Source organism: Megalops cyprinoides, chromosome 4 (assembly GCF_013368585.1).
Source record: "Megalops cyprinoides isolate fMegCyp1 chromosome 4, fMegCyp1.pri, whole genome shotgun sequence".
In the NCBI taxonomy this organism is placed as follows: domain Eukaryota; kingdom Metazoa; phylum Chordata; class Actinopteri; order Elopiformes; family Megalopidae; genus Megalops; species Megalops cyprinoides.
This window is the reverse complement of record NC_050586.1, coordinates 12,197,957-12,320,497: the sequence shown is the minus strand read 5'-3', so window position 1 is coordinate 12,320,497 and position 122,541 is coordinate 12,197,957. Positions and strand designations below refer to the sequence as shown.

The 122,541-nt window shown below is 42.6% G+C and overlaps 5 protein-coding genes across 8 annotated transcripts; all 5 read left to right on the top strand.

Annotated features, from left to right (window-relative positions):
* Window positions 1-24,240: 24,240 nt before the first annotated feature.
* On the top strand, window positions 24,241-69,764 carry tcf7l1b (transcription factor 7 like 1b). Its single transcript, XM_036526802.1, has 12 exons — window positions 24,241-25,243; window positions 25,375-25,447; window positions 25,559-25,686; window positions 53,600-53,683; window positions 63,663-63,798; window positions 64,000-64,102; window positions 64,671-64,754; window positions 66,955-67,098; window positions 67,258-67,417; window positions 67,527-67,634; window positions 67,866-67,917; window positions 69,235-69,764. The coding sequence occupies exons 1-12, from the start codon at window positions 25,058-25,060 to the stop codon at window positions 69,711-69,713; spliced, it is 1,737 nt and encodes a 578-aa protein (XP_036382695.1). The 5' UTR covers window positions 24,241-25,057; the 3' UTR covers window positions 69,714-69,764.
* A 10,061-nt stretch (window positions 69,765-79,825) lies between these two features.
* On the top strand, window positions 79,826-84,265 carry tgoln2 (trans-golgi network protein 2). Its single transcript, XM_036526978.1, has 4 exons — window positions 79,826-80,044; window positions 81,636-82,501; window positions 82,666-82,749; window positions 82,942-84,265. The coding sequence occupies exons 1-4, from the start codon at window positions 79,993-79,995 to the stop codon at window positions 82,945-82,947; spliced, it is 1,008 nt and encodes a 335-aa protein (XP_036382871.1). The 5' UTR covers window positions 79,826-79,992; the 3' UTR covers window positions 82,948-84,265.
* Window positions 84,266-88,594: 4,329 nt separating this feature from the next.
* LOC118777061 (RNA/RNP complex-1-interacting phosphatase-like) lies at window positions 88,595-92,149 on the top strand. Of its 3 annotated transcripts, none has more exons than XM_036527781.1 (9): window positions 88,595-88,655; window positions 89,283-89,358; window positions 89,610-89,685; window positions 89,887-90,018; window positions 90,235-90,358; window positions 90,600-90,660; window positions 90,795-91,079; window positions 91,504-91,629; window positions 91,739-92,149. In XM_036527781.1, the coding sequence occupies exons 2-9, from the start codon at window positions 89,321-89,323 to the stop codon at window positions 91,899-91,901; spliced, it is 1,005 nt and encodes a 334-aa protein (XP_036383674.1). In that variant the 5' UTR covers window positions 88,595-88,655; window positions 89,283-89,320; the 3' UTR covers window positions 91,902-92,149. The 3 variants fall into 3 exon arrangements, with proteins under 3 accessions (XP_036383674.1, XP_036383676.1, XP_036383673.1); XM_036527783.1 differs by lacking the exon at window positions 88,595-88,655 and having other exon boundaries at window positions 89,032-89,358; window positions 90,795-90,841; window positions 91,004-91,079; XM_036527780.1 differs by lacking the exon at window positions 88,595-88,655 and having other exon boundaries at window positions 89,032-89,358.
* A 2,308-nt stretch (window positions 92,150-94,457) lies between these two features.
* stambpb (STAM binding protein b) lies at window positions 94,458-100,934 on the top strand. Of its 2 annotated transcripts, none has more exons than XM_036527176.1 (10): window positions 94,458-94,670; window positions 96,105-96,342; window positions 97,003-97,078; window positions 97,312-97,407; window positions 97,748-98,126; window positions 98,857-98,981; window positions 99,094-99,231; window positions 99,628-99,740; window positions 100,058-100,157; window positions 100,393-100,934. In XM_036527176.1, exons 2-10 carry the CDS (start codon window positions 96,140-96,142, stop codon window positions 100,447-100,449), a joined length of 1,287 nt encoding a protein of 428 aa, XP_036383069.1. In that variant the 5' UTR covers window positions 94,458-94,670; window positions 96,105-96,139; the 3' UTR covers window positions 100,450-100,934. The 2 variants fall into 2 exon arrangements, with proteins under 2 accessions (XP_036383069.1, XP_036383070.1); XM_036527177.1 differs by lacking the exon at window positions 94,458-94,670 and adding an exon at window positions 95,672-95,750.
* Window positions 100,935-103,241: 2,307 nt separating this feature from the next.
* On the top strand, window positions 103,242-112,717 carry LOC118776874 (V-type proton ATPase subunit B, brain isoform). The gene is made up of 14 exons (XM_036527490.1): window positions 103,242-103,431; window positions 105,498-105,553; window positions 106,725-106,823; window positions 107,229-107,322; window positions 107,435-107,512; window positions 107,779-107,918; window positions 108,958-109,059; window positions 109,271-109,368; window positions 109,748-109,871; window positions 109,993-110,143; window positions 110,273-110,355; window positions 110,482-110,586; window positions 110,814-110,943; window positions 111,624-112,717. The coding sequence occupies exons 1-14, from the start codon at window positions 103,296-103,298 to the stop codon at window positions 111,758-111,760; spliced, it is 1,533 nt and encodes a 510-aa protein (XP_036383383.1). The 5' UTR covers window positions 103,242-103,295; the 3' UTR covers window positions 111,761-112,717.
* Window positions 112,718-122,541: the final 9,824 nt, after the last annotated feature.

The window sequence follows — 122,541 nt, the reverse complement described above, 5'->3', positions numbered from 1 at the left end:
GGGTCTGACCTCTCTCACACTGCATACAATTGATTGTTGGGCTGTAACCGGAGTATGAGGCCTGCGGGCGATGTCGGCCCGGGGCAGGGTGTGGCGCGTCTCCTGTGACACGTCTCTGTTAGAGTCAACGCTAAGCATCCACACCCCCACCTCCACTCCTGTCCTTGTCACCCCACCCCACGCCCCAACCCTTTGCTATTGTTGCCTGTGGCGTCTTTGCCCCTCCAAACATAGATACAGTGTGTACCATTATAGTCTATGTAACAGTATTACCACCTGCCCTCCAGTTGGCTGGTTTGAATTTTCATTGACCATGATCTTAACTTCAGCTTCAATATTGTGACTGTACTTGAACTGAGGAAGTTTAGAACTTGTGCCAAACTTTGGAGTGCTGTGACTGGAAACAGAGCTAAATGCAGGAGACCCACTCCAATAACTGTGAGAGGTGATGTGGCTAAGCCTTCCCATCCCATGTACGGTGAACACTGGTTTTCTGTTCCACAGTCCCATTGTTGAGGAATACCCTGGACTGAATTTGCCAAGACGTGCCTGTCATTCTGAGACCGGGCTGAAGCAACAGTGAATCTACTCAGCTCTTTACACCTCTTTGTCCACATATGTTCACAATCATTTCAAATGGGCCCTGCTGATGATTTCTGAATTATCCAATTAAAGCACTTACATTGCTGAGCACAGAGTCTGCTCTGAGCTTTATGCCCTCAGAGGGCCTGTATACTCTTACCCTGTCTGCAGGCCTTTACAGAAGTTTGTGACAGTTTCAAAGACCCATTGTTGCTGCTGACAGCGACATATTTGTATAATTCCTATACGAATGTGCTTGATTTAATTACATGCTCACAACTGTGTGCAGCCAATTCTCATGTTTACAGTGCGGTCAGCCTCTCTTCACACAATCCTAAGCTTTCTCTGGCTGTGCTAATGAAAAGGTCACATTATCTTGAGTGCAAATACTATTTCATGGGCCATTTCCTTCACTCTGATTTAATCCTGTTTGTCAATGTTAGCAGCAAACCAGTGTCCCTTCTAGCCTGTCTGAAGGAGTCTGGTTCATTTCCCAATTTGTCATTACTGTTAAAGTGCAGGGCTCCATTGAGCTAGATTATGGAATTTATACTTTTTTTTATAAAGGATCAGTGCACATTACAATACTTCATGCACTCTTGATTTTGGTTGCCTGATCTTTTGCTAGCACTTGAACTGTGTGAAATCTTTTATTTTTTTATTTTAATATCCTTTTCAAAGCTGAACTATCATGAGAGTTGACATGATTGCTGTGAAATTTCTGAATATAAATGCCTGTTTTTCAATTAATCTATGGAAACCCTCCACACACATACACACATAGGACAGGATTGTATGCTCTTAGTGATAGGCAGGCTGCAAATGAATGCTTAAACATTGTACCGTAAGTGATTTCTCCCCTCTCCCAAGATGAGCGAGTCCACAAACTCCCCCCCAGAACTCCTCTTTAACCCACATCCTCTGGACCCCCTACCCTTCTCCACATCAGCCATAATGGGGGCTTTAACATATCTTCTCACACCTTTCATACCAGGCCCACGACACTCTGTAGGGGCCTAGATCTCTCACTGCTAGGCCACAATAGGCCCATCAGTCCATGCATGGGTCCCTTCTCAGCCTGTTGCAGCATTGGTCCTGCTTGTTTGTACTCACATGCAAAGAGAAATATGAACAATCAGGCACCGGCATTTATTTGAGGCCAGGTGCGACCCGCTATTCCAAACAACACTCCTGCCCCAAAAATAATTAACGCCTTGCTGTTTGCTTCTGTCCACAAGTGTTGATCGAGTTAGCCTTGTCTGCTTTAGCTGCTTCCGTCTGCTTTTCAGCCTGCTTTTTATTTCGCCACCAATTCAATTATGGGGTGCTTCTTTATCACCAATCAGCACATAGCGACTGTGACATACTTAACTCAATGTTTGATTAGTCGGTTTATTAATCAGGCGCTGTTGATTTTTCAAAAACACTGATTGGCCATATTGACAGGATAAAAAAAATCATGGCCCCGCTTCCCAGCAAATCATGTTAAATCTCACTGCATTGTTGATTATTTTCAACCCGGGTCCCGTGGCTACTATAAACCAAAAGTGCCCCGGTTTATGATTAAATGAAGGGCCTTAACTCCCAGCATAGACGTTTTACCAGAACTCTCCCATGCAGGCAGAGAAGAGTCCGTGTGGAATAGAATCACAAGGAGGCTGATTCTCAAGCTCTTTTTAAGGGAGGCTTTAATGAACTTCCTGGATCAATAAAGTACTGACAAGTGGACTAGCATGACTGACCCACCAGCCTTCTCTCTCCTTCTCTCTCTTAAGCCTTATCTTTATTTAGCTTTCTGCCAGCTGGAATGACAAACACATTGCGAAGATGTTCTGAATGTAAAGAGGCAAGAGGCAGAGATGGTAGAAGGAACAGAAAGGGCCGAGAGATAACCTGTTTAGGTCTGATCAGAGCTAGATGCACTGCATGGAAGCACAACAGGCTCTGGGGTTAGCCCTATGCGTGGCCAGGTGAAAAAGAGCATGGACCATGTTCCACTGTGAACTCTGAAGCTGTGGTCAAGAAAGTATGTCAGTGCCGTAATGGACAGTTTCAGCAAGCCTATGCATTTTCAGCAGTGGTACACACAGCTTTGGTATTGTATCCTGCACAACACAAATATGGACTCAGTGGTTCTAAAGGCAGGCAGTTTTGCACAAGAGTGAAGTCGCTGAAGGAAACTGCATATACTTTTAATCCATAGTAAAGAACATCACTAAAAAGCAGAGCGACTTCAGTTTTAGTCAAGTGAACAGGACAGACCTAAAAACATGTATGTACAGTCCATTTAGTGTGAAGCAGCTCACTTTAAACTCTGGTGACATAAATGATGATGTGAATGGGTAAATAACTACTCTGATTGCTCTCAGGCTCACTCGCTGCCCCAATCATTCAAACAGGATGCTAGACTGCAAGGCATTTTTCCTAAATACCCCTGGTGTGTTAAGTGCCCTGGACTCGAGCACAAACTAACCATGGCTGCATACCTCTGCGATGATGCAGCAGTGTAGAATCTTATGGCTCCAGGCTGCTCATTTAAATTGCATTGTTTTCTTAAAGAGTTACCAGAGCACACTGTGCAGCGTTTAATTGCCTTAACTGAAGCAGTGAGGAGGGGGTGGCTGCTGTAATGTTGGGAATCTTTGTACTGAAACCACCCTGTTTCTTTCGTCAGCACCAGCTATCGGAGTGAATGCCAGGCTGCCACAACATGGGGACGTGAATTTTTGTCTATGTGCACTAAGAGCAGACCTTCCTGAACTGGCATCTGCACCCTCTACTTATCAACCTTTTAAAGCAATCCTGTTGCTAGTTACCACAAATGTGCCCCCTCCCCACCCCCACCCAAGTAATGTGTCATGGTTTTAAGGGTCTCTTTGTTTGCTTTTTGTCAGCAGTGATCTAAAACCAGGCTGGAGAGGAGATGGGTTATGGTTATTGATTTTAGCACTGTGCCTCCAACCCAGTTTAGTTTACTGTAGTTAAGAAAACAATGAGCAAGTTATTAAAGGCAACCTTCTGATTTCAATGGTATGAATTAATGGCAACATTTTGCTACTCACAACCTGCTTTTCATGGTATTCAGCTCTGTTCTCATGCTTTGATTTGGTTTAAACCGTATGGAGTAGAGTACAACTATAATAAGTCTGAATGAGAAAGTACATATCTACAGATGTAAATATTTCCTTTAGGTAAATCAGCCTTTCACTACTGGGCCTTCAATTATGCAAAGCTCTTGTTTGCGTCTAAGAGATGCTAAAAATGGAGCACCAATGAATACCAATAGACATTGCATGGTCAGGCAGAGGGATCTGTTCAAGGGGAAGCCAAATCAAACAAGGCCACTGGGAACACTTTTAGCACCTTATTGGCCAAACAAAGGGGCCCATTGTCCATGACAGGATTACATCAGCGGTTCATCAGGGGAGACCATTGTGGCAGCAATTAGACCAGCCGGCCCTCTGCCCTCCTCCAGATCAATCTGCCTGCGTGTTTTCTGAGCCAGGACGAGGCCTCCACCCCGATTCTGAGCCGTGGAGCCAGAACCCCTGCATGTGCCATCCCTCATGGACGGGAAGTATGAGAGCGGCCAGCATCAGAACCACATCAGAACACCACGGAGAACCATGTCCATGGTCGACAGAGCACATGGTTCCTCTGTGTCTGTTCGTGGATTTGTCCCACTAAACCCTCCTTTCTGTGAGTCATTTCCAGAGCCCAGGGAGATGTTTAAGGAGGAGGGGGGGAGAGGGTAGAACTGACATGACTGTTAACTAAGAAGGCTGTTGCTGTCTTTGCAACTTTGTCACAGCGCAGGCATCGGTAAACGCTTTCCAGCTGTTTGAATTTGAATGACACATTCTTCAGTCTTTCCTCTGCCATTCGGTTCCCTTGAGGAACAAAAGAGGGATTTCCTCTCGGAGAGACACAGCGCAGCCCTACGAGATAATGTACATAGCATTAACCTAAGCAAACACAGAGATTATGGACATGGCGTTTCAGACGCTGTAAATGCCGGCTGTCCCCAAAGATGTATAGATAACAGTTCTAAATAGGCTGGAATTGGCTAAAAAAGTCTTACAGGAAAACCAGAGCCACAGCTGAAAGCACTGGATGGATTACAGACGCAGGCAGCCTCCCAAAAATATGCATGTATCCCATAGTGACCCTCCTCCCCCTTTTCCCAAACTCCCCCCAGTGTCCCCCAGTGTCTGGCAGACTGGAGGCAAAATCTGTGCACCTGGCTGTGCAATCGACTCTAATGCCCCCCCCCACCAAATTGTGGGGCAGCTCCAACACACTTCCCCCCATCCCTCTCTCCAGTTCCAGCACGGAGCCTCAATCACTGTGCGTGTTGTAGATCCAGCTGCCTTGTTAATCCCCTTACATTCTCTCTTCCTGTACACTGTGCTCCATGGTGAGGGGAATGGGGGGAGGGCAGGACAAACACTATGCCCCTGCACCAGCCGTGCCACAGAGCCCCTTGGGCCCAGACTATGAGACCCCTGTGTGCCATCCAGCTGTTCAATCGTGCCAGCCTGCTGATGGGCTGATGGGATAGCTGCTGTTGGGAATGTTGCAGCATCATGGCTATGATGGGTGCTACTGTCCTGTCTGCTGCAAAGGGCAACACATTATGCATTTAATTTTTTTTTTGGTTTGTTTTAATTAGCTCTCGACCCCAGTATTAAAGCAGCAGAAGTGAAGTGGAACTGTATGTGCTGAAATACTGCGCTAGAAAGAGGAAGCTGGCATCTGTTTGCTTATATCAATCTGCCATTTCATGGCTGCAAGCCTCTGAATCTGTAATGTTTTTTTTTTTCTATTATTTGCAATTAAATTTGATACAGAAATAGAAGGGGTTTTGTTCTTGCATCAATCTTGCTTTTTGCTGAAGGCTAACAGAAGTAGACATCGGTCTTCCTTGTATTCCAAAGGGGTATTTATCAACTGCTTATAATTCATATGAGCCACAAGGCAGAATAAGAAAATGCATTTTATTTATTTATTTTTCATGTACAAAAGAAGTGGCTCCTTTATTGAGTGTGTCCTTGAGACACAGAGTAGTCGGAGGAGGGCTTTTGTGCTTTATTTAATAAAAATAACAAAAGAAAGAAAAGGTCCCCTTCACTCTTTGAGTCAGCTACAACTAGAAGGAATGGCAGAGCCTTACAAATGCATGAGGAGGAAGAGGAGAGCACGTCACCCCACAGAGTTTTTAAGCACTGTATTTCAGAGGATACTACAGTTTTGGGTCTCTTCAGGATCTCTGGAGTTTGGTTTGTTCTCAGTTGGAGAGTAGTCTATTGTGGGATTTGGGCTTCAGTGTAAGAAGTTCCAAAACAATATCCTTGTGCACTGGCATTGCGCAGGTCTGTAATTGCTGCTGTTTTGGTGAGCACATATGTGGTGCAAGCACACAACATCTAGGCATCCATCCGCCTTCTTTGAAGGGGGGCAGGACCAATGACAAAGACAAGTAGCGTACTTTGTTTTTGTTTGTTGCAAAGTTGTTGGTCTGACTGGCGGTGCATTAAGGTACCCTCATACTCACGAAGAAGATGAGGAGACTTCTCTATTGCAATGGAGGGAGGCTCACCCTCATACAGCAATGGGCAGGCATACAAATATGGGCACACTCATGCATGCACATACACATATACACAAAAATGTGCCTGTAAGTGCAAACACACACATACGCACAAAAAGGATAGGCAATAAGACAACATTCTATTGGCTGATCACAGACCTCTCCACCTCCTGCCAGAACACAGACAGCCATCCTCCGCATGCAGAATAACAAGGGAAGCAGAGGAACCGCGGGTACATGAGGCCTTCTCTGAGTGTTGCGGAAAACATTCTTTCATTCTTTCATTCATCTTTGCTTTTTGCCATATATGTGTGTCTAGTATATATGTGACACGCAAACACATTCAGCAGAAGACAGGAGACAGGTGGGCTACTTGTGACCTCAGTCCTTCTGCAAAGGCGTCATGTATTTGTGTATTTTTTATGTCTTTGTGTGTGTGGTGGGGGGCTCTGTATGTGACTGTGCATGTTTGTGTGCCAGTGCGTGTGTGTGTGTTAAAGTGCGTGTTTGTGCGTTTGCGTGTGTGTGTGTGTGTGTGTGTGTGTTTGTGTGTATGTGACTGTGTGTGTGGGGGAGGGGGGTGCCAGGACCCACAGCAGCAGAGTGGGAGATGGAGGGGCCTGTCCATCCTGCCACACAATAAACAGTTTGTTTCCCAGGAGCGCCCCTCATGTTCCTGTTGTTCACTACGTCGCTGCACACTGGGAAACGGCCCCGTCGCCATTGTCTGGGGGTCAAAGGTCACAGGATGCTCCTGAGGGACTAAAGAAGGAGGTGAGAGGTCGGATGCGAGTCACGATAAAGAGGCTCAGCCAAAAAAAAAAAAAAAAAAAAACATTAAAATGTATTCTTTTTCAGCCTTGTCTTTCTCTCTTTCACTCTCTCACTGCTCTTCATTCAAGGGTTTGCAGGGACTAAAGGGAGGTTTGCAGTCACAATAGAACGACTGACCATTTCATAATAAACTTCCTGATTGCCTGTAGTCAATTCTCCATTTGTATAGAACGCTTTTTTCCTCCCTGGATCTCCTTTGTATGTCTTTATTATGTAGCACAAAATGGCGATTTCCCTGGAATGGGCCAGTGAATGCTTTCCCACAGATGTGTGGGTATGGCTGTTTGGTCAGTGAATTCAGAGCACATAGCTTTAGTACATAAAAAACACCATTTCTGTATAGTCATTGTACAGTATCTTGCATCTTACAGACAGGTAGAGAAAGACTTGCAGAGGAATAATGTCCTAATATTTGCTAATATATTGCTAATATATTTGTTGAGAATGGCCACAGGTTGGGCCAAATATCTGTTGAATGAAAATAATCTAGAATACAATATTCATCACCAGGACATGAAAATGTTGTCATCTTTTTACCACATGTAAAATCTAAATTCTACATCTAAATTGGAATTGTGAACAACCTCTCAACTATGTTCTAATCCAATCACTTCTCAGCAACATCCCTGACATAATCATCCCATCGGATGCGTTCTCCTCCGTTCTGTATATGAAGCCTCTTACTTGCCTGTACTGCAGTGAGAATCTAGCGGAGAAATGTGCCATCGATCAGGACAGGCGGTGTTCCCAAGCCGGTCCCATGCACAGCCTTGACATTTAGATAATGTGCGTAACTCAACACCAAGTAATAGTGTAAGAATTTCTTTTGCAATCCGCTGCTTCAATGTTAAGTAGGGTTTATTCACACAGACAAAAAAAGAGCTCACCTTGGCTGACCTGATAAGGATTTCCTTGAGATATGGCGTCAGTCAGGCTTTTGTGCTCCCCGGTGGAGCCCCCTCACTCACACTCAGCGCCGGGACTGAATGCAAGGGAACATGGCAGCCATAGGTAACCTGCTGACTCCTCTTTTGGGCCCAGGAACAATACAGAAGGCTCCAGTGTGGGAATGAATGAGTCCTCCTCAGAAGGGACAAGCACTGCGATTGTGTGGCCACCAGGTGCACCGTATGAGAGTGGCGGAAGTGAAGCGGTCACCGCTTACACCCTAATTGTGCCTTAGTCAGGCTGTGTGGCCTGGAATGGGACACAAAAATGGGTAGGCGTGCTGGATCCCTCCTAGAATGTGTGTGTGTGTGTGTGTGTGTGTGTATGTGTGCGCGCGCGTGTGTGTGTGTATGTGTGTGCGTGGGTGTGTGTATGTGTGTGTGCTTGCAGAGGAGGGGATCTTTAATTTGGAAAGACTATTTCTGCTGCCTTGTTGGCCTTGAGGTTGTTTTTCCCCGCCAGCCTAAAGCACACCCAATTTTTGAAACCACTCTTTAATGACACTTTTTAAAAGTCTTATTTTATTTGAGGTTACCAGTCATGTCTTACCTCAGAGCCAAATTATGCAGGTCAGTTTCTGGAGTTTGCTTTTTTGTGCTGTTTTGTTGCATGTCATTTTTTTTTCTTTTTTATGCTGTAAGTTGGTTTGGGAGAGTTAATTAGAAGAATAATTATAATTTGTAATTAGGACACTGCCAGACAGCAATATTTTACAACCTTTACAACAAACAATTGTTTTTGATTATTTTGTTGATCATTTTCTCCATCCCTTTATTAATCTTGTTTAATTTTTTCAACATGAATTCAGTGTGAACACTGGCAAAAACATAGTGGTGTAAAAGACATCACTTCAGTCAGGCTCAGTTTTCCATCAACAGCAAAAGTTTAAAGCTATTTTTAGGTAGGGAAATATACAGATATGATCTCCATTGTGAACAGGATGTACAATATAAATTTAGTAAAAAATATAATCTAACAATTTTTGTTTCAAGGCATCTTTTCTTGTAATTAAATTGCATTCTGGGTCTTCAACCCTTGGGCTTTTTACACTTTAAGGAGATTTAGTACCTCCAATCTGTCCTCATAATGTGTGCCTCCAGGGTTTGGGATGAGTTGGTGTGCTGTTCTCTGGACATTCTCAGAGACACATACATCTTCTTTATGACACAGTCTCCAGAGCAATGTGCAGGATTCCAGATGTGCTTTCACTTGGGCATTGTCAACTTCTGATCTGTGCCCCTTTTTCAGATATGGTTCCAGGGTACATATGCCACCCAGATTTTTCCCTATACATGTGCTGTCCTTGTCTAACATTCTGTGATGTAGCTGTTTGCTTCTTATGGACAAGAACTTGTCACTGTCACAATCACTAACTGTGATCCTGCCCAAGGTCTGGGTACTGTAATGTGATGTAATTCTTTAAATCATATGTGGCTGGGTGGGTAAGTAGGGCCATTTTCAGATGGCCAGCTAAAGGTCGTCGTGGTTGCCCTGATGGTGCCAGATCGTAATCCGACAGGGGGCTGGGGTAACAGCTGGAAATGGTTTTGAGGCCTGTCGAAAGTTTGTTTTCATATCAAGATGGAGGAAATGGAGCTCGGAATAGCGTAAGTATTAGTTTTAGTAATTCATGGCAGTGATGCATTCCTTCCACAATCAGAATACACGTGCCCCCCCCCCCCCCCCCCACATCCATCAGTAAGAATGTTCTCAAATCCTTTTAATGCTCACATTGTAATGTTTCTCCCAACTGGTGGTTACTCCTCTCTTCTGAGTACTGCACATATCCAAGGTGCTATCGAAAGGCCACGCGATTGGCCTCTTTATTCCTTAAGAATGTGAATAATGCACCATTATCCTGGCTGATTAGGGTCTTTATGGTGCTTATATTCCTCACTCACTTTGACTCCTCCGGATTAATTTCCTGCTGCGTCGTGTTTCTCTATCTGTGTCAGGATCTGGCCGTGCCTGTTCCCCTCACTTCCGTCTCCCTTTTCAGATGGCGTGGTGTTTTTCCCTCCTCTATGACCAAATGAATCTGACTGGTGCCAAAGAGCAGAAAAACACGGGATTAAAATTCCCCTTTCGCTGCGTCTTCAGGAGGCCAGCTGCACGGCCCTGTTTGTTTTTGGAGCCTGGTGCAGCTGTGGAGGGCCCGGCGCTATTGGGAGAAGTAGGCCAGCACTCCAACAGAAATAAATTATTTTCATTGGCAGGCGAGGGCCCTTTCACAAACTGATAATTGCGCACACAGGAAAAAAAAACCCTCTGTTTAATGCTGTGGTCCAGGTAAAAAGACTAACATGAGCAAATATGTATTTAGAAACAGCATTTTTTTTTTCAGGGGAAGTAGTTGTGATGTGTAATCTTTGCTGCACGCTGTGCTGTGTGTGAAAGGTTTCCAGTAGTGTGGCTATGCTGAAGTGCAGTGTACTGTGCTTTAAAGTGCTGACTACAGTACCCATAGGGAAGAGAGAAGCAAAGACACAGAAGGGGAGGGGCTTAGTGACAGAACCTGTAAAAATGAAGGAGGAACATGTTCCTGAGTGTGGCGGGGAGGGCTGGGGAGGGGCATGAAAGCGGATGGTGTCTAATGAGAGAAGCAGGCTTACTGTCCAGCACACAGAACTGACAGGACCCTGGTGAAGCTCTGAGGAGCCTTCTGCTATTTCTGAGCAACTCAGTATGGGCTTCAGGGACCCAGCATGGTATCAGAGAAACAGATATCTCCAGCCCCTGAGACATGCATCCATTTCTGAAAGGCACGTGATCTGCTAATAAACATTATGTTCAGACAGGTTTGGTGAGTTCTTTTGCATGTAAATGGACACTTTCTTTTCCTGGAGAGACTTTGGGAATAGCTATATAATTTAAAGGCAAGTGTGGTGAGATCAACGTTCTGTTTTGGGTTTTCTGCATACCATGTCAGCCTTTCTTCTAAAACCCAGATTTGCTGTGTTAAGCCAGCTCTATTATGCCAACACATTACTGCTGAAACGGAAATATACTGACTTTGTCTTTCAAACATGTTGACACTTGGAACTCCCAAAAAAACCCTTCAGTACAATTCCACACAGCCAGAAAACATTGCAGATTTAAAATTCATACCATCTTTCTACAAAAAAGCTTTTATTCTCTGAGCTAAAAACAAGGGGCATGATATAATCTGAAACTGACCTGAGCAGAATGTTTTCTTTCCTGTTTCTATTAGTGTTTTGCAACCAGTTGTAGTATTGACTTCATTCGCTCCTTCCACACCCAGGACTAATGCACTGCGGTAGACACAATTTGGGTACTCAGCGGCTCGGGCCCAATGGCTAAAGTGGCCCGTGTTGTAATTTTATGGTGCTGACTTTTACACACTAACACATAAAAATGATGGCTTCCAGGCATTGGTCTTTATAGCGGGCAACTGCACGCTGGCAATAATCTTGCGTAAAAAAGGAGAGAGGTAGTCTGTTGCAGGAAAGAAGTCTACAGAAAGCTGAGAATTACTGTATCTTCTCCACGTTTAAACCGAGAGGGTGAGCAACTCGTCGTGTAGTTTCCCAAGGCCGGAGAAAGGAAATAGACAGAGTGCATCTCCCTGACCTCTGTACTGCTCCCATGTGACCTCTCAACGACCCCCCATGGGGATGTTGCCTCTATCTGTAAAACAGACCCGCAAAACACATCCTGGAAATCCTAAATTGAAAACCAGCAGTGAGACACGAGCATGTTTGACAAACTAGAATGCAACCGGCCTGCGCAACTGCGGGGCCTGAGAGACAATCCGTGGGTCACGTGGACCAACCGCACCACTTAACTCATTGCTTCAAATCAGTCCACCTTGGTTTGGTTGCTGCCGCCGTTGATAAGTAGCCTTTTGATGGAGAGGGCAGCTGGGTGCTCTACTGTGTGAGATCCGTCTCTTTTTTGCCCGAGTGTCTGACTTGAGCCTGCATGTTGACATGCAGGCCAGGTGCTGCCCCTCGGGTTGGACGCGTACTCTCCCACTTCGTCGGGAGGATTTTGCCAGGCCCGCGGAACAGGATATTCCACCACGGCCTGTGACAAGGAGCAGGGGGGCGGCGTCAAGCAAGAGAGATTTACCATTTTCTTAAATATCTCCAGCAACAATCAGGGACGCGTTGCTGGATTCACACAGGGCCCACAGGGAACAAAACAAAGGGTGAATTCTTCTCTCCGGAGCGCGGCTATGGGAAACGGTGGGGATGCCAGGGCTGATAAGTAAGCGCAGAGTCGGGTTACTTCCAGCTGTCTCCGGCAACGCATGCCTCTGGACGTATGTTTCATGTATAATGCAAAATATCTCATGCATGTAAAGCTCATAAAATCAGCAGGACATATTAAATAAGGTCAGCAGCCTTTTTGCACTGGCACGGGCCCTTACATCACAGCAAAGGACCTCCAGGCACTTCACAACCGGGCCTCAGCTGAGCAAACATCGATGGTGGAGGACGGGTTTTTAGTTGAGTGGGTGAGACTAACTGGATCAGCGTGGCGTGTTGACAGAGTGGGAGCGTACCTAACCGGGAAGGACATTAATGCTGTGACACAGAGCCCCCTAATAAGACAAACCAACTAACAGAATAAGTCATAGCTGTACATATCTCAGAGAAAACAAAATTACTAAAAAAAAGGGCCTTGAACTGTTGGTGAGTGTGTCTGGAGTTTGCAACAACCTACGCTTGGGCTCATGGTCATCAAATTCTGGGCCTAGACTGAAACACAGAAGGGGTGATCGATTCAAACACCATTTCAAATTAATATTATATATTTGCCAAGCAGACTCTATTATCCAAAGTAACTTAAATAGCTTTGGAAAATAGCATTTTAACATGTTGTATGTTTTCAGCTGAGGTAGCTCAGGTTACGTGCCTTGTATGTAGATACAGACATCAGTTGACACCCAGGAAGCAAGCCTGCAATCCACTGGTTATCAGACTGGTACATTAACTGCTACACCACATGGCCACCCACATCACTGAGCTAAAAAGTCTCTGCATTTTCCTCCCCTTACGGCTCAACCTTGCGGTCACATGTTCTGCTGTTGATTGTAATTGCACAATACTCTGCTTCCACAAACGGGCATTACGCATCACCAATGTGTTTGTTCTGGAACGGCAACCATCAGAGTACAGCATAATTCTTTTCTTTTAATGTAAACCAAGATTCAGTCCAAGACACAAACTCACCCCACCCTAGCATATCCTTTGTGCTAGCTCCTGTTACTGGCCTTGCATACTTCCACTCCTTATGTGTGTGTGTTTTTGCAGGTGAGATGTGTTCCTGGCCTAAGGGGAATCACAGCACATATTATGGGAGCACTTGTGGGTGTGGCAGGGTGGGGCTGGGTGCAGGAGCCGCCGAGGAGGGGGAGTGGCCTGCGAGAAGAAGCACGGATGATAACGCAAGCACAGATTTTTTTTTTTTTTTTAAGAGGCATTGGGAGGTTGGAAATGGCTATAAATCAGCCATTGTTCACAAGTAGCTTCAGCCCCTGTCTTTCTAATGACCCTCATAAATTTGGCAGACACAAAAAGGGCCTGACAGTATGGTTGTCAGTCTGAGACAGCAGAGGGAGACACGAGGGCTGACAGCATCAAACAGACTTTTAAAGCGCAGTTGAGAGGAAGCTTTGAATATGTAAAAGCAACATGCATTACCTTTTACATAACTCAACAGCTGGGGAGGGGGGGTGAGGGTCAGTGAGTATGGAGTTAAGATGCCACCTGGCCCTCTAATTCACCATTTATTCCACTGTTCATTTAGGCAGATTGATTTTAACCTGCTTGGTGGAACTACTGTAGATCTTTCCCAGCTGTTTAAGTCAACTGAGATGACTCACGTGCCTGGTGGTTTTTTATTTTTTTGTGTGTGAAAGTAGGAAAAGATTAATCCATAAAACAGCATCAATGTTAGTAAAGCAGTAAAATAACATTCTGAGCGGGCAGAGAACTGATTTATCCATTGAAATGTCTCAGATTGTAATGCACACGATTTTCAAGGTCTTGTTGGAGGGTCTTGGTGACACTGGTGTGGAGGACTCTTTACCTTGAGACAATTTGTTCTACTATACAATTTGCTGTACATTGTAGGCAAATCATAAGATAAAGTGAGCTGAAAATCCATTCTCTTTCTCATGTTTTTATGATCTGTTTTACAGATTGGATTAGTGTGTGTGTGTGTGTGTGTTAAAGAAGAACTGCCAAAGACACACAATTAAATATATTTGTTCTCCTAGATAATTCAACAGTTAAGCACCTGAGGTAATTAAATGCAACAATCATATACATTACACAAAGCTTTGGCATTGTGGGTTAATTTAAGGAGGATATTAATGATGTAAAAAATCCACAAGTGACTCACTCATTGATGACAAAGGGGGTATGTGGAAAACAAGCGTGGCGGGGAGCTGAGGAACATTGCATTAACATCACCTCAATGCAGGCGAACGCCTCTTCCTGTCCATTTGGGACACATGAGAATCCTTTCAAGAGGACACAGGCTCATGAGGAGGATGCATTTGGACGGCTTTGAAGTTTTTGAAAATAATGCTCCTTAAAAGCATCTGCTGCATTCTGGAGAGCGCAGACGGGTATTTCAATCAAAAGCATGACCGCTTGTGGGCAAGTGGGCAGGTCGACAATGGAGGGCGTCCTGATACATGGCCGAAATTTTTCTTTTTCATAAATTTCATCATAATGGTCTGTACAGGAAGTGTGTCATTCCACGCCTAGTGTACGATCCCCTAAAAGCACAACATGTACTTCAGGTTTACACCAACATAGCACACATATTTACCGTGTTGAGACTTACTAAGAGACAAGCAAAATGATTAGGGTTATTTTTAATCACTTAACTGTTTCACCTCAAACTGGCTTTTGTGAATCTCTGTGACGCAATGCCATGCGTGTCTGGAGACATATATTCTGAAAATGAATATAGCGCATGAAATGCAGCTCGTGTCAAAGACACCAGCAGGTGAGATTTTGAACTGCGAAAATAAATCAGAGTGTGAGGAATCAGATCCGTAAGAGAGTAGAAGAAAATAAAAAGCAGCACGCCTGGGTCTTTCGGTTTTTCCTTCTCAGCACAGTGTAGCGTTTCAGTTACACCCTTTGGGCAGTAAAAACTGTCATCTAATACAGTACGCTCATATAGTCCTAAATGCCACATACGCCCAATTCTAAAAAACGGATTTACTGTTGAGAGAAACGGATATGATGTTATTTAATAAAATGCATGATTGCAAGTCACTCTCCCACCCTATATGGAAGTGGTGCCTCAAGTGTGGGTGGAGGGCTAAGTAAGCAGATTGATAGGTGGAGATAGGGGTATTCTAGGGCACCGCATAACTGAGGAGGACTGTACGTGCCAGCACTTTAGCTTGATCAGATCACTGTGCGCTCTTCACCTCTGTCTTTTGCATGACCTAAACAATTCGCCATTGGTTATCATGCATTCAACAACTAGGCGTAATGGTAATAAAAAAAATTGTGTAACTGGAAAAAGACACAATTTTTTCCAAAGGTCAGTCCAGCATACTTTTTAATATAAGGGGAATCCAATGAAAAACTCTGCAAACTTGTCACTTTTTAGTTTTGCCATGGCTTTGACAGCGCTCAGAACGGGAATTAAATGGGGCCGTTTTCACTCCAGGAAAAACAAAGCAGGCTTTGAAGTTTTGGGCCGAGGAATGAGAGTTGAAGGCCTGTTTTGAGATACAGTAAGATGTGCCACCAGCTCAGATTCTGCCCTCTGCAGTCAGATACATCTCAATCCACACAGAGACATGCACAGCAGGGTTGCCAAGAGAGGGTCACGCAGAACCACGACACTGTCTGGCAGGACACAAAGAGCAGTTGCTATTTGCGTTTACAAAATTGTTGTGGGACCCCTGAGTTGAGCAGCAGCGCTGGGCCATGGCTGGAAGGAGAGGTATTCATTTGAAAATAAGCACCACTTTGTTGAGAATCTCTGATCAATCACGGCTTGGCAAAACATGAAAGAATGACCTTGAATCCTTTAGCGGAAGGATGCAAAGTTGCAAAGTTGCTTGCACAAGTATATATGCACGTGTGCGCGCACACACACACAGACACACACACACAGCACTTTCACACACCCTCGCACACCCTTCAATGTAATGAAATAATAGACACAAAGTCACGTATTAGAAGGCAGAGTTTAGGGAGCAACTTCAAAGCGAGGCAGAAGCAGGGATGGCACCCTCTGAATAAATTTGTTGGCCACCAGTCGATCTGCCCCCAGGCTAAGATTGTGGCTGTCTATATCTCCTGACCCCTCCGCAACTCCCAGTTAAAGGAATTCTGCACTAATAAGAGTGCGAGAATCCCTTTTTCTCCTCATTAAACAGTACCGCTCTGTGCTGCGTTTCCTTGCAGATCTTTTACAGATCGCAGATATCCACCCCCATCAAGAATTATTCACATTCATTTGATTATTTATGTGCTAAATTAAACATAAATATTTTATTTCACGTCTGTGGTATATGGTTTTGCCTTAACGGCCTTACTGTAGCTTTCCATACTTTTCCCTGCTTTGGACTCTACGGACTCCTCAAGGCTGACATTTCAGGACTGGCTTAATGTGTTATAGTGTATATGTCGTGTCTCTTTGCAAAATTTTATGTGAGAACATACCCCAGTTGACATACTGTAGTTTGCTTGTGCTATGCCAAGTTCAAGTCCCTCCACCATCACACAAACAGCAGCGCAGGTGCAAAAGCGATAAGAAGCATTATCGATGGGCTGTATGTTTTCAGTTAACTTACAGCTCTGGGTTTTTAATTTCTTGTTCAGGTGAAACTGTGATCCATTATTTACAGTGTTGCATCAATTAAATGTGGCTGTTCCTGTGTGAATATTGAGAGTTTGATTTAGTTAATTATACATCGCGCTCTGAGTGTGTGGGCTCCAGTGAGAGTGGAGGTAATTATGTCAGCTGAGACACAGTACTGTACAAACACACACACACACACACACACACACACACACACACACACAGACTACATTATGAGGTGTTACAACACACTAAATGACCATTTGCAGACCCACATTGCCAGTCCGCCTCAAAGTAACAAACAGACACAGAAAAGCATTCTCTCTTTCTAGTGCAATGTCTCAAGCCAATACCAAAATGGGAAACACCTATCTATAAGTTCCCTGTTCCTTGTATATTTAATGCTGAGTATATTTAATGCTTTACACTAGATGGCAGACAACTTTTCACCACCACATCCGACAACTGTTGTAACATAAATGATGCATAAATAATGCATTAATGAAATTAATTTCTCCAAACTAAAAGAGGAAAAACAAGGATGTAGAACAGTGCTGGGGTTGTGTATTTAAACTGGGAATAATAATGAAGAGTATGTTTGTTTGGTAAGTGATTATGTAATTGCATACATTTTGTCTTTGCTGTGCTCCATTTGATTGTACACTGGTTATGCACATTATCCCTCGGCATAAGGAGATTTTGGGAGAGCTGGAGACAACAGAACTGCCAGGAGAACGTGGGACTAATGATGACTGGATGGCAGATCTACTATGACATTGTTTCAGCAGAAAGGTGGAAAAAAGAGTGTGAATATCCAAAGAGAAGAGGGCTGCCCCCCCCCACAGCAGTAGGGGAACAGCGCAGCTTCACCCACTGAACAGAAAAAGTATCATGCATGTATATGGAGTGTTGCCACAGGCACTTTTTACCATGCTGTGGGGACACCTATAGCTGGACCCTTTTATTCTGAAAGAAAAGATGCATGCACTTCCGAGAGCCATGTATTTACATGTGAACTCATGGGCACGCACATGCTAGTGCACACACACACACACACTCACTCTCTTTCTCTCTCTCTCTCTCTCTCTCACACACACACACACACATGCGCGCTCACCAAGGGAGAGTGGGGTTCTAATGAGGTCCTCAGAGACCCGGCTGGATTGTCAGTCAAGCCACAGCTCGCTGACACACGGTCGACAACATCAATAAGAGATTTTTTTTTTCAGAAGGGAGGCTGTCAGACAGTATGAGAGGAGAGGAGGATCGGAGGTCCATGGAGCTTGAGCGAGCGAGAGATGAAGAGAGTGAACGAGAGGGAGATGAAGAGAGAGGAAACGAGGGAGAGCTCGAGCGAACAAGATGAAAAGAGCGAAAGAGAGCAAAGAAGAGAGAGATGGAGAACGAGTGACTGTGTGTGAGAGGGAGAGGAGGATTGCAGGCGAACGAGGGGGGTGGTGGTTGTGGTGGTGGTGGTGTGGAGACAAATAGAAAACAGAAATAACATTATTCCACCCTTCCCAATGGGGTCTCTGTTGTGCTGCCCCCTGTATGATATGCTGGCCACCAACCCATCGCGCCATGAGGATGTTTTTCACTGTGCGCCTTTCACTGGACAGAGTAAAATGCTTTTCAGTTCACTATAATGGTTCAACAGAATCTCTTTTCAGCAGTTCCCCACTGTGGGAAGAATGGCGGTAAAATCGTCAGTGAACCGATTGGAATGCTTGTGACATGGTGTGGCCTTCGTTGCAAAGAAAGCCCCCCCATCAAAAAAAAAAAGAAACTAAATGGGGGAGGGTTTAGATTAAATCTAGATCAAAATCTCTCCAAGACATCCAGAACTTGTAGTTTGAAAATTAGGCATGTTCTGAGAAATTCTGTGGCCTCCTGCATCCAGAAATTATCCAGAAACAATATTAATGTCCCCCTATTAATGTGGCCTTTCATTATTATAGTTTTCAGAAAGAGCTGCCTGATAAAACAAGAAGGGGCCAGGGGCAGGAAAAGAGAAGCGGTCCAGCCGACGGTGAGATAACCCTGTGAACTCTAAAAGACATGAGTAGAAATCAGCATTCCTCCTTTCAGTATGAGTCATGATCATTATCAGTTCCTTGTTTCTGGATTATTCATACCGTTATGCTCTGAAGAAAGGCCTGGATATGAAGACATTTGCTCACTGCCATGTATCTGACAGCTGTCCAAGTCTGCAGTACGCTGAATGTTTTACAATGTGCTGGATATCGTTAGGTACAGTAAGGACCTCCCCTAGAGAATTAAACCTCCAATGATGGGGATATATTAATGATAATCTACTTCTTTATTTACTTCACAGAAGCCTTGCCTAAGGAAATTTTATGCCCTGTAACTTATTAAAGACTGAATGTTTACCAGAGGAATCAAGGAGCTATTGAGCACCTTGCAAAAGGGTAACACAGAGGCCGTACCACTTTATAAGGGTCCTGTGTCCTGTGATCTCTCTGTATACATTTGCCTGGAAAATATTGCATATCGTAAAGTGTGCATTTTGCACACCGCAAAATGTCTAGGCTTGCACTTCTGTTGCAGCAAAAGTAGGGTATGACAAGACGTCAGAATGGCAGGTGATACAATATTCATGTGCTGTGGCACATATCCTCCTAATAGTAATGATTAGAGGGATGTTTTTTTTCCTCCATCTTCCTCTCCATCGCATCTCCGAAATTGGACTGATGTATCAGTGGCAGGTTGTTATGGTGATGTTTCGGGGAAGGGGGGGGGGGGTGAACAGGGTGGGGTGGGGGTTTGGGGGGGTCGGGTTTGCAGTCTAATGAAAAGAGAACCACTATACTTCTCCCTTAGCCTTTGATCACGCGAATAGACCTGCGTGGTTAACTCTTTGTGCGCTGCCACAGCGCCTCCTTCCTCCTCTTCGGAAGCGCAGTCGGGGAGATCGAAAGCAGAAGAGAGGAAGAGGAAGAGAGGGATCACTCGTTTGAAGAAGCTCCGACTGGGCGAGGTCTTTGAAGAGGCTTTCACTCTTTAACCCCCGATGTGCCTCTGGTCCCTGCGCTGGTAAGAGGCGGGGCTCAGCAGAACCAAATTGCTTTGAAAGAACCCAGACCCCAAAGAGCTTGAATGAAGGCCAAGTTTTCCCTCCACAGCACACAGCTCATGTATTTCTCAAACCCCTTAACGAGACACACAGTGAATTTCTGATTTTGATACTGCTTTTGCGTGTCCGTTGTTTAGATCCACATTTTCCATCACACTGTTCCACGGAGCTTGTGCTATGTCCTTGCCAGTGTCCCAGCTGTGCTAGGGTGTGCCACCAAAGCAATGTGGATGAAACTATTTCAGATCACCCCCTTTTGCAAAAGCATAGACAAACACACTAAGCTGTTTCATGGAATGTATGGAATTAATGACAATATACAGTACATAGAGTACGATCATTATCTTGCCACAGTATTGGAAGAAACCATTGCACATGCTATGTCTTTCTTATAGTGTCAAATTCATTTACTCTCTGCCTCTTGTTTGTGCTACATTTCATATGAGTGAAAATATGCAACTTACGTACAGCTTTTAAAGTTGCAGCAAAGACTTGTTATTAATGGTGGGATGGAGGGATACCTCTAGTGTGTCTTGTGATGAGAGGGCTAGCACCAAATCTGATCTTTCATCCACTGCTCTTCTGAAGCGCATGGAAATATAGAGCAGATTAGAAGTGCAATCATGTATACTTTACTGCGATTTGCTTCAAGAAACACGGATCAAGCAAAACACTATCATAGAACGGCCTGTGTAATATTCTCAGCAATGCAACAGAAAATGAAACAGGCTACATTCACAATGTGAGATACCGCAACAACACAATCTGCATTTTAAGAACAATCAGTTTCAATTTTGAAACTACACATAGTCTCATTTGCACTGGTTATTGGAGAAATGTATTTTACACCTTTACAAACACTTCAGTAAATCACCTTTACATATATGAGAATTGTAAATGAAGAGGCTTGTATGTATCATTAGAAAATATCACATTCACATGCAAAAATGTAAACAGATAGTGTCTTAAAATCTGATCAGTTATCACACTTTCCCCAAGGCATAAAAATATTTTTGTCTACAACTTTTATTTTCCCACCAAATGAAACATACAGGAATCCTTTCAAACTGCTAATTTTTCAAGAGATAATAACAGTATGGACAGAAGAAATGCATGCATTTTTATTATCTTTTATTATTTTATGTACCTAGAAATGCATTAGAGGTGTATAGATACCCACAGATTCTCTTTACTGAGTTAAACGTGGAACTTCAGTGTGCACCTGTTTCCAGCATATTCCACATTTATTCATACACATGCTTTTTTTGGGGGGTTGGGGGGTTGTTTGGGGCTGAAGCAGTTGTGATGTGTCCCTGGCTGACAAGGAAGAAATCGACATTGAAATTCCCCCTTTACAGATAACCACAGAGTCAACATGTCAATAATTTATCTTTCATATGATTTAATATATCAGCACTTGAATAATTTATTCTGCTTCGCACCACTTCTTCTGTCTCTCTCTCCCTCCCTCTCTCTTTCTCTCTGTCACTGTTTTCACAATGTATTTCAATTGCACAGAATGAGGACTGAATTACACACATACACGTTTTCCAAATAGTACATGCGAGAGACAGTCATGCTGAACAGAACAGTAGTCATAATGCAATTATAAGCATGCCAGCTGGTTGGGCAATGAATTCCAATGAATTCTCCCTCTATGGCTGGCATGTAAGTAAAAATGGAGTGAGAGGACAGGTATAAATTGACAAATTGAAATTGTTTGGTGAGTCAGTTTTTATTCCTGCAGTTCCTCTTTAGTTCAAAATAATATTTATGAATAAATTTGATTTTTTTTTTCCCCCTCACAAATTTCTGAATAGAGTGTTTTTTTTTGTTTGGTCTTTGGAGTTTGAATGGAAAGACACATCTCTGAGCATAGGAGGTCACAAACACGTTGGCACACTAGAAATAAAATTTCCCTTAATTTTTGCAAGCCTGAATTTTTTCAGACTTTTAAGCCTCCCTGGAAACTTAATAATGGCCTTCTATATTGTAAAGATTAATCATTAATCATTATATATATATATATATAAAAAAAATTCTAAAGTCTCAATGAACTGGAGCTGTGCTTCAGATGTTACAAGTTTTGTTCCAAGTTTCTACAAATAAATACATTGTAAAATATTTGTATATTTGTGCATAAATACAAATATTATAAAGCTGACCTTTTTGTTATACCTACCATACTGAAAAGGCCAGTCATTTTATTTCAGCCATTTCATATTATCTAGTTGGCTAGCTATATTTACAGACTAAACAGTAGTTCCAAACTTCATGAATAAACAGAATAAAGGCAGCACTAGGTTCCAGATCTTGACTACCGGCAATGTAATGATTTTAACCTGTGAATTACATTAAAAATATATCTCCAGCACACACAAAATTAGGCCCAGTGTAGTTTTAATTGAATTTTTAGGAGCAGTGGTCAGAAAGAATTTCACAATTCTGAGACTTCACAGAAACACACAGACACAGTGGCCAACACATTGGCTTTACCTAAGACAATATCTAAGACCAATCTAATCCAATCCAACAGTTTGGAAAAAAGGACCTTTGGCGAGTAAAAGAAAATGATCATCTCAGACTGACACACAGCAAAAGTAGTATTTGAGTGCATGCGTGCATGTGTGCATGCGTGCGTGTGTGCGTGTGTGTGTGTTTCTTCGTGTGCATGTGTGCTGGAAGGGCTTGGGCGGAGCACAAGGTTGGGTGGGAGCGGTATAACCGGTGAAGTCATTACTCCACTTCATGTCTCTACAGCTCAGGAAAGCTGACTCCTGAATCCCACCTTCCTTCTGCGCGCTCTCTCTCTCTCTCTCTCGCTCCTGCAGCCCGCGGGGCCCTGACTTGGTGGGAGGGCCGGGGGATCACACCTCATTGAGAGGGGATTTCGTCACCCAGCCAAGCTAAAGCCGTGCTAACAGACCTGCTTATCCTCGCTGCTGCTGGGCTCTGCCGTTCCACCACCCGCCCATTGTTCTGGGATGCACCAACATGCAATTAACGTGGCAGCGTGTAATTAAGTCTCATACCATAGCCTGTCATTATCACACGGCTGCTGGCAGCTTTTGGATAGTGGTGGTGGTGGGGGGGGGGGGGGGGTAGGTGTTCTGGGGCCCTAGCGGGACCTCGGAAGTGCCAGGCAATGAACAAATCCATGTGATGATCCTGGGTCCCCTGCCTTCTAGTGGATCTGAACCATCAGCAATGAAGCCTTCAAAGTTTAAGAAGACACGATTTCTCCTGTCTCTCCATCTGCACTATACTGTGCAGGCAGTAGGGATTAATCACAACACAGCCTGTGTCTGGCCAGTAACCTCAGACCTGTTTTGTTGGCAGTCAGGGTGCATACCAGGAGACATAGCTTTGCCTACTCATGCTATTGGTGATATAGCAGTCTGCATTTCAAAAAAAGACTAGTGCTTTAGAGAGTTATTGCACTTTTCGGTGAAGATTCAGTGTAAACATTATGATGCAGAACTTTTGATATAAGCTTGGGAAAGCATGACATCACTCATAGGTTAATGCCACATGACCTGAGGTGTGACATTTTCACCTCAACTGTCTGGTGCCCTTCTGTAGGCAAAAGTCTGAGGGGGAGGCTAGACTGAGAAAACACAATGCATAAACTTAATCATAGAAAAATGTGTGCAAATGAGTGTTTATTTGCTGCGTACAAGACAACCACAAGGCAGCAAATAAGGCAACGTTGACTTTCATAGTGAGAGTCAAATGCAGTTGGAAAATTGTGCAGAAAATAGAGAACTAACAAAGCAGGTACTTCTTCATACAGTCATGTGTATATGCACAATATGCACGGCAAAAAAGCCTGACGTATAATTTAAGTATGGTCTGTATGATACTTTAAATTAAGTTTTAACAGATATTTTAACAATAATCAACTATATCAGCAAACCATACCGCCCTCAGTTTATGCCATTAAACTTTAGTCTTTAGTAAACTATTCTATGCCCAAATTAAAACCAACGCCGAACTCATCCACCAATCCATGTTCGAAGACCAGAAGTGTCGACTCCAGGCTACAGTTTTTTTTAATCCATACAGACAACTGTGTATAGTTTGTTAAAAGTACGTGCAACTGTACGTTAGGAGTGTTTTGTTGCTTGCAGTCGCGCATTTAATTTATATGTTTTTAAAATCTTGGCATAGGGCTATTTTAAATACGGAGTTCCCATGCCGATGTCAACTCTATGACGATATGCCTATGGCCCAACTGTTCCTTTAAGCATACCCCCGTTTGCCCGTGGTGAATGAAGTGTCGGTTTTCAACGCAAACTCCTCCTCTGCATTCTAATCAAGCTTCCCTCTTCCTTCCACTTCAGCAAGCAAACTAACATATCTGCACATTCCTCGTCGACTGATGCGGAGAGAACGACAGACCTACTTTTCCTCGAACCATGCATTATTTTCAATAGAAAGAGCACACATTCAGAATCTCTTGCCGGATTATGTTGCGCAAATCGAATGAACTGTAATTTACTTTGGGAACTCGAATTCAAGAAAACTTGCATAGGAACTCCCGTACGACAGACAGGAATCCCGAGGAAACTTGATCGCTGAAACTTTTTAATCTGCGGTGCGCGTTTTCGATGCGAGCAACCACGGCGCAGAACTTTTCAGAATCCGTTTGTAGTTAAACTTAGATCTCTCGTAGAGCGAGATCCGAGTGGAAGCACGGATATGGATGTTAAGGGATGAATGTGGGTTCGTTTATGATTCTCGCGCGGTGTGGTTTGTCTTGCAGTTTTGCTACCTCCGAAACTTGCAGGGAAGAAGATCGAAGCTGCGTTATTCGAGATCCAGACGGAGCATAAAGGAAGAATAAAAACAACTGCACAGAAGACGTGCGGGGCGTACTTTGCAAAGTTGCTGTATTTTCGGTTAATGTTATATTTTACGCAATATTTATTTGCATTCATAACGAAAAGGTGTCTGGTGGATTAATGGAAAGTTCGTCATGTTTTAGCCATGGAAAAGTGGGGAATCTTTATTATGTATTTTAAACTGAAGATCTGAAACCGTGGGAACTGACATATAAGCTAAGTTTTGGGTCATTCTAGCGTGAGCAAAGCGGACAACAGTATTTGTTTAGTTGAAACAGACGTCCAGTGGATTGTACAACACAGGCATCATTTTTTATTGTTTTTAGAGGGAATAAGGTAGGAGACTTTGCTTGTAAAATGCCACAACTTAACGGAGGCGGCGGCGATGACTTGGGGGCCAACGATGAAATGATCTCCTTTAAAGACGAAGGGGAGCAGGAGGAAAAAATATCCGAAAATGTTTCGGCCGAGAGGGATTTGGACGATGTGAAATCCTCTTTAGTGAACGAGTCGGAAAACAACAGCAGTTCCTCTGATTCAGAGGTAAGGTTAATCCTTAGCACAGCACAATTTTCAGCATTACAGACATCGTTTGCTTTTTTTCTTGATTTTACGGAGGTAACGAAAGTTTCATTGTCCATGTTCTCTCCTTATGTGCGTGTTTTGCGTGTTAGCAAGCAGAGAGGCGTCCCCAACCAAGACCAGACTCAGAAAGTTACGAGAAAACCAGAGATTACTTTAGTGAAGGTAATATTTCATTTTTTTTTTTGCATTTTGACTTTCTTCCTTTCTACTCGCCTTTGTATCCTTATTCTGTTCCCTCTTTCCCTTTTCGTTCCCATGCCCCTGTCCCTAAAGCATTAAGAAGACAGCAAGATGGAGGCTTTTTTAAGAGTCCCCATTATCCTGGTTATCCGTTTCTAATGATCCCAGATCTTACCAACCCCTACCTATCCAACGGGTCCCTATCCCCCAGCGCCAGAACGGTGAGTGACATTTTACTAACGACATGCATGTGTTGTCATTTTGACGACTAATACTATCACACAGTTGGCTATTTATTTACCTCCGCTGTCAGATAGCCTACTCTGCAGACACGCGTTAAAAAGTTGGCAGTGCAGTACCAGAGTAGAGCGCCATATTCCCTTTAAGTGGCCTCTCAAGGAGTAACCAGTCCTTTGTTCGTTTCGGAATGTCTTTTTCCGAGTTAGCAGTCTGTTATGACACAGTCATTAGCATTCAGTGCTTTTCTCAAAAGTTAGTGGTGTCGTCTATGGATAGCATACAGTTATTCTAGCCATGCATTGCAATGCAACAGACTAATATTGGAGATTTGTTTGCAGCTGAGTTGGCAACTTTTGAAACTTCTTGCGGGTCTTGATTTGTTCAACACTTCTAAATTATTTTGTTGGCAAAGGACTGGAAACCTAAAGAATTGTTTTGCATTTAGGACTTGCGTTGTGAAGAAGCTGTTGTGGACGTAATTATATTCGGCATTGTTAATAACGAAGGCAATCTAACTACAATTAGAGAAATCCGTTTCACTGGCATAACAATAATTGAGCCGTTGTATGATATGCAGAGAGCATACACACTACAGTATTAATATTGGGCTCCCGAGATTTGAGTCCCTGCCCTGTGTACACAATTAATTGCGTATTATGATAACAAGGGGGCCACTAACCCGACTCTTGAGCTGGAAAGACGCCCAGATAAAACAGGCATTATTGGGATTGCAGCAAGGTCTCTTTACAGTTCGCTAGTTTTGTCATGTTACGTTACTCAAATCGAAAACGAGATTATAGTTTGGAATATCTGTGGTTGGTTCGATTTCTGCTGTCCTTGCTGCTAATTTTTTCGATCTCAAGTGAAGGTAATCGCTAAGTGGTTAACTTCAACATGCGGAGTTTATGTAGTTTATAAACCTGTCGCCTTCAATAGCAACTAGTTCGACAAGGCATCAGGCAGTACAGTAGCTCTGTAGCAAAAAAATTGCAGTTTTTTATCCGATAAATGTTAAAAGTGGTTTCGGCAGTTTTCGAATATCGTACATTTCAGCGTTTTACAGAGAAGAGCGGTGTGTTTTCAATCATATTCTGACAGCAACACTTGGGAGAGGTACAATTCTGAGAAATGTTAGCGTAGCTGTGTCAATAGACTTGCTGGAATGATAAATAGGTCCACTGACAGACAATTGGTGTTCGCGTGAAAATTGATGAAAGAGTTAAGTATAGTGTTAAAAACCAATGCAATGAAGTTACAGCCATAGATGGGGTGATATATTTCATTTTGATGGGTCTGTATCAGGGTGTCCTGATTGCCACTTAACTGAAGAGGAAGCACGCATGAGGTCATTCCACAGCCTTATCCAACTGTCTATTTCAGGTCAAGGTCCCTGCTTATTTGGGTAAATGAAATGTCCCCTTTGTAATGTGTGTAAGTATATAGATGTTTGATCTGGATTTCCATGTATCTCAACAGGTACTTTTTAAGCACTGTAATATTTTCATGTGTATTATATAATACATAAATGGAACAGCATTGTTTTTGTGTCAGTGCATTTTCAATGACATACCACAACAAATCAAAAATAATGGAAGCAAAATTGTTATCTAAATGAATTCATTTGACACTTTATATGTGGTTCTTTAAATAAAGCTGACAAACTCTCAAACCTGCCAGAAGAAACACATCAGCTCAACAAAATTCGTCATGGATTAGAGAATTATCTCTAAAATGGAAACATACCCACAATGGCTAGGTAAATAAATTTAAACAATTGAGAAACTGTTGTTTAAAGCAAAGAAAATCGTATTTAGGACTAGGTATAGGATATCAAGTGAATTGCATTATTCCTTTTCAGTTGTGTTTTTAGTGTACTTGTTCCAACCCCTAAAGGTTAGTGTTCCAGCCCTGACTTTCCCTGAGATGGTTTAAAACTTTTTTGTATTTTTGTCCTCGTCTGGAAAAGGTCAACACCCCTTTTGGGTACACCTCTGAATTCTCTGTAAAGGATTTAACAAGGAGTAGCAACAGGCATACAATTGGCAAGGGAGAAGGAAGTATGATGTGGAAGTTAGATGACGTCAAATTGAAGAAAAATATAACATTGTACACATTAGTTTAACAAGCACAAAGTTTGACTTTGCGTTGATGCTAGTGGGGTGTATAGAATGTTGGCTGAATAAAAATGGCCAACCAATTTATCCATCTTACGCTGAGAAGTACTATTTTCATACAACTGAGAGACTCCTTTGTAATACTAGCTAATGGAATTATATTGTTTTGAGTCCATTTCCATCCCCCTGTCTCTCTCTTTCACCCCAAAAAAGCAAGTGATTTGATTGGAAGCAGCCAAGCGTTAGACTGAAAAGCAAATGAGACCAGAATGACCCCACCCCCACACAGCTTTTCTGCCTCTTTCCACCATCCCCAAACCAACTCTCCCTCTCTCCCTATACCCTCCATTCAATTAGAGAGGCGTTAGTCGACCATTGTTATTCTGAGCAGGCGCTTGATGGCTTCATTGGAGGTCTCCATTGGGGCTCATTAACTTAATGGCCACTCTCTACACACAAGGTGCATGCCAGTGTGGGGATCCTCTTTTGTTCCTTAAGCTATAGGTGTTTTGTGGGGATAGCCAATAAGCGCACTCTAATTCCTTTAAGTAGTATGCTTGGATTTCCATTCCTGCTTCATTTCAGCTGTCTTACAAGCTTTCATGCAGATGGATATAGTTGTTATTTTATTTCCCACAAAAACATTACTGTTTGTATCTTTACCTAGTCATTAGATGATCATTTGAGGTTAGAAATTAGGAGTAGGTCAACTGTACAGACTACTTGTAGCAAGCCTCTCTTGAAGAGAAACCTTAACCTCTTTTTATGAGCATTATAGAAATTTTCAAATGATTACTGCTGTATTTATATTACACTGCTGTTGCAGTGATGTCTCTAATTAATTTTTCATTATTGTTAGGCTTGTTGATTTTTTGTTTTTGAGGTTTATAACTGGGGTTATGATTTGCATTTTCTATTGTAAATGGTAGATAACCATCAAGGTAAAATCTGTAACGCGACTGCAAATTCAGTCACATCTTTTCAAAGCAAATCTTTTTGTGCTTCTTCATTATCTGTTTTTAAATGTCAAGGTTTTTTTTTTTTCCAAAACCAATATGACCATTTAAATTTCATATCACTGTGCTGAGGCATAATAGTTTCCCTGTAATGTGTTTTTTGATACTGTACTGGAGCAGAAACTTGGTGTGAAAGAAGACTGTGCAGTCTTGCATAAAAGGCGTACAGTGTAAATATTTTCGAAGGTCATGGTTATCAAAAACTCCCGGCATCAGGTTTTTTTAGAGGCTGCCGAATTTGACAGCCTCCTTTCTTGGAGCGGTTTACAAGTCCAAAACAAATCCAGATTCTCGCCTTCTTGTTGTAGTGCCTGCTGGAGATACGCATGGAAAATGTGATGGTGAATAGGAGGACTGGGGATTTTTATCTTTGTAAGGGAAAGAACAACATGCAGTGAACCCTGTCATGGTCCCACAGTATTCCTTAGTGACCCCTCGCAGAGAGCAGGGTGGAGCAAAGACCTCTCCTCAAGCATTGTTTGGATTTCGAAAGAAATATAAGGAGATGCAGAGAAGGAAATAGGACTGTCATTTTTTTTTATGGAAAATGAAAACAGATGATGTTGTCATTTACAGAAGGGCTGATGAAAAGCCTCAGTCCTTCCAAAGCCACTCTAATAGGAAGCTCCTTTAGCAAAAAATACGAAGATGAAAAAAAAAAGGGCTCCCAAGCTTGTTCTGTCTGTCTGCACGCCCTGTGAAAAAACATTGCAAGACAATGGTCTGCTGGCAAACTTTGGTTATTTACAGAGCAAGCAGTTTTTAATTGCAAATGCATACCAACTTGTCAGCCTAACAGGCAGGTTGAGCGGTAGAACATTCACAAAAGCAAAAAAAAAAAAACCTGTACAACAAACCATAAACTTTTTAAATCTGAATTTCAAATCTAATTTCAGTATATCATAAAATGAACCCCGAAGTTACCGCCAGGTTAACTCCTCTATTTCCAGCCTGGTTGACAACAAGATGGATTAAACTGCAGTGGTGTGTTAGTGTAATGGAGGAAAATAGCGAGTATATTTCTGGCAAAATGAATAGAAAAATGAAAAGAAAATGAATAGATTAAAGAGTTTTGTGCATCATTTTAGTTGCGTTTTTATCAGTTTCCCTAGTATTGAGGTGACTTTTCAGAAATTCAGAAAGTCTTCAAAGTGAAGACTTTATTAATGTGCTGTATATTGTGATTTACACTCGGCTGCTTGCTCTGTAATGCACTGAGCTTTTTTGTAGAGGTTTCCCAGCTTGCAGAATGTCATGTGCTGTGGGGTTTGAATTAGAGCTCAACAGAAACAATTTTGGTGGTCTTTGTTGGCCTAGTGGATATTAATCCATGAAACGGCCACATAACCTCATGCAGTTGAGAAACGGGTTGGCTGTTGGGTTTGACAGTTTCTGTGAAGAATATGAATGGATGTTTGAGGCTGGGGGTTGGGGGGGGGGGGGGGGGGGTTCTGCACTGTGAAGGATCCGAGGGCATAAAAGTTGGGGCCTGCTGGCGTGATGCCGAAGCTCCCTAGCAGTAAATTTCGTACTGATAGTGAGAAAGAATAGTACTTATGCCGCGTAATAAACATTTCAGCTGCACTGGAGGAAAAACGTACGAGTCCAAGTTTGAATGAGGTGATTTTTTTTTTTGCATGCGCATGTGCGTGTGTCTGTGTGTGTTTTAAATGATATTTTCTTGCAGCATCTAACGCATGTGTACTTTGGGAGAAAACAAAGGAAAACTGACCAAACTTTGTTTTCCTCGCTGCACAATGGTCAGGTCTTGTACATTAAATATTTTTTTGTAATATCATTTTTTGAAGCCCCTCTTCAACAAAGGGAAAAATAAACAATCATGTTACAAAATTGAAACAGGAAATATTTAGAGTACCTGTCGGCTCAAAATAAGGAATGTAAACACAGTCTTAGCTGTAAGTGCACCGTGGGTCTGGCTTTTTTTCCTTTGTCAGTTTAAATAGTGAGCACTGAAGATTGTCTGTGTAGCATGATGGTGTTGGAAGTTTTTTTTAAGTAGTAGAGCATCAAGACAATATGGACATTCTTAAGTTCAGAAGTGCAGTAGATCTGTGACATTGATAGTTTACCCGTTGATTGTGTAAGTGTGTATGTGTGTGTGCGTGTGTCTTTCTGCTCAACAGCCGTTTCCGCTTCAGACCCTGCCTCTGTATTTCTCATGTAACACTAACCTTGGCATGTGTCTGATTGTCAGTGAAAGAGATTAGTTTCTGCTCCCAAAGGTGCATTATTAGGAGTCCCTGGGACTCTGCTGTTGACAACACCCTCTCTTGGCCTTTCATCAGCCAAGTAAGAAACTAGAATCATAAAAGTAATATTCTTTGTCCATCAGAATTAAGGTCTTCATTGTCAAGAGATCCAGTCCTAGGAATTTTCCTTAAATGGAGAAAATGCCATTACAGCATTTCATGTTGTAAATATTGTGTTGATAGAACAGTGCCGTTATAGCTTACAGTACATTTAGTTGTATCCTGAGATGGATCAACTAAAAGTAAATAAACCTTCCGCTGAACTTAATGGTGAGAGTCATTTGTCTTCAATTAATGATACACAACTTGATATTGCTGTCTGTAAAATTTGTGTTGACGTTTAATGAGGCACTACCCCCCTTTGAGTTGTACTAACACGAGAGCTCAGCAATAGCAGATTGGGTCCTGTACAAAAAGCATTTGTAGGGGAGGGGGGTCCCATAATTCATTTAGGGCCTGTGTTGTGCTGAAATTCTTGGGTAATCCACTGGGAGTTCAAGAGGAACTTTTTTTTCTTTTTGTGTTAGCTTTTGTGTAGACTTTTCTCCAGGCTCTTGTCAGAGGGACGAAGTCCTAAGCTTTTTTTTTTCAGCCTTGACTGTGAAAGAGAGCATCAGATATTGTCTGAGGTTTTGACTTGTCAGAGATGTCAAGAAGTGCGGTGAGGTGATAGGTTTCTGTTTAGAGGTGGCAGATTAGTGGGGCCTAGTGTTGATGGATAGGACTCGTGTTTGTTTCCTAAATGATGAGGAACGGACGGGGCTGCTTCAGAGGGTGCTAAACACGGAGTGTGGAACAGCATGCTGTTGCCTAGCTGTTGACTTCCTTTTAATAATGATAAAATAACTAAACTGGGGTGGTTGAGCCTCACCACATTTCAAAGATTAGTTTTTTTTAATGGGAGTCTATCAAGAGAGCCTCGTGTTTGGATAATGGTTGGATAGTATGTCCCTGTATTATGTGTTGGAGCAAGGTAAGCTCTGTAAACAGTGCTTTGTACAGGCACCCAAACAGGTACGAGTCGACCAAAATACCAATTAGACTGACTCCTGATGGTGTGGTTGTCGACAGGTCTGGGAAATTCTTGGAGGGATAGGGAGAGCACACAACAATGCTGTTTGAACACGTCAAATTATTATACACACATGCATGCCTGCCTGACGCTTTTCTGTTTTTCCACTCTTTCTGCTGGTTTTGGTATTTTAAGACTCGGGAGACAATGCTAAGTAAACAGTGGCATTGTCCCGCAGTATAAAAGGACCTCTCCTTGCGTAAACAAACTGCGTTCGGGAAAGCAGTCCTGTCAACAGGGCGAACCTTTTTCATACACTCAGCAGTCAGTGGTGCTGGTGGGGAGGAGGGAGGGGTGCTGCTAGCCTCCCCCCTGCCACAGAAGGGACATTGTCCAGGGCTTTAATTTCGGCAACATTACTGCTGCGCGAGACGGGTAAAGGAAATCTGAAAGTTAGTGAGCGAATGTTTTCACAAACGACTGTGTAAACAGACTTTACATTTTTAACCAGGTTTAATGTGTTATGAAAAGGATTTTTCTGTGAGGGCAAACAAATCCGTATTAATTTAGTAGCGCCATCTGAATTTTATTTATTTATTAATTCAAACTCCAAACTGACTGCATTTTCAAGTAGGTCAAGGCCCAGTTATATCTGCTCCTTCTGGTAAGTCATACTGTACCCATTGTGTACAGAAGAAATTAAAGAGAAATGTGAAAGAATAGCTTGACAAATAAAGAGATGTATTGTAAAAAAAAAAAAAAAAAAGACAGTAAAAAGCTCAAACAAAATACAGGATCCTGTGGAGGTGTCCTAAGAATGCACCAAACTATTAAAGCACAGTGCACTGTTTGTCCTTGAATAAAGCTCTGGAGATTATTGTTCAGTTAAATGAGTCTTCTTCCCTCTCCCTCTTCTGCTTTGCTTGCTCAAAGCAGCACAAAACTACTAGTTGACTTCTGACTTATGGCTGAGTAATGTTGGGCATGGAGGTGTGAAGTGTCAAGGTGATTAACCCTCACAGTTTTCCAGTGGCTGTCAGAATCCTAATGTGTTCATCAGTGCTTAGGAAGGGAGCGCCTATCTATTTTTTGAAAGTGGCAAGTTTTTTGGAGTTTTTGAAGGAAGTAGAGGCGAGAGGGAAGGCCATTGCTTTGGCCAGAGTCTTGAACATGGAGGCCTTTGCCTTGGCAGTGATTATTGTGACATCCTTTATCCTGTAGATTTTTTTGAGGGGGGGGATGGGGGGGGGAGAGCAAATGACCTGCTTCTATCTTGGCAAGTTGATACGTAATGGTATTGCCTGGCGTTTCATTCCTAAACTAAACTCCTAAAAGGGCTTTGCTGTTTGTTTGTGTATTGCTGTTCATAACATGTTTAGAAGTATGTGAAATGATGCCAGTTTTGGTTCTCTTCCTCCCTATTTGGTCTCTGTGGAGAGCGGGAGCTGGCGTCAATGCTGCCCGCCACCCCCAGCTAGTCCACCACCTACCCACCCACCCACCCGCCTGCCATTAGAAATTCTGTTTATAGCACTCGCTGGTTTCTCCAGTGCTGGCCCATCAGGGGTATTTCAGCACCCTTTGAGGAATGGATGCGCCCCCCCCACCACCACTCTCCCTACGTACTGTGACATCAATGAATCCCTTTGAAGTGCCAAGATGAATATAAGTGTATATGTGTTTTTATCTATTTGTTTATCCAAGATGTGTTTTTTTTCAGATTTGCTGGGATTGGCTCGGAACCACTTCAAAATTTGTTTTTCAAGATGCGGTATACTGTCTTTCTAAAAACTGAGTTCAAATAACTTTATGTAGGAACTGGTACAATACCTTTCTGGGGAAAGATGGTTTGAATAACTATTTACTTTTCTTTTTATGATAGACATACTCTCAAGGTAGTCAAAGTGACATGCTGTCAGTTTCTGTGACCAGTCACGCACCTCTTTCACTGATGGAGCTGAGCCGAGCCAAGCCTAACTGCAACTTAACTTTTCTGATGAGTAATATGTCATGCTACCATTTCCTCTTTCCCAGTTGCTTTGCATCTATCTCATACAACATTACCATATAGTTAATTTCCCTTTACCTTGGCTGTGCTTATAAGCAGGCCAGCCCTAGATAGGCTATGTTATTGGTTCTGTCTCTGAATTGGGGAAAAAAGTACAGATATTACTAAACTGGACAACATGGAGCGTTTTGTAAACATGAAATAATTTCATTTGTGAGTTTATAGATATGGAAGCAGTCATGTACATGAATCGTCTTGATGCCTATGGGCCAGTGAATGGCAGCACATTTTAGCTCCACCCATTATATTAGGTCACAAAGTTTGTTTCCTGTCATTCATTACAAACTGACAAAAGTGACATAATTTCAGAAATTATAGTTACATTTTTTAGAAGGGACATGTCTCACATTTGTACTTTATGTGAAGATTATGTGAAGAATCTATCTTAAAAACTTTCAGTGTACCATTGTGAAACTGATATGTTTGAGACATCTAGGTCTTTGATGGGTTTTCTTGCTAGATTATCCCAGGCCTGTGTTTCTATGGGAACGGTCTCAACAACAGTATGCGCATCTGAGCTGGATTTTGATAGTTTGTGTGGGCGGTGTTTGTTTTTAAGTCTTTTAGCTGAGCATTTGTTGTACACACAGTTTTAACTGTGGTCAAGGTTCAGTTCTGCGCTGTCATTGATTTATATTACAGCCCACCACTGTTGGTATATTGGTAATTGTATTTTTAGAAATTGTTTGGACAGCAACCAGTGAATGATCATTTCTGATTAAATGACAGTTGCAAGCTGTAAAAGATCATTGAAGTTGATTTAGTCTGAGAGTCGAGGTTCCATCATATACTTCCTAACAGCTCCATGTGCCGTGGTATTGTGGTTCTATAGCTGTCCATCACGACTGCAGATCATTTGTAACAAAAAGAACTCCTTCCCTCTGAGTTGGTGGCATGAGGTCTCATGAAGGGGGGACTTGTTTGTTTTTGGGAAACCAAAAAGAATTGCACAAGTTTTTGAGTTTGTAAAACAAACGCCTGAATGTCAGCGACCATATTTGCAGGCCTGAGCTGGAGTTGGTGCTGCCCTTTGCATGTTCACAAGACCTTCACAAGGTGCAGGGGGGGGGGGGGGCATTAGTGAGTTTCTCCAGAGCTGGGCCGAAAGCCCCCATCCCTGTGTAAGTTTAGCCCCCTTGTGTGCGAGGGGCCCGGGTAATCAATCTCGCTCCCAGGTGATAAGGCCGCTGGCTGATTGATGGGGACCGACGGGGACGTGACAGCACACCCGCTGCACTCTCAGTTCCACGCTCATGTGCGGCCCTCACGTGAGGAGGTGTTTTTCTTTCGCTTTAAGAAACAACAGCTCACTTAAGCCACAACCTAAACGCTTCACCCCATGCTAATAAAACCTGATTGTGCAGTGGTGGTGGTGGTGGGGGGGTGGGGGGGAGGGGGGGAGTGGGGGAGTGGGGGTGGGGGGGGGGGCAAAAAACACTAAATAGGGTTTCATCAGTCTGGTATTCTGAACAGCTGTTTTCAGTTAAAGCTTTCCAGTCGCAGCTTCCTGGGGCTGAAGGGGAGCGAGGAGCAGCGAGAGAGAGAGGGAGAGGGAATGGGTGGGAGAGCGAGTGAGCGGGGAGGGGGAGATGGGGAGATGGGGCGGGGGCCGCAGACTGGGGAAGATATGGGCGTCTCTTCACCTTAGTTCTTATCCCAGGGTGGCTGGCTTCCAGACCTTGAGGCTCTGCTGGTTCTTTATCTAATCTTAGGTCTTTACTCCCCCACAGAGAAATGCATCTCCGCTGTGTAGCAGGGCTTCGGTGCCTAGTCATTACAAGTCAAGTGGAAAGCTTGAGACTCACAATATTATGATCAAGATTCCCTTGCACATTGGGGTTAGCTTGATCTCTGTTTCATATAAACTTGTATAACTTGCATGTAAGACCCTTTTTTAATAAGGTAAAGGACAAAATTACAAGCTAATGCTTAAGTGTGATATAATGCAGCTGGTATTGTTTTGCGTAGTAGTTGAATGCTAAATGCTAAATTCAAGCGAGTGAATATTCTGGAATAGCCTTCTGGTTCTCAAATCTGGACTATGTAACAAACTGTACAGGATTCAGAGCAGGAGGAGAATAGCTGCTGCAGAGTGGAACAGCTGTTCCTCTTGTTGAAGTTGTAAATCAGTCACATTCCCTCTAGCAAAGTGGATCAACCGTAATCGTGCGATGGCTCTGTCCAGCATGTCCCAGAGAAACATCCCAGTGAACATTTCACCTGCGCGCTGTAGAGAGCCGAGATCCCACCATCCCTACTCTCCTGTTAATTACCTCTGTGCACTGAATTGCTCTCATGCAAAACCATGCCTCTTAGCGAAGCTGGTGGCTGACAGTTGTTTATACATTAGTTATATATTGAAGGTGTCCTAAAACAGATTGGCACCCTTGGCTCCTAATGGGAGGTGTTACTGAAGGAGCCTGTCAGTGTATGTGTGGAATTCCTGTGTTTGAGGCCATGTTCATTGTTAGGCTTGATTAAATTTACCAAACAAGTCGTTGGGGTTTTGGGGGTTAGGAGCTGAGAAAAGATCATTCTCTCAGGGACTCAGTCCAGGTGGCTTTCTGCTGTTTGAGGACCTTAATCTTTAGTTTATCTTAAGTACGTCCTGCGTAATTTTTAACTGGCCCGAATTGATTATTAGCCAGTCATCAGAATCCTTTGGCTCAATTTGCCTGAACCTCTAGGGAAGTCACAGATGTATCAGAAAGGACTTTAATGTGAGAACGTGACTGTAATTTGCATAGGTGGCTAAAATGCTGTTTTTCCTAATTGACTTAGATGTTCGGATTTAGGTGGAGGCATGTGTTTTAAGGAGTTTCTCGACAGTCATCACCCACCTCAAGCTGACCCTCTGTAAATGAATTGGACTTGTTAGAGGGTCACAATGTTCTGTGGAGAGTCAGATTGAATTACAGTCCAAGCGCAGGCCGAAGTCATCTGCAATCTATAGCTTCTTTCTTTCAACCTGCTTTTATGAAAACAGCTTGTCCGATAAGATGGTAGTCATCCATTGTTTAGATTTGTTCGTTAAAAGTTCTCTGCTCAGGTCAGGACTGCGTACTAAATGTGCCTTCTGTTGACCCTAGTAACATGTTGAAACATTTTAAGAGTGTCCAAAGTGGAATTAAAATAGTTGTCCTCTTTCCCCCTAAAAACATCTATTCTTCGTGAATGCGTGTATTGATTCCTGTGAACATGCACACAATGCCATTCACAGTCATTTATAGATACTGATAGCCGATTAAAACATGATTCCATAATGGTCTGGAAATAAAGCAATTTTCTCAGGAAACGGAACTTGGTTTGACTGTTCACCAAGCTCAAGCCATTATTTAAAAAAGGGAGTAGCTTGTACTGAATAGTGTGAAGTTGAACAATAGCCTCTCATCAAGAAAAATATAGCTTTTAACAAGAGTGTTTGTAAGCATGCCAAAAAGTACCCCTTGAGTCTGACAGAACATTACTGTTTTTACATTTTGTGTTAAAGATTATTAGCATTATCTCACCCTAGTCGTACCGTCTTCAGCGTTCCTAAGCGTGATGTTCCGCAAATTTAAGTATAGTTTGTCAGTGGGAAACAAAGTGACTTTTTAAACACTGTACTCGTGTGTCTTTAACCAGGGCAATAATGCCCGCACTTGGAATCTTCAGGTGGTCCAACACAAATTTTTGGTTGTCCATGGCAACAGGTACCCTCACTGTTTGTCCATGCATATTTTATTTTTTAATTGAAAATTTATGGGTGGGATGTATTAAAAGTGTGATTAATAAATCTGTTCAGCAGGAAATGGCTCAAAGAGTATACGCTGTATCTTCGAATAATCTTCCGTTTTCGCAGGAAGGGTTGTTTTTGAGTTGTGAGCGTTGTCCGCAGAGATTGCACGCAGTGATGAAATGGGAGTCAGAAAGGGGGGTGGGGGGGGGCTCTTGCAGGAAGGAAAGGCAGATACACTTTGATGGATGGCGAATTCCATACCTGTCATTGCCGCATTGGGATAATCCCTCATCCAGTTTCAGCGTATGGAACAAATCCTCGTGAATGTGAGTGTTCAGGGGGTTGGGTGGTGGGTGGTGGTGGTGGGGGGGGTTGCTCTGTGCATAAGTTACTAGCTCTCCACGCAGCCCTACCCATCCCCCAGCCTGCTCCTTCTCAGTCCGACTCCACAAAAAAATGGGGAAACTTTTCTAAATTGATCTAATCAAGTTTCTCTGATACAGAGTTGGCAGTGGAGGTCTTTTGTTCGGCCTTTCCGTGGGCTGGGAGGGCCAGCCATTGGAAATCCCTGAAGCAGGCTGGGGGGCAGGCCTGATTCTCGTGTGAAATGGGAAGGCTCTATAGCGGCTCTCGGCCGAGTTGACCGGGGCTGTATGGGCGTGTTGGCAGGGGGAGCGGCGCCCATGAATAGGGTCTTTCAGTGTCTCAGACTGGCCTGAAAGGCAGGACAAAGACCCCGGGGCAACGGCTTATAGTCGCACAGCTGAGCTGCAGAATGCTTTCGCCCGGTGTCCCTCCCCGGGCCTGATTTAAATACTACTGCGTTTTAGGCATTCTGCAGACAGCACACATTCACCATCGCGCCACACACCCTCTCTCCTCTTTCTGTCCTTTCTGTTTTTGTTTACAGTGTTCTCCTTCCTCCCCCCAGCACTGTTAGTGCAACACGTCCATTGAAGTCCACTGGCCACGAAACATGGCTCCACGAAAAAAAAAAAAAAAAGCATTAATACGGGCACACTCACAAATACACACACACAGGCACAGACAAACATGTGCATTACATTATTTCTTATTTATGCTCTTGTTACTTTTGCCTTTCTGTGCCATTTCTTCTTGTTCCTCCTCTGCGTTATTACTCATATTATCTCAGGCTCAGTAAAAGCCCTTGTTTAAGATGTATTAGCACTCTCTTTCAGGAACTCTTGTGCTCTTGTTTCAGTAATTACCACAGTGCTTTCTGTCGGCTGGATGAAGTAATTCATTATCTGAAATTTTTGTGTGCCTTAGGATAATTCGTAGGTGTTGGCAAAATAAATGAGATTAAAGACTTTGACCCAAAATTAGCTGTTCTCTCCTTTCTTTTAATCCAGGTTTGTGCCTGTTCTTTGTGGAAACTAAGCAAGGGAAGAAATCGCTAAACCTTGTCACGAGAGTTAATAGGTCAGTTGAGCCCCATCCAGACACTTTCTCCAGATAAGGCCCCCTGTTTCAGATGTCACTCATTGCTTTGTTTACCCCCGGGGGTGAGGGGTCAGGGTTCAGGGCCAGCTGGTTGAGTGGGCACCAAAGCTCAGATTCCTGGAGGCTGTTCTTCACCAAGCTGGTGGGCTTGTCCCTCTCTCTGTTCCATACCGCTCCAAAGCTCAGAACTAGGGCAGGCATTATGACATGCTTATGTGTCGTCAGCTACATTCAGGTGTTGATGAACTGTACCGTGTCAGCTTGAGGCCGTTTGGGAAGGTGGTTTGCCATTTCATTGAATTAATGCAGGTATACCTGACCTCAAACCCATCTCAGTGATGTCAGAGGTCAGCTGCCCCCTTCTCTGCCCCTACATACCAGCTGCTAATAATGTGTGACGGCGCACTGACATTGGCAGTGTAGAAACCATCTCAAGAACTAACAAAATGTGGAAACTAAATAAGAAAATCATCATGCAGCTCCCTGTCGACACAGTCTTTCCTCAGCTACTTTCAGGTATTTTGTTTTTAATTATTGTTGCTAACTTGTTAATGCTAGTGGAACTCTGATTCTGGTTGCTTCCAGTTAAGTTAGCAGCAAATGACACTGCACATAATCTACTTTTGAATATAATTTGACAGTGATATGTTTGTTTACAATGTGCTTATGTGCCCTTCTGAATAAATCAATTGTTTAAATTATAATTGGATGTGTGAATGTGACTCTGGAATCATAAAAGCAGCCGTTAGCTAATTCTCTTTCTAGACCTTTCCTTGTGTTTAAATGTTTTTGCCATAGCACAATAACTGCATTTGGGAATGAAAACATTCCATTTCACCATTTCCACATCATGATAAAAATGCCTGCTTACACTTGGCCTGCTTGACTGTGTTCAGCATCAAATCAGAAAGTCTGCCAATGCCTAGATATACCTGGAATTTACATGAATGTGACATTTGCCTCAGCCATTTTTAGCATTAGGTGTGTCTGGGTGAGGGTGAGTCCCTGTGCTTTGGTTAACCATCGATATCATCCGTTATTGTCATTCACTCCCAGCTGTAGCCTATTGCCCGCAGATTGACAGAATGAAAATGACAAAAAACATGCGTGAAAGTGAGCCCTGGGCCACTGGCTGAGTTTTCGCAGTTAAGTGCCTGACGTGGACACTGCTGGTATTTATACTGTCAGAGGAGAGATGTACTTAAACAGGAAGCTGTTACCATTAAATGTATATGCTCTTGGAAGACCTGCAGATCGTCAGGGTTATATGCTTACTTTTGTCCAGCTGGGCCCTGTCTGTCCTCCTTGCGTGGCATCGTGACCGACCCTTCACCTCTCTTGTCACAGTGCACTCAGAAACGCTGATGGAGCATGATGAAATCCCGGGGACCCTTCTCATTTTACAAACACGGTTTTTCAGTTTGGCAGAGAACTTGGTGGCGTGAGGGCGACATTTCAAGATGTGCCAGTCAGCTTGCAGTGCGCCGTGACTTCCGTGTGCAGTAGGGCTCAGACAGGCTTTAAAAGTCAGGATCTTGTCGTTACCATGGAACAGGACTTCAGTGTAAACAGAAACCTATGGATAATACAAGTACAAAATTACAAAATGGTGCATCTGTGTTATTTGGAGCGCTATAGTGGTTGTTAGATGGTGGGGTAATATGCTTCAAATTTCTGCCTAGCTATCAGCTATACTGTCTGCGAATTCACTACAGTGAATGTTGATAAGATACCAGACTGTATACCAAAATGAAATACAGTGCTTTGAGATTACAGTGTGTGCTCACTGATCAGGTCTGTTAATCAGCAGATATAAAGGACTGATGCCATATCACAGCGCTATGATTGCTTCATCATTGAGCAGTCACTTCTTCTTCAGAGTATTATGTAATTTTTATATTATTATTTCCCTTTTGTAGGTGCAGTAGCCATTTTTCAAATCTGCTGACGCCACCGACCCTGTAATGTAGTAGGAACATTGATCCCTCTTTCCCAAGTGATTCCAATCGCTTCTCATTAGACTTGCAGACATTCGCAGCAAAATTATCCCAAAAAAAAAAAAAAAAAACGGACTTGGGCACTCAGCCACTTGGAATGTTTTTGTCCCAAACACCTCCAGAACTTGCAGTCCAAAAACCCCCACCCTCTTAGCCCCCACCCACAATTTCAACATCTCTGAAAACCGGATTTTTTTTTTTCTTTTACTTGCAGTCAGGTTTATTATGCAGTTTCACGCAGACCCAGTTGCAGCTGCATGGAGCACAATCTGGATCACATTAGCCCAGGCGCTGTGATTTATAAATTGTTTCTCAGGCCATAAATCCCTGCTGTAATTGTGCACCAAGCTCCCCTCTTTTTCTCTTCCCCCCTCTTCTACACACACACTCACACAAGCACACGCACACACACACAGCGCAGGCCATCTCTAATTGTTTGCAGGAGGGAGCGACTTGGATTAGGAAGAGGTTTGCTGCTTGTGGGGGTCTTGGGCAGATTTTGGGTTTGGGGAACAATCCTCACATTTTGAGGAGCACAGACTACCCTTCTATCCTCATTCTTCGTACTGCATACGAAGCAGTAGTAAAAAAAAAAAATAATAAAAAAAGTGAGAAAAAGATGGAGTTCCGAAACTAGGAAACTTTTTTTTTTTTATCAGTCCATGGCTGTAAGCTCTCTCTATTCCTGAAGGGCTTTTTTTCTCCTCTTCTGCATTCCTCCACACACACGGTATAATTTGTTGGGGCCTCCTCTAAGCTCGAACCCTGGGAATCTGATATTTGCTGTACACCCCCCCCCCCCAAACCCCCTCCGTCACCGCTATTCTGTCTTCCCCCCTTCCTGAACAGCCTTTTGCGGTCAAATTATATGCCGTGATAGTGACATTTTTCTGGAGATGGGGTTAACTTTTGGTTAATGCGAGTGCAGTGTGCATTGCCCCAAGTGTGTAAATGTCAGCTTCTCTCCATTTGGGTTATTCTGTCCCCCACCCCACCCCCCCCCACTTGCCACCACATCATGTAAAAACAACAGACTATCTGTCACTGCCTCCCCTGGGTCTGTCAAAAAATTAAGCTGAATCAACTATTTGCTGTGGAAATTCCTGTTTTCGGTTGTTCAGAAGGATGTGGCCCACAGCCTTCTACTCGATGAGATGAATGTAGCTGTGTGTAAGAGGGAGGTTTGACTCGTCTGCAGTTGAACTCCCAGGAGTTTCTCTGACCATTCCATCAACTCTGACAGTGTTGCCAAGCCCCTCTTTGTTTGTAACCTCCTATCATCCCGTAGGAAAACTCCGACATGCGCTAAGACCATGGCCAGGTGAATCGGATTATCTCATCTCGTCTCGTTTCTCGCAGCGTCGATTTAAGCTATACAAATTCTTCCAGCAGGCCGTCAAGTTTCAATGGCAATCATCTCAGTCAATTTCATCTTAACCCCCTCCCCTGACAACACAATCTGAAAAGCATTTTTACACAGGACTGACTATGAGTGGGGTGGATGGGTGGGTGGGTGGGGGGGGGTTAATGTGCTTGAGGAAGGAGAGGGCTCTCTGCATATGTTTTTCAACTTCATTGTTTTGCTCTCAGGCTACTTAGTGAACCTTGAAGAGGTGGGGGACCTCTTGACCCCTCTCTCGATTTGCTCTACCTCCCTCCTAAAGACGCATGTTTTTGGAATTAAAGGATTTGACATTGGAGGGGAGAGGAGTGTTGCATTCTGTGTATTTCTGTGTTTGTTTAGAGAAAGCCCCATAAAACCCTTAATGCTGTTTAAAGTGAAGATTTTCAATCCCTTGAGTACAGAAATCCCATAGGTTATGATTTGGGCACCAGGTCTCCTGTGTGAGCCCCATGCATGTTTGTGCTCTGATAAAATATTGATTTTGAGTTTCAGGTTTCTGTCTGGGCTTTCAGTGAAAGGTTAGGCATCTCATCAATTACCTACAACAATTTATGCTTTCTCCAAAGTCGTGGTTCTCCGGCTGATTCATATCACGACTTGTAAAATTTGGTCATTTTAAAAAGAAATTCACAAGGGCTTATGGATTGGTGGCCACCGCAAAGGCCTTTGGCCTTGCTGGTCCTATGGGTTAGGAGTATTTGTGAACGTGGGGGGGGGCTGTTTATAGGGACTGACTGATTGGATGTTAGGCTGTAAAAGTGAGTAGAGGCAGGCAGAGGATTTGGGCCTTGAGATTCTGGCCTGTTCGTCTTCTCAATACAAACACAGGAGGCATCTGTAGGCAGCTGTGTCTGGGGGAGGGGGCTTGAGAAGAAGTGTGTGTGTGGGGGGGGGGGCAGTTGAGGACCAGAGCGGGGAGCTGGTGAAGGGGGTGAGTGGGAGGGGGGTGGTGGTGGGGGGGGGTTGCAGAATGAGTACAATCAGCCCTCTGTTTTCATAAGACTCGTGGTATGTGGGAGCAGAAACAAATGTGTTCAATTTAAACCTTTTTTTTCCTCTCTCTCTTTTACCCCCCCAGCCCACCCCCACCCCCCGCCCTGCCACCACCCACCCGTCTTTTTTAAACTGACTTTTTCCTAAAGACGCTTCATGCCCTCCTGCCGCTATCAGCCTCTGGAGAAGAATTTAGAAAAAGCCAAGAAAAAATCGTGTGTGTGTGTGTGTGTGTGTCTTTAGTCAGTAGAGTGCTTATTATTGAGAAGTTGGCAGCCTTAAAGTTGCATAAGATCAAATTTGCTCAGAGACAAATATTTATTTTTCCTTTTTCAGGAAAAAAAGTTACAGTTTATTTCTGATTTAGCCCCTTGGTTTATATAAGGAGTTATTACACCAAGGTATTTAACTCATTATGTTAGAGAAATACTGGATTTTTCCTAGCCCAGGGCATACCTCAGCAGTTTCACTCTGTACCTGTAAAAAAATCACACTGCAGTCTATGACATGCTTTAGTAGTCACAAGCTGAGTTTTATTGGTACCTCATTTGGTCTTTATTTGGCCAAATTGTGGAGATAATTTTTTTGAGTGTGAGGCTTTGGGGGTATGCCAGTACTTGAGAATCTGTTGGTGGTAGCACTGAATCCCCCCCCCCTTCTTTCCTCTCCTTAATTTTATTTCTCTGTTGAAGTTAAACCAAAGCATCCAGCCAACCATTTCACAGCTAACCACATCTTCTGGAGTGAATTATGAAGAGGTTTAAGGCTAAATGGCTGTGAATTTCAATATGAGGGGAAGCCACCTCTCACCAATGCATGTTGCCTCACGAATGAACACATAGCCCAAGTTCAGATGAAGAAGATGAATGTTTTGTTGTGTAGGAGAATGGGAATGGCATGGGTTAATTTAGGACAGCCTTGTAAAACTGGGATAGTGCCTGCTTTGCAGAGATGCCCATCAGAACTGTAAGCAGATACCCAGGTACTAGAAAACCACATAACTGACTTGTAATTGACTTAAGGAGTATGGCTGCCTTCTCCCTCGTTTGAGAGAGTCGGACTCCTGCCAGACGCCTGATTATTTTCTTGTGTTTCTAATTACACGTACCATTTTATTTGACCTGCCGTTGTGTTCCATAATACAATAGCTCACTTATTCGTAGCTTTTGTTCCAGTAAGACTTTACAGAATGCTTAAAAAAAAAGAAAAAGAAACCACATCTTATTGAAATGAAGGTCTCTAACAGCAAATGAAATAGGATTAGAACAATGCTGTGCTTCATTTAAAAAAGACATAATCAATCTGCAGTTAGAGGCCTGTATTGGTCCACAGTAGACTATAATTCAGAATAATGTTATGTTCATAACTTTATCCCTGGATTAAATATGCCTGGAAAAGCAGAAACGATTGAAGATAACTGCAAAAGGGAAAATATTTCATTTTCATGAAGACAAGTATAGGAAATTGGAAAAATGTGTAGTTTGAAGGTTGACGCTATATCAGTGTTATATGACTTAAATCACTTAAATAATTTATAAGTGATTACACCATTCGGTGGTTGACGGTAATAGATTTGTAAGTGAATTTTAAACGCACAATTAGCAAACATTCCTTTATTTTGTATGCAGTAAATAAAGATGAATATTCCCAATGTAGTTGCCATGCAATACTGGTGTATTGTTGCGCATTAGGTGAGAGGCTGCTATTTCATGTGAAATATGAAATAAGGCATTCCTAAGATAAAAATTAAGTTGCATTTACACATCAAAGCTTCCCACTGCCTTCTCCTTTTCATTTTTAAATTAATTTGTTGCACTAGTAACAGTCTAAACCATTCACAGTGACCAAAATCATTGAGATTATCTAATACAGAATGGAATTAAAAAGGTTTAGCCTATATGAGAATCGGCTGCTTAGAAAAAAAAAATCACATTGCACTCCTTGAATGGGAATTATTTGTCCAATGTGATTTTCGTCATAAACATCTTGGAAATTATTTTCTCCCACAGAAGTGTACTGGTAAAGAAGTATGGCCAAAATTAAACTGAACATCGGGGTCATTTTCAGTAAAAATGCTTTTTTTGTAAGACTTTATTTTTCTTGAGATGTTGAATCCAATTATCTTCGATAATATTTACTTAAGAGTGGAGCCTAAAATGTATCATTTTCCAATAGCCTGCTGCTTGGTAGTGACGTGTGTGGGCAAATTTTATGTAGACTTCACAAAGTTTATTGATCGGTCTCCTGATAACCTGTGATCAGTGGGGCCAGTGACATCACTGCAGGTCAAATTGTCGTGTGAGACATCTGCTGGAGTGGTCGCTGAGAGGTTGGTGGAACTAATGAATGTTCTGATACAGGATTTAGATGGAGTTTTAATTATGCAGCGTGTAACCTATTGGTTGAGAGCCTTGGAAAGGGGGTTTTCAGCAGCCTTCTTTAGCCCTCCCTCACACAGTCTCCTGTACGCGGCTCGCTCTCCCCTCTCTTTCCCTCTTTGCGCTAATAGCTCTTTTGTGTACAAGAGCATGTGAAGAGGCCTATGTTCCTGGCCTAAATAGGCCATGTTGCCATGGAAACCCTCGCACTCTGGATGGCTGACCTTTGACCCAGTTTTTTTCCCCCTCCTCTAGGCTGTGAATGAAAGAGCAGGGCGAGGAGTTGGGTCACAATGGAAGCCCAGCAAGCTGAGGGGGTAACCCTGTCGCAGTCACTTAACTTCACCCGCTTATGTACTAATGGACACTTACAATGTGGTAGCCATTAGCAAGATGTAAGTGTCATAGCAGGAGCCGTGACTGCTTGTGTTTAACCCTCAGCGTAACCTGTGTATAAGCTCAGATTGTGGTCGCGTGGAGAGTTTACTTGGGTACTCTCCAGGTTAATCATCTTTATTTGATTTTTTTTTTTTTCCCCTGCCCCATGACTGTAGCCGCAGTGCCGTTTTCTATTGTGTTCAGTGCACAAAAATTGCACTTAACATGCTTAAAACCAGCCTAATGGTGTGGCCCAGCCCATGTCTGGCATGGCATTAAAAACGGGCAGCAGTGCAGAAAAATACAATTTACAAGGCCTCTGGACATGTCTCAAGATGTTTTTTTCCCCCTTATTTATTAGTAAGATCTATGTGTCTGGTTCACAAAAAAACAGTTTGACATTCCTTGTAGCTCTTGATAATTCAAGTGGAAGTCAAATATTTGCACTGATGCCACACATTATTTTAATATACTTTTAATGTATATATTTACACTAAATAGCCATTACTTACATGGGTGCTGTAGTGCAAGGCTTTTGTTGAAATAACATCTTATTTGTAATTGAGTAACATTGATACAGACACTGATCAGGGTGTTGGAAGCAAAGTAAAACTCTAATTAAAATTTTAGACAAGCTATGCAGCAAACAAGTTGTTTCGCCAAGCCAAACATACCTATGCCTCGGCTAGGAGCACTAGTGCAGCGGGGTTGGCTTGCTGGAATAGGACAGATCAGCCAGAGATTTCAGAGCAAATGAAAACAGAGGCATGTGTTAGCTGCAAAAGACCTGGTACTACATGATCTGTTGGTTGAAATTACCATTAAACATACTGAATATGTTACTTTCCGATGAGTACATACTGCTTGTAAAGGAGAAGTTTTAGGTGTTTTGTATGAGGTTATACATGGTGGTTGAGTTGATTCATGTGATATAGGAGAAATATGGAGGTAAAATGTGCTGGACGCTGCCTTAGCATTGATGTCAGAAGATACCAAAACATTATGACAGTAACCGTGGAGTGTTTAATGAGGTTGTTTTGGAGATCTGCTCCGGGTGATTTATCTGACAGACAATTTAGTCATTTTATTCATATGCAATTTGTAATTGTGCACAACGGGGTTGTTAAATTGTGCTGTAATAAGACACCAAGAACTTCACATCCCTCCGTTCCTGAGGACTGAAATTGTTTTCATGATAAATGTGTTAGTAATCCTCTGTAATGTGTGATGTATTATAATGTGAAAATAAATATCGGTGGTGCTTTTTGACATAAATTCAGAGCGCTCGTGGAACGCGGAGCATGTTTATGACCAGCAAGGGTGAATGTTTTTTCCAGGGCAACTTAACTCTGTTCTGAGAGTTGTTTTCACTTACAATTTCCTGCAGAAGGAATCCACACAATTGTAGACAGGATAAAGAGATCTTTTTCCTGTTTTAGCCATTTCTGTTAATGGTGGCAGGAATGCAACCCTGCTAGACCAGGGAAAAAAAACCCAGGAAAAACCTCCTGGTCCTCTCCCCACCAATTAATTACTAATTAGCACAATGAGGGCTATCGTTTGCTTAAGAATTGTGTGTGCAATTACCCACAACGCACACAAACAATGGGTCTGAATTTAAACTCCCAGGCAGGGAGGGAGCACCAACTGCAATTGCCTTTGGCCTAAAGGATGATAATTGTATCTCCTACAAAGCCCACTGAGAGGTGTCAATGGCTTGCATAAATGGGTAATATAAAGCATTTGAACAATGGGGAGGCTTCCATGTAAGAATTCCCAGTCCCATTGTCTGAGGCCACTGTTCATATGGTGAGAGGATCATTACCACCTCGGCTTACACCAAACTGTGTGGGCCCATTTGTTTTTAGCAGGGGGCCCTAATGAAAATAATGGAGAGGGCTTCTCCGCATGTCGAGTGATTGACGTTATCTGCTGGGCCCACCCTGTGGAGGCACTCCTCCAGACCTGTTTGGGGGAAGGATGTTCCACCGGGGTGTTTGTGATCCAATAGGGTCTCTTCCCAAAAAAGGATAGGTGTTTTTTTTGTAGTAGTAGTAGCTGTCATGAGGGAAGTGAATTGGATGGGTGGGAATTTTGAGCTTCTGTTGCAGTAGTTGCTTGTGTGCCTCTTATTGATCAGCAACTCTTCCTTCTTTTACACAGTAGGTACTTATTGCAGAAGATACTCCCGTGGCCTGGTTACGAGAGACATGTATCTGTGTTGGTTTCTGTTTACTGTGATACAGAGGAGCCGTAATGAAATGCATTTCTTTAAAACAAGTTAAAAAAACAAAAAGTTGGTTTAAAAAGTTTCCTTTATTCCCTGTCCCTTTGGCTGCGCCAGTGACTTACTTTGACAGCAAATGTCCCAACATCTGCCTTTCTCAGATGCTCCGATGCTGGCTGGCAGTCTGGCGCCACAGACTGCAGAGATGACAAAGACACTTGGCCATGTTTTCGTTTTGCTCCATGAAAGAAATGAAACAATTAGAACCAAACACTGGCAACGAGCATGCCCCAGAGCATATTCTGTATTCTGTCTACTCAAAAACCAAAGGGCTTCATTTCTGCCTTTTGGAAAAAAAAAAATGCATTTTGTGGAGACCCTGCCACCTTTGTTTCATTTGTGCCCAGCTTTAATTGAACATTCGACTGATGTTAATTATGAGATCTGGAGGCTGAGGAGCGCTGGAAGACTTTTAGAGCCTGGTAAAATAGATCAGATAGTTTTAAAAACTTGATTGCACTTTCTTTGCTGCCTACTTTGCAACTTGTCTGGCATACAGCAGAGTAGAGCCCATTAGGTCTGCCTTAGTACAGAAAAATCAGGCCTGCTCTTTTTGAGCACCCAAAATCTATGCCAGCCTACTTTGTATTTGTTTAAATGAAATTGTGTGCACCTGCAAAACATTACGGCACAGCCTTATCTCATTATATTTTTCTATGAATCTTCATTGGTGATTTGGGCTGGTCAGGGTGTTTCCAATCCGTGTCAGAGTAAACACTTCAAACATGGTCATTATGAAGTGCTTTGTCTCAGGCCCAGGGCACTTTTTTGAATTTTGAATCATGTATGTTTTTCTTCCCTCAATGTTTCGGAAATTGATTTTGCTGACCAGGGCTTTGCCGTTAGGACAAACTTGTACCTTTTGCCAGCTTGAAGACAGTTTAATAGAGCATATCCTTACTACAAGCCAGCATGGTCCTCTCACTTCATTTGGGTAGACTTGGCATCTTGAGACAGATAGTATGCTAACAGAGAAGAAGTTAAAGGAAATTATATAAGATAGCCCTTTTTCAATTTTCTTTTCAATTTTCAGAGTTAAGTGGAAGAAGTGCATTTTGTCGGCCATTGTATTTTCATCATGTGTCGTGACTTGCGTCAGAACAGACATGAAAATGGTAGGAAGCAATTCAGAACACTGTGTCTTAGTTGTCTGAACAAACTCCACAGGGGGGCAGAGGTTGCTGCACTCGTAATTCTACACCAGTGGACTTTTCAAGTTCTCCTGCTAGATTTCGTTGTTTAACCACGGGCATGTATTGAGGCCATCTCGGCCCCACATATTTTATGTGTTTGAATGAAAAGGCTTGCAGTTTATAACTATAACTCGGGGGTTATATGTATTTTTTTTTAACTCCGCAAAACATATTGCAAAGCATCTGCTGCAAGTATTATGATTTTCACATGCGATTCCACTGTGGCCCCCCTCCCCAGACCCCCGGCTGTTTATTTTGGCTGCTCTCCTTCCGTGTCTCCTGAAACGCAGCTCGCTGGCCCCCACACTCCACTGGCTCTCCCACTGTGACTGTGTGTGTGTGTGTGTGTGTGAGGGGAGTGGGAGTGGGAGTGGATGGTGGGACATGATGGGGGTTGATTGTGTTGTTTCTGAGTTTTTTTTTTTTTTTTTTTAAACTAGGCTCTTCATGGAGCATGGCACCAATTATAAAATAGGAGACTCAAAGCGCTGGGGGCCATGTGCTAAAATCGCGACAGGAGCTGTCAGACTAGGGACAGGGAGCGGGGGGGGGCAGAGTGGCCTTAGCGCTAAGGACTCTTATGATTGACATAGATTAGACAGTGAAATCTGCTGTGTTTTTCCCCCCCACACACAAACCTGGATTTGCTTGGTAGCATAGTGAGAGCAGGGGAAGGCACTTTCAATAGAGGACTAGCAATGAGCAAGACCTCCTGACAGCTGTATGGACTCAGGCCCAGTGGTTCGAACTCTTGATTCAACCTTGAGCTGACTATTATGAGTGGGGGCAGTGATGCAAGCTTCAAGAATTCCCCCTGTGTAGATGGGACGTAGGGGTCTTGCCCCCCTTTCAGTGGACTGTTGGCCCCCCAGCTGTCAGGAAACAATACCCTCTGCCTGCTCCGACAAACTCATTCCTGAAAATGTTTTTTTCTCTCTCGTTTTTCCCCTCTACTATAATGTCTTTTCCATTTTTAACCCGCAGTCATCCAAACTTCCTTCCTCACAACAAACTCACAGTGATGAATGAAGCTTTAAAATGCAGCCCTGTACAAATCATTATTAACCCTTTGTGAACGTGGATAGACTTTTTGTCATCTTCAGGAAAAATTGGGTTGTTTTTGCTGGAGGATTTTTCTGCTTCAGCCTGACCTTTTTTTTGGTGTGCAGTCATGAGGAACCCTTGAGGTTTCTGTGGAACAAACCACAAAAATGTACAATGGCCTCAGTTTGTTAAACCTGTTTTGTAATCTAGCACAATCTAAACATTAATCCATGGGACATGCATTGTTCTTTGTGGATTAAGCGTAAATAATGGTTTTGATGCAGGAATAAATGCTGAAAGGACATTTTGTTTGGTTTTTTCAAAATTTTTTTTGTTTGGTGGTAGAGGGGATGAGTGGGTTTTGGTGAAATTGCACTAGTATGGCTTAATTATAATTGAGGTGCAAAAACAGAAATCCCCACGGCCCCCAGGAAGTGGTGTGCGTTGGGAGCAACTGGCCACTGTAACAGCTCAGCAGCAGAACACGGGTGTTGGGGAAACAGGAAATGATGTCAGTGGCAGAGCAGCAGCAAAGTGAGATGGGAGAAGGCCTGTTTCCCTAATGAGGCCCACCCTCTACAAGTGGAACAGCTCACTCACTGACACTGTGAGGCACCAGCTCATTGGGGCCGAGCCTGATCGGCAGCTTCGCCCTCAAACCGTGCTGCAACAGCATTCTCTGCGCTGGTCATTGCACTGAAGACTTTCACCCATTCTGCAGTCATGCATATGCATCCGTTCTTGTTTGAATGGGAAGCTTTTCAATGGGAAGGGGCGTGACGCCAGGACCTGCATACTCGGCTTGCATACGATACAGACTTGTGTATGTATGGGTATGTTTGATTTGGGAGGCTGAACAAAAGCTGTTAAATTAATTTTAAATCCTTGGGTTTTATAGAAGAAAATGTCCATGCGCATGAAAATCTGATATATCTGGTGTTTAACTGATACACATACCAGATGGCTGAACTCTGCTACGGAGCGCCACCAATGGGAGTCAAGATAAACGAAAAAGCCCATTTTACAAATTGTTGCGTTTCAGAGAAAAACTAGCCACTCAGCAAAAGATCTCCAGTCTTGGGAGAGCAGACCTGAGTGTGCCCGCTGTGAAGAGAATAATGACCTAACACTCAAAAACTGTGCAGTACGGACATGTTTAAAAAGAAAAAGAAAAATTACTCAAACACACACCCATGAAATGTCTGTTGATAACATCTACAGTAAGGGGGGAAAAAAGGAACGAGAGAACATTTAGTTTGGTTTGGGTCAAAAGGCCAATGCAATTCACCAGGGTGCCGTTGGGTTAGATGAGTACCCTCCCTCATACCCCTTTCACCCCAACCCCCCCTGCCTTCCCATTCTCCCACAGCTTGATGGGACTTCCTCCCAGCTGTCCCTAGATGGGCGCCCACAGCTGGACTCTCGCAGCGCCACATTCCCCGACAAACCCCGATTTCACAGTCCCCCACCGGTGTGCGCCTTTCACACCCCACCCCTTCCCACGTCTGAACCCCTGTCCCACTCCCCCAGCACACGCTCGATGCACAGGTGGCAGAGAGGGGCTGTCAGAGTTACGGCTCTCCGCTGACTTTCAGGCTCATGTTAATGACTTTCTCTTCTACGGTAATAGAAAAATCGTATTTTGGGGAATTGACTCTCCATGCATTTTAGTGACTCCCTGAGTGTGAAGAGTTATTTATTTGAGATGAGTGACTGGGTGACCCACTGAGGTTTGAACACAGAGCAGGATTTAGCCTGGAACAAGAAGTAGGGACACCTGTGATTTTTACTTGAGCTGACGGTTCATCACCACTAACTCGGCATGTCTGCTGCAGATGCATAGTTCTTCTAGTGGTGTCATTTGCTTTAAATGTCTGCCATGCTAATCTACATTAAGTGGATGAGCCTGTTTTTACAAAATGAGTGCTTTTTGTCTCTCTGTACATCTCTGCAATGTGAACTGGTAGGTGGGGGAAGTTCTACAATGGACAGGGTTGACACCCAAAGCATCTGTTACAATCTCTCCTCAAGCTTGTTTGCTTAGTATCACCTCTTGACATCAGAGGCTATCACATGACGAATTAGTTGAAGTGATGGTGGTAGCCACTGCCTAAATATAATCCTCCAAATATTAATTACACTTTCTACACAGTTATATTTCAGCTATTCCATGCAGCTTTTATTCACAATGGCAAATAGTTTGTACTATGTATGATCTGAATCACAAAATAGTTTCACTTTAATGGTTTCTTATTAATTTGCTTATCAAACTGTGTGCACACAGTACAACTGTGTAACTATTTTTTGATTGACACTGTAGTGTACACTGCAGTGTAAGACTTAAAGGTTGTTAGGTCCACAAAGAGTGCAGTGTTTTATTTATTTTATTTTTTTTTTTTAAAGAAGCACTGAAATATGCTGTGTTTACAGAGCTCATCGTCATGTTTCCTGTATGGTTGTTTTATATGATCCCAGTCACTGCTGGCTGAGTGTTGCGTCTGTTGCCGTTGCTCATGGTGTCCTGGTCTCTCATTCCACCCATTCCTCACCCCCACAGTACCTGCAGATGAAATGGCCACTCCTCGATGTTCCGGGAACAGCCGGCCTGAAAGACTCCAGATCACCCACCCCGGGACACCTAGTGAGTACGCCGCCTATACTGCTGGGTCCGTGTCCCATCTTGTCCTCACAGACATCATCGGCTGTCAAGCTATCCAGTTATCCAGCTAATCAAGCTAGAAGAAACTAGTCTGTGTGGGAGATTCATAGGCATGGAAAAATAGGGTTTGCTGTAAATCTGTCTCTGCTCTTTGTAGTCTCTTTGTTTTCTCTTTTTATCTGGCTCAACACATGTATTTCTTGTTCATAAATGACAGCCCTTGGTAGTGGATGCCTCTGTATGCATTCTGCACACACATACGTGGTTTATTTGTTTTATCAACAGCCCTGTGACAAAACGGTGTCTGGCATTTTTGCTGTAGAATTTTTTTTCCATGAACCAGAACGGGTGAGGTTGGTTAAACCTGTGATATGTGTGTTGTAGGTAAAAGAGCAAATCAGTTCTTGATTCCTACAGACGGGAAAAGGAAGTTAACCATGAGATCTACGTCACATGCTGATTAAATCTGCGCTGAGAGAGAAGTGATTTTCGGTTTGGACACCAAGTGAGGGCTCGCACTTGTCACTTGTCAGTGCGTTAATAACCGCCGTGACCTGACTCTTGACCTCTGTGACCCCGGCCAGACACCACAGCAAGAGATCCATAGGACGGGCTGCCCCAAACGGCCACTTGTCTGCCTTGGGGATGCATTTTGTGGAGCGAGGGAGTGTTTGTCCTGGTCTCATGAACACAATGATTCAGCTGACAAAGTGATCATTGACTGTAGTCAAGGGAGGCTGATTTCAGTTGGGGACTACTTGCCCAAGGGATTCCTTAGCTGCTCTGTAGGTCACTTCAGTCTCAATTGGAATCCAATTAAAGCTATTTTATTACAATAAGTGCTGACCCCGCGGTGACCCCCTCCGCACACCACACGTTTGTCCTCGGGACACAAGGCCTCGCTGTGCCGCAGTTTGGCCCGGAGGATGGATTTTTATTTTATTTACTTAATATATAACATTATGAAATGCATGCACCCACATTATGGGACAGCGAAAAATTGGAATAAGCGGAGGGGTAATGGCAATTCAATTAGGAGAAAATGAATGGGGTATTGAGGACTTGATGTGAATGTTCGGGACATCTCTTTGCATTTGCTGCAGCTTCCGTTTCCCAGCAGATAGCGTTTAAGGGCCAGCCATTTCGGATAGGGGCAGGAGGCGTACAGCCTAAGTTCACGGGCGCGGGGGCGCGGTAGTGCAGAAGTGCGCATGTCTGGTGCTCTCAGCCGAGAGAGAGCAGGGGTACCGCGTTTTTGTGTGAGATACCTCCTCCTTGTGTGGGGGTAACTCCAGCCCCATTCACTCTCTCTCTCTCTCTCTCTCCCTCAGCCTTCCCCTCTGAACGGGGCTGTCTGATTTCTCCATTAGCCCCGTGTGCGGAGTGTGGGGGAGCTCCGGGGGACCAGGTGGGTCCCCCCCCCGGCCCACTGAGTCGCAGCACGGCACTAATGAGAGCAGGGGGAGCGGGTGGGGGCGCGCTGGGGTGCGGGGATTACTGCTCGGGGCCAGATAAAGGCAGGGAGGGACCCAATGGGAGGGGGCCACAGGGAAACGACCTGGGATATTTAGAATAGTTTTATGCATTCGGGCAATATTTTTGGATTACCTTTGTAGGGTCTTAGAGTACTGAATATTTATGAAGGTTTGCATGCGGGCAGTTTTTATTGGACATTGATCATGTACCTTCTCTCCATGGAGACACACATACAGAGACGTAAACACATGAACACACTTACAGATTTACTTTTTGTCACCATATTTTCACCCATATACTTCATCTCCAACATTACTGACGTGTAGTGTGCTTTGTTTATTTCCATTTGGAATAGCGCTTTACTTGGTTTTGGCTAGCAGTGGTAGATTTTTCAGTAACCAGTTGCTCGACCAGACTTATAAGTAGCTCTCCAAGAAGCTGAGTGACCATTTCATGGTTCATCATCAGATTTTTTTTTTAACATCAAGGGGCCCTCATGAAGTCGGCAGACAACAATCTGTCATTATTATGCTGGGGTGCCCCACTCTTCCTGTCTTCCTGTCTCTGTTTGTGGAAATGGAAACAGAGGCTGTGGAGTTTAAAAAAAAAAAGGCAGAGAAAAACACTATGGATATGAAAGGCCTATGGAAGTCTGTCCTGTCACTGTGCAGATTGGGTCCATAAGGCCTGTATGCTAATTGGGTGAGCCAGCTCAGTCCGAGGCGCTCAATTATTCAGGAGACAGGTTTGTTTAGCATTCTGTTGGCATTGCTTTGGGTGGTATGGGGGTGTTGGGGGGGGGCTGGGGAGAAGGGAAGGAGCTCGAGCCTGTCAGTGCCCCCCCTGCCACCCCCATCTAAGCCCTGCGTTCAGAGTGCTGCCTCACCATGAATAATACATCAAAGGCAGCGCGGGGGCAGGTGATGCATTGTGGGAGACTCAGCCTTGTCAGTCCATCAGCAGCGCCCGTGTTGGACTTGCCGGGCCGCCGCAGTCTGGATCTTCAAACGCTCCGACGCATCTGCTCCACGCTAATAGAATCTTCAGACACGACTAATTGAGGCTGATCACCAAGCACTGCCATGCTCCGACTGGGGCTCCGGGCTCCCTCTGTGGTTCTGGTCATCGAGATTCACCGAGTTGTTCCTTCTTTTCTCTATCGACTGCTTTTTGCGGTCTTTAATTCCAGGCTGTGTATGAGCCCCAATTTCAGATAGATAGAGGGGTTATAAAGATGATAAAAAAGGGATTCTGGTAAATGTATTATTTGTATCAAAGAAACTATTTGACAATTTCTCTTGCTCAAAATACATAATCTGGGATGGATCATTCTAGACGTATTATTGCCAAGACCCTTGTTTAGTGAACTTAATGTGCCTCTTATCAGTTGAGACGGAGCAAAGACTGGAATGCAGAGAAGCATAAGATTCCAGCGAGTGAGACAAGTACAACATTTTATATTCAGCAGTGTTTCCTAGGATATTAAATCCATACCTGGAATCTCAGTAGCCCCATGAGCACATCTGCACAGATATTCTCTAAATAATTTATAGAAAATGTTTCACAAGTAGCTCATTTCTGTGTGGACAGGAGCCATAAAATTGTAACATTGTCAGTTTTTTTTAAACCCGTGAATGCTCCAATGCTTAGTTTTTCTGGTGTATAAAATGCATTTCTGGTATTTTAAAATGGTCGGTCTATACTAATACATTTATTTCACTGCATTTAACTTCATTTAAGTCCTTTAAAAATCTGCTGAGCTTGTATTTGGGCTGACGAAGGCCTTGGGATGAAACACTCCCTTTTTTTTCTTGTCACTTCTGTTCTAATGAATGTATTTTTTAGAATGTGGACTTTTTGTTTTTGAAGTCAACACACCACTGACATCAGCCTGCCTCATACGGTTTACTTTACAAACACGGTGGTAACCTTTTTTTTTAGGTTTTAACTTTACCTAACTCATTTTAAACTTTTACTTTGAAGACTTTCTGTAATTTTCCTCCTTGAAAAGCAAATTGCTCTAAAGAAAAAAAAAACACTTCAGGTGAAATGAAGGAATTTTCCATGGAATCTTCTGGAAAGGGAACCCATTGGCGATCGTTATTGCTCCTCGTCGCCTCGCTACCTGCGTTTATTCTTTCTGGGCTGTGACTGAAGAAGGCGGCGTCGTGCGGGCCCCTGTCCTTTGTGTGTTACTTACAGTCACACCTCGCTTCGTTTGGTCGGCCCAAGGGGGGCTGGGGACGGATATGGGAGCCGTGCTGTTGTTTGGTGCTCACTCCGCTTCCTCTGTACGCCCGCTCTTTGTTCAGAGACAGCTCTGTTGTGTTTAGCCAAGGCAGGCCCGATCTGCGGTCCTCCCAAGACCGCTGCCTCTTTTGTTTGGTTTGTTTTTCTGTTCTGTGGGTGTCAGCAGTTTGGGCCTGTCCGGAGCGGCTCGGCCTCCGCCACACGGCGGTTGTTTGCGGGTTCTTAGGAGGGCGACAGAAGTGAAAGACTGCTGTAAAATGGGTGACCTCTGCAGGGCTGGGGTTTGACACGCCTCGGTTGGTATGAGAGACTGGATCCTGGGCTTTTTCACATGTCTGTCTGCAAAAGGAGCATGCAAACTGCCCATTACCTTATAAGATGGAGAATTTCCTGAATATCGTGTGGAAGAAAGGCGTGCATGTCTGCTCTGTGGCCCGAGTATAGATCTGATTATTGCCCCAAATTGATCCAGTTGAACTTGTCTCTGAGGTGTGTTGACCTAGTCAGTGCTGAATCCCCATTTGACAAAGCCTGAAGGAATTTCTCCTTCCCGGTTTCAATGGCGCACTTTACGTCCCAGTTTTATCAGTTAAACAAGGAACTTGCTCCTTCTGCCAGCAGACTTATAAGTCATCCCTATAAATTGAATTATGAAATTACGGATGTCACCAAATTGCCGGTTAAACGGTTTGACTTTATGGGGTCCTAAAGATGAACAAAGTGTCGTTGACATTCCAAAGATGGCTCATCATTTAGTGTCCATTACAGATTAATGTGCCTGGCTGCATAGCACAGGTCTATGTGGGAGTATGTTAGCAGCAGGCTTTCTTCCCACAGTTTTTGTGAGAGGACCTTTGACTGAAATTCCTCCGGGAGCTGGCCGCGTTGCATCACGCATCGAACCGGCAGAGCTCTTCAGGAAATCAAAGGCCTCGAGAAGCACAGACAGCATATTGATACGCGGTGGGGTTCAGAGCTCCGCAGTCTTAGCTGAGCGCTGTCGAAACAAGGGATTTTACAGGGCAGGAAGTATTGGACCCACTGCACCTCCTGCACTTCTCTCTGTCTGTCTGCCCCCCTCCCTTTTTCCTCACTCTCACAAAATTGCTGGGCTTGGAACTGCAGGCCCCGTCTACCCCTTGTGACTGCTAAATAAGGTGGGCGCAGTGCACGGGGAAACAAATGTGTGTATAAAAGCTGACGAATAATGGGAAATTTTAGTCTAGGGGTCACAGCGGATTTAACGAGGACTAGGAGATGAGTTTCTTCATCTGTCTCTTAAAATAATAATAATAATCCCCATAATGTGTACTACAGTGCTCTGGCACCTCATTATACAAGGACTTTTGCGGTCTCCCTGCTTTAACACTTGGACATTCCACATGCTTTAACTGATGACAGTTCCACGGGCACTTTACTGAATGTGACTCTGGATTTGGAAGACGAGTTGGCAGAGTTTTTCAAAGTTCTCAGTTTTACTGCCCTGTAACGCAATACGACTTTGGCACGTTCCTCCTTGCTTGGGTTTTGGAAAAAAAGAAGTGCTTGAGGAATCATTATGATCTTGTCTCTGATTCTTGACATTGTGGAAAGAGGTGTGTTCCCGGTTTCATTTTACAAATAAGATTTTAAAAAATTCCTTGTCAGCAGCGTGGAAACAGGACATTGTGTTGTTTCCCCCCTATCTCTTTTCTGCGATCCCATTGACAATGACCTATAGAAAGGGGGCGGGGTGACGGGGGACACTGAGAATCACCTCTTCATTATGAATGGCCAATGAATCTGTGGGACAAAGGGCCTAAATGTGAGCGACATGCTTGGCCTTCTTTCACGTCCACTTCCTGTTGGGGTTGACAAACAAGGCTCGGGTTTCTCCGGCATGCCACGCATTCTTTTCACCCCTCTTTCCTGGAGTTTAGAAAGGCACTCTTCACCTCCCACCCAGAAGTGATCATGTAGCAGAAAAGCACACACAAAGCTCTGAGGGTTATTCAGTTTGTTCTAAGCTCTCTTACCCATAGGCTGTTTGTGTAGTAATTCAACTCAGATGTGGAGAATCCAAAAACATGTTTGCTTGAATGAAATCCACTCCTCCACTCGCACTTGCCAAGGACCATGCTTTTCTTAGCTGCGTTCCAAGTTTAACGGCCTGGTGTTGTACTGGCACCTCTGCCTCCGTCAGGTAGAATGGCTCAACAGATGGGCACCTTGTGTACATGCTGGCTTAGCAGGTTTTTGTTATTTTTCATCTTCCTGTAACCTTGTCCACTTTCGCATAACATTGCTCAGGCCTTCTGGGACACATGGACATGCCAACCGTGGGACATTTTTGAGTTGCGGCAGAATGTGGTCCAGCTTTTTGGCCTCCTTACACTCCTTAAGAACATTGTTTCTGTTTTGCAATACACATTGTCCAGATCCAAGCCCCTTCGGAGTGTGTTGCATTTCCTTTATTTCCAAGAGACAAGTCTTGCAACATGCAGTTTCTTTAGAAGCCCTGTGTGAACTGCACCTATGAATAATGAAACCATGAAGTACCTGTCGGTTATCTTGTTAAATCAGAATAAAAAAAAATGTTGGGTGCGGTTGAACATCAGTATGAAATGCACTGGAACAGGCAGTGTGTGAGGAGTAACTTTCAGAGATGATGCTGTGCATTATCCACAGACTTCTGTTTCAGCCTGCTACATGAAACCACTAGAACAAGGCCTCACTGGCAAATGTCACAGAGCGTGAGTCAGTTAGGAGTAGCCCTTGTTGGCCCATTAAGCAGAAGGTCTTGTTTTAATTTCACAGGGCTTTACACAGGTCTCCTTGATTTCGGTAGTTTAGTGGTTTTGAAGGTTGAGGTCTGGAAAAGCAGTGGCCCACAAGTTTCTGCAAATTTGCAGTTCTGTATGAAGTCATTCTCCATCATGCTCCGGTCTTCCAAGCAAAGTCTTGATTGTGGGCTTCAGTCCTGTCTCACCGCGAAGCTTCAGATGTTAAGAGAGCAAACTTTATTTTAATCCTGCTTACTACTATTCACCTTCATAAATGACACAATGGCATGTTTTCTTTGATGTGCCAGCAGTGCAGTGTCTCAGCTCATTGCAGCAATGGTATCAAATTATGAATAGGTGCATTCTTTGAACTCCTTATCAGATGTATTCAAAAGAATGCAATGAATTATTGAGTCACCAGAAGGTCTATCTGCTCACTACATTTCTTTGATAAACAGTAATCGTATATGTTAAGAGTAGTTTCCCTGGGGCCTCTGAGTGGATCAGTCAGCTAAGGCACTTGTTCTAAGCATAGGCAGGTTCGAGTTTCAGCTTTGTCATTTGCAGACACTGACCAAGAATTTGCAGGCTTGGCTTTGGTCCACCAGGGTAGGGTGGATTATATCAGCTAAGGATCTTTAATGCAAAACTGCACCCTGCAATTCATAGTCAGAGAGCTGCACCTATCTTCTGCTCAGAATCTGTTCTCCTGGTGCACGATGGGACTTTGAAGTTTGAAAAAACAGTTGTGGTTACTGTGCATTTGTATCAGAGGTATCACAGGATGTCACAGCGAGATGAGCCTAATGGACGATCGGAGATGGCAAATTTAGAGGTGGAAAAAAGGGAAAGAATCTCGGATTAGTTTTGATATCCTGCTCCATCAATGTACACAGACGGCTTTCTCTCTGGTCATGGAGGAACCCTGCGAAGAGGACTGCTGGGCCCTGGCCGTAATCTCCCTCCGCTACATGGCTCACTTAGCTCACACGCAGTAACAGGCCTGGTGCTCTGCTGCCCGACATGCCCTGGTCGCCAGGACTGGGCTGGAAGGCGCCGTCTGCAGGCGCGGGTGTAAGTGTCAGCACGCAGACTTACTAAATGAGGAGTGTTGACACTGTGCTGTGTCCTGGCAGCCGCGGCGCTGGCCCCGGGATTGTCTGAGCGGGAGGAACGCCGCACTCGCCACATTGTTTGTTCATGCTCCAGTGGTCTGCACGGGCAGATGAGGTGACCAGTCAACAAAAAAAAAAAGTGCGAGTTATCACAGTCTCTCTTTCTCTCTCTCTCTCTCTCTCTCTCTCTCTGCCCCCCCCCCCCCCCCACCCCCCCTTTCTGTGCAATGATCACTTCTGTAAACAAAGGTGACCTCCAAATGTGGGATACAAGGCTTTTTTATCCATTGTAAGACATTTTAAACGGTTTGAAACCCCAAGCTGTAAGAAGTGGTAAGTAGTGGGTCAAAGCAGTCCTGTGTTTATTCTTCTATAAATTGACTCTGGACATTGTTTGACTTGCATGAATTGTTTTTTTTTTTTTTTTTTTGAAAGGCTGGTTGAAATTCTGCTCGCCGTGCCAAAATTTGTTATCAAACTTCGACATCAGATCGGTGTTAACACGCGAACAGTGTATTCCAAGTTATTAATTATTGACGACTTCAATCTCCAATTCCTACTGAAGTGCTGCCCAAAATGCCTTGGCACCCAGGTTTGAGGGTCTGAAATGGGATTGCTGCAGCATCCATAATGCACTGAATATTCTTTACCTCCACAAGGCCGTGGTGAAGAGCTGAACCCCGACGGCACAAAGGCTCTTATGTTTTAACCCCCGCAGGAAACCAGGGGCACGTTTTTTTTTTTTTCCCTCTTCCTGCAATAGGGTCTTTGTGAGAACGACTCCTCTGGTACTCTTCTGTTTCCCTCAGTTCGCTGAGCCTCATGGAGCAGCTGCCAATGAATATTTTCATCGTGATTATTAAAGTCATTATTGAAAGCAAACAGGCTTTCATAAAAGCGAAATCAAGTTTGCATGAGATAAAAAAAGGCAAAGTGTGGGGGGGGTGGGGGGGACAGGGGTGGAGGAGAGGGGTGGCGATGCAGCGGCAGCAGAGGGTAGACGCATGCCAGAGATTTGGAACAATTTAGGCAGCATGGAATGACTGCCCGGGATGGCTCAATACAAACCTTGTTCCTTCGCAAAGCACGGTGGTTAGAGGAGAGGTCGAACGCACTGCCTGGGAAGAAGAGGGGTGGGGTGGAGGGGGGAGGGAGGGAGGTTGTGCTGGAGGAACAAGACTCCATTCTCCCCTGGCCCTCCCATGTGACGACCCGGGCCAACAAGCGGCCCATTCAGCCAGGCAGCCAGGGGAAATAAGTGCAGCGCTGAACACTGGCTAATGAAAGGAGAGACGCTGGTTATTATTACTATCATCATCCCGGGCAGGTCTGCGAGCGGCACTCGAGCCAGAGTTTGGGTGAAGGCGCACTTCTGGCACTCCTGACCACTGTTAAAATAGCTGAAATAACATTGCGGCCGCTCCAGGAAAACAAGACCGCTTTAACCCCTCCAGCGCTGGACAGGTGTGTCCCAGCTGTGTGGCTGCATCTTTGCTAACTGAGAAGGCTCCGTCTGCCATCCTGTGTAGCATGTCCTTGAACAGAGAGTACAATGTACAACACACTGTAAGTACAGTGGCTCCCTTATTAGAATCTCCCAACGTAGGGACGAAGAGATATAATAGCTCTCCAAGAATGGTACAGCATTGAGTGCTCTAATGAAGTAGAGCAGTCTTTGGTAGAGGGGTCTTGCCCCCCTCCCGGTTTGTTTTACTCTGACTCTCAGCTCTGAGGCCTTGTTGTTTTGTCCTTTGAGCAGTACAAACAGTTCTCTCCTCCAGTAATGGGCAGCAATGGTCTTGGCAAACTCCTGCAGCCTTTTCGATGTTCCTTGGTGGCTGTCCAGATTGCATCATAAGGCCCATCACACGCACGACCGTATGTTGTTTACCAGAGATAAGTGCTGCCATGGCGTCTCGCGCAGTGCGCCCTCACTTCCATTTAGGTGCGCTTTGGTGGAAACGGAGGACTGAGGTTCCCGGGGGCTCCGCTCCGAACAGCTCACAGGACCCGTTGGCAGGCTGGCCGAGCTTTGGGCGTGTCCGCAAACCCATTCTCTCTCGATGGCCTCTGCCAACTGTGCAACTGGTGTTTATTCCTAAGCGGGGAGGGAGGGGGGGGCGCATGTGTCATGGAAAACTTGGAAAAGATTGTTTTATCGCACCCACATCATTTGGTTTTGGAGCAGCGCTGCTTAAACGTCATTCTTTGTGAGTGTGAAAGGGACAGGGTGATCGTAAATGGGCCACCCCCTGTCCTCAGCGTAGAGATTCTGTGACAGTGTAGAATCTTGATCCCTGCACACTGCTTTTTTTAAATGGCCCGGCCTCTCAACTGCTGCTCTCCCTTCTCCCGCAGTCCAACAAGGTCCCGGTGGTGCAGCATGCCCACCACGTCCACCCGCTGACGCCACTCATCACCTACAGCAATGAGCACTTCTCTCCCGGGACCCCACCCTCGCACCTCTCACCGGAGATCCTCGACCCAAAGACAGGTGCGTGTTCTCCCTCCCCGCCTTGCCCACTCTCAGGCAGTCCTTGCTCTTCCCCACTCTGAATGTAGGAGTGTCGTTAGCCTGACACTTGCTTGTTCGTCTTGAATGGATACACATATGTCCTATTGTGTTGGGTGTCGCTCTGGATAAGAGCCTCTGCCAAATGAATGTAATGTAATGTCCTCCTCCTGTTCCCTCCAGGCATCCCGCGAACGCCCCACCCCTCAGAGCTCTCACCCTACTACCCGCTGTCACCTGGGGCCGTGGGACAAATCCCTCATCCCCTGGGCTGGCTGGTTCCTCAGTAAGTCTTGGCTTTGCGTGTAGTGAATCGAGCTTGATGTGATGATGTGATTTGATTGCCAAAGTCTGGGGTGGGACTTTAGGCCCTGCTGAGTTGGCTTTTGCCCCTGGGTGCACCATGAGGGCCCTCGTGTGGAAGGAAGAACCTTCTTTGCCTCTTTCTTTTGTTTTTTTTTTTTTTTTTGGTTAACAGTACATCCTCTCTCTGCCTCTGTGCATTTGAAATCGTTGGAAGGTGTAAGTTAATCAATAGCATATGAATGTTCACTGCCATGTGAGAGTCTCCACGCACACATTCTTTATCATCAAATACACAGAACTCTTGAAGTATGCACTGCTCAGAAATATTCGATGGTGAACTCTGAATCCTCAGTTTGCAACTAATAATAAAAAAAGAATTATTATCCACGAAAATGAGCGTTATGTGTTTCGCCACGGATCTCAGAATCGATTGCAACGGCGCTGTTCTGCGAGCACAAGATTGCAGTTGATGAGAGGTCGATCAGCGCTGGCGTAATACGTGTCTAATGTGTTTATGATACGGTTCTCACTGGAGCCTCCTCTCCCAGGCAGGGCCAGCACATGTACTCCATCCCGCCCGGGGGGTTCAGACACCCCTACCCTGCGCTCGCTATGAATGCCTCCATGTCCAGGTGAGCCCCCCCCCCCTACATCTTCTGTCAGTACTCCCCAAAAAGAAGACTGTTCCTGTGTGCATTTCCTCTGGGAGAGAAAGAGCTCCTACATGCTACAGTCTGGAAGGGTACTGCAAAGGGTCATGCAAACAGCACGTCCAATGTCAATCTATTCGTCACATATCTTATAGTTTTGGCTCTTGTTTAGATGACCTTAAATAAGATTACACACACATACGTCAAACCACAGCCATCATATGCAAAATCTGTTTAGCGATGGGGTAGTTGGTTTGAATGGCTAGCATGGGAGAGGGTTGAAAACATTTTGAGTTTTAAAGTGCACTGCTCTCAGTGACAGGGCCTCTATCTCTGAGCATGTTCGGCAAGAGAACAGGCTTTGGCATGAATACAAAGAGGACCTCGTCCATGTCCAAAGAGCACGGAGGGAGACCATCAGTATTCTGAAGTGGCTTTGCACGTTCTGGAGTAACCCCTAAGACTGCTCGCTATGCGCTGTCTGAGTAAACGGTACAGTGTTGGATTAAAGGTGTGGAAAATCTTCCCTCTGTGATTGGGCCTGAGCGCTCGGCTGCTTCGCTACACACGCGTAGATGAAAGACTCGCGCCATCGATCAGGGGGAATCGAACCTCATCTAAACCGACGCCTCCCATCTAATTGAGCTTTCTTGCAGCACCGTCGAAAATGAAAAAGAATCGCGCAATTTAAAAGTGTGTACCGAGCCTTCCGGTGCATGTATATGATGAAATATTAACGCAAGTGCTCGGGCAGCCAATCGTGAGCTTTTAACTATTCAACGCGCGCGGGCAACGGCGCTGCAAGCGCGTCTCTGCGCTCCAGCACCACCGTTCGTGACCCGTGGCCGGCACATCGCAGGTTTTTGTCCCCCTTGATGTTGACGCACTTCCTTCAGAAGTCCTCTGATCCGAAATCCCGTGCGGCTGAAACCCGACGCACCAGCGCCGAGCTCCAGTGCGTTTCCCCCGCTCAGCGCATCCCCAATATTAATTCCATTGTGTTCAAAGAAGAAAGTCGGAAGGAAAGGGAATTGGGGGAGCGGAGTGACTCTTTTCTCCCTTTTTAAACTCGGGAGGAAAGGAGAGAGCTGCCTCTCTCGTCTCCCAGCGGAGCTAGAAGAGCCCTGTCAGCCCGTTCCCGGCTTCAAAACAAATCATTTTAAAAGCTCTAATTGATCATAATTGCACCTCTTTGCATGTTTCTTTCCCTCTTGAAACTCAGTCGCAAGAGTGATTATATTCGTTTTTTTTTTTTTTTTGCTGTTGTTGTTGGTTCTTGTTCCCATTCTGTGCAGGACTTTTTATGGGTGCAGCTGCTCCCATTTTAATGAGAAATCTGTCGTTTTCATGCTTTTGATTCAAGAATTAATACAAGCAGAGGAAAAAGGGACTACAATTGTGTGCTTGGAGTTTAGAAAGGAGGGCTTGCTGCCCCTAACGTGCGCCGTTCCCCTGTTCTAGAATCTGTAATGGTTTTGTGTATCAACATTCTAGTTGTAAAATGTCATTTATTGCACAGAATATAAAGGTACAAGCAAGGTCTTTCCACACAGAACAAAGTTTCTGGAGATTCAGAGATCTCGGTGTGTTTACAAAAATTGACCTACATTAGCTATTCTGTTTAACACCACTGTTTTATCTCAGGCTGCAGAGGCAGAGCGGATTTTTTTTTTTCGCCTGCAAGCAGATCAGCAAAGTACAAGTTGGAGACTTGCATGGAAATATGGATTTAACAAGAATTTGCAGCACAGAAGCTCAACTTTGCATTTTTTCCCATTAGATGACAATGTTCCATTGTATTAGATCTTGGAAAATGGGAAAGTCTGAAAGTTTTGCCATGCAGGGCGAAGTGTGGTGTGTTCTGTGGTTTGGAGCAGGGGGTGAGAAAACCAGGTTCAGGTGTCAGGTCTCTGTTACTATAGCAACAACACACTCTCTGTCATTGTCGGCTAGATTGCTGAAAGCAGCTTTAAAAATAATGTTTATTTAAACAAAATCTGAAGGATGTAACACATTACTGAAGTTGAGATATATACTCAGATTCCATAGACTAACTACAGAGAGCAAGAGCAAAATAAAGACTAATTAGCGAAAAGCTGAAAGAGCTCAGTATGTGTATGTTTTTAAAATGGCCCGCTGTTTTTGTCAGTGCTGATGGTTGAGTGTTCCTCTGTCCCCGTAGCCTGGTGTCCAGCCGTTTCTCGCCACACATGGTGCCCCACCACCCCCACGGCTTGCACCAGACAGGCATCCCTCACCCGGCCATTGTCTCGCCCGCCATCAAACAAGAGCCCAACAATGACAATGTGGGCTCTGTCGTGCACTCGTGAGTACCTGCCATTCTTACCCCTTCTAATGCCCTGTGTGTGCACACATCAGACGAAATTGGTGGTATCGGACAGGGCTTTTGCGACAAAGGGTCTAATTGTATGACTTTTTGGGGTGTTCTGTGACCGGGCGTGTTCCGTCTTCTGTCCTCTGGCAGGAAGTCTCCGGGGCCGGCGAAGAAGGAGGAGGACAAGAAGCCCCACATCAAGAAGCCACTGAACGCCTTCATGCTCTACATGAAGGAGATGAGGGCCAAGGTGGTGGCGGAGTGCACCCTGAAGGAGAGCGCGGCCATCAACCAGATCCTGGGGAGGAGGGTAAGCATATGAGGCTGTGTGGCTGCGTGTGTGTCGGCGCCTTCATAACCACGCTCTTGTATACGCGCGGTCGCCGCGGCATACTCTGATGCGGTTTGTGTTTTAACAGTGGCATTCGCTATCACGAGAGGAACAGGCCAAGTACTACGAGCTGGCGAGGAAAGAGAGGCAACTGCACTCCCAGCTCTATCCAGGCTGGTCGGCACGGGATAACTACGTGAGTACTGCCTTTGTCTCCGGAGCACATGCAGCAAACCTCCTCTCACAGGCACTTCCAACTCTCAGCAGAATGGGCTGGCAAAATAACCCTCAGAGAGCAAATGCTGCAGATGCACTTACCAACAAAGCATGTATGATTTCACTTGTTTACTGAATGTCTGATTCTCTTGGTCCTGTCACTTGAATAACCTAAGAAATGGTTTATAACTGCATGTTTCTACCTCTGCAGGGGAAACGAAAAAAGAGAAAGAGAGATAATAAGACGGACTCCACACCAGAAGGTAGGTGGCTGATTCCCTCCATCCTCTGACCAGGCCACTGTGAATTTAGCCTGCTGTGTCATGCAGCCAATTTCCCTAAGGGAGGAACTGACATCAGGCCTTGATATGTAATTAATGCCAGAGTTTCAGAAACACGAAAACCATACAGGGAAGTGTTGAAAGGACGGGATAGCCATGCATATTAGCTAGCTGTCAAAGATTGTGTCTTTGTTTTTTCAAAAGTATCTTTCATTCTTGCTTATGGTTTTCCCCTTACTAACCACTTACTCCTCCTCTGCACCTTGACAAGCAGCGTATGAGGTTCAGTGCTAACAGTGGCAGGTATGTCTGCTATTCTGAGTTTCTGACAGAGACGTTTTTGGTGACACACCACCACCAGGCTGCGGTGTGTTTGTGGTCAAGCATAAAATGACCGTCTCAATGATTTTTCTACAGTCATTTCATTTGGTTTTACTTTCTTTGACAGTGCTCTTTGGAAAAAAAACACTCCCATCTGCATCTGGACTTTTCTGCCGAAATAGCATTTGAATGTGGTCGTGTGTGTTAATGCTTAGATTCATTATTCCATGTGCACATTGAATCAAAATGGCATTTGCATTGCTGCTGTCCTCATTGCTGCATTATTACATGACTCATTTCAAAATATGTGCTCATTGACCTCCCTCATTTTTACCTTCGTTGTACGATAGTACAGCCCATCTCTTTGTATTTAATTCCTCTTCACTTCTACTAGTATTTAGAATTCTGTTTGTTTCATTTATGATTTTGTGGGCTCTCAAGTGGTTCAGCTGGCAGAGCACTTTTCTGAAGTGCAGGCTGACCGCAGTGACCCGGGTCAATCTGAGCTGTGTCACCAGCCAAAAATTACTGGGAGCCCAGAGCAGTGGAACAAATCAGCTCCGTTCTGCTGGATTGATATGCTGACAGGGTTTCCTCACTCATCACTGTCAGGCACCTGCAGTTGCCTTGAATGACATCAGTGGAGTATCGCACATCCTCCAATTGTCGCTCAATCTACTGTGGGACTTGTAGTGTGAAAAATAGCTGTTGGCTGCGTGCAAATGTAACAGAAGTTTGCATCTGTCCTGTTTCAGTGCTCCTGCACAACACTAAATAGATTCCAAAATGGGGTGGTATAAAAGGGGGGGGGGCAGCACTTAAAATAAACAATTAAAAAAATTAATTTGTCATGGGAAATGGCGATAGTGAGGAGAGGAAATATCTAGAGTACTGTCAGGCAGCTGACTTCTTTAACCTATGGCATTGCATTTCCCCACATCATTGTTAACGTTTGTTTTCTCCCCTTTCTCATTCCAGACTTTTCTTCGCGAAATAAGAAGCAGTGCGTGCAATACCTGCCATCTGAGAAGATGTGCGACAGCCCCGCCTCCTCTCACGGCAGCATGCTGGACTCCCCAGCCACACCCTCGGCGGCCCTGGCCTCCCCAGCAGCGCCTGCTGCCACCCACTCAGAGCAGGCCCAGCCCCTGTCCCTCACCACCAAGCCCGAGGGCCGGCCACACCATCACTTCCCTCTCCCGGGCAAGCCCTCTGGATCTTCCTCCTCTTCTTCCTCCTCCTCTTCCTCCTCCTCCTCTTCCCAGCCAAGCATCTCTCTCCCCATTGGTTCCTCAGGCAGCCAGTCCACGCCGATTCTCTCTCGGCCAATCCCCTTCACCTCTCTGCACCCTTCCATGCTGTCCCCACCCACCTCTTTCCATCAGGCCGCCCTGCATTCCCACCATGCTTTGTTCCAATCACAGCCCCTGTCCTTGGTTACCAAATCAACCGACTAAATCAAAACGAGCAATTCTTTTTTTTTTTTTTTTCTTTTTATTATGCTGTATATTGCTTTTTACCTTTTTATAGATATTAGACCAAGTTTTTTTTAAATGATGAAAAGGAAAAAAAAATATTATTGGTCAATATTTGACCACCACCTCTTTTTGCTTCTCTCTATGAAACAAAATGTATTTTTTTGTAAAGTTTACTGCAGAACTGGTTTCTTTTTCAATGCATTTATCCAATGTGCTACTTGTATAAAAGAACAAATGTATAAAAGGTTTCTTTTTAAAAAACAAAACAAAAAAACCCTCTGTCCTTTTAGTTAAAAACCTCTTTAATGTTAGTTTGGAGTTTTATTTCCAGTACTGGCCAACCCTCTTTATCCCTTACAACTACCCCCCCCCCCCCCATTTTCCCTGATCTTGAGTGTGAGACTTCCTTTGAGACATGATAAATAAACCTTGAAATTGTTTCTTAAAAGCCTCGTTCTCCATTTGTGTACGGGATATGAAATATGGAACGTGACTTTGATGCTGACTGACCTTAACCCATTTAAGGTCACTTTAATTGCTTGAGTCTGCAGCTCTTTTTTCCTCTTCTCCATATGCAGGGTGTAGGCCCATTTTTGGTAAAGCACAGGTTAAGTCATCAGACATGTGATGCTCAAGTATGTGGAGAACTTCCTGTTTTTCTCTCAGCACTGTCAACAGCTTGATGCTAGAACTGAGACTTGGCTCATTCCAAACATCAAAATAAATGTGTGTTTGATTTAATTAACAATATTACTTGCTGCTTTATTTGCATTTAATTCAATTTGATGTGTGTTTGTGCATTTGGAAGGTTTTTCATTTTTTCATGGTTTGATGATAGGAGGTTTGATTTCCTAGATCAGATATGAACAACTTAGGTTTTTCTTGTTCTCAGTGTTAATAGTGTTTCCCAATTCACACATGAAAATCCTGTGTCTCAGATGATTAATCACTAGGTTGATTGCACACTCTGTGTCTTCCTGGTTCCAGTGGTTGTTGAAATTGAGGTCTGGTGATAGTAAATGTTTAGTGCACAGACAAGTAAGGTGAATTGTATTAGTTACAGTAGCGCTCTAGAAAATCCTTGGCCATCCTCTGTGCCATTGAGAATGGCTGGTGTATTTTCCATGTACATTTTATTTAGACTTTTATGTTAGCACTTTCTTTCCTTGAGTTCAATTTTTTAGCAGGTGACTGGTAGGACTAAATTCCAAGCAACTTGAGCGGAAAAAAAAACACTTTTTCTAACACCCAAATCCAAAAACATGACAGATGATGATCTGCATCCCTTTAATCCTCAAATGCCACAGAGGGTCATTGTGAAAATATGTGCTGAGAGTGAAGTGTTTGCTGTTCACAAATTGGTTAGATGTTTATTTGACAATAAGTACTTTTTAACATAGTGTGGTAAATCGTAAATTGCTCAACATGTTTACTGCTAGTGATGAACTGTCAAACCTCAAGTAGACTTTTTACTGTAAAATCACATAAGACTGGGCTGTTTTTTTAAATAGTCATTGCAGTAAATATGGTCATTTCTGGTTGCTAAAATACATTTTAATGGTCAAATAGAGGTATCCGCGTACATCAATCTGGTCATAGATTTGCTCTGAGGAAGGGGAGGGTAAGAGGGGGTGTGTTAGGGAAGGATTACAGCTAAATCTTTAATGGGATGAATTTAGGCAAACCACACTGGAAAATAAAAAGCCGTGCCAGGATATCAAAATCTGAAGCCAAAAATAAATACAAATAAAAAAATAATAGACATCTGTTCCTTCCTGGAATGCAGAGTCCCAGAACAACGACCAAAAAGCAGGTCAGAACCCCCACCTCCTTCCACAACCCCCCTCCCCCCTCCCAGTTTTATTGCATCTTTATTTGCTGTTTGGCACAACGCAGAAGCTTTAATTAACTCAGAGGTAATGGGAGGTAGCCCCCGGGACCTCATTAGGCAATTCAATTAGAGAAAAATACACAAGGTAGGTTACGGCTTTCAGTGGCTTAGGGGACAAGGAGCGCTGCCAGGGATGGACCAATTAGCCTCTAGCTGCGGGACTGGGCTGGAAGTGACACCACGGATCCCTCACCCGTACTGATGGGGAGTGTGTCTGAGACACCAGCCTGCCCTGAAGAAAAAGAGGGAAAGAGCAGGTTTTTCAACAAACTGCCAAAAAATAAATTGCCTATCCAGATGATCATGCATTTGCTCCCTGCTGGACACTGCAGCACTGATAGGAATGACCAGTGCTCTATTTATACATCAGTGTGCGCATCATTGTATGATAAACATATACACAACATGCACTGCGTATGCACAACCCACTGGGTGAACCCACTTGCTCTCTGTCCTTCTCTGCCCCATTGCCTTGCATGGAGAGCTTTCCTCAAGGTTTGGAAGGGTCAACCAATCCCCCACTACAAGTCGTCACAGCATGGGGCACATTGGTTCAGTTTGAGGTACTGAAGGGGGTTCGTTATAGGCACACTCCCTTGTTAACCTGCAGGATGTCCCACAAGATGAGGACTTAATTCCCTCTGGCAAAAGATCTGCACAGTGGATATGATGTTATTTTGTATTACTATACAGTATATATTACATGGAAACTGGAGGGGTTGTGTGTGTGTTTGTGTTATAGCAAAAGTCTACAATGAAGACAACACAGTAATTTTAGGAGGAACAAAAAAATATTTACCTCAGTACTTGCTGTGATAACGTGTACAAAGCATTAATCGATAGCTACATACTGGTTTAGCCCACAGAGTGCACAGAAATAATTTCAGACTGGACACACATTTGCACCCCTCTCCAGACTGCTCTCCTACAGTGGGGTTCATTACCTTTTGCTCTGCAGGCAATGAGACAGACAGACTGACGGACATGTGGAGGATTCGTTTTCATTTTGCCCTGCGGTGAGATACAGAGCTGTCAATCTCCCCCGCATTTTTAACCAACAATCATTAAACGCCAGAAGAATCTGCCCGCTTGCGTTTCAGACTCGCATCATCAGCGCGGTCCTAGACAGAGGCTGCGGCCTCCTGTGCAACAATTCTCTTTGCCCTCAACCGGTACTCAAATCCATCACCAAAATTAGAGGTAATGAGTTGTCAAAAGCAGCCAGTAAAACTTGTTCCTTAAGGCAATGCTCCTGCTCCACAGTGGCAAACTGCATAGACCTCGACATACTGTAAAACCAGGAGAAACTCCCGGTGTGCATGCAGCCCTTTGCTGACTACAGGTGTTTGGACCACAAAGCACGTTTGCGAGGCTCCCCGTTTGCAAGCATCTCTCAGTAACCTTTAATGATGCTATGCGCAAGCATACAATAGCTTGAATCTGGGAGTTTGTTTTACACATTTTTTACTTGTAGTTGAAATTAAGTTGTCACAATTAATATTCGAGTGCTTCTTGTATTGTATTCCAGGTTTGCATAATATTCCATCAATTAATTAACCTAATCACCTGCAATAATAAGTAGGCCTTTGAGTTATTACAAACCTGAAAACAAATACCATAGTACCCAATAAATTAATTAATTAATGATTGGCAGATTGCCTACTTTATTTCTTCATTATATTTATTTTTTTGTAGCCTCTTCAATTAGACATCTGCTAGGAAAGCACGAGGTCAGATTTAATAAATGTTAATTTGCCTCATTAAATTCTTACACTCGCTCGCCGAGGTTCTTTTTCGGGGCCTCCTTTGATCTCATATTCATGCCAGGTTAACCCTTTGATGTTTGTAAATCATGACTTGGACGTCATCTCTGCAGTACTGTATGCTAGTTTTCAAGGGGAGATATCAGCACACACACATTGTTAAAAGTCGCTGACAATATATTTTGCTTGCTATGTTTTCAACCCATGTTGTTCCTTTAGTCCTAGTAGGCACCTCATTAGATTGTGCAGTAATTGTGCAAAAAAATGATCACTCTGAAATACCTCCAACAAAAGTTCTAAAAGTTCAGAGTTGGTTTTGTTGCTTATGATCCTCACATGTTCTTATGCATTTTTCAATTGCTTCTGTGACATTTCTAACGTCAATTTAAAAATAAAACTGTTGGTAATACATCAGTCTCAAAATAAATCTAATTCAGGCTTTCCAGAGCTGCCACTTAAAACATGGATTACAATGAAAGATTTGTTTCAGTTTGTTCCATTTCAGCTTTTCTACATGTACATATGTCACACTTTCTATGAACTGATCAATTAGGAGTTATTTGCTAAATTGGCCTCTTTCTTTTTCTTTTCATCACAGTGCAACACATGTATGTATACTGAGCACAGACACCCTGAATCTCGCCCACTGAAACCCAAATAAGATTCTGTGGGCTTATGCAACTCTGTTATCCAGGATCATAGGATCGTTTCAAAACATCTGACACACACGCACGCACACAAGCACACACACATATGCACAACTTCAAACGGCATTTTGTATCGTGCTGTGGGTTCATTAAAAATAGCAATCGAATTTGGGAGCACAACAAGTAACTTTCAACCACTTGATTAAGATTCAATTCCATCCAAATCCAAAAGGTATAGTCACTTCATCAGACAGTTATCTAATGAGGCGCACAGACATGGAAGCCTTTTATCTCTAATACAGGAGACAGCAATGTAAAAAAACCACAGAGAGGGTGAGTGTAAAATAACCTAATAAAGAAGTGTAGCAAGTACGCAAATTTTATCACCGCACCGATGGAAATCAGAGTTGGCCTTTCTGATGTCATCGCAGAAAGTTGCTTCAATTCCTTGTATTCAGCTACATTCTTTATTGTATAAACATGATTAGGCTTATAGATACTTGCATTGTTCAAGTTCAACGAGCTTCTGTAAACTGACTTTAAAAGACTTTCAAGCACACGCATGCCAGCACTCACACACACCCACATACACGTACACCCATTTAAGAAGGTTGCAGGGATGCTACATGCAAAGTCAAGTTCAACAATAATTCAATTGTTGGGATAAGGAAATGGATGCAGCCCATGTAATGTAGAGCCGAACGGCCATCAATGATTCATTCAGATGGATTTCAGAAGCCATTGTTATCATAGTGTCTCGGCTAAGCACAGGATGTTGGAAATGTCAGTGAGGTTCCAGGATATTGCCATTCTCCAGCCCTCCCGTGGTGAGATTAATTGATTGTTTCCCCCTAGTTCTCATTGAGTTTGACAAGACTCAGCTGGCACCTCTGCGGAGACAGGTAATTCTGACTGAGAGAAAAAGAAGGTCCTTTAATGTATTATTTATCACCGTTTGACCTTAAAGACGGAAATGCAAATGGGACTCAAGAAATAGAAGGATCATTTGGCTTCTTAAATGTCAAATAGCATAATTAAGACTCATTTATTATTAGAACTCCACAGGTTCTTAATTTCCAGCTGAGGTGTAAAAATACCCCTAATTAACATTTGGATAATTATCCTGTGCCCCCAAGATCTCAAGTTGGGGCAAATAAAATCCAGTCCAAAGGAGGACCAAGTGATTAATAATGATGATAGGAGGCCCAGAAAAAAAGGTCGTTGCTTCCTCTGACTCGTTGCAAAGTTGCAGACTGGTAGCATGATGAAACCTGTCTGGTAGGATGAAGTGCAGCCTGAAAGAGCATGAAGGCTGGAGAGGGGAAATTGGCCCACCGTGGAGATGGCAAAGTCATTCGCTCAACTCCTTTCAGGGGTCCTCAGGCATGCACACCCTATGATGTGTGCACCTGTGAGGCGTTCCAGCCAGAAGGCTGGGAAGCGCTGGGGGAATCTCACCCACTTTCTGCGGTCCTCCCTAGTGTGGCGCTCGGCGGTGAAAAGAGGCAGAGACTGGAAATACACAAATTGACAGGATGAAAACAGATTAAAGGGCTGGAGACGCATGAAACGCTCATTTTTATCCTTCGTGATTAAAACTGAAAAAGACATCTGCTAGGAGACAGACTGGTAGCGGCTCACAGCGGCCTCTTTCAGATGCGCTTTCTGGACAGAGATTCAAGGTATACGCCGATCATGAAAGGCGCCCATCTCGGCGGATCGCCTCATTTGTTGTTTCCGTCCTCTCTCAGCTATGGCGCTTGGACCCAGACGGCGCTGAGAGGGAGAGGAAGGACGTCACTTAAAGGGTTGAAATTCAATCTGGCAGAATTTTTCGCTCCCATCGTTGCGATTTTGATCTTCTTCGTCTGCCCTAGCTGAATCCTGCAGTGCGACAGCGCTGAAATTTTAATGCCCTGACCGTTTGAAGCTGGGATGAAGAGATGAACTCGAGAGCTCCGCTAGACTAAGAGATGAGGCTTGCCTATGTACTGGAGAAGGGAGGCACACACGCAGGGAGAAAGTAACCCAAAATATATGCTGCTTCTTTCTGAGGATACACAAGCTTATTTACAGCATGGACACTTTATTCAGTTCTCTAGTGGTCTGGCTGGTTAGAACATCTTGAGGGTGGTTATAATTACTTGAAATGAAAACATTTCACTCGAGTTTTGGTGCCCTTGGTTGCTTTGCAGTTCAAAAATAGTTTTGACCACACAGGCATGCAGGTCTAAAGAAGCTCTTTCAGCGCAGATCTCACCACTAAGTTACATCAGTCTAACTTTAAACACGGTCCTCAAACTCGCCCGCGCCTGCAGGAAAGCGCCAGAGTGGAAACGACTGTCATTCTGAACACTAGAACAATCAATTTAGGTCACTGTGGTCTGCTCAAATTACAATTGAATGAGCTCAAATGATAACCTTGCTCTCAACAGTTGGCACTTACCAGTGTATGAAAGTGCTAAAAATGGCCCCAGACTGCATTCAGAGAGAGTCGTGTTAGAAGTGATTCAGCAACTTACACGACTCAGTGCAATGTGCAGTGCATGGATGAGTATACTTCACATGAGTCAGACTTGCGGGACCTTGGGTCTGTTGTCGTATTTGTGTCCAGGGGCACCCTTTTCCCAACCAGAAAATGGCCTGCCACAGCTCATGTCTTTGAGCTACACGATATGCTCCAGTGAGAGAGAAACACTAGCTTTAAAATGTGGTCAGCCTTCAAGCAAATTTTCTATTCCCTAATGCACTACAGTCAGTGTTTAGTTATAAGAGCTGACCATGTATAGTTTTTTTATAGCCGTCTTGATCCCATGACACCCAGGTTGGCAATAATAAAGCATTGTAATAATAATAGCTGTTTAGAACATAAAGAACATATGTTCCATATTGCAGAGCTCAAGCTTGCACACACATGCAGCAAGAGGCCGGGGAAATCCAAAAGTTTTAACATTAGACACTACTGAGACTTTTAGAATTATTTTGAGTTTTTTCTTAATTAGCTTGCTGTGCACTGGTAGCATCCATACCTCGCTACTAAGAATGATATCAGTTTGCTTTCTCCACAAGAAACACTTTGTAATCACATGTATGTTAAAACTATGAGAGACGAAGCCTGTTTGCAAGACAGCAATAATGTCAGTTTGCCGAGGAACACGTTGACTCACGAAGCCCATTAATGCTCATGGACTGCCCTCTGCTGTTGAAAATATGTACTGTCAACATGCTGAAATTGGTTTTTCTGCAAAGGAAACAAGATTAAAAAGTGGCTAAATAATAACAATAAAACTACAACGTGTAAATTTCGATTACGATCACTTCAAAGAGATTTTTTTTATTTGTAAGGTGAGGAAACAACTTATTTAACGTAAGACAAGTGAAAGGATAATGACATATGTTATATGGCTATCAAAGCAAAAGGAACCAGAGCAGAAGCCTGTTACCCCTGCCATAATGTAATGCAGTAATGTAAAAATTTCTTCATTTTACCAAAGTAAACCATTTCCCCAAGTTTCATCAAGATATCAACAATTCATGTCAGGTGAAAGAAATATGTGACAATGCTGATGAGGCCTTTATAGTCACATGTTCATTGATCCAAACAAATGCAGTTACTGCTGAGAAAGCCATTCAAAAAAAAAAAAAAAAAATCACGCCTGTGCTGTTCATGTGATTACAGCTGTCATGATCTCTTGGCCTTTCCAAATCAAACTCTCTTGCTGTCATCTTTTGCAAGTTTTCAGAATGGCAAGCTGTGTGCCAAGTAGATGTTATTGGTCAAAGAACCTTTGTGATGTTTCTTTTTTGGCAGCATTTCAATCAATCTATTGACTTTCATTTAGTATGGTGCCCTTTACAATCAGATCAGATCAGAACACTTTACAGTTTTCTAGCTCCAGAGAATTTTTTAAACAAACAATAGATAAAACTGAAAGTAGGACTAAAGGAGAAGAGGTGAAAAAAAATATTTACACACACACACACAGATCATTAATCATCAGTCACAGTCAGTCTGTCAAAGACTGAGTGAAAATGCAATCCTTGCCACTGGCAGAGCCCACCTTGAGACTTTGCACAGCGGCTGTACAGAACATGTTGTGCAACACGTGACATGGGGGCACCAATCATGTGTTTACTGAAACTCAACACTGTTGATAAAGCGCAGAGAAATGAATAGAATGATAGCCATTTGGCCCTATTCCAACTTTGAACTTCCCATAATTGTGAGCACCGCTGTATTCCTCCGCATTCTCTCAACTCGGTAGGCCCATATATTCTGCATCATGTACTGAACAATACACCAGTATTTCCCTAGTAACTTGTTAAGGAACTCCAGAAATTACCCTTATCACCCACCATTGATCTCTTGCAAAACATCCTTTGTGGCATATTGCTTATATCATTGCAAAAGTTCTCTGAGCATAAAATCTCTTATCTGCCCTTTTCAATTCTACTATCAACAATCACACCCAAATTGTGTGCAGTTGCAATATACCTTTAACATTTCAGCATGCATTCTCGTAACTTGCATAGCCTCTATAAAAATCAGCGTCAACACCCTTGTAAATACCCGTCTTGCTTGATACTAAAAACATAATGACATTCTTTACATGTTCATGATCGATTGGCATGAAGAACAATCCAACACAAAAACAATTGACACAAAAAACAGTAATTCAATGAAAATGTATGGTGCTTAGTGCTCTGATTGTCGTGCCAACTTGCCAATATCGAGACTACTTCACCACCACTTGATGGTTTACTTAATAATATTATGTTTAATGATGGTTAAGCCACAGACTATCGATGCTAGCCTATCACAGAAATCAATGTAAACCTTTTGAAAGACACCCTGTAGTTATCAAGTTTCAAACACGTTTAATAGACGTAGTCTTTTTGACGATCTTTCCAAATGAACAAGGTGTTGGGCACATTCAAAAATGACAGCCACTTTCTTAATGTCTAACCTCACCTAATCCATCATTTCCTGGTGGTTTAGTCAGCATTTGTTGCAGCTTTAGCGATATACTGCACGGACTCGGCACTTGTCAGCACTAACATGTAGTGTGGGTGCATTTGTAAATTGCTCTGGATAAATGACAGAATTGTAACTTTAATAATGTATCTATGTGTGACAAATATACGGAAATAAGTGGAAAAATACCCCCAGAATAAATATAAACTATAAAATACTAGTGCAATCTGCAACCCTGACAGCACATTTGAGTCTCAAATTTTAAAAGGGACCCTAATCAATTATAAACAATAGAATAACTTCCTAAACATTACACGTACATAAGAAGTCAATCTATTGCAATACGAATGACATTTAAATGTAATTGAATTTAAAATGTGTTTTTAAAGATGGAATGGATTGCTCGTCGTCGTAAAGAAAATGAAATAATTAACTGTTAACTGTTCTACTAATAACATGGTCTAGCTATTAGTTAGCTGAAATAATAAAAAGAATAAAAAGAATAAAAGATAATAAAATTGATTCTCCTCTACTCCAAATGTTTTGTTTTTTATCAAAAATAAATACGTCGTGCTTCTTCCTCATCTACATCATAAACTGATGTTCTGGGGAGAAAAAGCTAAACGCTGCAGCGGTCTCATAATTCAGACCAGATGAGCTTCCCTATTGAGTGGAGCCGAGGCACAGCTTTTGTAAAACGGTGATGGGAACGCATGCACAACATATAAACCTGATGTTCCGGGATAACCGGATTGGGCGGAGAAGCCCGTGTTCAACCCTAATACCCAATCAAACCACTGCAACCGAGACTTTCCTTTTGCACACGTCACGTTGTTCCTTATTGAAGTTCATTATTCGAGGATAGCTGTACAACCAACGACACAGTATTTAGCTTAGCGAAGAAGCTCTGTATTTATCTGTCAGTTAGCCAGCCAGCTAGGTACCTGAATATCTTTTTTTACTGGCCCTTTACGACGCCACAATGCGGGTGACATTCATCGTTTTTACGTTGGCCTGCCTCTGTTGTGTCCATGGTAAGTAAGCTAACGTTAGCTAGCTACGTCGAGGAAGTGCAGCATCTCTCCAATTCTGTAAACGTCTAATGTGTGTTATGTGCGCGGCTAGTTGGATCACAAGCAAGGCAATATAGACGGCTAATTTTCCACATCGGCAAATTAGCCCATTGTATTGGTTCCTTAGAACAGGTTTCGCATTCATTTGGCAGTCATTTATCGAAGCATCTCAGCTTCCCTGGTTAACGGTAACCAGTTGGTTTTACACCGTTGTTAGCTATCGTGCGAAACGTTACGTGTCCAGAGGAAGTGACTGCTACCTCTCCAGGATATTTGCTCGCCTCAGTAACCTATCGCCGATGACGGCGGTGCAGCGAAAACACTGTTTTAGGTATTAGGTATCTAGCTATAGTTTACTAGCTTGGTGTCAGGCACCTGTTCTTTCGGAAGATTTCTTGCGACACTGCTCATTTCGCTAGTCCAGTTATGTTAGCGAGCTAACTAGCTAATAAGTAGTTAAAGTTAGCTAACGTAACCAGGAAATGTTTTTCTAAATTGATTGCGCCAACTGATCAGGTGCTAGTACTGACGCTAAAAGTAGTCATTACTTGTCATTAATGCTACCTAAGTACTTTGTCAGCTTGTTAGTTCTGTGAAACTTTAACGGTAACATTACCTCGGAAGAAACGCTAAGTTATATTATTGGCTGAACTTTTAAAACTTTGTGAAGTTTCTACGGTCTGTCGTAACTGTTGAATAGTATTAGAAATCATGTCAGGTTAGTTTGTTAAATATACAATTTAACAAGCTAACAATCCTTACAAATGACCTAGATAGTACAGCTTCCTTTTGTTGTCAGTGAGCTGGCTAGCTTGTTCTGTAATTTTCTATAAACCTCTGTACTCTCGGTTTTGAATTATTTCTGTAGTTGGCCAAGTTCCTGAGTTGATTATCTAGCGATCTTCTCAGCTAACTAAAATGCCGTCATACCAGTTTGCTAGTTGCCGAGAAAGCTCATCTAGTATGTAGGGGGCACGTCGATATCTTTTTTCTCTCAAAAGTCATTAACTGTGGGGATTGCAACATTTCACATTCTTCGTTGACTGTTAGCTAGCTAACCGAGCTGTTCCATACTGTCGTTCTAACGTGAAATGTAAATTTCTGTGGGGCAAAACAAATCTTCAGTCACAGTGATATGATGCATGGTACCAGGTAATTTTGTTTAGTTTTTCCATGTAGACCTTTGGCACATCAATAAATAACAGTCATTTAGTTTGGTAGTCTGTCTGGTTATATCCTCTCCAGATGAAAGGAAATAAAATACGGTGTTCGATGAAGGCCTTCACTTAACACCCAGGGGGTGAATTAAATGGGGGTGAATTAAGGCATCCATGCCTACTTAATCTTTTATCCAAGACAGAATAATTTGTTTTCTTATATTGTATTGTAAATGTAGATGACACGCCATTATTTATAAGTCACATTCATATGGAATCTGGACCTTACAGTATAATGGGGTCTATTCCTACTACAACTTTGGGTTTGTGTAAATGTTTCTATTAAAGGAAACACAATGAATCTACAAATGTTCTCTTTTTCTTTAATATTGTAGGTGTCCCCTCTTTAATGCCCCCAAGGACAACTGCAGAATCAGAGCAGATGGCCACAAGCAGCAGTACACCAACTGACAAACCAGTCATAAGCACTGACAAAGGTGGAAAAGCAGCCACGGCCAAGGAAAAAGAAGAGGGAAAAGATGGTGGAAATGCAGGCACAACAGCAGATGAAAAAACCAATGATGAAGAAGTCACAAAAGATGAAAATATCATGGATGCGGATGGGGTTAAAAGCGTAGGAGACGTGAAGACTGGTGGGGTCAAGGATGAAGGAGCCTCCAAAGTTAATGGGACCAGCACCGAAGGAGACCCAAAAGATAGCAAGGCCAATGACAGAACTGAACTAGGGGTCGTGCCCAAAAGCGAAACGGGGGCCAAAGCTGAGGGGACCAGAAGCCCAGTCACAAAAGTTGACGGGGGTAATAGCAAAGCAGATAACAAAACTGACAGCAAAACAGACACAAAAGTTGTCAACCCTGACAACAAAGAAACCAAGAAGCCAGCAGAGAGTAATGAGGAACCAGCGGATAATGAAGGAAAGGGGGCTGAATTACCTGTAGACAATAAACAAGCACAGACAACCAAAGCATCGCCTGTTGAACAAACTACCATAAAAGTTGGAGGAACTACAAAAGAGGAGGAAGATGAGGATGATGAGTATATTGAAGATGTTGAAGGTGTTGAGAATGCCATTGGTGAGCGTAATGAAAAATCAGACTCTGTCCAGGAGCCCCCCAGTGGCAGACAGAACCACCCAAGTGTACCAGGTGATGAGGCAGAAAGCAGCCATTTCTTTGCCTACCTGGTTTCCACAGCAGTGCTGGTGGCTGTGCTCTACATTGGATACCACAACAAGCGTAAGGTAGGCTAGCCCTCTAAACACAACATGGCCCAATTACTCCCCCTGCTTTGAACATTGGCCACAATAGCACAAGAGGAACTGAAACTAACTTAAAAATCAGAACCCATCCAAATCATTTGTGTTCTGAGATGCATAATATCTGTGTGCTATATTTTTCTTTTCAGATCATTGCCTACGTTGTAGAGGGAAGGAGGTCAAGATCCTCACGCCGACCCAAAGGCACAGAGTACCAGAAGTTGCAACAGAGTGTAAGAATTCAGTTTTGTTTAGCAAAGTATTTCCTGTACTTTTACTTAAGTGGATTACTGTTCCCATAAACCTAATCTTAGATCAGCTTAGTGTGAAGGCTAAGAAAATGATGGAATGGGGAATTCATGGGAATTATATACACATACACACCATGTAGCTTTTAATGTTGACGCTTCCCTTTTCTCTCTTAGATGTGAAAAATGTTGCTGTGTGTTGAAAGACAAACATAATGGATAAGAAGACAGGGGAGGAATACAGAACAACACTTCCGGAGCAAATTTGCATTTGAAGGAAGATGTTCGAAGGAGCACAAATTCTTTTCCTTTTTTAATTTGCCTGTGGTGATTTTTTTTAAAGACAGTCTTATCAAAATGGAGAATATTTAATATATTTGTTTTTGGAGGCTTATTGCATGCCTATGCAGAGAGGGCAGGGTTGCCTTGCAGAAGGGGCTTATAAAAGGAAGAAGAGAAGCATGCTTCTGCTTGCACTCAACATTTTACTGTGCCACTACAAGAAGTCTCTGCATCTTGTCACTTTACCGTTAGCGGACATGACCAACTCTACCTGAAGATATTGACTCAGGATGCTCCTTAACCATGGACCTTGACCGAGATGCCTAAGGTTGATGAATGTAAGGCAGTGGTTCTCATTTTGGAGAGCGATCAGAAGCCATGTTCATGTGCTAGAATGTGTTAAAATCAGAGTTTTTTTCAGGGTTGAGGTTAATTTTTTAAAATTATTTATATTGTATGCCCTGTGGAATGAGTCATTAGCCTGTGGTGAGCAGAGTGATGATACAGGTTTGCGCTGCAGTAGTATTGATGATTGGGATGTTAGTGAAAGAGTACTATATCTGTTTTCCCCATAGTATCTTTGTTAATCCTGCTTATACTGTGGCTAGGGATATGTGAAAGGAAAATGTAAATGCATTTTGCCTCTATATTGTCTGAATTGTTATCATTATGCGACAATAATAGGCATGTTGTATACAGTTGTGGTGTGCCAAAACCTGGTGATAATGTAACAGAGTACAGCTTTTTTTAATCCCCCAAACTATATACTTTAGGTGTCTCACTGACTACAGAAATGTAGATATTACAATGTGAAGGGTATTTATGAAAATTCAGTAATTTGGAAGATTCTGAAGATGTCAAGATTGCTCCTAAGAAATCTCTCTCTCACTTGTTCAACACTGTACAGCTATTTTGTGGTGCCAGCTCTTAATTGAACCATGGACATCCATTCAAGAGACCTTTTTGTAAAAACAAAGGTCAGAATGGATTAGAATGCTTTAGTATAGGTATGTAGCCGATTAGACCAAATTGGGAAAAATAATTTTGCATGCAAGGTGGTGTTTGGAATGTGGACCAATTTTGGATGAAATATAGATTTTTAAACTGAATAGTTTTATACAGTACTTATCTGATCTTGCCATGGTTTTGCCATTGTTGTCACTCCTGTCACTATGTAAGAATGCTTCACTTTCTGTCAGAAGTTTTTAGGTGGGAGAAGAAACTGAATAAAATTAAAAATGCTTGTTTAAGATTTAAATGATCAGATTATTATTAAGCAGCTTCAGGAGTTCATAACGAGTTGATCATTTGAATCAGCTGTGTTGGAGCAGGGAGAGATCTAAAACATGCAGGACAAGTGGTCCTCCAGGAGAGGTTTGGGAAATGCTGCATTTGATCACACCTGATGTCAGCCTTCAAGATTGCTGTCATGACTGTCAGGGAGGATCTGAATGTTATCTCTAACAGAAAAACACAATGCAATTTCTGCCTGTGTTAGACCTTGACTGAAGTACAGTCTGATGCGTTGATCAATAATGGGTACTCCTGACATTTTCAGCTTAAATCAGTTGCTGCAGTTGTCAAGATGCCATCTATGCATGCTGCCATGGCACTCCTGATTTCTGATAAACATTGTAAGTAATAAGAGGAAACGACCTTTTTTTTCTCGTAATAATGAGATAGATTAACCCGTTATCTCGAGAAAACGACCTTCGTTATCTCGGGATAACGAAATAATTAACTCGTGATCTCGAGATAACGGCATTAAAAAAAATTGTAAGCACGGCCATTCTCAGCTTCCGTAGTTTAGGGCATTGGTGATTTTAGACTCTATGGGTGCTCAAGCACACCTAAATTTCAAATTGCACCATTCGAAATTAATACGCAAACTCATTCGGCTTTACTGAAGATTCTATTTACAACCAAACATAACAACATTGTAATAACATTAGATAACGTTACAGTTAACGGCAACAACATAGCTAGAGCATCAACAAAGTCACATTGCCACATTGTCACCGTGACATTTGTCACTTAAAATGGAGAATTTCTCAGAAATAACATTTTACCTTTTTGGCAGTAACGGACACAATAAATGTAAATGTCAATTTAATTTCAATAAATGAGTACGATGTAGCTTGTCACCGTTTCCACATACGTACGTTTAAGAAGACGGACACGAATGACGTTATCCACTTCACCAGCTAAGCGGACACTGCAGTTGGCTATATCAGAAATTTCTAGTTAGTGGGCTAAGTTACTGTAGTTTCAGTAGCCGAAGCCACTTTCTAAGTAAGGAATAAACCACGACTGGTGGTGCAGTTCTATGGAAATAAACCACTTCAGGGTGGTTAACGGCCCCTTGGCTTCGCTGCGGGGACGCATCACACCACCCTGTCGTGGTTTATCTCCATAGAACTGCACTGCCAGTCGTGGTTTATTCCTTACTTAGAAAGTGTCTGCTTATAGTTCCATGGTGTGAATAGTGTCAACGAACGTTAGCTGACGTTCGCTAGAGATGATCGGCTAATGTTAGCCTTCCGAGCTAGTGTGCTTGCACAGTTGCCTGCTAAGGAGCTAACTGATGCACTTTATTATTTTAGTTAAAGTAGTCACATTGTTTCTTATTCTGGTAGAATTGGGCTTTATGGTATATTTAAAGTACATTTGAACCATTACTATTATACACGACCACCAACTAATTAGGTTGATTCTGAAGGTAACGTTGTATACCTAATTGAATTGAGGTTTGCCAAAGTGAAAGGGGTTGAATACTTTTGCAAACAGCATATTCCATTTTTCATTTTCTTAAAAAAAATTGTGGTGTAAATCTCACGTTGCTTAGGCTACTAGTAGTTCATTAAAAGTATTATTGTTGTAAATTAAAATATATAGAAAATTATTAGGCCTAATGTATTAATTGTTATCCAGTGAAATGAGTGATTTAGCATGGGGGGTTGAACACTTTTGCAAGGCACTGTATGCATGTCACATTCTCATTAGGGGCTGAGCCCCCCTAAAGGTCTGATCCTAGAATCGCCCCTGGTTTAGGATAGGCTACTTAGCTAGCTAGCCAGTTCCCCTAGCTAGTTAGCTACTGTTATCGTGAAAGAGTGGTAGCTTTAGGAATTAGAAGATTTATAAATCTGATTTAAATAATTTCTTACCTGGCTAAATTACGTGGAGGACTTCTAATATCCTGCATAGTTACAGTCGCACAGCCATGCAGCGTTTCTGGTTCCTATTAAACAATTTTCTGCTAATGCAGCGGCGGCTGCTCCAGAATCAAAGGCACCGGGTCCGGCGCCTTCGCATGAAGTGCCGAGTTCAAGTAGTGCATTTTCCGTGCAGAAGATACCAGGTTAAACTTGAAAGTTTCGGTCAGTTTTCAGCACATCAGTTCCCATAAATAACTCAGGTCACTGTAACTGTAACAATGAGGGCCTGAGTCTTGCACGGTTTATTGTTACCAATAAATAGATAACTTATTTATACCTGGAGCACTGAGTCCGGGGACCCAAACCTTAAAGAATAGTTGAGGGCAAATTCCAATCACTTAATGCTGTAATACTGTAAGTGTTCTAGAAAGAATACCAAGAAATCCAGTGCACTGCAAAATTAATCCATAATGTTCTTGTTTATGTCAAAGACATTTTATTTCTTTTCATGACCACCACTGGTATTTTTACAGAGAGAACCATGTCTTTTTGCAGCCTTTTCAGTATGCTCAAAAGGTACACATATTACACTTGGCTTTTCATTAATGAAATGAAAATTAATATAAAATGCTTTATTATCCTGTTACTCACTTGAGTAAAGAAGGCCTTAATCTCATGAAGGAACTCCTGTAATGGCTGTAAATGTGTGTCAAGCCACTGCATTCCCATTGGCCCCAAATAGCAGACCCGTCTCCATGACCTAAGGGAGCAAAACAATCTTCCACTGACTCTTCACTACCTGTTGAAAGAACATTGAGCATGGTGTATAAGCATGGAGTATGGTTGCAAATAATGATCTGGGCCAAGCATTTTTCTATTTCTTGTCTTGTCTGGATTATACCACAAGGATCAAATTCTTGCTTGGTCTTTCTGTTTGGCATGGATATTTACTTTAGTTGTGTTTATTATTAATCAATTACAAAAAATCTGCTTGCACTTTAAAAAGTGGCACAATATCTAAAAATGACATCAGCCCCTGTTTCTTCTCTGGTGATAGAAAGTACTGCTAAGGGTAAACATCGGCAGCCTATGGTGTTATGATTCAACATGTTAATGCATGTAAGACTTTACCTGAGGAGTTTGCTCAAGCACTGTGTTGAAGAGGCGTGACAAATCAAATATTGCAAAGTGCAAACATAGTCAGCCTTGCTATAGGCAATAACTTGTACAGATCATTTTATGGTCTTTGCCCAAGGCAAGGTTATTCTGACACTGATATCATGAAAATGTGAATCCTCCTAAAACTCCAAACTGTCACCATATGATTTGGTTAATGTACAACCTCTTGTGTGTTTCTACTCTCATATGAATCACTTGATAAGCAACTGAAGAATTCTTGCCACAGCAACTTTGCCACATTCATGTTTTTTACATATTATCTATGACACGTGTATGTTCTGTGATATTGGATGGGACAAAATTTGGAGGTTGTAAGCAACCGATTGCAAGCCATTGGGGATACATCACAGTGTCTTATGCAGCCATTTTGTGTTAACAGTTTCCTATATCACAATCCCACTTTGTGCCTATGAGAAAATATTGCTTAATATATTCAGGGAAAATGTTACATTACATTACTGGCATTTAGTGGATGCTCTTCCAGAGCAACTTACACTTTTTTTAAACAATGTAATCCATTTATACAGCTGGAGATTTACTGAGGCAATTCTGGGTTAAGTACCTTGCCCAAGGGTACAAAAGCAGTGCCCATGCGGGGAAAAACCAGCGACCTTTCAGGTATGAGTCCTGCTTCTTAACCAGTATGCTATAATGACGTCCCATGTGTATCACAAATGCCGCCCCAAAAGCAGTTATGATAAATGACGTTAATAAATCCTATGGATAACACAGTAATCAGATCTTTGCGAACAAAACATGAATATCCGTCACTGGCTTGCGGGCTAACGATTTTGCTCTCTTAAAATGTTTGCGGGCACCGACCACCAAACACGTAAATTTATAGAGTAATTCTGTCATCGAATTACATTGCTACTGGATGTTGAGGGTGTCCTGCCATAAACATATTAAACCTTCCCGTACTATTCTCTGACTCACTGGCCCGCTGAGTGGTGGTGTCAAAAATGTTAACGTTAAGGGGGCATCTGGGAAAGTTGGGGAGTGAAGGCGCATTGGGGCGCTTTGTCTTTTATCCATGACCGCAGCAGGCAAACATGTTTTCGACTTAGTGGGTGGTCCATGTAAGATTTCCATATATGATAACAGCTCACTAAGAGATCAACAATCCACTTTTAGAACTAATGTTACAGCGTACAATTTGAGTGAGTGTTCGTTGTCCACTATGATTGATAATGGTTCCTACGTCATCATTAGGCTGCTAAACATCATAGTGTGGGCTGTCGCGCCAGTGTTTTGAGATTGGCTTGTTCCAACGTATGTACTCGGCTTTTTTTTTCTTAACATAACTATCTGTATGTCACAGATTTTATCTGACAAACGTAATGACAAAATGACACTTCTTGTTGTATTTTATACAAGACAGTAGCCAGATATAACCTGGCATTGCCCTTCTAATCTGAAGCTGAAGTGGGCTTTTTATTCATAGCGTATATTCACTTCGTTTCTTCTACTTCCAGCGCGTTTATTCGGCAATTCTACTCTGCAACGCCACGTTTTATTTCGCCTTTGTTTTTCTGCGATAGGCAAGCCGAACCTGCCCATTGCAAAGAAAAACATTTTAGTGCGATTTATTAAAAACTCAATTTAATTAGCAGTGTGGGGCTGCTTTGAAAAGAGGTGTCTTGTCAAGCAAAGAACATGATATTGTGGGTGTGCTCGGGCACTTTAAGTTTAACCTTTTAAATTAATTGTGTTCTATCATAGTTTGCCAAGTTTTCATCCGCGTAGATCTGATATGCCCGCAAGAGCGTCCAGTTCAGATGTCGACACAAATCGTTTCAGTTTCGCTTGGAGTTACCGAAAAACAAAGCCGGTGTTTTCACACTCACTAGCTCATCAGCTCCATGTTTTCTTTGGTAAAGTATGGTATCATATTTGTAGGGGTGAAGAATCTCTTTACCCCTAGTTTGAGGGTATTGATGAACGTGCCGTCGAAAAGGAACAAAATTCCAGACAGGTAAACAAACTTGTGATGATGCGGACAATGTACGACATAGATCGCTTATTCGGTCGGTAACATTGTGGCGAAGAATGTTGCTTCTTTTACTTAACTTGTACTCTGCCTGAAAGTCTGAAAAGTACGTCTCCATAGCAGCGTTTTGTTTTCTTTCCCCACAATACGAAATGATTGTAAATGAACAAACCAGATCCTGATGATATTGTGTTGTGAAAATGTGGTGGCTAAATAGGTTTTTGTAATATCTACAGATGGACAGATTATAAAGCTTTGGGAAGGAGGATCCCCGGTACACGATTCGTTGCATTTAAGGTCCCCCTTAAACAGGTGAGAGGAGCTGTATGGAGCTAACTGCAGTCTTATGAGAGACTTCTTAAGCCTTAGCGAATTTAAGTGTAGACTTTAGAAAGCAACTTCCTTAAATTTGCAATTGTTAAACACAAGGTGATACACACCCCAGTATCACAGTAGTAGTACCATCACTGTCATCTTGCTCTCTCTCAGTGTTGTCATTCAGTGTTTTTATAGTCATTCAGGAAACGGCTGCCTTCCTTGGAGGCCTTTGGTCCCTTTGACCTGGTACGATTACTGAGGGAAGAGAAGGAGGAACTGGGCCTCATCATTGACCTTACATTCACCACACGCTACTATAAGCCCACGGTGAGAGCACGTATCAGTCATAATTATAACATTCACAATTAGAGCAAATGCTTGTTTATCTGCTTATGTAAAGGAAAAATAATGCTTTGAAAAAAATCCATTTGATGTGGCATATTTTTGTACATTTAATTGCATGGTCATGTTTGTACACATTTGGTAGTTTGCGGCTCATCATATCTGCTCTCTCTCGTCTCGTACTCTTCACTTGCACTGAAGGATTTGCCAGACAGTCTGTACTATCTGAAGATCTTCACTGCTGGACATGATGTGCCAAGTGACCCCACTATCCTGAGATTTAAAAAGGCAGTCAACAGATTTCTGCGGGAAAATAACAACAATGGTTAGTTTAGTGCTGTAAACTGAAGTTCGTAAAAGTCATTTCAGTGGTTCAGTAATGGTTGCAAATCCTATACGCTTGCACATGGCTCAACAAGAGATGCCTCTCTCACACATTATACTGTTTTATTCTCAAACATGAAATATTTAATGTATTATATCCATCTTAATAATGTATATTAAAATTTGTGTGACCATGATGTAGATGTTTTTGGTACTTGAAAGTAAGCTTATTTTCTTTCCAGACAAACTAATTGGAGTACATTGCACACATGGGTTGAATCGTACTGGTTATCTGGTGTGCAGGTAGGTGTGTCTGTCCTGCCACAGCAAACTGTATGGACAGATTAAGTAACTTGGAAAGTTTATTGATTCTAATAGTAAAAGTCAGATGAATGTATTTGACCTAAATACATACAGCTGTTGGTTTTCAAATCTAGGTATCTCATTGATGTTGAAGGGATGGTTCCAAGTGAAGCTATCGCATGTGAGTATACTGTGTTAAACAAACAAACCAAAACAAATAATGGAATAGTTGTTTACTCACAGGTTCATGTGTTTGATGTGGAGTCGACAAAAAAAGATGACTCTTTACAAGGCACTGGCATTTGTCCCTCACAAGTTTTGTGTTCATTTCGTGCATGCTCAGTGTTCAACAGGTCACGAGGTCACCCCATAGAAAGAGAAAACTACCTTGTGGACTTGTGCTGTGGTCCAAAGAGAAGGTAAGGCTCGCATGGAATCTGACTGCTGCATTTAGAATCAGTGAAGTACATATGCTTTCATCTTCAGAAGGCTACAATGGAAAAAAAACAATGAAATCTGTAAGAGAATATGTATGGATATAATCCAAATCCTGATATGACCATGGTGTCAGTAATTATACTGTGTTCTGTGCATTATTTTATATTTAACTTTTATGTTGAGCAATGTTGTCATTCAAGGAAAAGGTTCATGTTACTCCCCATGTGTGGTTCACGACTTATATGCAACTTCTCTTTCTTTCTGTCCTGTCTGTGTTGGTTATCATTTTGACAATGAAGGGACACATTTTATTTTCCTGGTGCTAAAAATGACTAGACTGTGGCTGAATAACTGAATATGCTGTGATGTTAGTGTGAATTGAATGATTCTTTCCTTTTTGGACAGCAATGATGGCATGGAGGAGCCAGACCAGGAACCCATTCGGGGTAGTGTTAGCTGTAGGCAGGAGGACTCTCCTATCCAAGGATCCTCACCCTTAAGCGAGAAAGTGCCTTCCCATGAACACAACATGTATGCATATGATTTAATTTGATTTTACTATCTCAGAATGTTTGCTACTGTAAAAATACTGAAAATGGTATTGGTCTCACACAACGTATGGTCCTGTGGCTGTTTTTAGGCCACTGAATCATAGGGGTATGAAAGAAGATCAATATTCTGCTGGCCCTGCTCATCCACCTCCTCTTCCACCTTATGAGATCTGGCCTACGAGACCCTGTGCTCAGGAACAGGGCTGGAGCAGGACTGACATTTGTTTCTGGTTTAAAATGCTGAAAGATTGATTTCTCTCTATGGTTTGTCTGATTTGGTATCTGGTCCTTATAACTAACCATTTATTGATGCTTTTATTGATGCTACTGTTTTAATATGTAATGTCATAATTAATGACAAATATAGGCTTTTTATCAAGTGCATTTGGAGAGTCATTGAATTTATTTTCCATATAGCAGGTGTTCAGGATGTGCCCAGTTTTGGCAGTAGCATTATTGCTGTTGTATAGGAAAGTGATTTGTCGGGCCATTTAACATGATTAACACCCATAGTATCCTAAACAACTAGATGCATGTATGTGTTGCATTAATTCATTGTAGCCACAGCAGTTGCTATATAACCGAATATCAAGCAGTTGCTGAATCTCATTGTGGTGTTGTCTTATTTCGCATCTGTCACAGGAAGGAGCTATCCCAAGCAAAAATCTGTTTTTGATGGAATTATTTCCTGTCTAACTGAAATACACATATACTTTGTCTTTGGGCCATTAGGACTCTTACATGATAGGCTTTACAGAAAATGGAAATCTTATTTCAAGTGCTATAGTGGAAATTATGTTGACTGTTAGATATCTCTAAAATGTTCATAAACATATGTTTATGGACATAAATGAGAAGGGTGATGTACAGTGCCCTGTTTTGACACATTCATTAGTTTGACAACTACATCTAATGCTTTACAGTATAGCACAGCACAGGTGTGTCTGAAGTAGGAACTTGCTTCAAGTAGGTCTTCACTGTGTTTGCCTGGTCTAACCAAAAGTATTCATGACCAACTGCATTTTTTGATTCTGTCTGCATACTTGTTCATGACTAATTGCTTTACATGACTGTCACACTTAGCACTGGCCAACAGTCAAGAAGAGCAACAGTGTATTAGTTATAAATTAATACACTGAATTAATTTATTAATTAATGTTGCATGTTGGAGCATTGCCCTTGTTTAAAGTCTCTCTCACCTGTCCCCCAAAACTAAGGTTGTTAATTCTATTTTTTTTTTATATTACTGAACTTAATCTTTAGTTTTTCTCTCACAGTTAATACCAATAGTAGTCTTCATCAATTAGCTTCATTTCAAGCCAGTCAATTGCCATTGTCTAATTTTGTGTAATTGTGTTTAAATCAAGGGTATATTGTCTAATCCAGTGTTTCTCAATCCTACTCCTGAAGCCCCCCTGTCCTGCATATCTTCTATCTATCTTTGCTCCAAACACACCTGATTGAAATGACTAACATGCTCTTGATTAAATCAGGTGTGCTCAGCTAATCAAAAGTGCCACTGATGAGTTCAGTCGGGTAAGTAGAGCAGGGGAAGATGGAAAACGTGCAGAGCAGGGGGGCCCCAGGAGCAGGATGGAGAATCAGTGGTCTAATCACTTGCATTTTCACCTGAGTGACTTGGCAAAACTCATGGCTCTGGCCCGGTTGATTAAAGCCTGACCTCTAGTGGTAAAACCTCTTTACTTGCCATTTGATACAGTGAGAAATGCACTTACATAAGTCATTCTGAGCCATATACAACCAGATCCAGAGCAAATACACAAATTCAAGGTTGAAAATATGGTTTATGTAGTTAAGCGTCATCTCATTCATATTGCTAGAACATGCATATCTTGCTCTGCTGAAATTTAATGTTACTGCCATTTTTCCCTTATATATTATTTATTGCCATGAAATGCATATAAATACTGTTAAAGCATAGTATGCAATATGAAAAGGAAGAAGAAACATTAAAGCCAGCTAACATATACACCGTTTAAATACAGTGGATAAAGTTATGATTCTTATGTTGTCTTATGTAATTGATGTGATGGACAAAGTTGAAGTTATCACATATTTTCCGAGTGGTGGTTACTACCCTGCAGGCTATGGCAGGCTAAGATGTATTGTACCATCACAAGCGCTCTAGGTTCTTCCCGTTGTAAAACGTGCAGTTTATTGTTTGTCATGATTAATTTATTTCTAAAAAAGAAAAACCATGTATATATATAATATATATTCTTTTATATATATATAACATTTTATATATTATATTTTACTTACTTTTACTTTTCATGTAGTGCTTCCATGTTAATCTCACAGAGATCAAAATTCATTTGCGTTGGTGTGGTCACTAATCCCCTCTCGTGTTTTGCTCTCGAAGTAAATTTTCACCTCGCTTTTCATTTATATTTCGGTGTTAACGGTAACCACTTTATTATAGAGTGCAAGCAGGGTAAAAATTCTTTCCCAAACTTTATTCTGGTGAATTGCTGACCCGTCACATATGGCAGGTGGGACTTATTAAAGTTTTGTTAAAGTACTTATTCGTAGTTGCTAGATTAATAAACATAGTTTTAGGTTTTGAGGGGCAAGGTCCTTCCCGAGAGAAATCGACTACGCTTCTCGGCCAGTACCCTGTATACATGTTGTATATTGCACCGTCTGCAACAACAGCGAGCATGGCTTCATCAAGATGACTTCAGAGTCAGCTGATTTCTACAAGCTTAAGCCATAGGCTGCTGAAATAGGAACAGGAATTGCCGTAGTACCAGTAGCTACATAAATCTTTACCTTGTCAAAGACAGGTAGCAAGCTAGCTCGTTCGCTGATTGTTTTGTATTTACTTCATTTTCAGCAGTTAGCTTGTTGGTTAACTAACTGTTTAATGAAAATCCGTGTGGAACAAAGTAAGGATTGAGTTAATTTATCTCGAGAGCTGACGTAGCTATATGGAAAAAACTAAGTGGCTAGCGCGCTAGCAAGCTGAAAAGCAAAGATTTTGGCACTGACAGTTTGCAGGTAAGTCTTCCTCTATCAGCTAAGGTTAGCTAGCTTATGTTATCTAATTCATGACTGGTTTCTCTAGCTCACACGGCAAAATACTGATACAGCTAGCTTGTAAACGTAACTTGCCAAACAAACAGTAGCTAGATAATTCAGTGTTAATACAGCGTATTTTTTGTATTCTGATGAGTTAAACAATGTAGCGATGCTATGTTGCAGTAAGTTGAATGGTAACGTTAGTTGATGTTGGCCACCACTAGCTAGCTAGTTTGATACTAAGTGTTAGCAAGTGCAGCAATTTGCCGACGTACTGTTGCTTGATCATGCGAATTGTTTGATCACTTTGTTTTTAGCTAGCTAGCTTGCTAGTGACGATTGCTAACTAGCTCAGCGAATGAGGTGGTTTGTTTAGCTAATGTGATTGTTGTTGTCATCGTTTCGAACAAAACGGACACGAATTTATCAGGACCTAGCTAGCTACTTTATCCGCGACTGGATGTAGACTAGCGACATATCTGACCCGTTTTTCTAGGGTAGCGTTGACGTTAACTAGTAACCTAACTCACTTGTTACTTGCAAAGCTAGCTAGCTAGTTACAATTTTCATGTCTATTGTTTATGGCTACTTAGCTGGCCAAAGAGACATTATCATATATGAAATTAATTACCTAGGACAGCTTATGAGTGTAAATAGTGTGAGTGTTTCAGCTCAAATCCATGTCGGTTTTGTTAGTGACGGTCACCATCAATTGTGCACTAACGTTAAACTGAATAATGGAGAATATAACTTGCTAGTTAGCGAATTGGGGACTAACGTTAACAGAGGACTAATGATAGACATGCATCAGAGCTGTGAATGAATGAGGACCGTATGTGTCATTGAACAAGATGAGCTGGGACACCTCATCTGCAGGTCAGCCATATTGGGAAAATCTACATGTCCGTCAGTTCATGTCAATTGGAGAAGTTTGATGATTAAGATGAAATTACATTTTTTTTTTTACCCCTTGATGGTGACCTATATACTCACGTTCTCATATCTGGGAAGTCAAGGAATTCGAAGAAAACTTGAAACATCATTCCAGGAGTAACTAAGGTTATTTCTTAACTTTTAAATTGTAATACTAAGTTGCTAGATGCTTGTAACTTTTTATACATTTATAACTATATATTATAACTTATTACATATTTTACACATATATACACATGATCATGATCAAAAAATATTAAAAATTCTTTTGATTACATGTCTGGCAGCCACATCTGTACATCAATGACAGAAATTCCATGAGCATCATCTACAATTCCAAAACTTGTCGCACTCTGTAGAAACCTATTTCATTGGAAGGGAGTGGAGTTCTGTCCTGTTCACATGGATGATGTTGCTTGTGTGGACCTGGCTCTTATTGGTATAGTTCAGATTATGGTTACAGGTATACTGTAATTCCAGGAACCAGCAGCGTTGTCTTGGAAACCGCTGCCACCATGCCAGACCACAATGACGTGAGCTTGTTGCCAGAGGAGCGAGTGCGCGCGCTCACCAAGAAGGGTAGCTCTGTGGACGTCAATGAGGATGTGCCTCCTCGTCGCTACTTCCGTTCCGGCATGGAGATGATCCGCATGGCCAGCATCTACACAGAGGAGGGAAATGCGGAGCATGCCTTTGTCCTCTACAACAAGTATATCACGTAAGTGGCTGTCTAAACTCTGACTCTGGTGGTTGAGAGGGGCAGCGCTACTACATCATCACATCTGTCTTTTGCAATAAACTCTTAAAATGCGATGCCAGCTTCCTAAGCAACTCTGCCTATGGTTAGTTACAATTTCTGTAGTGCCACAGTGCCCACCAGCCACCACAGCAGGAGGGAACTGCAGTGTTCTTTGCCTCTGAGCATTATTCAAAGCATGGATGCAGTACACTTACATGACATCATTTTGTTGTTATTGTAAGTTTTTTTGTGTTATTTGATATCATTGTACCATAGTAGTACTAAGATACTAAGATTACTACTAACCTAAGTGCCACTAAGGTACAATGCACTAGGTGAGTCAGGTAGGATGTGCGTACAGTTAAATGTCATTTTGCAGCTGAGAAAGTGTAACTTACTACAACTTTGTGACCATTTCCTGTATTTGTGTTTGAACTAATACTTAGTGACAAAAAGATTTTACAGGCATACTCAGAAGGTTAAGGTACATGCTTCTACCTCTCATGACATAGAAATGATCTGACTCTCATGTCCCTTGTGTGATTTCATGAGAATACTTTAATCTTTTTTATGAGGCTTTCATTATAAGGTATGAAATTATCTGACTTTGTCTTTGATTCTTTTTTTTCTTATGTTCAGGCTTTTCATTGAGAAGCTTCCCAAACATCGGGATTACAAAACGGCCAACATTCCGGAAAAAAAGGACACAATGAGGGTAGGGAGATAAAATGGACCATGTTTGTTTGTTTGTTTGGTTCATATGTGAAGCACTTAAATGTCAGTGAAATATAAAAACACTACACACACCATTGAAATGTGCAAAATATATGATAGGTGAAATATGTAGGATCACAAATTGTGTCTGCATGTGTACAAAATAGCAAAATATGCAAACATTCCGGGAGCTAATGTGTATGATTTTACCAGCCTTATCCTGTCATTTGATAGAAACTGAAGGAGGTAGCCTTTCCACAGGCTGAGGAACTGAAGAAAGGCCTTCTGAAGCAATATGAGAAGGAATATGCTGAATATCTTCTTAAAAGGGTATGTATCTGTTACAGACACCATTGGCATAAAGTAATTGTATGTATAATTAATTATTGTTGGCTGAACATGTTTTTTCCCAACTGATGAGTCTGTACTGTTCATCATGACTCATCACTCATGAGTAGGCCTCAGTCTGACCTACTAAACAGAATGCTGTTAAATGGTATTTAGCTTTTGACTAGAAGGCTAGTAGGCCCAAACCCACTTGGATAAATCTTTTTATGTAAAAAACACACACACACACACAAAACAGTAGAGGCATGTGACCAGGAGCTGTTGAGAAAGAGGGCACAGCTCTTCAGCGAGGCCTGTTGTGTGTGTGTGTGTGTGTTGTAAGAAAGCGGAGGAGGAGACCCTGGCACGGGAACTGGCCCGGCAGAGGGAGCTGGAGGCTGAGAGGCAGCGCGTGGCAGACATACAGAAGCGGCAGCAAGAGCAGGAGCAGTTCAACGCCTTCGAGGAGATGATCCGCCGGCAGGAGCTGGAGAAGGAACGTCAGCGCATCCTCCAGGAGTTCCGGGTCCCCAGTGCACCCCCGCCTGACAGTCCTCTTGTGCCGGGTGTCCAGGGACCCCCGCAGCCCCATGTTGGCACCACCACTCCCCCGCAGAGCCCCGGAAGCACCCCCACCCACACAAGTCCCTCTGTTCGCCCTACAGCGCCCCCTACCTTCGACCGCTCTCTCAAGCCAGGGGCTTTGATTAGTCCAGGGAACAGTAAGATACATTCGATTTTTGCCTTTCATGAGATTTAGTCTCATTGCAGAATCTCAATGGTTCAGGAGTTGTCCTACTAATGTATACATTACCTAGACTGGCATTCCTGGTATTCCTTATTTTTTACTTTCCTGCTTATATATAGGTTGCACTCAGTGCTCATTTCTGCACTGTATTTTTTTTACTTTTAATGTACATTTATTTACTATTTTATTGGTTCTTGACTTTATATATTTCTATATATATATATATATATATACATATATCTTTGTATTTTCTTTTGTATTTTTGTGTTTTTTACCTTATTGCACTTTGCCACTCTTGCTTTTTTACCTCTGTCTTAATGCTACTGTGGCATGTGAATCCCCCTGCTGTGGGATCAATAAAGTTCTATCTCATCTCTCATCCCCAGCTGAAAGAAAGAGTGTAATGATAATGTTTTAGATGTTTACCAAAGATTATGGGAACACCACATTATTCCTTTAAGACAAAAAAAAACAATTATAGAGTGGCATTGATGCACAAAACATCAGTCAGAAAATTAATTTGTCATCTATGACTTCCTGGTATTAGTTTGTTTTCTCCTAGATTAAATCAACTGTTGGATTGTTTGAGGGCGAAGATTATGTCAGAAAACACAAATGGTTATGGAACATTTTTACTTCCAGACTGTTTCCTCTTAGCTGGGAAAGCTGCTTAGCATCACAGTGGTGTTTGTTTGTCTGTCCAGGCTTCATGGTGGATGGGCTGCGGCAGTTGGCAGTGCCTTCTGAGCTCTGCCACAAGTTCCTAAAGCTGGCGGATGCCAATACAGCACGGGCAGTGGAGACGTGTGGCATCCTCTGTGGCAAATTGGTACGCTCTACTCACTTACCCGCACGTTGAGCGAATAGCACCGTGTGTATATTTGTTTCGCCGCAATCGTAACTGGACGTCATCTGTGTGTATGTGTGTGTGTCTATTTCAGACCCAGAATGCCTTCACTATAACCCATGTGATCGTGCCAAAACAGTGTGGAGGGCCTGACTACTGTGACACAGAAAATGAAGAGGAACTCTTCCTGATCCAGGATCAGTACAATCTTATCACCCTAGGCTGGATCCACGTGAGTCCCGTCTAGCTATCTGCTTTGCTTTGCTTTAAGGAGGGGCAGCTCCTAGAGGGCCAGAGCTACTTTCAGTAGACAAATGAATCACACCTGGTATTCCTGGTGAGGTGACTTACTAACCAGCAAAAAAAAGGCAAATTAGCGAGAGGCAGACCTTGGAGTCTTTTGAGGACTCAAATTGCATCAAGTCAAGTCATGTTTAGTGATGTTCAATCACACCACCATCTGCTACTACCCCAGTTTACATGTGTTGGAATCTTATATTCTTATGCCCAGTCATATGGCACACCTCATGCTGTGGGTCTGTTTTGACTAGGAGATGATATAAATTCTTATGCATATTTGTGTCATGTGGGAGTGAAGATGACTGCAGTATTCCTCTTGTATATGTAGACACACCCCACACAGACCGCGTTCCTATCCAGTGTGGACCTGCACACCCACTGTTCCTACCAGATCATGCTGCCAGAATCCATCGCCATTGTCTGTTCCCCCAAGTTCAATGAGTGAGTGCCACCACAGGGTGTGGGTCAGGGGTTCTGTGGGTGGGGGTGCATGAGGGCGTTCAGGGATTGAGGTTTCAGCTGATTTGCAACTCGGATTGTTCCCCTCTTAAAACATCTGCATTGAAATAAGTTTTGAGTGAATTTGTCTGCATAGCACTTCTTTTTTACAGTTTAGCCGTGAGAGCTACATGAAATGCAGAACATCTAAAGTCCCTCTTATAAGAATACGTCCGATATGTAGCATATCATTGTATGTGTTTTTTGTGGTTTGTTGGCAACTTTGACACTTTGGGGGCATGCGTCTGTATGCATTATAGAACTGGATACTTCAGGCTGACTGACTATGGAATGGAGGAGATCTCATCCTGCAAGCAGAAAGGCTTCCACCCACACCCCAAAGAGCCTCCGCTCTTCACTGTGAGTAGGGCTTTGTCGCTCTTGATAAATCAACCTGTTACATCATGCCTCTGTCACTCTGTCATTTTGTAAAGTGAAGACTTCACCTTTCCATCTTCAGTCTTCTCATGGCTACCACTTTCTTTTGCAATTTCAGTCTTAGCATCCCAAAGTCAAAACATCCCGACATGCACATGTATTTGAATGGAACTGCCACATGGCTCAGACCCACCCCTTTCTTGCCTCTTTCTCACAGGCTGGTGGACACATCACCATCACGGACAGCAACGTGACAGTACTGGACCTGCGGTGATCCCTCACCATGCGTGTGCCTTTTCAGACCAGCCCACAGCGACATGGAGACTGGCCCTACTGCAAACTGAAGTGAATTTATTTACTGTCTAATTACAGCGTCTTCTTTTCCAAACAAGCACGGCAGCTTGTCTGACTGAGGAGTAGTTTTGGCCAGGCATTAACGAAATCACGCCCTGGCCGCTTGTGAAGCAGGAGCAGACTCTGAGATGTGGACTGCCTGAGTAGATTCCAGGGACTGTCTTCAATCACTCATGCCTTCTCCGTTTGTCTTAATGCACTCCGAGAACACACCCCCACCTTATGGGCAGAATGTTAGCAGAAAAGTCACTTGGTACCTAACAACACCAGGACCCACACTTAACCTTTACACAGTAGGGGCTTTTATGTGTCATGATCTATCCTGATCTGCATGTACTCATTTCCTTATGTCTTTATGTTTTTATTTATGTCACGTATGGTTTCTCTTAACACACATATTGTCAAACAGCATTTTTATGTATAAACATTATTTGAAAGGAAAGAAGCAAAGCATATTTTCCAACTTCCTTCAAGACTTTTTTTTTTTGTTCTTGTTTGTACTTTCAGTCTCTTTTATCAACTGGGTTTCAAGAACGTTAAGTCAATGTGCTGCAGAATCACCAGGGTGAAACATAAATGTGAGGTAATGACAGAAAACAACACTCTACTGAGTGAACTGTTTTAGTTACCGCCCCGTTCATATAGAACCGCTGACAAGTTATAAACTCCCCCTAACATAAATTTACTATGTATCATTCATAGGCACTAAGGGGCTTTGTGTTTTGATCTGGTGTAGTCTCATCGGAATGACTGTATGTATAACCTCAGCATTATCTTAGCCTGTGGAGACACTTTCAGCATTCTTGTACCTATAATATGCAACTTGCTCAGACATGTATTATATTTATTACATGCGGCGTACATACTTGAGATAATGACTATCTCTGTATTTTGTGGTTTCAAGGAGACCATGGTGTTTCAAGGAGACACTTCCATGTTTTTGTATTTAGTTTTTATTTTACTTGGTACAAAATGCTTTCTTAGAATACTGCTGGTTATAATAATTTTAGCAACCTGTCTTTTAATCTAAACAGGTATAAAAATGTATTACAGTAAAAAATACTGCTCATTGAGCAGGTGGGGTTTAGGTATTAGCATAGATGCAATAAAATGAAGGAATGTTTAGAGAATAATGCTTTGAGTGAGAAATCAAGACTTCTGGCAGTCATCCAGATGCAATATGTTTTTCTCTCCAGCTCTTGTGGTGCTTTGAAATCTTTGCTTTCTACCCTTCTTTTGCATTGTTTCGCTAAGAAGTACTTAAGACAGTTGACAAAACAAAGGTTTAAAACTGAAGGGTAGACATACAAGCTCTGATTGTAGTGAAATGCGCTATTACAGTACCATTAGGCATTGAACATCTGCAGTCTTTTGTAACTCCTTTGTAGTAGCAGTGATACTGTAAGCACTTACTGGTACCGTTGGAGATTCCAGGAAACTCATGAAAGAATTATTTTTCTGATTTCATTCTGATGGGTTAGGTAGTCTGTAATAATTTATTTGACCTGCAGTACAGAAGGAGTTCTGGGGTGGACCTCAACCACTGCCTAGTTATTAGGAAGCAGCATTAGCTTATACGTAATATTCTTTGGTTGTCTCAGATAATGTTTGTAGAGGTGTGTAATGTTTTCGCAAGGGTTTGAGAGGCCCATGCGATACCTCTAAAGTCATGAGAGAGTCCCTTCTTGGAATGTCCCTCAGAAATAACCACAATGACCCTGACGTTTTGACTCCTTACATATATTTATCTCTGTACCATCAAACCTCATTTAAACTCACAATAGGGTATTACTTCATGTGACCATACTCTACAGAGCCAAACATCTTGCATTTTCTTTCCTGTGCTTCATTTACCTTTTGTCCAGTTTAATTTCTCTGCTGTACATCACTGTAAATCATCAAGTGCTTTTAATAATACTTCTGACATACTTTTTAGGTAGCCTGTTGCATATTATTCAGATTATAGCTACGTCTGTGCATTGTAGTATATTGCATTGCAAGTATTTTGGGTAATACCAATTACAGATGCAGTCACTGTGGATGGTCATAGTAATGCCAAAATATCCTATTGGACCATCTTGGCTTTCACTCAGTCCAAGACCAATTAATCTGAGTACTGTTGTACTGACAGAACAAATATAGAGGAACATCAGTTGTGTTATTTTAAAATTATTCAAAACTATTCAAAATACCTTACAGATTGAAAGTGTCTTGATAACATACAAATAATGCTGCTCACCACTGACCTGTCCTGGTTGGTTAACGTAAATGTCATCGTATACGGCCAGTACAATCATACGCTGATTGGTGGCAATTGTAAAATTTCTGTGGTGTTCTACTTACATAGTCTTACAGGTGAGCTCTGCCCCTCAAGCTATTGATGCTAATGTGACACAACTTACAACTAAGAAATTTTCCCACATGACCTCACACGCTGACAACATACTATTCCAAATTAATGGCACCCAATATTTTTTTCTATTCTTTCGTGTAACGTGGCACTATTGAGTGGCAGAGTTATTTTACAAACATGAATGTACTGACATATGAAGCATGTTTTACGCTGGAAGCTTCTTTACTTACTGACCTCAAAACTTTGAGTAGCAACCTTATTTTGCAAATTATCATCAGTACGTCGGCCCCTTTTAAAACGTCATGTGTTTTTAATGCGTACAGTACGTGAGTGGGCAACGCCGCGCTTGCGTACAAGTGGCCCTGTTAGTCCCAAGGCGCCGTATAGAGCCTGTCAATTCAATACAGTAGAAGATGGCAATGAAGGCTATCAGAGGGATCGTCAACGGAGCTATGAACGAACTGTCCTCTGCTGTCACCGGGACGAAAGCAGCGGCCCGTGAACATGCACAAGTCGTCAGCCGAGACTACATTTCTCAGCCACGTCTAAGTGAGTACAGCAGTTGTGTGGTCCTAGCTGGATGGCAACTTAGTTACATATTCTGCTGCTGTCACGCTACCTCCCACACAGCTGGCGAAATAACTATATTGATAACGTTAATTCCATCAGTGATACACTGGTTCATACATTCGAGAGAGAGAGAGAGAGAGAGGGGGGGGGGGGGGGTAGTAGTATAACTAAGATAGCTGCCCGATCGCGGTTTTCTTGTTAGCTAGCTAGGGCTGGCTGTAGCTAGTTCGCCTCCACTGAATCTGACAAAACATCAGATGTGGTAGCGAGCTAATGTTTGGCAAGATGGATGGTATCACTTAAGAGCAAAATAGCTAGCTATCTGCACTTGGTAGTTATAGATAGCTAGCTAATATTGCGCAATGGCGATGCGCAGTATTTTTGAAGCATATCCGCTGTTGTTATGTTAACCATATTGTTGCAAGTGCATCGGTAGCCATATGCTGTAGTGACGTTTGACTAAATACAGCAATTCATTTAACAAAGGCAACGAATACGCTTGTATGTTTGGAAAGTGCAACTACCCCAGAGTTTTTTTTTTGGTGTCTGTCAGCTGATTTAACACTTGATTCTTTTGCCAGCCAGCAAGGAACTTCCATAAGATGGCTATAGGTAGTTAGTCAGCTAATTATGACACTGTTACTTAATGTTGCGTACCGCCAACTGGACTCGTAGAAATGGCTTCAGATAGCACATAATGGAAGAGAATTGGGTACAAATTCTGGCGTTCTTTTGTATATAGTAAATTTTTGGCCGGTTGGGTGTCTGCGTAAATTAGTGACGTTTTCCCTCTAGGGAATGATCAGCAAGTGTTTTCTTACGTAACTAATATATGCTGATCAGCCCTCCAGTGCTAATTGTGGAGATCCAGACAGGTTCGTTGAAATGGTAGTAGTTGCAAAAGCAACTTACTTGCACAACCTGGACAGTTGCATTAATACCCAGAGACATCGTCAGTAATTGAGATTGACAATTTGGTATAGATGTCTTTTAAACATATGATATGTGAACTAATTTAATATATGTGATAGTTCCTATGCCTTGCATCTACACGATTGCAGATATGGCCCCAATGTGTGCGGTGTGACATGTAGCTCAGACCTGGGTGGTACTATCACTTCTCAGTCAATATAACGTAATGAAGTGCACAGATGGTATTTTGAGGCAAACAGTCTTTTCCTTGGCTTGGCAGGAGTGCTGATACGTGGTATGAGTCATAACCAACTGCATTGCCTGTATGTTACTGCAGACTCCCGCCTGCTGCAGGGTCTGGCTAAATATTGGAAAGGGACCCCCCTCCCATACGTGCATGGCATCGGAAGCTTATCTTCAGTGTGTACAAAGCTTATACGTGCCCCAAATAGACAACAAGCAGGTCACATTTTATTTAAAAGTGTTTTTTTTTTGAGGGGGGGGGGGGTGTTTCACATTATCTGTTTCAGATTTCCGTGTCACTTGTTTATGCAGTATTTATTTGTGATCACACACCTAAGCTTTGCAGTATTTTTTAATGGAAAAGTTTAGGTGACCAAATGCCATTGACATTTAGAAGTGTAGAAGACCCAGCCATAGTAAGATTTTCTGAGTGCAGGGGTGAATTGTCTGTGTTAGTTAACTGTTATCAGGAAGGCTGGAAATATTAGGGCCATGAAGGGAGAGGAGGAGCTGAAATCAGTCACACATACAGAAGGCATGGTGTGCCATTGATCCAAGAAATGAAAGGCTCTATTTGAAATTCTTAATGTCTGCTGCAGGTTGTGTCTTTGCTAAGGACGTGCACTGGCATGGTGAAGTTTTCTTTTATGCTGAGCAAGCACTGTTTTAACTGGCCATGCTTCTATCTCATTTTATGACCTCCCATCCATTTAGAATTGGGATGAAATCTGGATGCCATAGCACGGGATGAGTCAGGGTGAGAAGGTCAGCGACCTCCCAGTACTTGTCCTTGGATGTTCCTGATTTTGCTAGGACAACCAGATTCCAAGGGATATATTATTATGATTATAACAGCTTTAACCCCCATATGAACTTTTGTGTGCCCACAGCTTATAAGACTGTGTCTGGTGTCAATGGCCCACTGGTTATTTTGGATCAGGTGAAAGTAAGTAAATTTCATTCACAGTCAATTCTTTTTATGCTTCTGCCCTTACTTCTCCTCTGCTGTTTATACTTAACAAACAACAATACCTCAAAGCGGTTGTTACATTTCTTTTATGAAAAACATTTTTGTGCATTTTATAGACCACTGCTCTTTTGATGCCATCAAAGTCTAAAAAAATAACATTTCCAGACACAGAGTTAAGGACAAAGAAAATTACAGTGATTAGATACACTATGTGGACAAAAGTATTTGGACGCCTGACCATTACACCAGCAGGGACTGTAATGACATTGTATTCAAATACATATACTTTAATATGGAGTTGGTCCCCCTTTTGCAGCTATAACAGCTTCCACTCTTCTTGGAAGGCTTTCCGCAAGATTTTGGAGTGTTTCTGTGGGAATTTGTGCCCATTCATTCTGTAGAGCATTTATGAGGTCAGGCACTGATGTTGGACGAGAAAGCCTGGCTTGCAGTCTCCATTCCAGTTCATCCCAAAGGTGCTGGATGGGGTTGAGGTCAGGGCTCTGTGTGGGCCAGTCAAGTTCTTCCACACCGAACTCATCAAACCATGTTGGAAAGTTGGAAGCATAGCATTGTCCAAAATGTCTTGGTATGCTGAAGCATTAAGATTGCCCTTCACTGTAGATAAGGGGCCTAGCCTAAACCCTGAAAAGCAGGTGTGGCCAAATACTTTTGTCCATATAGTGTACCTTTTCATGTCAGGTGCTGTTTTGCTATTCATTTTCATTTTCACAGTCACCAGTGAATGATACCAGAATGCTGAATGAGTGGAGTAGGGCTGCTGCACTTGCACTATTTTCCCTACTGTATCTCATGACCCATATGCATGGATGGCTCAAAACAGTATGGCTGCCCAGCTGAAAGAAGTTACTGACTCTACATCGACACCACACTTAAGCAAAGACACTCTCAGAAAAAGTGTATGATTTTCAAATAAATGAAGGAAAAAGGTTATCCGCTTTATTCTGTGCCGAGGAATGTGAACAAATTGGACTTGGAGTGACATTTGGTTGTTGACACAGGACAAATTGGAGATGCTGCATTTAAGATTGAGTTTCTCTCCATTGTGTGGGGAGGAACAAACTATGCCATGGGTGTGTATTGTGCACTCTTTATGTGGTGAGTCCATTGCTGCTATCTGCTCCAGTTCCCCAGGTATGCAGAGATTGTCCACCTGACCCTTCCTGATGGCACAAAGAGAAGCGGACAGGTGCTGGAGGTCAGCGGCTCCAAAGCTGTGGTGCAGGTGAGACAGAGGCAAAAGGGGCTGTCTGTTTTTTGCTCCATCCCATGATTTATTTGAGCAGATGCCCTAAACGAGGGTAATATATGTAGATAGTGTTTGTGGCTTACATCTTATTTATATAGGTGTTATACAGATTCGCAATTTGGGTGAAATAATGTACCTACCTCCAGGGCACACTAGCAGGGGCCTACATGGCATTTGAAGCTGCAACTTTCTGGTTACAGGCTCAGTTCCAAATCCACAGCTGTACATTTCCTACATAGAATTGCCTTAAAACACAAAGATTGTATGAAAAACTTGCTTGCTTGCCTCGGCGGTCAATGAGCTCCACTGTGTTAACATTTTTCCTTTATCTGTTATCAAGAAGAGAGTGGCACTAACAGAGTCTTACGGTTAATTCCCAAGGTCTTTGAAGGAACCTCCGGTATTGATGCCAAAAAGACAAGTTGTGAATTTACAGGAGATATCTTACGCACACCAGTATCAGAAGACATGCTGGGTATGTAGACAAAAGGTGGGAGAAGGAATGTGGATTGCTGTTGCAGTGTGTATAGTGTATAGATGTGTCTAACTGTGCATTTTCACTGCTAACAGTAACTATGCCTTGTCAGGTCGAGTTTTCAATGGGTCAGGAAAACCGATCGACAGGGGGCCCATGGTCTTGGCTGAAGACTATTTGGACATTATGGGTATGTGAATTGGCATAACCAACAATTACACTGAAGTAAAACTTTTCCGAATTTCATTTGGGTCAGAATTTTGAACAAGCATGTAACGATGCAGTTTTATCAGTAAAAAAAGTGGGTGGAACTCATATGGTTATTATACTGATGTATGGATATATGCTGTTATTTGATGACTACCTTTACTGAACATTTTAATTGGACACAGACATAGAAATGAGCTGGTCCGCAGTCTCATCACAACAGGGGAATTTTCCGTTGATGTCCCACAGGACAGCCCATTAACCCGCAGTGCCGAATCTACCCAGAGGAGATGATCCAGACTGGGATCTCAGCCATCGACGGCATGAACAGCATTGCCAGAGGACAGAAGATCCCCATTTTCTCAGCCGCTGGCCTGCCACACAACGAGGTAAGCCGCTTCCCCTGCTCCCACCAGTGCAACTGGTTTGTGGAGTGATGGCAGTTAAGACGTACGGTACTCTGGTCTCAGTGGATGTGGTTTTTATTAGGTACTGCTGAGGTGGACAATATTTTAATATGCCTCACAAGTCTTTTCTTTGCTGCATCAGTTCACATGCTTGAAGCTATGCAGGTCTATTCAGCTTGCACATTATGTGGCTTGTAAAATCTGAGCATGACAGTTTTTTTTTGCCTGTAATATGATAAGAAAGTAAAGGCCTCTAGTAAGGCTTCTTGTTGTTTATTGACACAAAACCTTGGCTGGTAAGATTCCTTTGTGTTGTTACTCGATTGATTTATATTAAAACTCCTGATTTTGATCTCCTGTGAAAAGCACTGATGGATGAGCAGAGGCAAAGGCAAGATTGGTACGTCAGGACTGCAAATGTGGGTAACTTTGTTTCAAATTACCACACTGACAGGCCTGCTGCATGGCACATTCATTTATATTTATTGCCGTCTTTATCTTGCCTGTCAAAGCTTTGAAAGTACGGCAGGTGTGTTTCATATTACAGATAGTGAGTATTTGTCGCTCTAGGAAGACAAATGAACACTAAAAACTTCAGCTGAGATGCATTTCGTTTCAGAATACCAATGATGACTAAACCTGGAGGACGCTCACCAAAATTAGACAGGTGCAAACAAATGATTCCATATAATAGAACAAGAAAGTCACTCACTCCATAGTCCATTTCATGGGAGTATACTAACTAAGCAGACTTTTTTTGGCATAGAGCGCTTCATGTCGAACATGCCTGAAGGGATATTGTATGCTGAAATTTTGGTTTAGGCAATTAACTCTGTAATTGGAGTGTAGACTGTGAAACTTTCTCTTTCTGTTATATCAGAAAACCAATAACCCAGTAATAAGCATTCTTTCAACTTTCCCTTAGTTGGTCCTAGAATTACTTTAGACAGTGTCTAGGCCGTTGAGGGTTGGTGTGACGCATGGTGGCCACAGTAGAGTCTCTTTCTGTCTTTAAACACAGATTGCAGCACAGATCTGCCGCCAAGCTGGTCTAGTCAAGAAATCCAAAGATGTGATGGATTACAGTGCGGACAACTTTGCCATTGTGTTTGCTGCCATGGGGGTGAGTGTTTGGTACAGCAAACATTTTTTTGGCATTCATGAGCTCTGTGCTGTCAGACTTTTCAGTTCATTATAACTCTTAACCTTCTCCGGGGGCATCGTTTTACAAGAACCACTAAAACATCAACTGCAAGATATTTTAAATCAAGCATCAGCTCTGGTGTAGATATGGCAGTGGTTGCGCAGACTGGCATATTAGCTTGTTTTTTCAGGTTAACATGGAAACGGCAAGATTCTTCAAGTCTGACTTTGAAGAAAATGGATCTATGGACAACGTGTGCCTCTTTTTGAACTTGGCCAATGACCCCACGTATGTGCTTGCTATTTCACTTTAAGAGTAGGAGGGTATATAAGATATTCAGCTGACTTGTTGTATACATACTCCATGTCATTAAGTCATATTGTATTATGCTCAATTATTTCCTTGAATATAACTAAATATAAGACAATTGGCCTATGATTTTGCAATATGAGATGGATGTAATTGTAAATATGATGCTCCATTTGTCGTGTTAGGGCATTTTCATGTTTGCTCTACCATGCTCTGACAGTGGAGTTATAACAGTAAGGGGAAACATTTTAAAGTTCAAGAGGATTATTACATGTTAGGTATGATTTAAAGAGCAGATGGGTGGAAACAGACAGCAGGTCAGGTAAGATGCTGAATGATTGTGTTGTTCTCTGCATAGGATTGAGCGCATTATCACCCCTCGTCTGGCCCTCACGACTGCCGAGTTCCTGGCCTACCAGTGTGAGAAGCACGTGCTGGTCATTCTCACAGACATGAGCTCCTATGCCGAGGCTCTGCGAGAGGTCAGGCACCACGACCCACACCCCCCATACTGCATACATCTGTGGCTGCGACAGTGTTTGAAAGGAAAGAAGAGGAGAAAGATCTCTGGGTATCCCCTCAGCTTTCTGCTCTCCCCCTCAGGTGTCTGCAGCCAGAGAAGAGGTGCCTGGGCGGCGGGGTTTCCCTGGCTACATGTACACAGACCTGGCCACCATCTATGAGAGAGCTGGCCGCGTGGAGGGTCGCAGTGGCTCCATCACCCAGATTCCCATCCTCACCATGCCCAATGATGGTAAAGCCCAGCTTCCTCCCAGCATGCACCTGTGCAGCTGTCCTGACTCAGTGCAGCAGTGCAGCAGTGGTCAATTATGCTGCCACTTTGACTTTGCATCATGTTGTGCGCTCCTTTTCTCCTCTACAGATATTACCCACCCCATCCCTGATCTCACTGGCTATATCACAGAGGGGCAGATCTATGTGGACAGACAGCTGCATAACAGGCAGGTCAGTGCTGAACAGTGCAACTTTACTTGAGCGCAACTGGTAATTTTAATTACTGTCCTCACTCTATCAACATTTGCGTGTCACGCTCAGGAGTGGCATTCAGTTCAGTGTGGTTTTACCTTCCAGATCTACCCCCCCATCAACGTGTTGCCCTCTTTGTCTCGACTGATGAAGTCTGCTATCGGGGAGGGGATGACCCGTAAGGACCACGCCGATGTGTCTAACCAACTGGTGAGTGGGGAGGTACTCCCTTAATGCTTTGCTTCAGGACTCAGCATTTCCCCCACAGACCTCCGAAAAGTCATTAACTCATGTTGTTGAGGTGTCTGTTATTACTCAACAAATTAAAGGTTTGAGAAACTGGTGAATATTTAACTGTACACGTAATCAGCTCAGGTAGGTGTGATGACTGTGGTTTTCTGGGCTGTATGTAAGGCCTTCTTTTTTTGACTGGGCAGTATGCTTGCTATGCCATTGGGAAAGATGTGCAGGCCATGAAGGCCGTGGTGGGAGAGGAAGCCCTGACAGCTGATGACCTGCTCTACCTGGAGTTCCTGCAGAAGTTTGAGAAGAACTTCATCTCCCAGGGTGAGCAGAGAGTGCAAATTAAAGCCTCTATTCAGACTAACAGCTCTGACTTTTGTCTTCAGCTGGAAGAAAATTCAAGTTAAAAATTCATAATTTAATTAAGTGCTCCATTTCTTATTAAATATTAAGCTCAACAGTCACTGCAGCGAATGAAAGATTTTGTGTAAGAAGGGAAGCAATTCTTGCTTAACTTAAGTGGTCTTAAATTAATTAATTTTCTATGACTTTTTAGCAAATTCCCCATTTGAAATGGGGCTGACTTTGGCATGATTTTCTTTCTACATTTATTATGTGGAGTTGTGAACACACAAAAAAAAGTCAAGACAGATTTTCATAGCTGTATTTTTAAAATTTACTCTCAACAGACTTCAAAGGCCACATGTTTCAAGGCACACTAAAAGTGTCAATTTGACACCAAGATTGTGAATGCATTTAATAGAAATTAAAAATTGCAATATCAAAAAGAGGCCAATATCAAAACATGACTACTTCAATAGACCATATTTATTTAAAAAAAACATAACAAAACTGAGAGGGTCATGTCAAATTTAGTCCCAGTTCACATGGAATGAATGACCTGAAAACCAAAGTACAGATTTTGTTGGCACCCTTTGCAAACCACAGTGGTGCTGTGAGTCAGGTTTCATCTGATGGTGTCACTCCTGTCCCGTGTCCCACAGGTGCCTATGAAAACCGTACTGTGTATGAGACCCTGGACATCGGCTGGCAGCTGATGAGAATCTTCCCAAAAGAGATGCTGAAAAGAATCCCACAGAGTACCCTTGCTGAATTCTACCCCCGAGACTCCAAGCACTAATTCCTCCCTAGAGCCTTCCCACTGGCCCCTCCCCTTTTTTCTGTGCCTCACATGGTCATTGTGTTATTTAAGCAAATTTAAATATATTGTGAATAATTGGTGTTGCTGCTTGATTATGCCCCGGCAGAGTATTGCTGTGTATGGTGTGTGAATCAAGTGTGAAAGTCTGGCCGTTTTGGACATGGAAAGGACAGTTGGTGCTTTTAAAACAAAAAGCATATATTTATGACAGGGGGGGAGCCTTTTGTGTAACTGTGTGCGTGCTGTGCCAACCATTTGCTCGGTCAACCAGTCAATAAATCTTTGTGTCCAGTGAGCAATCTGTTTTGCAGTGTAGACATACAGCCACAAGACAGCAGGAAGGATACAAAATGCTAAATCCTAACTATACTCATGCATATGCAGCAAGGAAAATCCATACATCACAAATATTGCTCCCATGCCTGATACTCAAAGTCAGATCAGTTATATTGTTCTCTGTCATCAAAGGATCTTTAAAATAGTAGCTATGTAGGAGGACAGTTACAGTCCAATAGGGTCATAAATACAGTATAGGGTCGATAAATATTACCAAAGATGGCAGTAGCTGTATTTTCTGAGTTTTACATCTAATCCCGGTAATTGACTGGTAATGGTAAATGTTACATGCAAATGCACTTTCTGTTGTACCAGAGATTGCATTTGATCACCTGTTCACCTGTAATATCAGATTTTTATTTTTTTTATTTTTGGAGGGGGGTGGGGGTTTGAAATGTTTTTACCATTTTTGCCAAAAAGGTGATGAGGAATGAAAGCCTTCTTTAGGCTGTTCATCTTGACCCACTTCATCTGACTTTGCCTTGTAGAAAATGTAGCAAAATACAGGTCATACATAATTTGCTTAAATATTCATATATATGACAACCAACAACAACATAACTCGTAATATAACAAAGCCACAATTGAAATTTCTGGAATTAATTGAAATTATTTTCCTTTCAAAAAGTTATGGTTATTGTTTGGTCAAGGAAAGTCTGTAGTTACACTTTCTGTTTACATTTGCTCATTGTGTCTGTTAGTATGTTCACTATTAGTGTTTGAAAGTGGGTGGACAGTGTGACATTATTATCAGCATGTATATATGTGATGAATGCTGAAGCTTTAATGGGGTAATAATGAATTGAGATTGCACTGAATAGAGGTAAAGGGCTTGTTTTTATGGGATCAATGCTATAGTGATTCTGTGCAGAGTTACTGATCTTTGAAGTGTGAGGATTGATTAATATAGTGGACTCAGTTAATAGAATTAGCCATCCAGATCAAATGATTGCAATATTGATTAAAAATGATACTGATATTACCAAGCATTGATATGTCACAGCATTTAGCACCATTCATCACATATTTTAAACTCTGTCCATGATGAATTTTGTTTACAGTCAAAGATTGTTCAATGTTAAAGGGCAAAATACACCCTGACTGGAGAAAACTGCAAAATGATTTTTTGAATGACCATTGTTACCATTAATTTTGTTGTTATTTTCTGTCTATGTTTTCTCTGTGCCATGGAGGACTTCAGATGTGCTCCCTGACCAGTACTGTCATAAAATACATGTCCTGTTGCCATTAATTCATTCCACATGAGGTATTGACAACAGGGATGTGTGCATATATATATATATATACACACACATATAAATCGGTTCACATTGTTGCTGTAAGGCATGTAGGTCAAACTTTACAAACCTGTCATGAGTAATCTGCATTCATTTGTGGAATAAATGAGTTTCCATTGTGTTTGGGGCTTGTCACAATCATTTGTCACTGAACTCACTAGATGGCGCCAAAACCTAAACTTGAGTCTGTAATTATTGACGTTGATTGCAAAATGGCTGGAGTCTGTTCATTCCCAAACGTAGACATTTGTACATCTGCAACGGCAGGTTGCAGTAACGTTGGACAAAAATGATTTGGTTAAGACATTCTCATGAGATGTTTTATTTGCACATGACCTGCTTAAAAGCGACGGATGCACGCGTATACACGGGATACCATCGTTGTGTTGATTGCTGTGATGACTGGAAAGAAAATCATGGCTAACCAGATATGCCAGTTTAAAATAATAATGGTTCCTTTCGAGGGTATTATTTCACTAAGGCACTCAGTCTTGGTAATATGCCCATAATGCGAATATATATTCATTTTATTAAATCTACAATTAAGCGTTTAAATAATAAAGGCTTACATTAAAATTGAAAGTCGTCAACGGAAATTACACCGGTCCCCTTTAGCTAATTGGCCGCTGATTGGTCACTGGGGGTCCAGACGTTTTGAAATAGCTAGAAGAAGGCCGCGCGCAGTGCGGAGCCTCGCGTGCGGAAATGGCTGGAAAGGTTTGGTGTTTTTGCTGCTGTCAAAAGAAAAACAACCGAGGTTAGTTTTACATATTTACACGTGAAATAACGGGATAACAACGTTGTGTTCAGTTGCTTAAAACTGTACGTAACAACCCTCCCTCCTCAACAGGTCAGCGTTTATCAAAACAAAAAGGCAAAGAGATTCATGGCGTTTCCCTGCAGGTAAGAGATCGCTGCGGAAGTTGGCTATGCGATAAAGCTACTAATTGTATCGTTAAGAATACGGAGCTAACGGTTAGCATGCGAATGTGTTACTTAAACACGCAGAATCAAAGGTAAAATATATATTAAGCGAAAACACCGACTTAAACCTGCGGGGTTATATTTGAGGATTTGTAACGTTAACGATAGTTTTAATTTCAGACGGAGGACATTATCTCGCACATCAACGACTGTTATGAAAACGGACGGCGAACTGAACGATCAGAAAGGACAACGGAACAGGACGGCGGCGGCGTGCTGACCGAACAGAAAGGAGCAACAGGTGTTTATTAAAGGAGAAAATATAGCAATACTTCAGGCCAGCTACTTCACTGGTAAACGTTTTGAATAGCTTTCATCTGAAGGAGAGTAAATACAAGCATACATACAAAAATGCAACAAACATCGGGGTTTCATAAAATTATGTTGAAAAGAATATTTCATTTTAGGTGTGGAAACCCACGTTCACGCTCCGAATATAAAAAACAAAGCGGTGATTGAAATGAAAGGCGTTGGTAACTGTGTTGACAAGGTAAGTGTGAGATGAGTGAATCTTATGTTCGTGTATACGCAGCATTAATGAGAATTTCAAACTGTAGTCTGAATTAACTGCGATTAAACAGTTAAGCTTTTTGGTGTTAGAACGGCACGTTCATTGGCAGGTACAAGATGGAATATTGCAGAGATGACATTTTTGTCATGTCAGCACTGGATAATGGAAACAAACACGCATATTCATGATTTAAAATAAAGGGTTTAATAAATCTTAAATTGATCATTTAAAAATAGAATCGATAAAACTAACGTAGATAATGTATTGAAACTAAATACAAAGGGAATTTCTGTTCGTAAATTGTGCTTATTCATATTTAGTTGACATTGGAGAAGTGATTATTTCATTATGCCTTCTTGATTGATTATTTTTAGGCACTCCCTCTCCTACGGAGGGGTCCAGTAACAGGCACTGTATTGCACCTGTAACATTGTGCAGCATTTAACAAATCAATTAACATAACTTGCCTCTAAGATTAACTGCAGTAATATACACCAAAACAAAGCAAATAAATATTCATTGAAATGGAGGAAAAATGTTGATTATACTCACAAAATGTTATGTTGCAATTTGCCTCTCAAAATGGTTCATTATAACTTAAAAAGCTGTGGTGTCTTGTGTGAAAGCTTACAAAATTTAAAACATGACATTTGATTATTTTAAAGAAGTAAATAATGTTGTTCAGGCCCAAGGTTCTGTCACGCGACTATCAGCAGAGCAGGAAAGGGCTTACCAGCTACTCCAACAGCAACTGGAAGCATTACAGAAGGAAAACCAAGAACTTGAGAATCAAGTGCTCCAAGCCAATCGGAGTGTTCGAGACCTCAGACATGAAAGTAGGCATTCTTCCTGCGTCTCTCCTATGATGACAGAGATCTGTTTGTACAAAGAACTGTGTACATCTGTACATTTGCACGTGTAAATTCTGCAGGTTTGATTTTTATGGGTCTGCAATGACAGTGCCTTCAGGCCCAATTCAGTATGTTTATAGGATGTTTGAAGGGTCCTCAGTCTTTGAGTGCTGAATGAATGCATTTTTTTTTTTTGGCTGCTGTAATGTCTGGCCTCAGTTGCTGTGTTACAGAAGCGCCTCCAGGTAGCAGAGAGCCGCTTGCCAAATTTGCCACCCCCATGCCCACCTCCTCCACCTCCTCTCCCCCCACCAGTTCAGCCACATGTCAACCCTCTCAGGTAAAGGCATTCCACCAGCTGTCAACCAGGTTTATCTGTGCAGTTTACAAAATGACTCCTTTGTACCCTCTTGTATTAAGAGAGAAATATGAAGCTTGTTTGCATTGCAGGGCATTAATGAAACTCATCCAGAATAGGAGAAATTCCAGGGATCCAAATCATAGCCAAGTGCCTGAGGGCCTAGTGCCAGAAGGCCCTGAGAACACAGGTATATATATGTCCTTGTTGTGGTCACAAAGAATGTGAAGGTATGTATAGCATATGAAACTGTTTGATCTGCACCCAGGGATAGAAATGTTACGTTTAACAGGCTATTTTCAATGTATAACATCTTGTCTTGGGTTTTTTTTTTTTTTTTTTTTTTTTTGCCTGGTCCAGTACAGGAAGCTTACTTCAACACTTGTGAATGATGGAGTTGCCTCATTTAGTAAGAGCCTACTTTTGAAGTGGGTTTCTCTCTCTCTCTCAGACATTTCCTATAATCACCGGTGTCCTGGGATGAACGAAGTCTTGGAGATGATACGGAATGGTGTCTCCCTCAGACACGTTATCCAGGCACACAAAGTGAGTCCCAGTTCTGAGGGATTTCTTGTAGTGTACATATTAAAGTATAGTCTAAGTGATAGAATTAGTTTTTCTCAAATGAGAACTGTTGGCGTACGAACCAAGGGTGGAACTTAATTAACTCAGCTGGTTTTGAGCCTTGAAACTTAAGTGACCATGTCCACAACGAAACCTTTTTACTTAAATGAGATGTAGGCCACCACGCTTCTCGCAAAAATGATTTAAGGCTTAAATTGTGGTGACATTTGCCTTGATATGATAATCTGAAAGAGATGGCCGTTTTCTCATGGAGTGCTGTTCCAACGGATTTTTTTTTTTTGCCTCACAAGAAAGACTGCCCTTGCTGCCCTCTCTGCTTTCATATCACTTTAAAAGAATGTTCTGTACAAGAGGACCTGAAATCCATTTAACTTCTCGACTCTGGAGTTGACAGAGCACTCAGTGAAGCTTGTACAGGGCTGCCCAGACTCTGCCACTGATCTCTCTGGCTTGTTTTGTTTTAAGGGGTCTTTCCAAACAGAAGGGAGCGAATCTGAACCTGGCAGTAGCCAGCTAGTGCCAGAACTACATAGGATCTTGAAGAAAAGAAGGGTGTCTGCAGACAATCATGTTTCAGGTAAAATGTGACACTGCTTGTACATGCCTTGTACTTCTATTAGACTTGGCTCTCTGTGTGAGCTTTCTGTTCACGGTCACCCTTGTTTCAGCAGTCAGCCTCTGTGGGGAAAAGAATGGCTTGTAGGAATTCTATAAAGAAACATTCAGAAAATTAACTTAATACCTGCCATGGAAACCTTTCATGTGAGGAAATGAGAAATTTATGAATACATTTTTATTTTTAAAAATTGTCTTTCCTAATGACGGTTTAATTCAGCAAAAGAAAATGTTCTGTGAATAGGGTTTTAGTCTGTAAGAAGCCCTCTAGTTTTGACCAAGGTCCCCTCAAGGACTTCTTAGCAATTTTTCCAGACACAAGCTGTTCCTGGTGCTTGGTAGCTCCAGCATGACTGCATCTACTCTTTTTAGAGTGGGTCCTTGTTTTGAGAAACTGTCACTCACACACTTACTGTTGTGAATGAAGAAATTGTTGGCTTGCCTGATTTTCAGATGGTATTTGAACTGAATGAAGAGAGCTCTCCTTTTACCCTCTGGTTTGTTGATGTGATCCCTTGTCACAGTGCAGTACAATAAGACCTTACCATTTTCTTCATGAGGGATAGTAAGGTTGTAGGGAGGAGGCTGGTGGTGTGAATGGGGCTTCAGCCACATCATCCCCCTCCTCCTCTTCCTCCTGTCTTGTACTCCGATTGGCAGATGGCTCTTGTGACGACTCTGTGGGTGAAGACCTTTCAGGGGCTCCGGTTCCACATGGCCCAGATGTGCAACAGGGCAGGCCTGCCTTGAGCCGGAGCCCCAGGCAGTGTCACTTCAACGGCCTCGGTCTGAGGGACGATGCCTCACAGGACACCCGAGGCACTGATGAGTAAGGCCTTGCCTCTGTCGTGGTTTGTAGCACTTAACAGGACTGTATGAAATAACCACTTAAATATGATCAATAAATGCATTACAATACACAGAATGCTTCAGCTAAGAGCCACATTTTCACTCCACATATTGATCTGTTGGCTTATTGCATTCCTACCACTCACATGGGTATGATGGTTACATGGCCCAGAGTGAATTGTCTCCTTTATCAGGGCTTTGCCTGTTGGCAGAGGAGAATGTTGTTTGGTCTATTACAAATGTGTGTTTTAGTAATTATTTTGATGTACCAGAACAGGAATAAAAAATAAAACACTACTGTGGAAATATGAAACTAGAGCTCTCTTTGCTGTCCTAGGTGCAGATAATTTCCCTGTATTAGCATAATAATCCAGTAATTTGTGTTTTTCCCCTGATGTGACAGTTTAAGAAATGGTTATGTCCTACGGTTAAAATTAGCTACTGACCTGCTGCTATTGTTCTACTAGTGGCCTCATTTTTTAACTTAAAATATGCATTTTTAACAAAAAAATGTACTCTGTGAGTGCAGATGATTGTAAAAGCTTTAATTGCAGGTATTGCATTTGTATTCTAATTTGGTAATGCAGACCGCTCAAATTGCTCGTACTGGAAGTCCTATGCATGTGGACACGCAGTATTATCAGTGCGCCACAAGTCATACCAGGCAGGTTTTAATGTTTTCAGTGGTTTTCCTCTGTGACTGATTCCTTTGTGCACATTGAAATGGTTTACTTTGCAAAGTTTTGGAATAAGCTATCTTCAAGGTTACTATTACATGCCATCGTAGAGAATTTTATTAGGTTGAGATCATCATACTATAATACAGGTGCATCTGTCATTGAATTGAAATGATTTCAATGATTTGTCTACATGCACAGCTTTGTCTGCTGATGTGCTTCTCTGCTATCCTCATGAATGAAAGATTAGTAACTGTGGTCATAATGCATTTAGATCAGTTTTGTTATTTAATAGATTCCACTACTTGCTACAGAATGTTTTTCTGAGCATATTTTCATTTCAGAACCTGTAAGAATAAAATTTGAGCTGTTGTCTGACCTCATTAAGATCAGTATTCCTGAAATACTGGGATGTCTGTCTGTTTACATTCATGGCCCTTCATGTCTAGAATGAACCTGAAAGGTAACTTGCCTGTTCTTGTGCTGCACACAGTCAAACATCTAATTCAGAGCTGACTTTCACTTCAGCCTTGATCAGGACTGACTGCTTGCTTTTAGAAGTGCAACAGTTGTTCATTAATTGGTCGCTGTATGCCCTTCACTAGGGTTATCGCCTGATTGCAGGGTGATTGCAACCTATCGAGGATTATTGTGAAGACTCACTGCTGCCTTCCACAGATTGGCCATGATTTCTCTCTGTCTTCGCAGCGAGTTGGATGAAGAACAGAGTGACGGGGATGCGGGTAGCACTGCGAGCACCCTCCCTCTCACCACTGCACTGGACCCAGGTCAGGTGGATTTGGTTAGTGGCTCTCTCCCAGAAAGCCCAGCTCCACCCCTCAGTGCAGGTGGAAGCTTGATGGACTTTAGCAGTGGGCAGCCTCAGATGGAGCAGTGTGCCTGTGTTGTGTCGGTTCCATCTGACCCGAGGACCAGCTTGAAAGGCCAGGACCGCCCAGTCAGCCACAACGCCACCACCCCGCAGGACCCTGCAGACGAAAATCCAATGCTCCAGTACCTGAACTGGGGAAAATGCAGTAGCGTTGACCTGAAGGACTTACCCCTCAAATCCATTTTTAAATCTGTCTCTGGCATTGCTGTCAGATCTGGAAAGGAGGAGGTTCCTCAGCGGAATCAATGGCATCACGGGCAAGAATCTGAGCCTCTAGAAGCCTTGGAATCTGACCATAGTTATCAGAGGTTTAGAGGCAGAGATTTTTGCCTCTGTGTGTCTGACCCTCCTGAAGGTGCACGCACTCAATTTGCTGTGTTGCACGATATGCTGAAGCCGCCTCTGGCCGTGTCTGAAGAATGTCAGCAGCTCCAGCACACTTCTGTCGGCAACAGAGTCTTGAGTGTCCTAAGTCACTCCTCTTTAGAGGAGAGTGTAGATGGCCCAGAGCAGGACAGTCCACTTCTTGAAAATGAGCAAGCCCTTCCAAGTCCTGGTGTCATTTTTTTGGAGGAAGGAGAATCGGTGCCACCACGCATTTTTCTGGCTGCTAAGGATGTCTGTGAATACTTAGGAGAGGCTCAGTTTGGTATGGATAGATGTCATTTGCCAGCTGCTTCCTTCTTCTCTGTGGTTGAAGAGAAGAGGTTCTGACCAAATGCATTTTTCCACTGCTAATACCCACTATTGCGTGTAATACTCAGTGCCATGTCCAGTGTTTATAAACCTCATTGTTAACACAAATGGACAATTTACTTTTTGCCTTTGGTCTTTATGCCACAAGACATAGGGTAATCACATGGTGTTCTACTGTGAAAATGTTTGTTGATTCATGATTACTTAACTAACTTGGAAGAAGGACAAAAAAAAGTTGGTGTTTCCCCAAATGAGTTCAGACACTTCCGTCTGCACATAATGGTAAAGCTGCTCATATGAGATGTATAGTGAATTGATAACCTGTTTTGTGTGTTGCGTCAGGTTTAACATGCATACTTATATGGCCATGGCTAAGCTATTTTTACAAATGGAAAATGGTTGCACTTGTTCTGTATCTTTGTACTTATGAAATTTAATATATTAAATTTTGTTATCTGAATGTTCTGACTTAAACAATGACCCTTTTATCTCATTAAAGGATTTAATAAATTCATTTTGCAATTAATGATGTAATGTGAGTATTTTGAAAGGAGGTTGAAGTGGGAAGGAAAACCTTGGCTGTTATCTATTTTTTTTTCTGTATATTTGATATCTAGAATGGAAATGATTAACTAGGTTTCCCAATTAGCATTTTTGGTTCATGGCTGAAAATTGAAATATATTGAAACAATCACATTGATTAGTGTCATTCAGAAATGAATAGGATTCTCCTGATGCCCAGTAAATGCTTGAATAAATGCCTGGGAAAATAATATTGAAATTTTAGTTGAGTTTAATTTGCATGAACAACTTCTGAGCCGGTAGGCTTGTATGTTTCAAGTAGCAGGGGCAGTAGATAATGGACAGTTTATGTATGATTGGTGTAGCTCTAGATCAGAATGAGAGGAAATGATTTAGAACTCCAGTCTGCAGTTGAGTTTCAAAAAGCAGAGTGGTGCTGATGTTTGTGATGTTTCTGAGTATGGGCTGTAAAGAGGCTGCTACTTAAGCTATTATTAGTTTTACGGGCACTTTAATTGGGGGTTGCTGTTAAGCCAGCTCTCCTCAAAGTCGCAGTGAAGAAACTCCGACACAAACAGAATAAGACCACGAATTAAATAATTGGCAAAAGCAATGCCAGGATTGTGTTTTTGACATCAAACTTGGAAAGGAAGGGGAAAAATAAATGCTGTTCCTGTCAAATCCCTACATTGGTCTAAATGTGCAATTTGAGCAGAAAAGCCATCCGTGTTCACAGAATTGTGCTGACAGGAGCTTAGTGTACTGGTTTATTTGAAGTCACTGGGATGTGAATATCACAGAGCGGCATAAAATAACTGCAGATCTGTGCCGCGCCAGGGACGCCGAGGGCCCTGTCCCGCTCTCCTGGGTGGGGGCTTTAAAGGCCCACTGTCACTATGATTTAGGCCGGTGGCCAAAGGACTGCCCTGTCTCCAAAAGGGTTTTTGACAGGAATTGCTCACTGAAACAGTTTGTCAGCATTTTTCAGAAATGACGAGCGTGGAGGTGCTTAACTTGCAAGTGCACAATCTGTAAAGTATTACATGCATAGTATGTTGATCATTTGGTGCAAGGTTTCTCAGAAATATGCTGTTCTCTGTTATTCACCTTTAGCCCCTTGGAAACGCAGTGCTAAGTCTCCAATTTCTGCATTGCTAAGTAGTAAGGTCGCTTGTGTCTTTGCCATGTCACTGGTGCTGTCATCACAATATAGCTAGGATGGGTAGAGCTTAGTATTGTGCAGTGTGCTTACATTTTTGCACTTTGTATGTATGTAGGTTGTAATTTCTCCCACAGCATGCATTTACAGCCTTGTAAGGTACTCTAGAGTGCATATCAAGTAAAGAAATAACTAATAGCGATAGTATTAATTAAATGTCCTTTTTGTCTCCACGCGTTTCAACAGAATGCCTTTGCTGAGGAATATTGTGGAGGCTTTATCCTTTCAATGAACCTGATTTGTTTTTCTCAGTATCCAATTTTAGAGGTGGAGATTAAACGACAGGAGGTATGTGGCTGCATGAGAAACCTCCCATTCACTCATTGGGCCTCCGGCTATGAGCGTCATGTGCGAGCAATTGGCAGGG

Excerpts from the sequence above, each read along its gene's own strand:
- tcf7l1b (XM_036526802.1), top strand. The coding sequence starts at position 25,058 with ATGCCACAACTTAACGGAGGCGGCGGCGATGACTTGGGGGCCAACGAT. Across the intron at positions 25,244-25,374 it reads GCAGTTCCTCTGATTCAGAG|CAAGCAGAGAGGCGTCCCCA; the intron begins GTAAGGTTAATC and ends TTTGCGTGTTAG. Across the intron at positions 63,799-63,999 it reads GATCCTCGACCCAAAGACAG|GCATCCCGCGAACGCCCCAC; the intron begins GTGCGTGTTCTC and ends TGTTCCCTCCAG.
- tgoln2 (XM_036526978.1), top strand. The coding sequence starts at position 79,993 with ATGCGGGTGACATTCATCGTTTTTACGTTGGCCTGCCTCTGTTGTGTC. Across the intron at positions 80,045-81,635 it reads CTGCCTCTGTTGTGTCCATG|GTGTCCCCTCTTTAATGCCC; the intron begins GTAAGTAAGCTA and ends TTAATATTGTAG. Across the intron at positions 82,502-82,665 it reads GATACCACAACAAGCGTAAG|ATCATTGCCTACGTTGTAGA; the intron begins GTAGGCTAGCCC and ends TTTTCTTTTCAG.
- LOC118777061 (XM_036527780.1), top strand. The coding sequence starts at position 89,246 with ATGTTTTCTTTGGTAAAGTATGGTATCATATTTGTAGGGGTGAAGAAT. Across the intron at positions 90,661-90,794 it reads ACTGGTTATCTGGTGTGCAG|GTATCTCATTGATGTTGAAG; the intron begins GTAGGTGTGTCT and ends TTTCAAATCTAG. Across the intron at positions 91,080-91,503 it reads TGCTGTGGTCCAAAGAGAAG|CAATGATGGCATGGAGGAGC; the intron begins GTAAGGCTCGCA and ends CTTTTTGGACAG.
- stambpb (XM_036527176.1), top strand. The coding sequence starts at position 96,140 with ATGCCAGACCACAATGACGTGAGCTTGTTGCCAGAGGAGCGAGTGCGC. Across the intron at positions 96,343-97,002 it reads CTCTACAACAAGTATATCAC|GCTTTTCATTGAGAAGCTTC; the intron begins GTAAGTGGCTGT and ends TCTTATGTTCAG. Across the intron at positions 99,741-100,057 it reads TGTTCCCCCAAGTTCAATGA|AACTGGATACTTCAGGCTGA; the intron begins GTGAGTGCCACC and ends TATGCATTATAG.
- LOC118776874 (XM_036527490.1), top strand. The coding sequence starts at position 103,296 with ATGGCAATGAAGGCTATCAGAGGGATCGTCAACGGAGCTATGAACGAA. Across the intron at positions 107,513-107,778 it reads AGACTATTTGGACATTATGG|GACAGCCCATTAACCCGCAG; the intron begins GTATGTGAATTG and ends GATGTCCCACAG. Across the intron at positions 110,144-110,272 it reads CCTCACCATGCCCAATGATG|ATATTACCCACCCCATCCCT; the intron begins GTAAAGCCCAGC and ends TCTCCTCTACAG.